The following is a 135,097-nucleotide window of genomic DNA, read 5'->3' as shown; positions in this document are numbered from 1 at the left end:
CTTCCGCAATCACTGAAACCTGAGGTCCATGTTAAATTGGATCTGAGTCACATATTTCCGCCAAGCGTGTGTGTTGTTCTTAATAAGAGGAAACACGTGTGCCAAACAGCCATGAATGGGACAGACGCAGTCATAGTGGATTAAGATTCATAAACCGCATCTGCACCAGCCTCATTACTCGGTCCATATCACAAAATCCCACGACCGAAGATTTAAGAGCTGAGTGACAACGTGACAACACGGAAAAAATAATGTCTCAGACTCAACATAGAGGGGGCCACCCTTTTTCGTTCTGTGACGAGGCAGCGGATGACCTGCGCGCGGAGATATGCTGTGTTATTTCTGTTCCGTCGTTTTTAGGCCAGGCCGCGCGTTTAAGATTCTTCTGTTACAATATGGGGAGAAAACAACGAGTCGGGAGAGAATAAACAAATCCAAACCTCAGTCCCGAAACAGGTTTATGATGACAGAGAGCATGTGATTCTGGTTGGTCATACTTCTCCATTTCCCGGCTGTTGTCGGAGATTTCCATCACCAACCAAACCAACCGTGCCGTAAACACAGCGCTCATTTGTTTTCTTCGTGCGGCAATTATATCATGTGATTAAAAGACATTTTAAATAGAGCCTTCTCTGAATTTTATTTGTGTAATGCGGATCTATTTCATGCCGCGCAGTAATGTAATAATCCCAAGCTGTCATTACGCTCCAGAGTTTCCCCGGTGCGCCAAACTCCATCTGATCTCCTTATTTATGAGAGCCAGACTGGCGCACACCCTCACCGGGCACAAGGAACACCCACTGGTGCCCCTGGGGAAGGGGGGGGGGCGAGGCACAGCTTTCAGTGACGCTTTTAAAATGAATATGGCAAACTTTAACAGAGTTCCCTGTAGATACGTTACCTTCGACATGGCAAACAAACCACGACTCCCAAATCTTGCCCGGTGTGTTAAAATGGCGGAGATTTAGGAGAATTAGGATCTTTTTGAGTTATCCTTTTTTTTAGTTTTAGCCTTTTTAAGCCTCTTCTCCAATGTCGGCACACAAAAAAGCGTTAACAATCGTTTACTGCAGATTTTCGGACAGATAATAATGAATGAAAATGCTGGCAAATGCGCAAAAGCGCCTGTTCTGCTTGATGACCAAAGGGCACGGACGTGCACACAAACAGACACACAGACGCGCGCAATTCCTTTACACATGTTAATAAAATTATCGGGTACTACAAAAAGATAGAAAAAAACAGGCTATTAAAATGGTGTGTTTTCATTTTCTTAGATTTTAGATTTTGAGGTGAGGATGTCTATTATTCACATTTCTACTCCAGGCCCGTGCGCTGGAATGTCCGCTGCGCTTTTCCCTCCCTCTTCATGACGCGCAAAGGGGAAGCAGAACTCCTATAGCCATCTGAGACACACAGAGAGGAAACACTGGAATGGACCAAAGAGGAGAGGGGAAATGTTGTAGAGGATAGACGTGCCATTAATCAAGTCTTTGGGTCTGGCAGAACAGGTGGGAACAGACGGTATCAATTACGCAGCGTCACAGAGCCGCCGTGAGCGAGAAGTGTCTCCCTGCGGTGCTGCTGCTGCTGCTCCTTCGGACTTTCTGGATGAGCTCTGACACTGAAAACTTCAGCGGGACACAGTTAGCTTGCAGACGAGGCGCGGGAGGAGGTGGTCTTCGGCTAAGATGCAGGGTCTGAGCTCCCGGGCTCACGCGTTTTCGGTGGAGGCGCTGGTCGGGAAACCCTGTAAGAGGATGAAAGTAACGGACGAGTCGAGTTTAGCTGCCGGCAGCAACACGAGTGTTTTTAATGGTGAGCCAGAATGATCTTTGGGCTTTTGAGAACATCTAACAGCACTAAATGCTTTGACGTGCTTTTTGACATGGTAAACAAGACAAAATGTAGCGCATTAAGAGAACCGCAGTTGTATTTGTTCCCTGACACCATTCATCACGATTGAATATTTATTTATCTTCAGAGTTCATCATATAGAACATTGGGGGTAGATGTGCACAGAGTTTGCGCGATGGAGTAATAATTTATTAGTGATAATTCCACCACTCTGTTTATGCAAATGTATAGGCCTTAGAGATTGTCCTGTTGGTCAAATGAAGAAAGCCGCTTCTTCAGCGAAGAGGACAAAGGAATCAAACTGTGACCCGCCGAAACAGACCGACACATCGGGGGCTGATCAGCTTGATCCCGACGAGGAGGAGAACAAGCCGAAAGCGAGCGACAACCGCCCGGACAGAGAAGTCCGAGTAGAGCTGCAGGGATCCGAACTGTGGAAGAGATTCTACGAGATCGGTACCGAAATGATCATCACCAAGGCTGGGAGGTGCAGATGAAGATTTACAGATTTTATCAGCAGATTTTTACAAGGCTTTTGTTTCTCTTGTTGGAAGAACTAACAGGCCGCTAGAATAAGGAATAGGCCCACATGCACTGAAACGAAGTTTGTCTTATTGAGTGAGATTTATCTGGACAATTAAATTTAAAACACTGACACTTTTCGCACTTTGTGAATCAGTTTAATAGAGCAGACCTCATCTCGCGTCCTGGGCCTCCCAGGATTTGAGATTTTCACTTTAAATAAGCCAGGAGGAAGAGGGGTCAGTGTAAAGAATATTACAACTACGTGTTCACGTGAAAAGGTCTTAGAAATTAGCAAAATTCAAATAAATTCTGACAGCCCAAATATGTGAATTGCTTTAATGAATTGAAGTTTGCGTGTAGAAACATGCTTACAAGTTGCTGTTTACTTCTAAATATTTTGGAATCAGAACAGAAACGATGCATCCTTTTTAGATTAAATTTTCTAAAATACATTTTAATTTCTGGGTATGTTAAATTTATTGTTTTAAAAGGCACGAAGATGTTCTTTATTTGTTTATTGTATCTACGTTTATTTTAATTATTTTAATTACAGTTTAATCTCTCGGTAGTTCGGCTTTACTGTGCCGCTATTAATATTTAGATTCCGACAATTTAGTCATGCAAAATACTTTCTGGTTCTTCACGAAAATGTTCTAATGGCCTCACTGGGTACCACAGCTGTTCTCTGAATTTGGACGTTGCATACGGCAGCAAATTGTAACTGGGTTAAATATTGAAAAATACGCATTTAATTCGTTTGACTGTATTTCCCAGTTCATAACGAGCTCTCTCTCATGTCTATAGGAGGATGTTTCCGTCGGTGCGGGTCAAAGTACGCAATCTAGACCCGTGTCAGCAGTACTACATCGCGATGGACGTCATGCCCGTGGACTCTAAACGCTACAGGTGCGTTCACGTGTCTCAATTTAACCAAACAGCTTTAACCTTCAGTTCATTGATCCGTGCTCGCTCCCAGGTATGTGTACCACAGCTCGCAGTGGATGGTGGCCGGGAACACGGATCACTCCTGCATCTCTCCGAGGCTATACGTGCACCCGGACTCGCCGTGCGCGGGAGAGACGTGGATGCGTCAGGTCATCAGCTTTGACCGCGTCAAACTCACCAACAACGAGATGGACGATAAGGGACATGTAGGTAACCGATGGTCTCCCTCTCTGTTTCTGTGACCAGCTGATCACAGACATTTAAAAACACACATTTCCATAGAGGTGCCACTCCTGTATAGTCAATTAATTGCCACCATATTGAACTGTATAGTCAATATTTAAATGCTGAAGGAAGTGGAAAGCTGCTGAACTTCCTGTGAAGGCTCAGTGATGCACAGATGTGGCAGATGTGGTGATTGTGGAGGCTTTTCGCTTGATCCATGCGTTTATAAATATACCCTAGAATTTGTCATTCCGGAACACAGTGATGGAATGGAAACACGGCTGAATCACTGCAGCTGAAACTCTGTAAAACAGCACCAACAGCGTGGTCACTCATGACCTAGTGGCTTCCACAGAAAACTGTTTTTCCCTAAAATAGTGTCAAAATAAGTCCATTAAACACATATAGTGTACTGTTTTTCCACATAATATTCAAATGATCTCGGATTTAACAAACAGTGATTTCATTTTTACTGCAAAATGAAATGATTTGCGATGTTTTAATTTCCAAATACCAATTTTTTTAGATGTTAAGGTGGTGACATCTTTGTTTTTATGGCTACGTATCACAGACTTGTTCAGAGGGCGTTCTCAAATTTTCATTTATGCGCAGAGATCAGGTTTTTAGATGTTACCTCCGCTTTGATCTACATACATAAGTCATTGCAACACGTAGACAACTTCATCCAGTTGAGTTTTGAAGACAAACATGAGTCATTCGTGATTGCTGCTTAATCACGATTGGTTGCATCTTTGTCCGTTTGGAAATCTTTCAGTTCTGGACAAAACAAGCAATTTGATGAGATCACTTTGAGCTTTAAGGAGTCGTGAGCAATTACGATGATAACTTTGCCCTTTTGACATTTTGTAGACCGAGTGATTCATTTGTTTGTTGTAAAACAATCTTTAGATTAATAGTTTGCAGACTCAGCGGTTTAACGGCGCTGATTTGACAGTAATATTCGAAACATCATCTCCTCATCCCTGCAGATAATCCTACAGTCCATGCATAAATACAAGCCACGTGTGCACATCATCCAGCATGACCCGCGGGTGGACTTGTCACAGATTCAGTCGCTGCCTGCCGAGGGAGTGCACAGCTTCTCCTTCCCAGAGACCGAATTCACCACAGTCACAGCCTACCAGAACCAACAGGTACAGCGACATCCTGATCCTTTCAAGCACAATTTGGAAAAAACAACATTCTTACAAATCCCAGCTGGAGGGTTTGAACACATTTAAATTTCTGTTGCAAAAGTTGAAAAGATAGATTTTGATACAAAGAAGCAGAAATAGCCATGACAAAGGCTGCAGGAATACTAGAATTCCACAGAAATAGATAGAAATGGAGATGGGAATCTGCTTTGCTGCATAAAAATACTCTGCCTTATTTCTATTTTTCTTATATAATTGAAACCAAAAGTCTGGTCCAGTCAACTGTTTGCATTTAAATCTCCTCAGTAGAACTCTGACATCTGCAGTTTTCAGATCTGCTGCTGAGTGTGTCTGAGGGTCATGACCCTGCTGTAAACCATCATTTCTCCAGCAACAAAGCCTTCGGTGGCACTTACCAGGTCTTTTCATGGGGCATCACTTTACAGCCAGCAAACGTATTATTACAGAAGCTTAATAACGATCTGTGACCAGACCAACTACCCAGTCCCCCGGCCCATTAAAGAACCAAATACCCTCGTCAGTAAATGTAGAAGTGTTTTCCCAAACTTTTGGCTCAGTCCAACCCGAGTTCCTTTTTAGCTCATCACATTGTCTCGTCCACTCTAATGCGGGCCTGTTTTTCTCTCCTGGGCAAGATCACAAAACTGAAGATTGACAGGAACCCGTTTGCCAAGGGCTTCAGAGATCCAGGCAGGAATAGGTACGACAAACCTCACCAACCACTGACAGAGATTTTTCTTGACCAAAGGGCTCAAAAGGGATTTAAGGTTCAACCGCTGACATGTGACACCACATAAAACCTTCAAATCAAATTCCACAATGTAGTAAAGAATCTCTCCCCTAAAAGAGTGAACATTTAAATACTTGGACTAACAGATTCCCTGGTTTTAATGTGTGTGTTTGTGTAGAGGGGTGTTAGATGGCTTGTTGGAGTCGTATCCCTGGAGAGGTCCTCTCAGCTTGGACCTAAAACCTTTCACTGTCCTTCAAGGTATTTTCATTGCTCCTCTCATCTGGTCTCGCCTTCAGACTTTTGGAAATAAAGTTTTCTGTTCACTTCTGACAGGAGGCGCCGGTTCGGCGTCCGGCAGCATGAAGAGCATCCTACCTCTCACCTCATCTTCATCACTTCATCCGTTCTCGGCACTCTCCTGCCAGGACACCCTGGCTCTTCCTCTCTACAAGGCCTCCACCCTCCCCTCACCTGGCTCCCCACTGCCAAGAAGAGCATTCTCTCCCCCTGCGGCAGAGAGGCTGAGAAGCCTGCCACCACTGTCTCCACTGACAGACCTCCCACTCCTCTCAGCACTGCAGACCAAGAAAGCTCCTCACTGCCGAGACCCATGTCTTCACAGCTCTGCGGGGAGCTCCCCCTGCCTGCTCCCGCTCCACGGCCCGCACGGGCCCTCTCTCCTCCCCCGCCTTTCTGACACAGTGGGCCCCTACTGTCTATACCGCTACAGCATCCCCCTGAATCCGCAACTCACAGCTATTTCCCGGCACGCTAAACTAGAGGACACCACAGACTGTCTGCTGCGCCAATCTCCATGGCACCCAACCACCAACCACTGCCTCTGACAGCTGGACTGCATTTCTAGGCACCCGCCCTTTGAGTGTAGCTCCCAGCAGCATAACAGCAAGGAGCAATAAAAACAGAACTGCGGGGACTTTAAAACAAAAAAATGTCCTGGACACTGTGTTGGATCAGCAGCACAAAGACTGAACCTGGTCACACGTCGGCCAGAAGCTCCAATGTTGCGAGCAGACATGTAGACAGCAGGATATTATTTTTAATGTATTCAGCATAAACTTTATGAGTCGTAACGGTGTTGCCAAAGATCATCAACAGTAGGACCTGAGGTATGTAATAAAAACAGGCACACAGATGGATGATAAAAGGACCAGAAGTGACCATTAAAGTATTTCTCTTTTCCTACACTCACCAGCATTCAAAATTATATTCTCCTAAGTATATATATATATATATATATATATATATAGAGAGAGAGAGAGAGAGAGAGAGAGAGAGAGAGAGAGCTTAATTGAATTCACTTGAACAGTTGTGCAATCTTTTTCGCTCTGTTGAAACATGTTGAACTGTTGAACAAATTGCTTTGTTGAAGGAATAACAGAATTTCATCGGTACGCTCTGACTTCAGGAACAGCTGCCAGGATTCAGATGGCCGGATCCCATTCCTGTACCTAATTTCTAATTACAGGACTAATCAGAAAGGAATGGAGGGATTGGGAGGGGGGGATGTCAATACAGGCCTTTATTGGACACAGCCTATAACAAATTAGAATCAGAAACATTTGCCGCCAAAGTATGCTGAAAAAAATAACAAAACCAAGAACAAAAGTTGTCATGTTAAAGTTGTTGAGTGGTCAGCACGAACTTAAACCCCAAAAAAATTCAATTTCAGAAACTTGACAAAAGTTTGCAGAAGAGTGGAAACCTCTCACCACTGCTGGCCAGCATAATTCCATGGTTTTTTTTTTTGTGTCCGTACCAAAAGGGGGCACGCCCGTTTAGGCGCTGCCTTCAGCTCCGACTCCGACTCCAATACCCCGTCCCCCCAGCTCCAGAGCATGGAACAGCGGTTTAGGCAAAGCGAGGGAAATGGCCTGTTTCCCGATAAATGGTCATAACCAAACAGCAATTTACTTGTCATGGCCGAGCAGGGCGGCGAGCTGGTGGCTAATTCACGTTGGACATGGAAATAGCAGGAAGGAGTTAATTGAGGAGCCCGGGCTGGCGATGGCCTGTGTTCCTCTGCAGAGTCAGGTGCCCTGCTATCAGACAGCCTGGCCTTTGTCTGCGCACAGACGTCACGTGTGCTGGTGACCTGACACTTTCTGTCATTTCCATGTTTAGATATCTGGGATATTCATTTGAAACTCCGACTAATTCCAGATCTTTCAATTAGATAAATTGCTTTCATAGCAAGAGAGCTGGACTCTGCACCTGCACCTCCACCCAAAGACTCGCTTCATTGCACGATGATGGGCTGGAGTTTCTTATTATTATTATTCAGTTTCAAGACAACGAATGTGTGTTTCAAACAGTGTTTGGAAAATTCCAGTGGAAACAGTTAAAAGACAAGAGGAGATTCACATGCAGCCTTCTCTAGGATTTAGAGAGAATATCATGGTATGTGGTACATAAATATTGTAACCCAGGATTCTTTGTGCTTCCAAAAGCATCTTCATTTAGGATTGAAACATTTTAAAAGGTGCCTGGGGACATTTTAGCTATTTTGTCGCATGACTGCTTCTTCAAAGGTTCCACCCAGGACGCGTGCACGTGAAAAATCAGTACTTGGCAGCACATGTTGCCTCAAAACGTTTGTCTCTGTGTACTTTTTATCAATGGGTCTTTTACACATGTGCACGTTGCCCGTGCTACGTGCACTGAGGCATTTCTTCAGGGTTTGCGAAACACAGCGGCCCTGATCCCTCAAAAGAATTTCACTTTTGATTTGACAGACCACAGAACCATTTTCTCCTTTTCCAAGCTCCCTCTCAAACAAGATCTCACATTCTTTGCAATGTAACCTTTAAAAAAACTGTTGTAGTCCTTATTGCCCTGATTTTAGAAAGGAAGACCTCTTAGGATGAACCTTTCCTCACTGCATTTTGATGTTGCTCATCGTGCAATTTGTGTAAAATTCTTTTTGAATTTTTGAACATTCAACATAATAGCTTTGTAGGTTATTCAGTGGTAAATATTCCTGAGAATGTCACCTTACCAAGCCAGTTTTTCCTTCAAAAATTGGCTTCTAAAAATCCCGCCCTTTTGGGGAATGAGGAGGTTTTTGACTATGTGATCTCCTCCAGATAACTGGGTATAAGACCAAGACTGGCACAGATTTTTCAACTACCTGAATTTGAATGAGGATAAGAGTGCGTGTAAAACTATGAGACTAAAATCTGTATTGACTTCACATTTTCTCAGGCTGTTGATGATTCGCTGTCCATCCATGTTGTTAATTTCCTTGATAATCTGTCATCATAGTCCCTTTGAAGGTGGCGACTGCAATAACATGGAAACTGTGCTGACTGGTGTTTGCAATAACACTCAGAGGGACATTTTGGGGCCATTTTGGAATGACTGACAGGCTGTGAAGGGAGAGAAATCTGAGCTCCAAGTCATTTGTTTCCAATCATGTGAAATGGCCTCCTGAAACAGGAGAGAAGTTCAGCAAAGTACCGGGATGTGTAAATATACTCTACCATCATTAGATTAACACACATCCACACACACACACACACACCCACACACACGTGTCAGTTATCTGTAAATAGCAAAAGCCATACACTCACTTGCAGACGTAAACACGCGTGGACGCAGTCGGCTTCGTGCCCTCCAGCGTTCACTCTGCGCGTTCCTTCTCTTGCAGAGGTTTGAACCTCGTGCTGTTTTCTCTGCAAACTCAATAAAAGATGGTTATTTATCAGGTCGGATTATGAGACGTGACTGAGCTCAGCTGTAAAGTTGAAAGTGAAACCAGCTGTGGCTGAAATTGAATTACACTGAGTGCCTGATGCGAGAAGCAAGGACAGTTTAACAGTTATGTTGCGCCCTTCCGCTCCCGTATCAGACAGGCCTCCAGTCTTGCCAGTCCATTTTCCCTCCTGGATAGTGGAATTCCCGTCCTCACCATACCAGCGTCTCTTAATCTCACAGGCATCCCGGGCTGCAAGCCCTGTTGTGACCGCAGGTCTCACAGCATTCGATCACCAGAGTGCTGACAGAACACGGATCCTTTGATGATTTCCACTGCGCGCGTGTGTGTATGTAGGAACGCTGCGTTGCTGCCACGAGTGTGCCGACTTGGGTCATCAGGGGCGTTGCACAGGCATGCAGTCCCTGAAAGGAGCAGAGGTTATGAGTGGACTAAGTAGTTTAACATGTGTCCTGGCACCTGGAATGCATGTCCATGTCCATGAAATGACCCAAACAGTTCAGGACTCATCAACTGTAAGTCCTCCACATTTCTGAATTTTGACTTCATCTTTGGATGGACACTTTGACCTGTTTCAGCCTTCATCTTAAAACAGGTCAGCGTCTGAGAGAAACCATCTCAAACAAATGAAATCATGATTCAGTGTTTGTTTTCCAGCCCTCCAATAACCTGTGTGAAAGCCACGTTATGGTGTGTGTGTGTGTGGGGGGGAGGGGGGGCTGGAACCTATCACAGCTGCCGTCGGTGTGTACAGCCTGGACCAGTTGACCAGGGCCAACATGTAGAGACAGACAACTGTTGACACCTGAGGCCAATTTAGAGTCACCAGTTCTCCTTTTCCCCAAAACGCCTCTCTGGACTGTGGAAGGTGGAGGGGGACGCCCAGGGTGAGGCAACAGGGACGTCCTAACATAGCCGTTAAAAATGAGGAAACTTTTAAGTGAGGGGACAATTTTCTTTAACTCAACTAACTGATGGTCTTTAAAAACAGAGACAAGAGAGAAATATTATTTTTATGAAAAAGGCTGAATCTAATAAAGATTTAGGATTGTTTTTCTTCAGTACTGCAGAAGATTGATTTTCACTAAAGGCTTTGCTTTTTATGAAATGCTATTATTTTATATTTCACCCTATAAAAGTCAGACATTTTTATTAAAACTACATCGCAGCAATATGGCAGGAAGAAAGTTTTAGGGGGAAGACACGTTTGGATGAATGTGGGGATGAGGAACAGAAGCCATTGTAGTTGTACTTGGGTTCTACAGGTGGGGGTGGGGGGTGGGGGCAGGAGGTGTATAAATCAGTCCTTTCAGAAGAAGAGATATTTATTAACCTCTGACAGCAGGACAGATTGCCTGTACTTCATTTGGGTTCCTGTATATGACAGGTTATCAGTCCTGACACAGATAAGGGGCGATAAGGTAAGAGATGGGGAGGGACTGGGGGAGAATGGTGGTGCTCCGTGGCTGATGTATGGGGTGGCAGATGAGAGAGGGTCCAGGGTGGGGAGAAAAGTGATTTAACGCTGGCCTGTAGTCTCTTCTCCTCTTATTCCAGCCTTGGTTCTTTCATGTCTCAACCCTGGGTCGACCCGCCTGCTGCCCCAGATGGTGCTGTCTGTCCAGGCTGCCCCCTACAGGATATGCCCCCACCCCACCCCACACTCACAAAACCGAAGCTCGCTTAATTGATTTCAGGGAGGAAAGTCCCCCCCCTTTTCCTGTTTCTCTCTCTCTCTCTCACGCACACACACACACACACACACACACACACACGCGCGCTTGATTTGAGAACAGCTCGTGTCCCCAATGCACATAGAGATCCACGCGGCGGCTGCTGTGTGCTGTCAATGCTAATTCAATTTGAGACGCACGAGTGTGACTAACAGCAGACCTGCAGAGTGTTTTACCATATGCACCCCACACACACACACACATCAAACACACACTGCCAGCAGTCACATCCATTGGGATAATTATCCTGTAATTTCAGGGGCACAAATCCTATAAACTGACTGCCACCTTTGCCGTTAGTGTCATTATCAGGAGGCATCATGTCAACAGTTACAACAACCAAGTTCCAAGTTTGCCCCCTTGAAGAAGTCAAGTTCTACACATCAGTTCTGTCAGAACTGATCAGAAGACTGCAGCAAGATGTGTGAACGATTCTGCATTTGAACTTTCTCTCATATTATTTTCCACACAAGTGAGATATAAGGTATTAATTATTGGATTTTTGTTACAATTAAAAGACCAAAACAGCATCATTTAGGGCCCTATAAGAAAAGTCTGCAGCCTAGCTAAATGCTACTATATGAGACAGCACTATTTTGCACTGCTTTTGCTCTCGAGGATGGCGTGGTGGTGCGTAGTCGCCTCAAAACAAGATGGTTCCTTGTTAGATTCGAGCTCCGGTTCTTTCTGTGTGGACTTTGCACATTCCCCTGACGTCTGTGTGGGTTTTCTCTTTATCCTCCAGTTTCCTCCCACAGACCAAAAACATGCACATTAGTTTGATTAGAGACTCTAAGTCGTGATGTGAGAGAATGGTGTGTGTGGCCTGTGATGGACCGCTGACCTGTGCAGAGTGTGTTGTTTTCAGTGCGTCAGGGGCCATCACAAGCTCTTGACCAGTCAGTAAATGATACACCGATGCTGGTGAGAACAAGCCGCAGCGTGAACTTTGTTGTCGACACAAACCATTGCCTCCTTTTCGCCTCACAGCAGCGCCGGGCTTTCAAAACTGAAACAATCCATTTGGCATTTCAGCACAAAGACGCACAACCGCACCGAGACAGAACCACAGGTCTGAGAAAACACGCTTTCACATGCACACACCCACGCGCGAAGCTAACGGACTGAAGCCAGTCTTGTGCACATTTAAAATTTCCAATTAAAGGAAGTTTTAGGCTTACAGTTATTATGCAGGCCTACTAGTCATAAAACTGAGGTTATGAGTTCACCTAATATTCGTAATTAATGGCCCATCTCGCTGTGTAATTAATTTCTGACCTTAAATGATCATTGATACATGAATCCGGCCATAACTAACTAGCCGCAATGCTAAACTGCCAAACAAGGATGACTGTGTTTGTGTGTGTGCGTGTGTGTGTGTGTGTGTGCGCTCATGACAATAAAACTGATTAAAAGCAGCATTAACACATCTGACAGGAAGCGGCGGTCAAACAGTAAGTGGAACCTGCGCAGCACTTTGGGCTGGAACAATTAGACACACATGTATCAACAGAAGATGGAAACTGGGGGAAGCCCTGGGCAGCAGCGATTGGTCACACGTGCACATTGACATCTGAGTAGAACCAATCAGCTCGGCTTCCTGCGGCTGACCTGACCCCTCGTGCGCAGTAACGGAATATTTCACTTTTTAAGGCCTGAAGGCAGAGAAAGGAGATGATAGGGTGTTTAAAAGAATACTCACCTACTATCTCCCATCCTTAGGTGGACAGTGGAGGATCTGGTTTTATCTGGTAAAATTTGTTAGGATTTGTTGTTGTTTTTTTTGTACAGACCTGATCAGATCTCAGCTCAGATCTGTTAATCTAATCTGACCGTCATATTTGAGCAGGTTGTAATCCACAGTTTATATGAGCTGTGTAGCCTATGGGAGCTGAGAACATACAAACAAATATGGTTGAAGTGCCTTTATAGCGGACACACGGGGGACATTTTGTAGAGCTCCATTGCTCATATTGATCAAACTCGTACTGTAACACACAGACGCAATGTGTGCCTGGGTAAAAAAAACACATGTTTTTCATCAGAAATGCGCTGTTTTTGTTACACACTCGTTCCAGTGCTTGATATCAGTTTACCAAATACCTGCTCTTTTCAATTTTAAACGGCGGGTGTAACCCCTGACCCACACACGGCTTTCTGCAATCTATAATGTTTAATGATGACGCGGTAAAGGTCAACAGAAATAGCTCCCAACTTTGTAATGTACATGAATGCACCAAATACTTCTTTGGTTCAAAATGAAATACAAAGTGACATTAAATCCAAGTTTTCCTCCTGAATTCACGAGTAACCTGCCAGGTTCACATCCTTCGTGTGAATTGTGTCTCCGTTTCTGTGGTTAAATCAGTTCTCTCATCACAGAACCAGACAGATGAGTAACAGAAGTGAATCAGCCTGACAGGAGGGGTTTTGATGGCAGCATCAACACCCCTGCAGAAACATACAAACATTGAACCAAGCATACAGAAACCTTCCTAAACTCTTCTGGAGGTCCGGCTTGAGAATAAATGAGAGTCACAAAACAGCCTTGAGTGACTATCTGCTCTGTGACCTTCTTTAGAAATGACCAGTGATGTTAAAAATAAAGGACAAGTGAAACCTAATAGATCTGTGCCCCCGAGACCATCGGGACATGAAATTTTAATGTCAGTTGATAGAAGAAATGACTGACAGCTGTTGAATCAGTGGGGTTAGAATGCTTTTTTGGAGACCTGAGGACTTGATGAAGTAGTGTGAGCAGCATTTGTGAGTTAACTGAGCGCTGATGATGATTGAGAGGGACACAAAAGGCTAAGAGGTCGCTGAGAACGGCTCTCATCAGGGCTGCAGGTGTGTGTGCACTTGAACGGCACCTGTAATGGCTGCCAGCTGAGCTTCTCCTCCCCCCTGAAATGTGGCGAATTCTGTGTATGGAAGCATGTAATGATGGCCTGGCATGCGAGCGGCAAAAGGCCGTTTCCTCTACAGGTGACACCTTTGACCTCTCATCTGTTCCCTGTTGTTGAGACAGAGGAGGAGTGTGATGGAAAAAGAAGGGTTGTGGAAGGTATGTGGCCACGAATGTACGTCCAACATTGTGGAGACAAACGGGACAAGTAGAGCCAGGCATGGGTGTGTTAAGAGTTAAACCAATAGACAACAGTTAATGTTCTGAATAAAGAAGATGATGTTCAGATTAATAGGAGAATTGGGGCTGTGACCTTTGACCTCAAGACCACCTCAGCTACTTTGAGGTTTACCCATATAGAAATGGTGTTTTTGAGAGGAAAATAAAAAAGCTAATGAACTTTAAAGATGCCCATCCCCACCTTATTCAAATTACTCTGAAGTCCCCAGTCTGAACTATTTGGGTGATCTAACAGGAAACTGCTTAGTTTTAAACTGTTTTAAACCTTTAACACAAAACTAAAGAGATGACAGAGCTGGAGCCTTTAAATTTGAAAGTCCACGACTGGGAAGGAATCCTGTCTGATTGTGTCATTTTAAAGAGGGAAGCAGATTTAATTCTGGATAAAGTTAGAACCTGGGACTGTGACATTCAGGAAGAGGTCAGTGTGATCAGTTCCTGTCACAGGAGAAGCCCAACCTGATTCTGTCTGCTTGCTCTCCTGATTTTCTTGCCTCTCCCATCATTTTCCACATCATGATGACACCTTTCCTTGCTGCTTACGGCCTCTGGGAAAACTCATTATAGCAACAACAAAGCACAGGATTCAATCAGAGGAAGTTCTGCTCCGAGCCTGGAGTTTGCTGTCAAACTGTTCACAAGCAACTGCTGAAAAAGTGAAAGGCGTCGCGTCTGCGTCACACTGTAATAATGTTCCAGAGCTCTTCCATTCTTTTTGGTACAACAGTTGATTACCTTGAGCGCAGGGATCAACAATGGAAAACTGAACCAGGCTGTTTTCTTTTAGGATGGCTCTGTTTAAACGTTTTATTGTGAAAATGTGTCAGTGGAAGAACCCACAGCGTTGCTAACCGCAGCCTCTTTTCCAAACAATCATCGCGGCGCGTTCTCGGGCGTGCAGGAGACGAGTATTTCAGTACGGTGTCAGTTTTCCCATTTCTGATTCATGTGTCCCAGTAAGGGAGCCAAAAACACACAGCGTGCCAGTTCTGTTTTAGAGAATTAAAAGCATCATGTAAAACCAGTCTGATGTGATATCTGTTTTCTTGATGTCATCTGGATGTGGAGCTTAATTTAAAATGTTGCAGACTGTGATTAGTTAACAGTTACTTGTGGTTCTGAAAAAGACTTATTGAGCTACCAAAATGTCTGTTTTTGCTCAAGAAGGTCCTTTAAATGTAATGCCCACTCAAGATATTCCTCATCATTTGCACCAAAGCTCAAAGCTCCTTGATCACCTAATTGCGTGAAGGACTCGCAGAGATCTATAAAAAGAGCTGTCATGGTTAACAGAGACGTGCTAATTGTGCATCATTAATAGAAAATCACTTGTGTCTAAAATTGAAATGGCCACAATGAATATAGAACTGGATTATTTTAAAACACAAATCACCTCCAATCAATGATCTTGAAAAAAGTTTTTTTATATACATTTCTGCCCCGTCATTTAATCATTTTAGTATTTCTACTTGAGTGCTGGACTCATTCTTATGCGATAAGTAAATTTATTAAAAATACAATCAATCAAATTAACACAATACATCCTCCAAAGGAAGATGGAAGCTCAAGTCAATAAGTCTGGTTTTGCTTTTTTTATGGTGGTGACGTCAGTTTTGGTGCTAAATAAATACATTTTAAAAAAACATAATTAAATCTCTTTTAAAGTGTAAAAATAAAAGAGTGAAGGATTTGAGGTGTCATAACCCCAGACTACCACTAGGTGTCACATTTAGCTTTCAGTCCAGACAACAGTTCCTCTCTTCATGTCACCTCTTGAACGTCTCTGCTGGTTCGTAGGGCCGGCCTGACTAAACCTGTCAGAAACATCATACCAATAGTAAGACACGCATTTAATATATGTGTGTGTGTGTGTGTGTGTGTGTGTGTGTGTGTGTGTGTGTTGTGTGTGTGTGTGGTGTGTGTGTGTGTGTGTGTGTGTGTGTAAAGGTCAATTGAGCAGTGCCATATCCCGGCTCTACTCTGTGAAATAATCAATGACGGTTAAACCAAAAACAACGCCCATGGTACACTGTGTGAGAGACGTATTAAAGGTGTAAAGATTGAGCAGCGTCTAATGATTTTATATAATGGCTGCTTTTTGTTTTCCATCTCTGCTCGCCCTTCCCAGACCTTAACTGACAGAAACTAGAAGGAACCTTCTTTGGACCTTTTACCCTTTACAAGCAAGTTGTTTTACAGGGATCAAGACAGACACTAAAAGTAGATTTACTTTGTCAGTGAATGCAGGAGGTAATTCTGGGATGTCAACCAACAAGGTAAGAAGTGAGTGGCTGAGTAAACTGGATGGCTGTTCGGTAATGCTGCTTCTCTGAAGTGACAATTGCTTGACCCGCGTGCTGGGGGTCAGGATGCTGACGCAAACTGCGATGTCCCCAGCTGGGACCTTTGTTGATGGTGCACCATTACAGCTGTTAATTTGTCAGAATTTACACGACTGAAGATTGACCTTGTGATGGACTATAGTTTTAAAGATAGGAAACAAAATCCAAAAGTGTTATGTTTTGTACTGGAGATTATTATACTAAATTCATAGTGGTACAATAACGTGTCTTTAAAAGTTATTTAGATGTTTTCCTGTGTCAATATTTGATGAATCATAGATCACATCACCAAATGCAAAAAGCATTCCTGAGAAAATCTCTTTTCAAACTTTTCTTTTAAAACCTTTTGCACTTAAATTCTTTAAAACTTGTCATTAATTGGTGTTCCAATCTGCCATGAAAAAGATCAAGGCTCACCAATGGTAAATAAATATCAAAAATTATCCTCAACGGGGTACCAGTCAAATGTACGAGTACTTCCTCTATGACAACTAGTATAGTAGTAGTATAAACTACACTCAATGCAACTGTAGTAAGACGTGTCTGGAAACTTCAGTTACCATTCGATCAGTATTTCGGTATAACTTACGTCATTAAGACAAGACAGAAAAGACAGAAAGGCACTTTATCAACAGACAAATCACTAAAAAAAAAGCCTGCAGCTTCACCTGGTTCATACCAACAGCAGCCTGTACTCTGGAAGCTGCAGCATCTACACATGGCCTCATCATCAAGAAATTAATGGATCGCTTTGGACAAATAGAATGTTCTGCAAGGATCCATAGGTGGCCTGCAAAACAAAAGACATATACATTAGTTTTCTACAACAAACATAGCTGAACATATCTATTTATGTATTCCAGCTGCACCTAAACTCACAATTTGTCAAGATAACCTGCATTTTTCCTACTTTATCCTTTTCTATTGTCATGTTGTACCTTGGCAACAAACCTGAGATTCAACGAGCGTTCTGTGTGGCTGTGGATAGATTTGTTTAGTTTGCTGGGTTGTATTTTTTGTTGTAAAGATTTGAGTGACAGTGGTTGATTATTACTGAAACTGTAACAAAATATAAGCAATGGCTCTTCGACTTAATTTGATCACATCTAGTACTGCTAGATAAACTGTGTGACTGACGACACGACGATTTTGACTCTCCAAATTTAGAATGTTAAAATTATCTTCTTTTGTAGAAGCAACTACGACGCAGACAACCCCCTGCTCAGCGACTACAGTCGACGGTGGTAGCGCTCACGTCACCGTCGCGGAGCGAGAGGATTCCCCTCTACCTACTTCCGCATTTGCTTGCACCTTTAACTTCGTATTTATTAGATAAAACAACTTTAAATTGTATTATAATATGGTCTCTTTTCATGTGAGTGTGTTTCCCGCCAAAGTTAAGGTAATGCCTCTTTAAAGACTCCCGAAAACGTTTAAATTAATAGGACGCATGCGCAGTGCTGTGACGATGACGCGGTAATGGAAGTGTTTGTTATTAATTACGCGCGCTGTGGCTGAATTGTACACTAATGACGGATAAATGTACAGATACGAAACGAGTCGTTGCATTTCCATAGTGCAGTTTAAAATTTCTACAACTGAAGACATATTTCGACAGGACAGAACCATGGACCGACTTTCACTGTCGTCACACGGTCACGACGCTGCCAGCAGTGCTCGCGCCTCATTCTACGTCACTAGTGACCGCAAAGAGATTGGGCGCGCGTGTACACAGCAGACAGGTTCTATCCGGGCTAAAAATAGTTTGTACCCGTATCGGTGGGTTGTGGTACATCTCTAGTGACGTCATTTGTGTTTTTCCCTGCAAAGGATGAAATTGACCTTTTCTCTCCACACGCTGCTTGTCATCATGTTTTAAGTGGAGCTGTTTATGCAGACTTCCCTGGGGGCTGGTAATCGATTATTTGCAAATGCATCGAATTTAGAAATAAGAATCAAGTCAGGAGGACTTGGGCCAGGCGGAAAGTAAATGCGGCACAAGGAGAAACGGGATCATTGGTTATCCACTGAGGGGAATAAAAGATCCCCGCGGCCAGCATGGGGAGGGGGGCTGGGGTTTTGGGGGGGATTAACGGCTGGGTCAGGGGGAAGGAGAAGCATGGATGACTCATACTGTATGTGCAGATACTAGTCTGGACATAGAACAAGATATTACACCTGTGTTCCATATTAGTTAATGGGCACATTTTCTTAAATGTTTCACAAAATTATCTTAACTTTAAGCTGGCTGACTTTACATCGGAGTCTTAGGATATTTACCCCTGGACTCCGGCACGCTCTTGTTCAAACTATTCTTAATCCCGTTTATGTTATTACAATGTTAATCCTCCAATTTGCTAATTTAGATGCTAAACTTTGCATTTCACGCTATTCTCACGGGGCGTGTAAGGTATCACGCACACAGTCATACTACATAGGTCGAGCATGACAACATACAACTCCGCGCGTGAGTTGTAAGGCGCGCGCGCGCGCACATACACACCAGTCATAACTGAATGACGGAAGGTCGCCATGGAAACTGCGTTACGCTCCGGGCAGTCGAGGTGGGGGGGAGAAAACAAGAGCGCGAGGACTCACTCCAGTCTTCATTTCAGCACCACGCGAGCTTCTGGACAGCGCCCGAATGAACTCGCGCGACTTGAGCCTCACATGCCTTATAAGGGATAGAGCAGCATCAGCACCGAGCCTGGCCGGAGTGGGAAGGGAGTCCCTAAGAAAAACAAACGCACGTCCGAGAGACACCGACCCGAAGCTCTGTGGCTCGAGAAGTGCATCAAACCCAGAGCCAGACGCTGCCTCAAATGTCACAGCAACAGGTAAGCATCTTCGGGAAAGTTGGATCGTTCACTCGTGACGTGGAGAATGTCGGCCAATATGATTGCATGGCAAACTAATCCCTACCAGGCGCTCCTTATCCATCACCCCCGAAGTCCCTGGTGTATCAGTGCGTTTGTAGAGGAGGTTAAAGTGAACACAAGATAAGAGTTATAGTGATATCCAGCGAGCTGTGGATCATAGTGAGTATCCACCGGATGCGCTCTTGCTTGAAGATATTTGCCGGAAAAACACAAACAAGAAAAAATCAACTATCGGATCAAGTTACGCTGTATATCATTTTCACCCCATCTTTGACATCTTTGGACATTAAAACAAAAATGTGGTTTATTTGTGTACTGATCTCTGTTTATGGAAGAGCTGTAGAACCCCTACTCTGTCTGAAGCTAGAGATTTCTGGCAATATAATAGTTTTAAAAAAAATTAATATAAACCTGAGCATATGTATTTTTGTCCATGACTTGCAAGGACCTCGGATTTGTTGTTTTCCGTGTACGTGATTGAGAATGTGTGAGCTGAACTGATACGCCTGGATGAGTCACTCAGGCTGCAAGTTTGCAGAAGAGTGCCAAAGGGGAGGGGGAGATAAAAGGTTTCACTGGAAAACAGTCCTGCAGTGCCGCTGTGCCTCCCCAATGCATTGTTCCATTAATACATGACCAATGTTAGCACCTCTAACTCTATTATTAGTCTGAATGATTACTTTGTCCAAAGTTTGCCTGCTTACGGACAGCAGTGCATTTCTACAGCAATTTTTCAGAGTGTTCTGTTCAGTGTTCCCAGTCCTTAGAATAGATTTCCAAATACAAACGGCTCTTCTGTAGTGTTCATTGAATTGTGATTTTTTTTTTTTTTAATTGAAAGTAACAAAGACCATGTAACAGATTGTTTGTGGATGTGATTTAACACTCTAATGTCTGACAGTTCAATGCACGACAATCGGGAAACATCCCATTTCTGTCTTTGTATCCCAGCGTTTAGCCTGCTGCTTTTGCCAATCACGGCAATCACCAGCATTCAGCTGTAGCAGCAAGTGACAAGTATTGACTGAAGCAAACAATAGATGATAATGGGCTGCTATGAGCACTGCTCCACACTCAAAACTTACGCACTTAGGCTCCAGCATTTTTTTCACAAACACCCACAATCATGCAGTCAATCACATTATATTGATAGTCATAGAGTGTTCTGATTACCCTGTTGTGGTAAATGTTTTGTTTATTGGCAATATTTTGCAAACACCGTCTGATCCAGAGAGCCTTAATGTAAAGGCTGCATGCATTAATGCTGGAAGAATCCCACTGTTGAAAATCAAACACAAATGACAGCAATAAATCTACATTTGTCGTACATTGTGTTAACAAAATGTGAGCAGGCAGATGATTTTTTCTGTGAGAAGCACAGTTTATTATGGCTGGTGCGCAGCCTAACACAGAAACAAAAAAGCAGATGTGTGTTTAATTCGTGTTGGTGTGATTAATGCAGCCTGGTGCTGATGACTCATTTAGATTAACTCTTGCTCTACCTTTACACCCATTCAAAACAATCAACAAGCAAGTGCGGCGCGTATACCCTTGAGAATTATTATTATCATTATTACTACCATTATTATTGTTGCTGTTCTTGTGTTATTGCTATTTTTACATTGTATTTACTTGTTTTAATATGAGCAGTGGGAGAATGCTTAAGCAGACCTCCATGTGGGTCTTTTGGCTCGTCAACACGGCAGTTACAGTAGCCCTGTGGAAAAGCTGTCAGCCAAGCTGTGACTAGCAGACAGCCGACTGGTGGGGGCGGCACACGCAAGTGTTAACGTGTGTGTGTGCTAGACAAAGAGAGAGTGTTATAAACATAGCATTTTTTTTCAGAGGTTGTAATACAATTGTTGTCCTCTGTCCCCGTTTTCAGGACAGCGGCATGTCTGACCCCAAACCCAAGCCCAGCCAGCGGTTCCACAGTCTAAACACGGAGCAAGTGGAAGTCCTCCATCAGGTTTTGTCAGAGGTGGTGCCAATCCACGGCCGTGGGAACTTTCCCACCCTGGAGCTTCGTCCTCGAGACATCATCATTGCCGTGCGGGCCAGGCTGCAGAAGCAGGGAATCACCGTGAGAGATGTTCGTCTGAACGGCTCCACTGCCAGCCACGTGCTGGTCCGGGACAACGGAACAACCTACAAAGATCTGGACATCATCTTTGGAGTGGAGCTGCCCAGTCAGGAGGAGTTCCAGGTTTGATTGTGGATTTAACTATCTCTGTCTCAGTAAAGTAGTTTTTAATGACATTATTCATAAAACAAAAATATTAAGTCATTTAGTTAAATGGTGAATTTATAGCTGATGTGATGAATTTGTCATGTTGTTGACCTTTTCTTCTCCCAGGTGATTAAAGAGTCAGTGCTGGGCTGCTTGCTAGACTGCCTACCTGCTGGGGTCAACAGGGAGCGGATCAGCAGCGCGACAATGAAGGAGGCCTATGTGCAGAAAATGGTCAAGGTCTTTAATGAGTATGACCGCTGGAGTCTCATTTCGCTCTCTAACAACAGTGGCAAAAACCTGGAGCTTAAGTTTGTGAGCGTGTTGAGGCGACAGTTTGAATTCAGTGTTGATTCCTTCCAAATCATTCTGGATCGTCTTCTAGAATCCTACAAGCTGCAGGATTCACAGAGCAGAATTAACTCTGCTCACCTAAAGGACCAGTCTGTAGAAAATCACAGTAAAAGCTCCCAATCTCTGCTCAAACAGTCCAGCACTCAAGAGAAAACCGCTGGAGATGTTCCCAGTGAAGAGGCTGCTTCAAGTGGCCAAACACAACAGAGAGATGAAGAGGGCGAAAAAACACAAGACTCACAATCGCACCGGTCGAACCAGACAAAATGGCCCAAAGATGAAGAACATGACAAAGAGGATACACCCTCAGAGGTGAAGGACGAAGCAGCGCAATGTGAAAAAGTCACTGACCAGACATGCCCTTTATCAGAAAAACAAGAAGCCCCAGAGAAAACAGAACCATCGGCTCCAACTGAACCCATACAAGAGGCAGACTTCATGGAAAACACTCCACGGCAAACACCGGTCGAACATTCAGAGCAAAACCAGCCCATTGATGGCTGTCAACCACCACCACCTCAAGATCGTCCATCTCAGTCAGAGAAGACCAAACCTCCTGCTGTACACCAAGACCTCACACAGCAAGTGGAAGCCTCCAAGGAGCCGCAAACCTCAAACAAAACACAGCTAGATTCTCCAGAGCTGGCAGAAGAACATGTCACAGATCTGTCCACGTCCTTCCACAAAGGTCAAAGAAGTCATGAAACAAACCAAACACAAAGTGTGTGTGCTCCGGAGGAAAGCACGTCTTCACAGGCAACGACAGACACACATTTAGCTGTTTTAACAAAAGTAGGAGACGCGGGGGAAGCAGAGAGAAAAAATACAATGGAAATAAATGAAGAGACAGGAGAGATTTTAGGATCAGGGGCAAAAAACATAGACAACATAGAGGGTATTGATTTTTCTCGCTCCACCTCTTCCACATCTCTTACAATTTACAACCCGCAACCTACAGGCACACCGGATACACTGCAGATTCCCAGCTTGTTGGACATCTCAGATAAAGCATCTAACACGGTTGATAGCGTCAGCCCTCCAGATACTCAGGATAATTCATCGGCACCTCCCTGCCTTCCTTCTGACAAAAAGACCTCCTCCTCTTCTTCTAAGGCCTCAGACAGACTATCTCACATGGTGGTGCTCAAACACTCCTCCCCCAAACCACCCCGGCGGATGTGCAAGAAAGTTGTCCAATCACATCAAAATCCAGTATCTGAAAACGAATTGGTCACAGCATCGTGTCTCAACACAGATCTCAGCTCTAATCTTGAACCTCAGTTATCTTCTGACCCAAAGCCAACTACTTCGAGTTCAGCCCTGACACCTGATCCAACAAGCAGCGTCTCTACCACTCCAGATCCTGGGACTGAATCCCACATTTCCTGCAACCTGGCTGCAAACCAAGATCCTGCCCCTGATATCACCTCTGCTATAGGTACTTCATCTCCATCTCAACAATGTTTAGATCCACCTGACACCGATATCTCCTCTGCTATAGGTACTTCATCTCCATCTCAACAATGTTTAGATCCACCTGACACCGATATCTCCTCTGCTATAGGTACTTCAACTCCATCTCAACAATGTTTAGATCCACCCGACACCGATGTCTCCTCTGACATAGGTACTTCAACTCCATCTCAACAATGTTTAGATCCACCCGACACCAATGTCTCCTCTGATATAGGTACTTCAACTCCATCTCAACAATGTTTAGATCCACCCGACACCAATGTCTCCTCTGATATAGGTACTTCATCTCCATCTCAACAATGTTTAGATCCACCCGACACCGATATCTCCTCTGAAATAAGTAGCTTAAACCCCGAGAAGACGCAGTCCACAGACGAGGACCAGGTGGAAAAATTTGAGTTGTCCTGTAGAAAAACTGTTCCTGAAGAGCTAGAATCTCCCGATTCAGTAGAGATGGAAGTTTTTTGCACAGATACGGCCATCTCAACCCCCCCGACACCTGAACATACCTCAGCGGAGGTCACTGGTGAGGATGGAAAAATAGAATCGTGGAGTGAAACATTGGACTCACCTCAGCCAACCAGTAGCACACAAGACAACACACTCTCTGCCGCTCACTGTGCCACCTCCCCGGTTTCATGTGTTACCCCTCCTATATTAAATCTTCCCCCTCCTTGCATCAGTCCTTCACCACCCAGCCTTAGCCCTCCTCCCTGTCTGATCTCCCCACCTCTCTGCCTGTCATCTCCATTGGTGAGTAATGCTAGCCCTGCTACCAGCTTAAATTCTCCACCTTTGAGTTTCAGCCCTACCTCTTCCTGTCTCGGCTCACCTTACTTGACCCCGCCTATGCTTAGCCTCAGCCCTCCTCCCCTCTCTCTCAGCCCCCCTTCTCCTTGCCTCAGCCCTCCTCTTCTCTGTCTCACTCCAAGTGTGGAGTCAGACAGCGATGTACCTCAGGTATCTTTAGACACAGAGCCTTTGATACTGAATGCAGACAATGAAGAGCACTTTGACTCCTCCCCTCAGCCAGAAATTCCAAGCCTGCAGTTGGAAGGTATAAATGGACATGATTATATGTCATCATTGCCTCAGGTTGCACAACCTGTTTCTTTCCCAATCACTATCCCAAGTTCCACCACACACTTGCTGCCTCCGTCTCCGAGCGGAAGCCCAGGGGAGTCTTCCCCTCCAAAAGCCGATGAAGCATCCAGTACTGTGACTGAGAATAAAGATGTCCCTAAGGTAACCACAGACACGCCTGAACAGAAAAACACTCCTCAGGCGTCTGACTCAGTCCCGGCTGTGGAGGTGCTGGCAGAGAGCATGTATGGTGATTTTGAAGCAGCCATGGACCACTTACGCTACCGCCTAATTGCAACCAGGAATCCCGAGGAGATTCGAGGCGGGGGCTTGTTGAAGTACAGCAACCTGTTGGTCAGAGACTACCGACCAGCCAGTGAGACCCAGATAAAGACATTGGAGCGGTACATGTGCTCGCGCTTCTTCATCGATTTCCCCGATGTGCAGGAACAACAGAGGAAGATCTTGTCCTATCTCAAAAACCACTTTATTGGCGAAGAGAGGAGCAAGTACCAGTACCTGATGACGCTGCGTCGCGTGGTCGATGACAGCACGGTCTGCCTGATGGGACACGAGAGGCGCCAGACCCTAAACATGATCACGGTGCTGGCGCTGAAGGTTCTAGGAGAGCAGAATATTATCCCCAACACAGACCATGTGACATGCTTCTACCAGCCTGCCCCATACCTCGCAGAGCACAGCGCCCCCTACATAGCAGAACCGAGCTACTGCAACTACTTCATACCCCAAGGAGCATCAACTGTGCTTTACCAACCATACCCCTTACACCTGCACCCACAGACTGGATTAGTGTAAAACAACGTAGAATTAGTGTAAAACGTAAAATTATACTGTACAAAAATCAGTGAGGAAAAGGTGCTTGCTACAAAGAAATAGGCAAAGAATTGAAATATAATCCAGGGATAAACTGTGTGGTCTGTAGTCGACCTATGGGTGCGGGTTTTCTTCTGTATTCTGCAAGGTTCTTACATGATCATGTTAATGTGAGCTGGGAAAATACTAATTCTTCCGATGTTAAACGCTAGAAAATGCTGTATGCACTACATGAGTCGTAGCCTTTTGGTCTCCGTAGGAAACTGAGAGTGCTGTCAATATCTCACACACACACACACACACACACACACACACACACACACACACATATATGCAGGTTCTTGAATTCTTGTATATTATTTTCCTGTTCTAAGTGTTGTTCTTAATAAGTTTGTTCAGTATGTAGACCTTGCCTGTGGTTGATATCGTGCATGGATAAATTAGGACTGTTCTTTCACTGCCAAATACTGTGTTGCGACTAAGCTACAGTTGTAATTGTACTTTTAATCCCTTACTAAATGGGGATTTAGTCTGAAAAAAAATATTTAGGGGCAAGTCTGGCAGTGCACACATTATTTTTCACACATACCTTAATGTATTTTTGGGCTCATTGTAGTCAAGCAGCACTCCCAGAAATAGATTCAATATGCATGAGTAGCTTAATATATAGTATATCACACCCTAGAGTCAAAGCAAAGGCTTTTGATTTAAAAAAAATAAAATAAAAAATAAATAGAAAATGATCTATTTTTGCAAGACTTTCCAAGATAATATTCAGTGGTAAACAGGCCGGTCAGTTCCTACAGAAGAATACCAAGAGAATTGCCTTTGCAATAGCCTGTACAGCATATTGATTACAATATATCGTGTGCAGAAACACTACATTGTTTTCAGGTAAACTGTGTTAAGATGTAGTGCTTGAATCCCTTCTCTTGTGAGTCTTTTCTGTAATCACGTGGCGTACTGTAGCATCTAGTGTTGGTTGATTTAATGCTAAAGTTTACTCTGTGGAGGTGGCCAAGTTATAACCATCTTTGGGTCATCTCTATACGTGACGGACAGATCTGGCTCAATTACAGGAGGTACGTTTAGACACATACGGCTCCTCGCAGCAAGAATCAGCATCCTCTTTATCTGCGCGGTTGGAATGGAGGCGAAAGTGATGCATCTCCACCTCCAAACAATTCCAAACTGTGCAACAGCAACTATGACCAAAGATGGTTCGGGAAAATCAAGTGCCTAAATGTGAGACATCATTGGCATGTCTTTATCTCACTGCACTGGGGCTAATAATGGGGTGGGCCTGAGGCATGGCTGGGTGTGTGTTCAGTTGTTGACCCCTGTTATTGCTGCCTGTTTTGATGTCTTCTTTAATGTAGTCCTCTGTTGTTTACTCATGTACATTTTGATAATAATAAAAGGGAATCTCAACCAAACTTTACTTGTAACAATAGTTGAATTCTTTCGGTGTAGCTGCAAGTGTTTGTTTGAAAGAGAAAAACAAAGCCCTTTTATATTATATTCCCTCTATTCTCATCTCTCTGCATATGTGCGCTCCCCATGATTGTGCTGGCCAATGATCCACTTAAGAGTGGCTGTGAAATCGCAGCGGTGCCAGAGAAGACCGACACCACCCTGTGAAACACTGCCTGTCTGCTCTTATTTAAAAATCAGCTGTCCTTTAGATGCGTTCGGACCCGAATGACGCACAAGTGACGCAACACAGCAGGCTCATCAATGTGGAAATGTGAGCGTGTGATTTTTCGAAGTATGCGACTGAGAGATTGTCAGAGCCTGGCGTTCAGAAGGGAAAACACAGTTTGCCCTGGAGCATCATCAGGTGGTCCCCTTCTTCATTTGGTAATTGAAAAGAGCAACAGCGTAGAAGAAAACAACAACTCTGCATCCCTCCCACCCTTTCGCGCCTCTCGTGACTCTCGTGATAATTGGTAGTGGCACATCACAGGCAGTATAGGCTTGCAAATGTGCACGCTGGGATGCAAGCATGTGGCTCTCCTGGAGACAAAGTAAATGTGTAAGCTATTAGGGTCTGTATCAGTGTCTCGCAGACCTCTTAGCCACTCCTGTCCACGCAGGGTTACCATAGAGACAGAGGCAGTGCACAGTGGGTGAAGAACGAAAGACAGGGAAGACCCACACGGCAAGTGAGGGGGCTGGAGACAAAAACAAGGAATAGGGGGGGGGGGGGGGGGGGGGTGAAAAGGACAAGATAGTGGACAGAAAAGAGATGGATGTGTGTTAAAGTGGGGGGGTTGATGAGAACAAACGTGAAGGAGGGTGAGTGAGTGGGGGGGGAGGGTAGAGGTAGCGTGAGGCGAGGGGGGTGAAGGGACTGATGGGTGGAGAGTGTGGGAGGTTGTCAGGCACCAGGGGAGTCACTGCGAGGTGGCTGCAGTGACGACAGCAGTAACGTTCGAGCCGGAGCAAGATCCCACACGCGGGAGCCCCATCAATTTTCCTAATGGCAAGCCCACCAACAAATTCACTAACGCCCCCTAAACACACACACATGTCCACAGGTCTGACACAAGGTGAGGTTTGACTGTCGAAGACATGATATACACCCTGAACAAACATCTAATGTGTTGCTCTTTTGAAATTTCTTCAGTGAATCAAAACAAACATGGCCAATCGTGCCCATCGTTGTCACTAGCTTTTCCAAATGAATTCCCCTGCAACATGCTAAATGTTTGGAGAGCAGCTTTGATTTTACCCCCATAATCAACACTGCACCTGCTATTTTAAAGTACTTAGTAGCTCTCCATTAATAGAAACCAGAATGATTTTTTTGAGGGCTTTTAATGCTCCAGTTGCTGTGACTCATGAACACTGGGTAATTAAATGGATCCAGAGTATTCACCATTCATAATTATGTTTCATTTACTACAACTTCAGCCCGTTCCACCCACGCCCTCCATATCCCCTCACTCTCTTCCCTCCCAGCACCCACCTGCCCTGCTGACGGCTATGACTCAGTCCTCTTCTTGCTGAGGGTACAAGAGGATAAAAAGCTTAATGAAAAACAGCCAAGAAAGTGATTTTTCTCAATGACACACAATGAGTCGCACACCCGCTGAAGTTGATGCATTTTATCTACTAATTCACCCTTGACGACACGATGTAGAGACAGCGTGGAGTGCCTCAAAAATAGTTTTTCTGTACTGAAGATGTCGGTGGCGTCACCACTGAGTGACACGGATGGATGATTTCTTAAGGGCGAGTTTGTCAGACACGCGCCATACGTGGAATCGAATCAGTAGACCCTGAGGAGACAATGCTGTCCATCAGACGGAGAACTGCTGTGTTATTCCGCGTGCAAAATCCTCCCATCTGTGCGAACTTCTGGCACAGAACGTACTGTCATTACTTTAATTTCTCTTGCATCAGCCCAAATGATGTAGTGATTCAGAACAAGTGGGAGACAATTTTGGTTCCCGCATGTCTGAGTCTTCCCTCTGCAGATCGCTTACGCATCAGCTCAGATTCTGGAAGCTGCGGGTTGTGGAGACCTCGCTTTATTAATTATGCACACTAAACGCAGCATAATGGATCATAAATGTCATGTGACGAAGATGCAAGCTTCCGTAACAGAATCAACCAGACAGAGAGAATGAGAGGTTCAGCTGAAAGCTTCACGTACTGGAGTTGGATTTTGGATGAGCATTTTCCCTCCTGAGCTGCAGCTGGTTCCAAGCCCCACATCATGGAGATCCGGACTAGATCCCGGCTTCTGGGACACTCATGCTGTAGGACTCAACATTGGACTTTGGCTCACATGGTGCTGACTTGACTCAGAGTTTTAACATTTGCATTGCTGTACATTCTGTGATTTGCTGTCAGCCTTACAGCTGAAATGCAAAATACAACAGATGATGGGGAACCTTAAAAAGGTGAAAATGCTTTCATTTTACAAGAAAAACTTTCCTCTGAAGCAAATCAACTACAAATAACGAGCTGCATTTAGCTGGTGTGTGGAAGCAGAAGACCTTTAATCCCAGAGATTTAATAAGAAATCCAGTGCAGCTTTGTGAACTGGTGAATTCCCCTATTACAGTTTAAAATGGGCAGCATTGTCATGCAGGGGTGAACACTGTAGCCTCACAGCAAGAAGGTCCTGGACCTTCTAGCTGTGAGGATGGATGGATGGATGGATGGATGGATGGATGGATGGATGGATGGATGGATGGATGGATGGATGGATGGATGGATGGATGGATGGATGGGATCTCCATGTTTCATCAACGATAGCACGGACAACGTTGTGTCGTATAAGCTGGATTTGGACTTGAACCTGATCTTTTGGGGTGATGATGACTCACGAGTGACTCAATTCAAAGGTTTTTGGGGTCACTTGTTCTTGGGGCCAAATGGTGGAAATCAGTGACTCAAGAAATGAGGAGTGAGAAGAATGGGAACAAGAGTTTCTGGTTGTTGACAGCAACTAAAGGTCAGAATTTACCATTTTATTATTCATTGTTAAATTATAACCTCTATATCACAACATTCACTTCTCATCATCATCTTTAATATTAAGAAGAGGAAGGTGTTGCTTTAGTTTAAGTCCCTGTCCCTTAGAGGCGCTTTAAGAACAAATGGCTAGAATATCCCTTTGGAGAGAACAGTGTCAGAGAGTTATTTATTTAAGTACAGTTTTGGGCCACTTCCAATTTCTTTGGAAAAGAAATAAAAAAAAGAAAACCAGGCACTTTTACCCTCCCTTTTAAGGTAAATCCAGAGAGATGTTGAGTTCTTGGACAGATGATCAACCTGTTAAACATCGTGATCTACAGCAGCATCGGAACACACGTCCATTTCTGAACCAATGATTAATCCGACTGTTGAGCTTCTAACCTCGTTAGACTGGCTGCCTGTCTGTCTGCTGGGACTGCTGCTTGTGGGTGTAAACTGTATGCTTGGAAACATCAGCAGGTCAAGGATTACTCTCAGATGTGTACATGCGTGATGGGGGTGGGGGTGGGTTGCGTGCGCTGATGTTTGTGCCTTTGGTTCATGGCACCGCTGCTGTTTGCGCTGAAGCATGTATTAGCATGGGACGGGAGGAGGGGGTGCGTGTGTGTGTGTGCGCGCGCGCGCGCGCGTTCTTGGTATACACTGACTGACGTCACAGACGCCCACTCATTTCCATCTCGTCTGCGTGCGCCGGAGAATAGATCCCCATCTGCATCCAGCGCCACATCCCCCTCTCCCCTTCGCCTTTTCTTCCTCACCTCCCGTTAAACGCAAACCGTCTACGGCAGCCCGGCAGGACCACATCAGCTGGACGTCAAACATCTGTTCATTACAGGAATCATCCTGGTCCTGTCCGCAGGAAGGACACTTGACTCGGGCTCCCTTCACACAAAATGTCAGTGCGTACCTGTTGGGAACTTGTGTGCGTTTCTCCTCACCGGGAATGCGTGTGTGCGCGCACACGTGCAAAAGTGTGACGTTGTTTCCACAATAAATGCTCATCCACATTTACACGCTGGTATCCCTGGTGACGACAGGACATCGTTTATAATCACTTCCTCGCAAAAGGTCATTCTCGTCTTTTACGCGCAGTCTTTCCTCCCCCTCTTTATAGGATACTTCACACACCAACGCACACGAGGATAGGGCGCGCACACACATACACACACCCATGCTGCGGGCGAGACGACGTGAGTGATGTGGACAGAGGCTGTGAATGGATGACAGTGGGGAGGGGACAGTGACTGGAAACGCGTGGGATGACGGAAGATGATGGGATATGCGCATGAAACGGATCTATTTTGGTCAACATTCATAATCCGTCAGAGAGTTTAAGAGGACGCGTGTACACACTTGGGGTTGTTGCTGGTTGTCAGCCAGACAACCAGGGGACCATTATGCCCAACCCAGTCGTCCAAGCGCGCATAGACGCAAATACAATAACACTAAAGTAAATTAGCCATTTGAAGACACAGGGCCTCTGAAAAGGAGTGCGCGTCTGCTAAGAGCATCTTAGTATCAAAGACGGTAACGACTCGGGGCTGATCACAGGAGACAGGATGAACGGGGGGGATCGATGAAAGTGTCGGAGACGATGTACATCACAAAGAACCCAGATGAAAGAAAATTAAAGAGAGAGAGGGAGAGAGAGACCACCGGGGTGAGATCAGAAAATGATTTTGTCCGATCAATAACGCAACACCCATCATCATTTGTACGCCGACAATGACGTGGGTGGGAGACGGGTTTGAGGCTGAAGCATTTGAGGCTGAAGCATTTGAGGCTGAAAGGGGGGAAATGGGACGGTAAATGCGAGGAGTTGTTTTAAAAGGCTGCAGGGATCAACTTTGGCCTGCTGTGTGTAGTTTTGGTAATGAACTGTGTGATCCAGCCCACCGCTGCGTGATTCCGTCAGATTTGCCCCTGGGAGAATAAAATAAAGTAACACTGTTGCAAACGTTAGAGAAGAGCAGCACAAGCTCGATGAGGCCTCGCTCAGCTGCCTTTGCCTGATTAAAAGTGGAGCAATGGCGCCCTCTAGCGGGCCGGGGCCGCAATGACGCCGTGCACAAACGAAGACTATCGACAAAATGGAGCCCGGTGCTCGGCCATGATATTGTAGGTCAGAGGGGCATGAAATATTAACGGGATAAACGCGAAGCGATGAGAGAATTTCATTTAAAGTGAAATTTGGTCAGCATTGGGGAGGGTTATGTGGATTTTCGGACCTGTTTGACTAAATAAAGACACACTTGATGTAATCACTTATATAAAAGTACATGTTTAACCTTGCATAACCTACAGGCCACTTGGCACCACCACCTCAGGTTGCAACTCGAATCAAAACAGAAGCGCTTGCATATATACACGTATATAGTCAGCACACGCACAAATTCTAGAATCTCCCTCGTAAGCCCTTTAGGGGCCCGGGTGCAGTTGTATAGCACAACGGTAGCCCCCTCTGATGTTGCTAAATAAAAGGCTGATATTTATGTCGAGGTGAATGTGGGTCAGGGGCAGCACTCATCCTGGAGTTCATGCAGCGCGGAGGCCTGGCGGCAAGAGAAGAAACTGGGTGGACTTTGTCTGGTGTGTCCGATTTAAGAGGCCTGCGGGCAGCAACGTACAGAAGACGGCACTCACAGCTTCTCCTTCCTCAGGAGAGGCCGTTAATAGCGTGAACACAGGGCAAAGCCTTCTATCAAGAATGAATGGCTCCATGTGGAGACAACCATGGATGACCTCATGCAGGCCCCACACCCTGCTGATGTGTAGCAATATATACGTTGAATGGCCTGGGTTCACTGCTAGTGACTGCTGTCAGATTTCAACTGTGTATACTCATCACACAGATCCCGTTGTGCTTGAAGGCCTGAGATCACCACCGCACATGGATCTGGGACCATTTGGCCTCCGTTCATAGTTTTCGTCTCATACCCAGATGGCACATGGCACCCTTTACCTGTGTTATCTGTGGATCTACACACTCCATATGTTCCTAGACTTTATGCCTGTATTAGTGTAATTAGTGTGCAATTTCCACAACGAGCTCCTTTCCCCTCAATTTTAAAATGTGCGGATGTTTCTGGAAAAAGCAGCAGGCTTGAGACAGTTTCGAGGAAAATTCCCAGGACTTGTTTTTATTAAGAGAATTTCAGAACACAAGAGAGGGACCAGACACCTGCATTTGTCAGAGAAGGTTTCCAAATTCAATCCATTTAAAAAAAACACCTGTGTTTAGAAAAGCTGACAGGACAGCGTGGATGGAGCAGCTGTTTTACACGCAGGGTCGTCGGAGAGAGACAAGTCGGAGGCAATCGCTGTTCCCGGAATGTTTCACATGTTCATCTTCCTCTTTCTTATGTGGACAACACACTTCAACACGCTGTTAAAACACAATTTAAAATGGAAAAAAAAAAAAAAAAAGACACAGAAGCAAAAGGGGACTCACTGCACATTTAGAGGTCTAAAAGAATAACCCACATTAACATGGCTGAACCGTTAATAAAACATGGATAAAGGCTGTACAGGGGAAGGAGATCTAATCTGTGGAAGAAGAGGAGGCGGGGGCGGTGGCGAGGGTGGGCTGGGGGGGACAGGGGACAGGTATACACAACTCACAACAGAGCCAATCCGGCAGGGACGCACTTTCTACACCACACAAGCCTTCAACAATCATGAAATGCCATTTAAAAAAGATTTTAGTGTGTTCATCTTGCTTGCAGACACTTGATATGACCACTGCAAATCTGCAAGGTGCTCCATAATCAGCTTTGCTTTTTGTGCTAAAAATCTGTACGGATACTTATAAAATCATTGATAAAAATATTCCTCTGTTAACAATACACCTTGGAGGGAAACCATGTGAGAGACTTGAGGGGGCTGGTTGGTTGGCCGGGGGGGGTTCACGGGTGGGCGGGGCGGGGGGGACCGTAGAGGGCGAGGAAGCTTGGGCAGTGGTGCTACTCGGACTTGGCCTCCTCCTTGGCCTCTTCTGGGGCTGCCTCCACCTGGGACAGAGAGGACAGAGCAGGGTCAGACCGTCAGATGCCCCACCCAGGCTTAGACCCCGCCGTGTGGAGGGAAGGGGGGGGTTTCCTCACCTCGTTGGTCTTGGCCTCGCCGTTCTCAGAGTGGTTCTCCTCGTTTGCCTCTGCCTCGGCGTTCTCCTTTGCCTTCTTGGTCTTCTTGTCCTCCTTCTTATCGTTCACAGCCTTTTCTTTCTGCGGGGGGACAGAACACCGTTGCCATCTGCTTCGTGGTGGAGAGCGGTCACACTCTGGATGGGGTGGGGGGGGGTCTCTTACCTTTGCTGCTTTCTTGGCCTTTGGTTCAGGCTTGGGCTGGGCCGGTTTCTATGACAACAACGGAAAAGAATCAAGCATCTACTGCACGTCCGCATCGCTGCGTAATAACAGGTCATTTTCCTGTTTGCCCCTAATTATAGGTATTATTGCAATGTTTAGCCCCGTTTAAAAGAGGGGCAATTTATTAGGACTGTTTTGTGTTCCTTTTATAAAATATTCCTTAATACAGACACTGGGAATGTATAATAGTTTAAAAATATTAGGTCAACTAATATTGCAACAGCAGTTGTGTTTTTTTAAATGTGTATTGGCTTTTATTGGCATTATTTGCAGATTTTAAACATTTCTCCCTAGTTTATTGCTCCCTGATAGAGCTCACAGTAGCAACACTTGGTCTGAGTGTTTTAAAAGTGCAATAATTGTGTGGATATATTATGTTACACTTAAGATTTGTGCCCCTGCTCATCCTTTCTTTTATCCCGGCAAGTTGAGTATTTATTTTTGTCTGAATGTGCCGGTGTAAATGAGAAGTTTATGGGTTGTTTTTGTGGCTTCTTACCGCTGATAACCGGGCTGATCTCCTCTGAGGCTGAAACACAACAGGAACGGTTATCTTTTATCATCCTCATTGTATTCAGTACAAATTTATCACTTCTTTATTTTCCTACTCATAATGACCCCCGGGACCGACTTTTTAATTCGTTAAAATGTAAATTTGACCATGTGGGCGATGCCTCCCGTCTTACCTCCTCCTTGTCTCCTTCTGTTGTGTGTGACTGGGAAAGACAAGGAGAAATAAGTTAAAATACAGACAAATAACATTGTTTTTCCTTTAAACGTTGTTTTGAGTGCCGGGAAACATTTGCAAAAGACTTTGGAACATTATTCTCGATGAACACAAATTTGTGCAAAAGTCTTTTTAGTTTCATGTAAAAAGTTTAATTCATTGAAAACTGGGCTCATTTTCACGGATTCCAGCCCATTAAAGGGGGGCCGGTTGATTATTTGCGGGCCGAGCAGCGAGAGTTCTGCAGTGCAGGCCACCGGAGCCATGTTTCCAGGGCCCGGGCCCACCTTTCCCCCTTCTCTCCCCCATCTCATTCTCCTGCTCAATACATGAAGCTCACATTTGAAAGTTGGCGCGGGAGTCTCTAAGAAGGGGGAGGGACCTGCTGCGAAGCGTGCGCGCCACCCGGCGGCAGGGCTACGCCATTACAGCCATTTGGGACTATGAACAAAGAGGAAAAATATGTAATTTTATCGAAACGCGACGGCGAATGTTTATTTTTGCAACCAAAATGCAAAGTAATGACATTCTGGCATTTTCTAGTGGCGTTTTTGGCCGGTTTGGTGGCGAAACGGCGATAAGTGAAGCGTTTGTTCTCGGTAGGTCGGCGACGAAGGTGGACAAGAGCTGCAAAGCATGGCTGCTGCTTGTGCTTTAACTGCATGGACACCGAGAGACTTCTGACTCTCCAAAGGACAGACGCTCTCGGAGGGAAACGCGATTTCTAAAACGAATCGGAGCAGGAAAATATTCGTTGTAACACGAAAAAATTGCACATTTTATCTAGAAAATAGGCAAAAATTACCAACGACGTATAACGGTCACAGACTGCGTTATAATTAAGTAATTTCTTAGAGGGATTCTTCACAATCGTTTGCATTGGACTAATAGCCGATAGCCCCTTCAAACTATTTTTGGTATTTAGAGAATACATACCTTTCTCTTGGGCATGTTGATTTCTTGGAGGTTTTCTTACAAATATAACTAAAAACTGTTTTTCTTAGTGGCTTTAGTGCATGTGAAGACGAGCGTCTCCCTTATGCTCGGCAGTGTAGTAAACACACTGGAACAGAGAGGCGAGTGGTTGAATGGGGGGAGGGGTGCGGCTAAAGGTATGATTGATAGGCTCTTGGCCAATCAGATGACGCCATTCGGGGCCGCAGAGCACTTGGAATTTTGGAGCCGGCGACGATCTGAGGTCTGTGCGAATGGCTTCTTGCAGGGGAGGAATCCTGCAAGAACGACGAGGGTTGCAATCGTGGACAGACCCCCTCGATCCGAGCGCGTTCGCTCGGAGGAGGGAAGGGGCCGCGCCGGCCCGTGTGCACCGACACGGGGCCCGGCAACAGGCAACATGCCTCGGTGTGAAGCCACGCATCCTCGTTGGCTCGACTAAAAAAAGCCTCGGCTCACATCTGCAGCGGCCACCGTGAGGGGGGAAATCGCCTTAAATTCACTTGGTGTCTCAGTCCAATATGGCGCCCACTCCTCTCCGACACATTTTTTTTTTGTTTGTCAGTCGGCTTACCTAAATTCATTTCAGGGGGGAAAGCCTTGCGTCGTATGCCCCAGACGCCTGCAGGGGGCCCACGAAGCACGGGTAATACTGTGGCTGCACAAGACGGAGCTCCGGCGGCTGCGCCGTCACACAAACGCCTTCAGTGGCGTGTTCAGAACCCACTGGAGGGGCCGTTTTATCTTTATTCATCCCTCAATCCCCTCAACCATTCCCTTCCGCCACGAAAACACCTGCGACGACGCACATATGCATCGATGCAGGGACAGCAGGCTGACTTGTGGACAATGGAGTCTGTGCCGTAATTATCCGTTATTATAATATCGCTGTGCCGCCGCTCCCATAGGCCAGCTCCATCTTTGTGCGTGCCGTGCGTGAACGTGTCTCCAAGTACGTCGCTCGGCAGAGAGAGAGAGAGAGAGAGAGAGAGAGAATGGGTGGAGAGGAGGCAGAAGAGAGGCGGAGGATGAAGAGCGCAAAGCTCCATCCAGACACAGGCGCTTTTACGCACATCGTCTGCGCTGCCCGCGACGCACAGACGAGTCCGCTGACCCGGGGACCTTTCTCGCTCCTGTTTTCTCCCCACTGAAGGAATCCGACCGAAACTGCACCGCGGTTGTAATCATGGTGATTAAAGTGTACATAGCATCGTCGTCTGGATCCACGTCGGTAAGGATTTTAAGGATTGCTTTGTCTTCCCGGCGCGAGGTCTGATTCCACAGCATCCGTGCAGCAGAAACGCAGCTGAACTTTGACTGAACTCGGTCGGTGATGTTTAGTGTGTCAGTCCGGACGGGTCTGACTCAGCAGGCACGCTGCTCCGCTACAGGACCCGCGCGGAATGTCTGTTGATGGCTCTCTCTGGGTCAGTTTGCAACTCTCCGTCACAGAGAAGGAGTCAGGGAGGAAGTTTGAGGTCGCGCTGCTTCCTAATGTAACCGTTGGGTTGTGGCTGCAGACAGAAGCAGCAGATTCAGAGAGCGAAGAGCACAGCAGCGTCCCAGAATGCTCTGCTCTCGCACCAGTTTAACTTGCTTCATGCTGCCTTCTGCACCGCTCCAGCTCCACCAGTTTGTTAGGGGGAGAGGAATGACGGTGATGCAACTCTCCAAGGCCCCAGCTGCAACCCTGGAACTCATACCCTCATTTTTTGGATCAGATGATAACGTTGGAATACTGCAGACCCTAAATGTTGACCTGCCCCCCACCCCACTGTAGATACCTTTGAGTTACTGCTGAAACGTTGGAAGAGCATTCACTTGATGCCTGCTCGGGCAACAGTGCTGATCTCTAGTCTGTGGCTGCCTGTGTTTTATGGATTGAGTGTGAGTTTGTTCCATCGCCCCTCAGTGAGCAGGCTGTTTTTCCAGGAGAGAGGCCAGGCTGGTTTCACGGAGATGATGCACGGTGTCCTTCCTTGCCCCCCGATGACATTTGCACAAGCTCAGCCTTCGTCTGCGACTCCCTCGCCGGGCTCCTGCAACCGTAAAGTGCACAAGGTCTCGGCCACAGGTGGACATTCATGCGGACGTTTTATGGCGGTCAGGAGAAAAGCAGCAGCCTTTTGTTAACTCCTGTAATACATCACAAGTGTCTGGTGACCCAGAGCTGGTTAGTTGTTTAGACCCAGAGGTTCCAATGCTCTCGGTTGGTGTCGTAGCAGAGTTTACGAAGGGGAAAAAAACAGTTCTGGGTTTGAGTTGCTCAAACCCATATTTCCAGCCTCTAATGAGGGCCAGAGTGGTCTGAGTCACCTGGAGGAATGGTGTTGTGTCCTCTGGTTTAAGCAGAAGAAGAGATGCACCGGTTTTCCATGTTAGGATGAAAGGAAGCTTTTTTTCTTAAAATGTCTATAGCAGTTTGGTTAAATGGAGGAGTCATTGGAATGCCAAATGAGGATTTTCTGTGGTCGTTGCACTCATGGAAACGCACGGGCACGCGAACACACCTGCCCCCGGTCTATGAACGGCCCCATTATGTGCTGGTGCCACACTATTGTATGTCATTTCCTGGCTGCAGCCTCAGTTATAATCATAATAACTTGGGGACAAAGTCTCATGTGCTGTTTTGGTTTTTTTGCTTGGCTTTTTGCCTTTTGTGTTAATCTTTAGGCAGCGAGAGGCGAGAGACGCCACAGTGGCGTGTTTTTGTGACAGGGTGGTAATGCCCACTGGGCTGAGGACTGGGCGGAGGCACCAACGAGACTCGATCTAACCACAACATAACCTCTATCCTTTATAAACACGCAGGGCTGGAGTTGATTTGTGTCGGTGTTAATCCACAATCTGGAGGTTCCTGCCCTCAGATCTCTGATGGAGGAGCTGAGGGATCGGCCCAGACCTCCTGAGATGAGACAGTTTCAGCCTCGCTCAGCTGATCCAATCATCTCGAACAACAGTCGGCGAGGCCTGTGCTGTGGATCAATGTGATCAATGTGTCTGACGCTGGCCTGTTTGGTGACTGGTCATGTTTGGGGTCAGTCTCAGTGCCCTTTACGCCCCCTTTCAAATGGTTTCTCTAAAATGAGCAGGGCCATGTTGCGGTGCAATCTTATCTTCAGGCTGTTGAATCATGTTTCTGAGCCTGTATCTGCTTGATAACTTCACATGATGTCTACAGCAGAGCTCATCTCTGTTGTCAGTCTGTCTCGACCAGGCATGTCAAAGTCAGTCCTCGAGGGCCACAATCCAGCCTGGTTTTCTATCCCACTGAATGCATCAGCATGGTAGGACAGAAAACTGGGCTGGATTGTGGCCCTCGAGGACTGAGTTTAACATATGTGGTCTAGACCATACGGAGAGCACATGGAATCATTGTGGGAAGTGTCAGGAGTCAGAATTGACCCCTATTGCTCTTCCCAAAAGGTTGTAGGCCCCAGCGAGATTTGAACTTGTGGCCCCTGAGCTATGAAGCCTCCATTGCACAATGATGCATGAATCCAGTGTGAACATTCATTTTTGACTAAAACAGCTTCCGAATTGGGGGAAGAAGTTCACTAATTTAGGCCGTCACAGGCTCCTGTAGGCAAACAAGTCATTGTTTGTTGTTTGTGAAGGAGTGGAGCTGTTAGCCTGCAGGGCATGAAGACATTTGCATAGCTTATGGAAATCTGCCTGTTGAACGTCTGCATGTCCGATACCGTGTGATCCTGATATATTTGTTCTGAGGGCAGGTTATCTTGTATTCCAAAGAGCCAACAAAGTCTTAATTTCTATTGTTTTCTTCTCCAGGATGTACACACCAAAGAGAAATGCAAGAGGCTGCAGCCGAGAAAGCTGGCCACTGTCACTGCAATTAGAGCTAGGGGCAGATGGCAGAGGAGCAGTTTGCCCCACAAATTAATTTCACTTGGCAACAGCACAATACAGGAATGACCTCCATGCATATACAGACAGGGAAAATAGGCAATCTGTGTTTAACAGGTCACTCCATTGCCCTAGATGCGGTCTATTGTATTTTAAGGCAGGAGAAGCAGATTCAGGGGTGTAGCATGCTAATTTAAGTCAGAGATGACAGACAGAGGATCAGTGTAATGAGATAGAGCTAGTTTAAGCTCCTGTGCTTCTACTCCAGTGCTTTACTGGTTTCCACAGCAGGTAGGCGATGAGCTGGTTTTAGGACTTTGGCCTTGAGAGTGGAACTTCCTTTAAGTGATTTAGCACGTTACACCGTTAATCTGCCAACATTATCGCCGCCCTCCTTTGCATATTCTACACCTAACAGATGGTTGTTCAACCCTCCACCTGTCTGCTGGGAGGAGCCTTCACGTAACTGGGTCTGGACGGACAATAAACTGATCAGTGCCCAGAACACATGCATTGTTTTTATCTAGAATTTGACCTATTTGATTTTAGGCGCATGCTTGTGTGTGTGTGTCTGTGTGTGTGCTGCTGAGGCAGCATGTGAGTGTGTCTCCTTGCAGCACGCCTTATTTGGCTTGTGCTTGACCAGTTACCTCCTCTTCGGTCCCAGAGAAGCTCTTGTTTCCGTCAGGCCTTGTAGGGCCATCCTCCCTCTTACGCACGCCTACTCAGATCTCATTGGACCGTGGTTTGTTGTCCTTAATCACACTTGTCTTTATAGATCGGGACAGAACAGGAACACCACACTCTAGCGTGCATTAGTGTCTGGACTTCCACTTCCTGTGCAGTTATCTGTATCTCCTGACATCAGGGGATGGTGGTTTTTGCTAGTGTGCAAGACAAAGTGTCACTAAATAAACAAGTGTTTATTAGTGATAGTTCTGACAGTGAGAACGAAGTGACTCCTGTGTGACAGATGGTCAACACGCTGATTCTGTTGTGTAAAAATCTCACCGGCGGCTCAGCGTAATGATACGCAAAGTATTTATTGTGTCTCAGAAAAAATGTTTTTACCCCTGATTGCTCATAAATGACGACGCATCTGACGGCTTCCCCTCATTTATCTCCACAACACGCAGATTAAAAAGCAGCAGCAGGATGTGATGGGCTTCCTGGCGGCCAATAAGATCGAATTTGAGGAGTGCGACATTGCCGCTAACGAGGCTAACAGGAAGTGGATGAGGGAGAACGTCCCGGAGGAGTCCAGGCCAGCCACGGGGAATCCTCTCCCACCGCAGATTTTCAATGAAAGCCAATATTGTGGGGTGAGAAACACGTGCACGCTTTGATTTATGATGGTGTTGTTGGTTCAATTACTGTGACAGACACGTGCATGCAGAGTCTGCATGAGGCTGGGCTGGGAGGGTTCCCGGTCTGGGTCCCAGTCACAGACAAAAAGAAGGAAAGTCAGCTGGTAGCAGGGTGTGGGCACTTCTGAGCCGCCCTTGTGCACCAAACCCCCAAAGGGCCGCTGTCTCCGACACCTCTCCCTCAGTGGGTGCATGTGCACGTGCACACATGATATTGTACGTGCAAAAACGGTCATTTATCCTCTCGGGATTCTTCTTCTAAATCCGGCAACAACATGTTGAAAGCTGCATCTCTAGTTGCACCACAAGTGTGATCAGCATTCTGCTGAGACCCGCCACTGTGTCATGCATGCCAGGTCTTTGGCCTAAATAGGCACTATTGTTCTGTTTCCCACAGCTTTATATGTGACCATATGTGACAGCAAGAATGTGGAACTGTCACACTCAGTCGTCACAAAGTTTAACATGAAAATGACATGTTTGCTAGGAAGACTGCACATTTGGGGTAAAATACAGAGTAGATTATACGTTTCCACCCAGATTACATTGTGCACGTCAGAGGACAATTTAGCTGTGGGTGGAGGCAACTGTGATAGTTTAATTTAAAATTTAGCTTAGCTTAAGCTAGCTTTAGCTTACCCCAGAGATTTCAGACAGGCGCTTGTTCTCTTTTAATCAGAAAGCCCTTAAGTGTCGCTGAGGTTTCCATATAGAGATAAAATGATATGTTTGCTGTGTCCTGTGTCTGCTCTTGATATGATTTGTGTTCAGATTTGTAACTCGTGTCATTGTATGGAACCCAGCAGATGGTGAGTCCCAGTTTTCATCCCAGATTATATTGTGCTCCTTAAATCCAGCTCAGTCTCATTCTCAAAACCCATCACCCCAGATACATATCCAAATATGTCTCAAGCATCAAACATCTTGGTTTTGAATGTCATTTATTGTAAATCCCACTCAAACAAAGGCAGTTTTGACACTGACCAGCACCGTGTGCTCACGGTTGCGAACTGACCAGATGGGGGAAGATTCTGACCTCATTTTCAGCTGTTAGCTAACCGATGAACCCTGGTGGAACACGCAGACAGCAGGTGACACATCTGGGCCCATTCCGATAAATTATCCTAAAAACAAGAACGCGGGTGACTGGATTCATACACACCGGTTCAACTTTGACTAAGAAATGTTCTGGTGGCACAATATTCATGATAATATTCAAACCAATAAATGTATTGATTAATGATTTGACTGATTCTGTGCCAGCGATATTAGACAGCAGCTCTTTACTCTCATGGAAAAGGTGTCCAGGAGTCATCACAGCGCTAACTGATAATTGGATATAAAGCATTAGGGTGGGAGAACGGGCCAGTCCGCCACCAGAAGCAGAACCACATTCCCCAGCATGCAGCTGTTTGCGTGAGCGCTGGTATGTGTGTGGGAGAGACGGTGCAGAAAACAGAGCAGGAGCAAAGAGAGAAGAAGGAGAGGGACTGTAGGAAACGTGTTACTCTCAAAGGCAACACCCTCCCCTCCAGGATTATTCCTCCGATATATCTGTCCGTTCCTCACAAAGGCTGCTCTGTGTGGGGCTGCCGCTGTGATTGTTCCCCTTGGGCGCCGATCCGACGTCTGTTTCACATTATCATTCCTCAGGTTGGCGCTCAAATTGGGACGAGAACATCAAAATTCAGTTTTGGACAAACGTTCTCTGTGTTTCTCAGAACTATGAGGCCTTCTTCGATGCCAGAGAGGACAATGCTGTTTATGCTTTTCTAGGGCTGACGGCTCCCCCGGGCTCCAAGGTACACACACACCCTGCATGCGCACACACACACACACACACACACACACTCAGAACCCATCAGAACTTACTGTAACACTGGCTTTTGTGTTTCAACACATATTTACCTTTGCTGTGAGATTTCCCTACAGACAACACACGTTACATAATGGATCTGGCCCTAAAGGCCCGTTTCTGCCTCTCCTGTCCGACCGGAACGCTGGCGCCTCCCCTCTGCCGCAATAAAAAGTGCAGGGAGTTTTGCCAGTTCCCATAGAAACAGGGGGTTTCCTGTGCTCGGTGGCAGCTGATGCATAAACTGATATCCTCTATTTTAACACACACGCACACTCCCTCTTCTCCTCCTCTCACCTTTTCTGCGTCTCACGTCCAGGAGGCCGAGGCGCTGTTGAAGAAATCCCAGCAGTAGCAGCTCCACGCCGTTCCTCCCTGAGACCTCGGGGCGATCCTGGACCCTGACTGACCTGAGACCGATCTAGGAAAAAAAAAAGCAACATTTCATTCGTCTTATGTCATCAGCTGGTTTCCCTGTTTGTTTGTTTTTTTTTTAAACGACGCGTTCAGCTGTGCCTTGTCCACTGCGGTGACGGGAGGTGCCGAAGTGGAGCATTGTGGGTATTTCCAAGCTGCTCTGCTTCCTCTCGCTCGCCTCAGCCCAGTTAGCCCTTTGGCTTGAAGACATCTCAGTCATCCCATATGCGTGAACGCGTAGCTTTGTGCTTAAGGGTGCATCCTCGGCCGAGCACGCCGACGGGAGCTCCAACGCGAGCTCTTCGTGCGACCGACGCAACACAAAACTTTGTTTCCTGAAAAAAGTTCCTCATTTACGTAACATATTCAAATTAGTCTTAACCTGCTCCATCCTGGAAATGTCCGTCGTCGTGTCATTGCCAAAACTGCAGCACCTTCTGTCAGCGTTGAATTTTAATCAGTCCTGCTCGTTGTGTCGTTTTTCTGTTGTCTCAATGCTGTTTTTTTAGGAATTGTTTTTCTACAAGAGGATGTAGGTTTGGTACAGATAAGAAATGCCAAAATGACATCTTTCTACACATGTTTTTGTTTAGAGGAGTGCGACTCTTTCAGTCCCCTGGAAAGATCCTGTTTCTTCTTCTGCTGGTAATCCCTGTCGTAGGTGATGTGTCCATATGCCCCCCCCCAAAAAAAAATAAAAAATAAAAGATTACCCTTGTGATTTGTGTGCCACAGATCCATTTGTAACCCTGATTCTTGCTATTAATACTATTGTTCCTGCTGTAACTAATAAAAAGAACAAAAATGGCAACAATGGGTCAGCCCTTCTTACCTTGCTTCTCCCATGGTGGGGTCACGGGGGGGCGGAGTCTATCTGCTGCCTTCCAGCAGGAGGCTGCTCACCGCCCAACATACACACGACCTTTTACCTTCACCTGAGCCATACTTCGAGTCACCTCGAAAAGCATACAGGAAACAGCAAACAGGAGATTCGAACCCAAAACCTTGCTGTTGCGAACCACTGCACCACTGCTGTCGACAATGATCAGTCCTGCCCATTAACTTAAGCTTCTGGGCAACAATAACTTCACTGGATGTGGGCAAACTCCAACTTTTACTGCAGCCGAGTACTTTTAATGACTCAGGATCTGTTTCATACACTGCAAAATGCATCCATGCTTATATGTTTGGCACCAAACCTGTGTAAATAATGCTGTTTTCTTTTCTGTGTGATTTAGCCTAATATAGGAAGTGTGCAGTGGGGGTGGAGGAGTTGCTGCCCAGTTGTGGAAGTGAAACTTCCACAACTTACAGTCACATTTGGTTGCTTTTGCTCTTAGAACGATCCAGAGTTAAGCTGGGTTGAACTGAGGGCGAAAACAGGACAGTAAATGTTGGCCGAAGGGTTTCTCAGGATTCTCCTGTACAGGGAGGAGAGAAAGTTGGCCTCTGCTTCCAGGAGATCACAGAGCCACGCTAAAGATGCATGTAACTGCGACTTCTCCACGGCAGATTCATCTGACGCAGGTAGGGACTCGTGTAAGACGTTGCAATAACCTCATAATAGCAGTGAAGTGTTTAATCCTCCATCTACAACGTGCCCCTCTGGTCTGTACAACTTCAATCATTTCCTGTTTAATAAAATGTGCTTCGTTTGTTAGATGTAATCTTGCTAGCAAGCTAAAGGCCTACGTGTCTAACAAGTGTATTTTGCGTGCAGGTCCCAGCCAAGAGTTTGGGGCCGCCCTGTTCCAGGGACCCAAGGTGGAGCCCCTGCCGCCCATAAGTTCTGCAATCCCCGTGTGTCCGCCTGACCTCAGCCCAGATGCTAACTTTGCAAATATTTTTGAAAACTGTAGCCTGCTGGAGAAGTATCCAGACCTTCAGATGATCGGCTCAGAGCAGATGTCCCAGAACCCACAGACTGGCAACTCCAACCATGGTTTTGAGTCTTATATTAGAAGTCAGTCTGACTCCCCTCAGCTGCAGCCACAAGGTTCTCCTGTGTCACTCATACCAGACCAGGGATACCTGGCGATGGGAGCCAGTGTGAACATCAGCCCGGATCTGCCTGGACCAGAACCAGGACTGGAGCCTATGTCTAACTCCCTACTGAATGGGCTGCTGGACAAACAACTGGACGAGGTGTACATGCTGCTTCTGAATGACAACTTGGCCCGATGTAACTCCACCTTGGGCAACAGCCTCCTGCACGGCCTGGTGCCTCCACCACAGCCCAGCTGCCAGCTACAGGGGACAGACTCTCTGGCTCCTAGTCTGGAAGAACCACCTGGACAGGACAGTGCCAATAAAGTTAGTTATTTGAGCACCCATAACGTAGTTCCTTGTTCTTCTAACTTCAGCACTCCTGTGCTGAGAATTTCAGAGGCTGAAAACACTAATTTGAAGTAATTTCATCTCTAATCTTCCACTTGCATATCATTTATTATATAAGTTACATTTTCACCACGTTTTGGTTTTAATGTATGTTTTTTTTTAACGCTATTGAAGTACAAATGTTATCATTCAACATTTTCCTCGTCTGTTCCGTCTCAGGGGTTGACTCAATCTTCTGCTCAAATGCACCATCTGCTGTCCGACTTTAGTATTACAGGGTCGTGAATTTGTCTGACAAAATAAACTGTTTCTGTTTCTGTCTCAAAGCCAAAGAGTTTGTAAAGCTTGTAATTAAACCGAATTCAAAAAGCAAAGTGTTGTCCATCTGGTAATTTAATTCACATTTCTTTAATTCATATTTATTTCATATTTTCTTTCTAGTGTTTCTGTATCTGAGGATACAGACTGAAGTGGAAAAGTTGATCTAAAATGCATCTTTTATGTCACATCTGAGACATGATTTATACCTCTGATAAACGCAACAGTTTTTGATACTTGCATATTCTCATTTTACTATCATGCACAGAAAAAAAGAAAGTAAGAAATTTACACACTCATCATTTAGTGAATTTGATGTCTGAACTTAATTCTTTCTTTACACAACAGTAGTGAACAAACGCAAGCCAGGAGTGGCACGTAACTGCACCTGGGGAGCAAAAGGGAATGAGTGCCTGCACCATCCCTGACATGGGATTCGAACTAACAACCCTCCAGGTACAAGACCAAGTCCTTCCCACTGGACCATGTGCTGCCCGGCATAAAGCCTGTTCTAGTGTAAAAAGCTCCAGTCCAAATTCCCAGACGATACATCTGGGAAGCAGAGGCAATTTGGACTGGATTTAAAATCTGATCTTTGCAAATTACCTCTTCTAAGCTGTGAATTTTGCAATCACACAGGATTGCAAACACAACATAATCTGGTGTGTGTGTGTGTGTGTGTGTGTGTGTGTGTGTGTGTGTGTGTGTGTGTGTGTGTGTGTGAGAGAGAGAGAGAGAGAGAGTGGGAGAGAGTTCTGATCGTTGGATGCTAGCTCAGGGATTCTTTTGCGCATTAGTGAATGCATCAGTAGTGTTCAGGTCCTCTATGTGCATGTTCACTGTGTGTGTGTGTGTGTGTGTGTGTGTGTGTGTGTGTGTGTGTGTGTGCTGGCCCCTGATCTCTCTAACCCCTGTCTCTTTCTCTGCCTGTCAGTCCCTCTCTTTGTCCTCCCACCATGGCTACAGGATGGTCGCCCTGTGGACTCCCTCTCTGCTCGCTGTCCTCCTCTCAGGGCCGGTGTGTGTGGCCCTCACCCAACCTGCTGGGCTTTCACAGCCCCACCAGTCACCACCCTTACCAGGCCTTAACAGCAGCGATGGGAGCCTTTCCGTGGATCTTCCCACAGCTTTGAGGATTTTCAGCATGGACTATCACCATGTGCAGGCTCCCTTTGAAATTGTGCTCTGGATCATGTTGGCCTCGCTGGCCAAATTGGGTAAGCACCACTACTGGTTAAACATGAAACATGCCAAAAGGGAAACAACGAACAATGTAGTTATAGAAGGAACTCTGGAGCTTGTTTCTATTTTCTCGATTGCACCGTCCTACCACAGTTCCTTCTATTCCCCGTGTCTGCACGGGATGATATCAAAACCTCCAGAACGGCCTTTTCCTCATTTCTGACTTCACCCTTCAGGTTTCCACTGGTCTGGCCGAGTTCCGGCCGTGGTCCCAGAGAGCTGTCTCCTCATCATGGTGGGCCTTCTTGTGGGAGGGGTGATCTACGGTGTCCGTCACTCCGCCCCGCCGACTCTCAGTGCTGATGCCTTCTTCCTGTTTCTGCTCCCACCCATTGTCCTGGACGCAGGTTACTTCCTGCCAGGGAGGCTGTTCTTTGAAAACCTGGGCACCATCCTCTGGTTGGAACATCATAATCTACCTCATTCTCTATGTCAGACACAAACTGATTGTACCCACAAATACGCTCCATATATATCATGAAGGTGTATGAAAAGAGTGCTGGACAGCCCATAACAATGGATATTTAGGCTATAAACGTGCCTCCTGGGGGAGAACCATCATTCGTTTCTTATAAATGGTGTATGTTTCCAGGTACGCAGTGCTGGGCACCTTATGGAACGTGCTGGGTATCGGCCTGTCCCTCTACGGCGTGTGCCTGCTGGCCGGGAGCTCACTGGGAGACGTCACTCTGCTCCACTGCCTGCTGTTCGGGTCGCTGATAGCTGCCGTGGACCCCGTGGCCGTGCTCTCCGTCTTCCAGGAGATGCACGTCAACGAGCAGCTTCACATCTTGGTGTTCGGGGAGTCGCTGCTGAACGACGCCGTGACCGTGGTAAGAGGAGCGGCAGCCGCCGGCGTTTTTGAGGCGTCCGCTGACACGTCTTCTCCTCCCAGGCCTTGTACAAACTCTTCGAGTCGTTCCTGCGTCTGCCGTCGGTGTCGGGCGCCGACGTGCTGCTGGGGGGCTGCAGGGTGGTCGTGGTGGGCCTCGGCGGCCTCTGCATAGGCCTCTTCTTCGGCCTACTGGCGGCCCTGACCTCACGGTTCGCCATCAGAGCCCAGGTCATCGCAGCGCTCTTTGTCTTCCTGTACTCCTACTTGTCCTACCTGACCTCAGAGATGCTTCATCTGTCTGGCATCATGGCGTGAGTCATTAATTGGAAACCACTTAATTTAGACATTTAATAATTGTTGCCTCCCTTATTGCAGCATCGTGACGTGCGCCGTGACCATGAAGCAGTATGTGGAGGCTAACGTGTCGGAACGCAGCAACACCAGCATCCAGTACTTCCTGAAGATGTGGAGCAGCGTGAGCGAGACCCTCATCTTCATCTTCCTGGGTGTTTCCACCATCCAGGACGTGCACATGTGGAGCTGGACCTTCGTCTGCTCGACGCTGCTCCTCTGCCTCGTGTGGAGGGCCACAGGTAGCCACAGAGCCCCTATACGGTCCGTTTCTGGCGCCTCCTCAGTGACCAGACTGTTGACGCTCTCCTGAAGGTGTTCTGCTGCTGACTGCTGTGGTGAACAAGCTCAGGAGGAACGCCGTGACCTTTCGGGACCAGTTCATCATTGCCTACGGTGGTCTGAGAGGGGCAATCTGTTTCTCCTTAGTGTTCCTGATCGATGATTTCCCAAAGAAGAGACTCTTCATCACAACTACCATAGTGCTTATTCTATTTACTGTCTTTGTCCAGGTGTGCAAAAGTACTGTTGTGCTCTCTTGTCTTTAGGTGGAATGTTTTCCTTTTCAGTGTGGCTCTCTCTGCAGGGGATGACCATTAAGCCTCTAGTAGAGCTCCTGGAGGTGAAGAGGAAGAAGAGGGCCCTGCCTACCGTCAGCGCGGAGATTCACGGCAGAGTGAGGAATGACACAGTTGTTACAGACACGCGCTGTGTTTGAACTATCACACGAGGATTTTACTGGTTACCAGTCCAGGATCCTCCTCTAACCAGCCACTGTTAAAATCACTCCACTAATTAGCTCACAAAAAAATGAGCAAAGTTGAAGAAGTCATTGGAAAAAAATGTTGACTAATCAATATTATAAAAAGGAAGGGTAAAGTTTCGTATTTGCGTCACGGCTCAGGTCATCGATCACCTGGTGGCGGGGATTGAAGACGTGGTGGGCTACTGGGGGCAGCATTACTGGAAGGACAAGTGAGTTTTCCCATCGTTTCTTTAGCCTCAATTTCTGCTGCTTTCGCTCATAGTTTTGAATTTCCCTCAAAGCAGCAGTAGGGGGCAGCAAAGGACCCCAGCTTTAACGGTAACGGTAACATTTTTGGCTTCTGTAAATTTATTGATGCTCGTGTGTGTGTGTGTGTGTGTGTGTGTGTGTGTGTGTGTGTGTGTGTGTGTGTGTGTGTGTGTGTGTGTGTGTGTGAGGTTTGAGCACTTTAACAGGACATACCTTCGGCCGTTTCTGATCCGGAAGGATCGGCAGGGTGGCTCCAGCATCCTCAGAGTTTACCAGGAGTTGGAGAGAAGGGAGCAGAGGGGGGATGAGGAGGCCCCCCCACCACCCCTACTGTGAGGAATCCCCTAAGTATAAGTCAAGCCCCCGCCAGGCTCAGAGGAACGACGCACTTTCATTGCAAATTCCAGTTTCAAATACACAATAATGACTAAAGTGGTATCAACACTTTGCACGTAGAGCAGAAGCCCGCATTCAAAGCCGTCCCCTCCTACCTGAGGAGATGGACAGCATCAGGCAGATTCTGTCCAGAAACCTCCAGAACTTCCACAACAAGGTAAACTGCACAGATGAAAGCTGTGGGCGGCCCTTGGGGGCTGCAGGCCGGATGAATCTGTGTGTTACCGATGCAGCAGACACCAGCCTACAGCAGACACTCTCTGCACCAGGAGGCTGCTGCGGGCAGGACGGGGAGGCCTCTTCACAGACACCACAGCCTCGGAGAAAGGAACACTCGTGACACAAGCACACACGGGCCTCAGGTACAAAAGCAGTAACATTAGTTATTAAACCTGTCCTATAAGGTGTTTTTATAGTAAATGTTTTAAGGGTTGCGAGGGTTTAAATACCTTTGAACTGTCACAGGGGGAGTTTGGGCAGTTAAGTTCCTCACGCAGACTGAGATCAGGACTCAGCAGATCTCACACAGGTACAGAGACACGCAGCAGGAACACGTTTTCCAGAGGCCTCACAGGTCTGTGTGTCGGTTTTGCTCACTTAATTTCAACTTTTAGTGTCGCCTTTTTGGAGTTTGTGATGATTCTTTGGTTCCGGCTCATCCTCTCTCTCTCTTGCTAGTGTGCTCCATGAGTCTGAGGCCCGTCCACCAGGACCCGGAAGTCCCGTCTCAGGGAGGGCCGACAGAGTCTTCAGGCCGAGAGGACGAGCATGAGAGTGTGGGCAGGGCGCCAAGGAAACAAATCAACTTTTTTTTGGAAAATGAGAAACAGTAAAAAAAAAAAAAATCTGTCTGTTCAGTCGTTTTCAACAACATCGACAAAAGAATTAAATAATCCCAAATTTGGATTTTATGCTTCTGAATGTTGTCAGCTGTTGTGTCTAACCCCTGTGAAGGCCTTTATTCTCAAAACAGAGCTTTATTGTAAGTGTCACACCCAATTTAGAAATACCTTAGTAATACACACACACACACACAGCAGTCACAGCCTGTTTACTGACATGCACAGGGCACTGATTGGTAATTTGACAGGGATGGGGGGGGCTGCATCCTAGAAATAACTCCTGCCCACCCCCCACGCCGCCTGACAGTTACTGAATCTACTTTCCCCCACCACTCCCAGCATGCCAGGGAGTGGTGGGGAGTGTTTCATTGAGGCCGGGGGCTCGACAGTTACAGAGTGGGCACCAGACCACAGGACTGAGACGTGAGGAGGAAGAGGGGAGACAGGTTTTTTTAGACGGAGTCATGAGGGTAGGAGCGGCGGCCCTGGCCGGGGGGCTATTTGGGACAGTGGGGACTCTGTGTTTCTTCCTGGCCTTTGCTTCAGACTACTGGCTGGTGGCCAGTGACAACTGTGGACCTTACACATGGCCAACAAAAACACCACCGGCAGGAGACAGAGATGCCAATGGGACGGAGGTAGGACACACAGGACCCACTCCCACAAATCTAGAGAGGGAACAGAGGCGCCAACATATGTAGAGCACGATGGGATTTGGCAGAGGTGTACAAATTAGTACTTAAAGTTACACACGGTGAAACATTAATCATGTGTTTAGTTTCCTGTTGTCAAATTTCTGGACCTAATCTAGATGATCAAAGTGACCCCTGGTGTATCCAAAGTTCCCCTCAGACCCTCTTCCGTGACTCATAATCTGTGGTACCAGAGAGGTCCAGAGAGGCTAAAATGTGGGACGTCCTCATTTGTCAAACGGTGTCATTCCCCCCCTTTTAGAGCCAGTCGTTTGAAGCTGTCCCCGGATCTCCTCCGTTCCTCACGCTGCACCATGAAGGCTTCTTCTGGAGATGTGTCTTTCATGTGGAGCCCACCGCCCATGCGGTCCTCGCCACGCTCTTTAGTACCCACAGGCCTTCAACTACAGACTTTATAAAAGAAGTTGTCTGGTGTTTCTCCTTCAATTTCTCCTTTCTTCTCCATTAGCAAACCAGCCAGAATCCAAGGTCTGTGTCCATGGTTACCTCTTTCCACTGCCCGTCACACTCGGACCTGTACCTCATCCCAGTTATGATGCCACAGCAGGTACTGAACCCCCCCAGACAGGTGGCAGACTTGGAAACAATGATGGGAGCAGGTCAAACGTCTTATTTCTCGCAGTGTTTCGGGGTTTCTGGACCTTGCTGATTATCTTGGGCCTCGCTGCAGCTCTGACTGGGGGCTTCGTGCTGGTCTGCGGGGTCCCCTTCATCAGCCGTAAGCTGTGCAGGCTGGGCGGCGCCCTCCTCATCGCCGCTGGTAAATTATTTGCGCAGTTCTCCTGCGTAGCGTCTGTGCATGTACACATGCCCGTGTTATAGAAACTGCATTCAGCTGTTCGCATCAGTCACAGCACAGCAGCAGATGTCGCTCTTCTGCACTGTTGCTATAGCAACAGCAGGTTTAAACACTGCTCGGCGGGCGGGAGCCGCATTCCTCTGGTGTTACTCACAGCCACTCTGCATCTGCGTCTGATTCCCCCCCAGCTTGCCTGTTCCTCCTGGTGCTGCTGCTGTTCGTGCTGTGGATGGAGGCGGTGGAAGTGAAGCGCTACATCCTGCAGGAGAGAGGAGAGGCCTGCCCCCACGCAGAGGTCACAGCGCTCTACGGCCTGTCCTTCATGGTGGCCGCCGCCGGGGTCCCTCTGCAGCTCATCTCAGGGCTGATTTTCCTGCTGGTGGGCCGTGCATTTGGTGCCAGCAAGTAAACTGGATGTGTGTGTGTGTGTGTGTGTGGGGGGGGGGGTGACCTCAGATGTGGGTGTCAATGAAGGCTGGAGGTCTGCTGGGAAAACAACACAGACTCTGTGATAGTTTATTTCTTTTCTTTTTTTTTAAAATCATGAATATTATTTTTAAGAGGTCACTTAAAGTACAAAGATTTTGAATTCCTGACCTTCCCAGCATGCAGTGTTTCTTTTGTAAATTGTGAAGTGCGTGTTACGCCCCCGACAATAGGGAGAAGTTATAATAAAAGGTCAAAAAATGACACAAACTAAAGAGTTTCTTTTTTGTGGATATTTTGTTCGGTGTTTTTTTTCTTTTATTGACAAAATGAAAAAGACATGAAGGGTCAAACTCGAACCAGCTCACACACCAGCTGACAGGCCAAAGAGTGCTTCAAAACATGGCAGAAACCACAAAATACACAAAATCATCATCATATTCCTTCCCAGCAGAAAAAAAACCAGCCATTCCTCGCCAAGCAATCCAAGATCGCTGCTCCGAACCGACAAATTATGAATTATAATGATAAATGATGAACATTCTTAATCGTGACAAATGTATGTTTAAGATAACTCACATTCAAAAATATCCATGGAAACTATGTTGACACTGTATGAACACAATTACCCAAATACAACACTCCACTTGGTGCATAATTTTTTAATATTATGTACTGTTTTTATTACATACTGCTGAAGAAAATTTGCTTTTGAAGTCCATGAATACGAGTCATTTGTCCTACCGATCACAACAAGGCTGCAGCTGCTGCGTGAGGGCCGTGAAGTAGCTCTGTTAGATGTGAGGAGGGAAATGAAACAATTAAGACAATATCTAATAGATTATCTATCACTGCAAAGGTTTTATTTTTCACTGTGCTGTCCAGACAGGAAGCTCATGCTTGTGATTGAACAGCATCCAAACGACCCAGCAGTAATTCAGTTATTCTTGAGTGGTGTCGGACTCCAGCCGCAGGCAGGGAAACCTGGACGTGCAGCAGTTGCCAGGGTTACAGTCAGTGTTGTTGCTGCCACATCAACAACACCAATTCTTTAATTATGTGTTGTGGCTCCGGTTTCTTGCCTCCTCCCCCACCTGCAGCATCGGCAGGTGGGGGAGATCACAACTGGAGATCCCCCACCTGCCGATGCTGCAGGTGGGGGATCTCCAGTTGTGATCTCCAGTTTTTCGCCTCCTGTTTTCCGTGGTTACTGCCAGCGTGTGAGTTTGTTCCAGTGCCTCGTCACTGCGTTTTTGTTTGTACTTTTTTGACGTTTCTTTTCCCTGTATGGTGATTTTTAGTTCGTAGATTTTCTGTTGTTACTTTTCTAGATTTGTTTCCGTTGCTACTTTGCTCGATTCTTTCGTATTGCACCCTTTTGTTATCAATAAAGAGCCGTGTCTTTTACTCTGCATCTGGGTCCAGGCCTCCTTGACTTTCCATAACAGAACAATCCGGCCACTATGGACCCAGCAGAGACCCAGCTTTCCGCGCAAGCAGCGCGGGTCCACCAGGTGGAGTCGGCTCTGCGCCAAATGTCAGAGCACATGCAGCGCATCACGGCCGGCGTCTCTCAACTCAGTGGTCAGCTGGTGGCCCTGGACGAGGGCAGCCCTCCAGGGCCGCGGAGCACACGAGGGCAGCCCTCCAGGGCCGCGGAGCGCACAGGGAACAGGAGCGTCCCTCCAGGAGACACGAAGCTGGAGCGGCCCTCCAGGAGACACGAAGCTGGAGCGGCCCTCCAGGAGACACGAAGCTGGAGCACACAACAAGGGAGACCACCAGACACACTGACAAGACTAACAGCACAACAACACAAACAGAACACCCTGGCACTGTCAGGCAGGTGCAACCTGCTTAAATAGGCAGCCCGGTGTAAATTGCCTACAGGTGGCGTGCAGGCAGTGCCAGCTGTCACCAGTTGTGCCCCACACCACCACCTGCAGCACAATGGCTGACACAACCCCGAAACCCTGACATTATGGCCTTTACATGGTATTTTATTGTTGAACTACTTTGTGTGCAACTCTCCAGCTGCAACTCTAATAAATCATGAAGGTCATCGTTTATCTCGGGTGGGAGCTGCTTCTGTCCTCTATCTCTAGTGGCCGCAATTGGTGTTTATTCCCAATTTCTGGCGTTCGAGGAGCAGCTACAGATCTGTGGTCTTTGGTCCTGGATGCAAGTGTGCTGGGACATCGGTACGAGGAGGCTGGTGAAGCAGCCGGTGTGTTTGCTGTCAGGTCTGTTATGTGTGTCTGTTAATAAAAAGAGCCAAATTTAAAAAGAATAAACAAAACGGTGTCCTGATGGACTGGAGGAGAGTGAGGACTCACACTTGGAGGAATCTTCTCCAAGATTGTCTTATCAAAGCGGGATTGAGGACAAGACAATAGATAAGCTGACCACTTTATTGCCAGTTTATGGTCGGATATTGCAACGATTTTTATTGAGTCAGTTTCGTTACTCAGCAGCTTTCAGATAATTCTAATTATGCTCATTTCACTTTCTGAAAATATGTATAAATACGCCAATACGTTAAAACTATCAAACTATGAGTCTTAATATGTTTTGGGCACGTGCTTTTCCAGCAGTTTAACACTTGTGCAAGATTAAAGTGGAATACTACCGCCCCCAACTGGTCATATGACGCTATTACCTGGTCTTGCTCCTGGATCGACAATTCTATTAATGATTTCTTGAATATACGTTGGTGACGCTTAAATATTCCATAATTTGCGAGCACGGAGCACTTGTAAAAAAAATTACATAATCAAATTACCAGCACAATAATTTACATTCTCTAAAGATCAATACTGTCACCCTCAAGCTAAGCGAATGAGAGACACGCCATGTTTGTTTTGTTTTTAAGCTCTGGAGTTCAGGAAACGCAACAGCAATAACAGATTTCATCAACGCCCACTGGGCCCAGCAGAAACAGCTTGATTATGTAACCAAATCATACTTATTGTCCCTCCTGATTACAATCAGGTCACTGGGGCTGCAGCTGCACATTCCAGTTGTTTGAATTCTCAAAATTTGGTTCAGAATGAAGAACACATGAACCTAGATCCACACGCTGACGCTTTCTAAAGAAATCATCCGACTGTTCCTCATCAACCAGAGTCTAACGTTACATATTCACAGCGTGTCAGTCTGCTGTGCCCTGTTCTCAGTGTTATCATGAAATTATGCCAATCAAACAGTAACACTGGGCTGTTCTCTGTTTGAATGCACAACAGATGGTGGACAAACATTAACAGTTGCATCCGTCCCTCCACTGATGTTTGATCCAAGGTCAAACCCATATAGAGGTTTTATTAAGTTCAAGAGTGTGGTTACACAACAGGACAGTTAAAGCTGAAAGCTGCAAAGGTGCGAGGAATGCTACTATCTGCTGGGTTTTTAGCCCGGTTGAGCTTTTGTGGGGACACATTAGAAACCTTAAGCATTAGAGGAACACAGCTCTACCCTGTGTTGACTCGGAGCGTTAAGAGCTGCAGACATGAACTGAACCCCAAAGGCAGACCTACACATGACTTAATCACATGTAACTATTTGCTTGTAAAGGGAAAAATCACAATTCACAAAACATAGATGTCCACAGTGAAGTTGAAACCAGCGGGGCGAGAATGGCAGCATCAGGTGACAGAGAACCTCAAACAAAGTATGTGAGAATAAGAATAATCACACACACCAGTCACAAGAGAGTCCTTGAGCTCTTACTGCTGAGGGATGAACAAGGAATTGGTGAAGATGGAAGTGTGGACCAGGCTTTTAAAGCAGGAGGCAGGTGAAGATGATCGACTGGAGATGAGTAGAAGTTGGGAGGGAAGCAGGAAGCAGCCCTGCCCAGCCTGGATATAGACATACGTGGGAAAGAATGACAGGAAACAAGGGAGGGGGAGAGGGGATACACTGGGGAGAGCTCCTAACACCGAGAGCCTCTGGGAAGAGGAACCAGAACATATCAGCTGACTGTCACCAGCAGAAATTAGATTAAAGGAGTCAGTTGTACCACACATGTGATGAGAACCCCCAAATACAAGTGCAGCCATCTGAGAGACCAGATGGCTGCTAAGATGGTTTGCCATTAAAACTTCGCGATAAAGAAAAATCCCCATCAGTGGATGACCTGCTTTTACAAGAAAAGTCTATTTTAAGTCAAAGGGATGGAAAATGATCAAGGCTTTGGTGCTTATCTGAGTCGTCTCCCCGGATTTCCATGTCTGCAGCGAAGAATTTCAAACATCTGCCACATTTTAAAGTTTCCCAGTGCTCCCAGCACAGCGCATTACGCCCAGTAGATGCAGCGGGTGTTAATCACAATCTGTTCTGCAAACCTGCTGCAACATCTTAATTAATTAACAAAAAAACCACCTTTCTGGCACCCCAGAGAGGTCTTAGTCTACTCGGATTAATTGGCTGATCTGCATATATCAACACACAGTTCAGGGGCTTTTGGCTTCGCTACTTTTACCTGCTATAATTAAAATCAACAGATGAATAAAAAATATGTAAGATTTCTCTGGAACTTATTACCTCTGCTTCTGCAGGCATCTAATCTCAGGCGTTTAATCACAGCGACTCGTGCCATCATGAAAAGCATGAGGATTTCTTCAGGTTTTTACTTATTTCCACATCTGCTTTATTCACCTTTTGCTAAATATCCTTTTTTTAAAGAAAAAAAAAGAAAAAAAAGGCGACATTGATTAAACACAGTTTGTCATTTTTTGTGAAAAAGAGCTGCCTGAAATCTGATCCTGTTTGAGCTCTGCCCTCAGAGCAGATAGTGAATGATACCACAAAAGGAGGAGAGGAGAGATAGACGGCGTGAGGGAGGACGATCGTGCTCTCCCAAGCAGACACCCACACGCAAGTTCTCTCCAGCGACACACAGACGCTCCAACGCACGCTGCGTGTACGTCGCAGCGCTGGTTTGTGTCTCTCCCGAGCAGCTCCTGTAGCGCCGACATGCCTCCGTGTGGCTGGCTCCTGCTTCTGTCCCTGGCAGCTCTCACAGGTAAAAGAGGTTTTTTTCCTCCTCTGTGATCATTTAGAATGCCAAGGCTGTGCAAAGACGGGCAGCAATTATCAAGAGACTTTTTTTATTACATTAAATATGTGATGATGTGTGTAGATTGTTAAAAGATGAGTGAGATGGATTAATAGTCTTCTAAGCTAGTTTGGATTTGTTGTGTTGTGTGGGTGCCTTTTTCTCTACACTAGCTGTTTAATTTAGGACCAGAGTGAACCGCATCACAGGAATATTCCCATTTCTCTGTATAATAGAAGTGATATTTCTGTATGTTGAGCTGTGATTTATCGCTGCCTTGCTCAGCAGCATCCTTCAGTGCCTTTGTCCCAAAAAGGCAGCAAGAAAAGTTCCACTTCACATCACTCTGAAATCTAGCTCAGTTCTGCATCCTGTGTGATTTCAGGAAACACTTTTTGTGCTATCACTACTTCGCAGACTGAGAGGAACTGCTCCATCTCCCCACCGGTGAGTGGAAAAGAGTTGAATGAGCGCACACACGTCCTGATCCCGCAACATGTAAATGGTTACTGCACGCTAAAGTTAATAATTACAGCGGCAGATACAGAAGGAGATGGGTCAGCACTCCTTCAGGTTTTAAATTTAACTCCGTGTGTGTGTGTGTGTGTGTGGTGTGTGTGTGTGTGTGTGTGTGTGTGTTTACAGTATCTCCCCAGCACAGTGATAAACACCACCCTCCGACTGCAGGAGCTAAGAAAGAGAATGCTTCCCCTGAATATCTCAGCCTACATTATCCCTGGCACTGACGCTCACCTGGTACATGTGCTGCCAAAATGAATCTATTAGGATTCACGTGCATGCGAGCGTGCATGCGTGTCTGTGTGTGACATTAACATACCGGGTTTTCTCTGTCAGAGCGAGTACATCGCCCCGCGTGATGCGAGGCTCACCTTCATGACTGGCTTTACAGGCTCGGCAGGTACCATCCAGTTTTGCCTCTTTCTTTCCCTCTCCTCCTCCTCATTTTCCTCCTTCTGCTTCTCCTCCTCCTTTTCCTCCTCCTCTTCCTTCTCCTCCATGACTCAACCCCAGCTCCTCTATTTTCTGCCCACATAGTCACCAGAGGGCCAGCTTCTCTTTCCATTCACTTCCATTCAGTCTTAGTGCAACACTGATAAATATAACTGATGCTCATGCATATATTTATATCTGTATTCAGCTGTTGCAGGTTTCAGATGGATCCCAGGGAAATTCTGTTCAAACCTTTACCAAAGCCCAGAAGAAAGACTTAATCTTCTGGGCCTGCATTAGAGATATCACTTAGATTTATTGTTTTAACTTGCTGTTGGCTGTTATTGCAGAAGAATTACAGCGCAAACCCTACTTTATCTGACCAAGTTGCTTTGTCCCTGTCCCTGTCCCTGTCCCTGTCCCTGTCCCTGTCCCTGTCCCTGTCCCTGTCCCTGCACACATCCACTCGTTTATCAAGATTAGCCGGACCTCCGCGCATTGTTTTCAGTCACCACTGACATTTAGGCCTGCTCCTAATTCACCGGCACCACAGGCATCTCCATAACACAGCTGCTATCCCGTCTTTCTCAGGCACTGCTGTCGTTACTCAGACCAAGGCCACCCTCTGGACAGACAGCCGCTACTGGGTTCAAGCTGAGAGACAAATGGACTGCAACTGGGAGCTGGAGAAAGACGGTATGCGTGGCCACATAGTGTTTATTTGTTTTGGCGACCCAGGGCGCATGGCCTCTGATGAGATGCTCTTGGTTTAAGCAATGTAATAATGTTGGAGGCAACTGCTGCACTTTATTGCAGGATTTGGATAATAAAAATAGACCTGAGCCATGTTGGACATTTCTCAGATGTAATGGCTGCACACACACACACACACACACACACACACACACACACACACACACAGCAAGCAAGCATCATTTAGATCCTGAACAGAAACAACTGCACAGACAGCGTCGCCACAACAACACTACTGCTGCACAAGAAAACACCCCGCAGCTTTAAATCTGAGGGAAATCACTCCTCCCAGAATAACTTCGATACACTGCATTGAAATGAGGGGGAGGTGTGATGAATGTTTTGACCTGATGACTCTGACCGGCTCATAATCAACAGATATTTACTTTAGCCTCCATGTTCTGGTGGCTGCCTGTATTTAGGATCTTATCACAGACCAGCCAGTGGTTGTTATCCCAGCGCTCTTGGGCTGCTGCAATGCGATGATGGGGGTTTTCCTGGGATGACGGGTTTTCTGCGTCCTGGTGATGAGTGAGAGTGCAGACGCGGGAACGCAGAGCGATGCCAGGCAGCTACGGCAGGCACAGATCAGGCTAAGAGACTCGTGATGAGGTAGAAAGCGCTCAGAGATTCCGAAACCGCTCATGGGTGGCGTGGAAATAGCAGAAGTTGTGGAACTGACACAATGGAGACTCAGATGACTTGTGTTGAAGGGAGTTTACTGTTATCAGGAGAAGTGACACCAACACAACAACAGTAGAAGCACCCAGAGCTGCACCAGTTCTGAGGAGACCGAGAGGGAAGGAGTGTGCAAGGTATAACATCGGTGGAAGGTGCACCTCACCAACCAGTCTGTCCTTCGCTACATCAGAATTAACCAGCTTGTTGGTTCCTCCAACCCTGCTTTGCCTACAATAAGAACAGAACACAAGATGCGGTCACTGAGACCTCTGGAGCTACTGCAGGACAGGAAATGAGAGAAATCTGTAGGACAATCCAGGGCGACACGCTCTTGACTTGTGAGACACTATTTGTTATAGAGGAGTCCTTTTTCCTTCACTATTGGGGTTCATTGCCCGTTAAACTGACCGCACGTGTGGGTAAAATGCAAATCTGTGTGTTAATAGCAAAGGACAACCAGAAGGCTCCACGGGGGAACTGTGTGAGCTCAAGAGCTTCAGCGCCTGGTTTTAGTTGTCAAGTTACATTTCAAACCAGTCATGAAACTCACATCTTATAGTTTATTATATATTTCATGATGCATCGGTCCTGAAGGTCAGGCCAATGTTATGTGAAGGTTTTATTGTGTTTTTAGTTCCGAATGTGCTTAAGATGCCATAATTTCCAGGAGATTGAGTTTTTTTATCTGCTGTGACCCACTCGATCGCTCCACCGTTTAGCCGCAGGAAACCACTCTTTGCTGAGTGATTTGAAAAGTAGCACCATCATTAAAAGCACTCATCCATATTTCATATCTGGCAACATAATGGAGCGGAGAGTCATTTACCTGCTAGTTTATGGGCTCAGGTGCCCGCTGAAAGACTCGTGTTTGACAAACATGTCGTGATTCTATGTTTTATGCAATCTCGTGTTTTTATTTGACCGTGTTCTATCCTAAAAAAAAAATGCTGTTGATGTTGACCGATTTGTGCTGATTTTCTTAAATATGCTAAATGAAGTCGGTTAAACGTGACTGTCACGTGCGATCTTTTGCAGTGTCCATCAGCAGCATAGCAGAGTGGCTCATCTCTGAGGTTCCTGCAGGAGCCGAGATCGGATTTGACCCCTTCCTTTTCTCCCTCGGTGAGTTCCTGTTCTCCTACCGAACCCAGCTTACCATCGCTAAAGTGCTCCACCGAGTCGAGGGGAAAGCATTGATGGGGAGTGTTTACTTGTCATTGAGTCACATCAGCGCGTGTAATCATCCGCCGTTTCCTCCATTAGAAACGTACGAGAACTACGACATCAATCTGGGCTCCAGTAATCACAGTCTCACATCCGTCCCTGTTAACCTGGTCGACCAAGTGTGGACGGACAGACCGCCCATCCTGGCTGACGGCATCATCTCCCTGCCTGACAGGGTCATACGTGGGTCTCCGTCAGCACAAACACACACTTTATTTACCTGATGGGCCTTATCCGTGCACTGATAAATATCTGCAAACAGCCTGATGTAATAAGCCCCATAAACACTGATAAGTAGGCCGTTAATGAATGATTTTATGACTGGAGGATCAAATCATGACATCAAATGGAAAAGTCTCCAGAAAACAAGGTTGTCTGGATGCTAACACGTCTTATTGGTCTTTATGGTCAAATTGACCAATGGAAAGAGAACAGACATTCATAAATCTAATGGCTCGTGTGTATATTATCCTTGTATCTGTGTTTGGACTAAAGCCGTTTGTTTGGCTTTGCTGTTCAGCCATGAGCAATTTGCTAATGGCAAAGCTTACTGGAACCTATGCTGGCGGTGTTTACTATCGGCCCCTGTGATCAATATTTTATAAGCATGATTGGTCAAATATTGAATGTTATTTCACTCAAAGAGGCACCATTTAAATTCATCGTTAACTCTCTGTTTGATTAACATCATTACTCTCTTTGGTATAATACTGATCAAATATTTAACTCAAACTTTGTACAGTACAGAGCTAAAAGAAAGCCACAAACACATCACTCTTCACTATTAATACGAATACAAGTAAAAATGCATTTTCCATACTTAATGATAAGCCATAATTTTGAGTATGCAGTACTTCCCCCTAATGGTCAAAATATTTATAGCACATTATGCATACACTAATGTGAAGAACACCTTCAGGATTAATGAGTGTTTGCTGCAGTGAGCATATTGATAAAAGGATGATGTGGAAAAAGATCGTGAATGTGTCTGCAGAGAGAACCTGGCAGATGAAAGTAGAGCAAATGCGCAAGATGATGGAGGACAGTCCTTACAGACCAACGGCACTCCTACTCTCAGCTCTGGATGAAACAGCATGTAAGTAACCCAAATACACCTTAGGAAACCTCTTTGTTTTACTTAATGCTTCAAATCTGAAGCTGCTATAAATCTTAAATTTTCATTGCGGCCTGTTAAAATGCACCTTGTTGGAGCTCTTCCAAACAGTAGGAAATTCCAATTTTCTGCCTCTAAGAAGTGCTACGCTTGAAAAAATAGCCATATATTTAAGGGGGATTAGGATGCCTTAAATATTTAATCATCAAAGTGGGGTGTCGTTTTTGAGAATTAGAGCTGCACGTCCGAATGGCTTCTGAATCTCCAGCCAACAAACCAGAAAGAGGCTGCAGGCTCGAGGGCAACAGTCCCATATGCAGAAGAGGGTGCAGTGACTCACTGACAGCTGACAGGGCAACAAAATAAGCTGTTTGAATACTCATTTTAAATTTACTTTGTCCTCCCAGTAGTCCCAGACTGGTTTGAACATTCAGCTCAGGATATTGCAAATGACCAAATCAATATTCAGTGCTTGGATGTGATAATTCACACGACAGGAAAGGATGCGGAAAAACTATAAATCTTGGATCTGTTTTTAATTTTAGGGTTGTTTAACATGCGAGGCAACGACATTCCGTTCAATCCCTTCTTTTATTCCTACACCCTGCTCACCTTGGATGAAATCTGGTGAGACCTTTTGTTGTTTCTTTTTTGTATCCGTTCAACTGTTGCTCCTGTTACTGAAAAAAATGCCCCCGCCCACCCCAACTCTGCAAGGCTTTTTATCCACACCGAGAGACTGACGGGGGAGCTGAAGGAGTACCTGAACGCCTCGTGTGCTGGACCCCTCTGTGTGCAGCTAAAAAGCTACGACAGCGTCAGAGCCCAGCTGCAGGAATATGTGGCCAGGCCTGGAATTAAAGTCTGGATCGGCACCGAATACACCAACTACGCACTTTATGAGCTCATAACTCCAGTGGTATGGTTATCTTTTATTCATGAATTTGTGTCATGGTTTTGGAATTCTAAATTAGTGTGGATTTGATGGAGGTGTACTGTTCATTTTCTTATCTGAAATAACCTGCAACTGAATTTTCTTGTTTAGGTCTAAAGTAAACACATGAAAGGATTTAGAATAATTCTTCCTCTCCTTTTGGATCATGCAGGACAAATTAATGACCAGCTCCTACTCTCCTGTGCTGACGACCAAAGCAGTGAAAGATGAGACGGAGCAGCGGATCTTGAGGGACGCACATGTACGTGACCTGTGCACGCTCACCACAGCACCAATATGAAAACAGAATCTATTTATTTCCCTCGGCTTAAGCCCTGCACTGAGCTGTCAGCCGTTAGCCTTTGTCTTTCTCTCTGTAGGTGAGAGACGCCGTCGCTGTCATCCAGCTGCTGATGTGGCTGGAGAAAGTAGTCCCACAGGGTACGGAGACCGAGCTGACGGCCGCAGAATACGTCAACATGTGTCGCAGGTGAGCGACTGTAAACTTTGGGGAACCGAACATCCGAGGGCCGAGCCAATAATCCACAATCTAGAGGAAGAAAGGCTGATGTTGATGAGTTCTACTTAGTTTGTTCACAGCTGATGTAAATATTCCCACAGCAAACAGAAGGACAGCAAAGGGCCCAGCTTTGAGACCATCTCTGCAAGTGGAGCCAACGCTGCGCTGGCCCACTACAGGTGAAAGTTGATCCATCATCCATCCATCCATCCACCCATCCACCCATCCATCCATCCATCCATCCGTCCATCCATCCATCCACCCATCCATCAATCCATCCATCCATCCACCCACCCACCCACCCACCCACCATCCATCCACCCACCACCCACCCATCCATCCATCCATCATCCATCCATCCATCCATCCATCCATCCATCCATCCATCCATCCACCCACCCACCCATCCGCCCATCCATCCACCCATCCATCAATCCATCCATCCATCCACCCATCCATCCACCCACCCATCCATCCATCCAGCCATCCATCCATCCACCCACCCACCCACCATCCACCCACCCATCCATCCATCCATCCATCCATCCATCCATCCACCCACCCATCCACCCATCCATCAATCCATCCATCCATCCACTTTCTTTTATAAGAAAAGTGGATGGGAAATTATTTCAAACTCACTTTTATCTTTATGAATAAGATAAGAGAATAAGATAAGAGAGGCAGGCAGGCAGGCAGACAGAGTGCATGTGTGTTCTGGCATGTACGTATTGGTCCTCCGAATGTCTCCAGTAATATAAAACTGTCACACATTTACAGAAATAATTTGGATTGATATTTGATAAGTTGCACTCAAAGACAGAGAAAAAAGCAAGGGTTAAAAAGACATTTTCAGTGTTTTTCTTGTATCTCTGCACCTGCATTTAGAAAACGGTTGCTGTATTTCCTGTTTTTCTGCATTTCAGCCCGACGAATGAGTCGAGCCGTAAGCTGACGGTTGATGAGATGTACCTGGTGGACTCTGGCGGTCAGTACCTGTGAGTAACAGCACGCTTCGGCGCTGTAGTTTCACCTCCTGCCAGTTGTGTTTGAAATGAGTCATGTTGTCTTTCACCACACTCAGAGATGGAACCACCGACATCACTCGAACTGTTCACTGGGGAACTCCCACTGAAATGCAAAGGGTGAAGATCTGTGTCTTATATTGGATCAATATGTAAAGCTGTTGTTCAGACAGGGTTTTGGTTTGGTTGTACAAGTCTCCGGCATCGGCAGAGCTTTAGGCCTCAACATTCGCTTGATTTTGCATGTCTGGTCCCACAGGAGGCCTTCACCAGAGTCCTCCAGGGAAACATTGAAATATCTCGAACCATATTTCCTTCGGGGACCAGAGGTGAGAAACTAACATCCAACAACTTGCTCGGAATCCAGAATCTCCCCCAAACGTCACCATTTGCAGCATCCTCTCGCCTCTTTGCGTCATTTGCACTCCTTTATGCTGCTGGCTGTTTGATGCATATTTTTCTGTGTAGGTGCAAACATGGAGATGTTGGGTCGCCGGGCTTTGTGGGAGGTAGGCCTGAACTACGGCCACGGCACAGGTCACGGTGTTGGGAACTACTTTGGAGTTCATGAGTGTATGTTCCCTCTTGATGTTGATGATCTTATGAGGCAAAAGAGGCTGTTCATGGAACTAGACTTCATTTTGCTAATATTTATTGATAATGGAAACTGAAATTTAAAACATCATTTGAATTAAACGCCAATGTCGTTTCCTCGCTTTATACCACTACACCACTAGATGTCGCTGTTTAAACACATTGGAGCATCAGCAATTATTAAATCTGTTGCCTAAATAATTTCAATTTCAATTAATTTGGTTCCTGAATCTCTTTTCTTAAATTATATAATGAAACTTTTCTAGGGCCTGTTGGCTTTCAGACCAATAATATTCCCTTCACATCAGGAATGTTCACATCTATAGGTAAGATTAACTATTTGTTTGAAAATTGTGTGTTTAGTTCCAGACCATTTTGAGGAAAATATACATGATTGGATATGATTTATTGATTTTATTTTTTTGTAGAACCAGGATATTACAAGGACAATGACTTTGGGATCCGCATCGAAGACATTGCTGTGATTGTTCCCACACCTACAAAGGTAGATGCAGCGTTGCTGCTCACAAGTTAATCATTGGCGATCATGTTTTGTCAACGTGACCGTGATGTTTTTATCTCTTTATCTTGCCTCAGTACGGCAACAACTACCTGACCTTTGACATCGTGTCCCTGGTTCCGTACGACAGGAAGCTGATTGACACGTCTCTACTCAGCATGCAGCAGGTGATGAATCATTTACAGACTTGCAAATGTAAAAAGTTGCGGATTTTTAATTTTTTTTTTCATTTGAATGTCAGAGTACTATATAAGTGCTTTCCAACACTCTTACTACAACAGCAGTAAATTTAAGTTTACTTCCTCAAAGATACGATCAGTTTCCTGTTTTGTCAGAGTTTTCAGAGAAGGTGATGTCATCTACATGACGGAAAAGCTCTATATTCGTTACTTTCTTATCTTTCATATCAGCACTGTGAATTTTACACAACAGGTTTGACGGTGAAGGTATTAATATTTTCAATTTTTTTTTTTTTTGGAACGAGGTTGTAAATTGCAACATTTGATAACTCTGCCCAGATAAAATCGCTGGTCATCTTTACGCTTTTCTTCTCTTCATTTAGATTCAGTGGTTGAACAAATACTACGAGACCATCAGGACGTTGGTGGGTCCAGAGCTGGACAGACAGAGGTTAAAGGAAGAGAAGGACTGGATGCTGAAGAACACAGAACCCTTCGTGCCTTCTGGAAGTTCTGCAGCCGTCACTTCTTCCACTCTGACCCTCTTCGCCCTGGTCCTCACCCTTTTCCACAACATCATCTGATCTTTTCCGATGGCGGAGCTCAAGCCGCTGACAGCAGCCTTGGACGCCGGCATCGTCCCTATGCAGTCGATATGGAGCAGCTAAACCCCAGGGATGCACTACAATTTAGCTTTTTGTCATTAAAGTGTGTGTGTTTCTTCCACGATCGAAGGATTGAATGTGGAGGTGTTTAAACTCTGAAATTAAATATTTTATTTGTAATCTGGACATTGGTATAATCAGCTGATATTACTTTTATTACATGACAGTAACTGCCTCTCCAAATGAAACTGTGGACTTTGGAGAATCGTCAGTGGAGAACGAGTTCACGAAAGTCAGAAATGTCAGTTCCGAGAAGCCTCTTTGGTCTGCCTGTGACTCACAGCCCATAGACGTCCCGGTTGACCTTCACGACCTTCATGAAGTCTAACGTGGCCCATAAAGTTGGAATAAAATTATTTTAGAACTCTTCTCGTGAGAATGCTGTGACAATGGGATGGATGGATATAAATCTAAAGTGTATCTTCTCAAAACAGATAAATGTATAAATTAGACTAAAAAAATCCTTTTTGTTGAAGGGCAGCAGTCAACATCTCACACACTTCTGAAATATAGGTGGCAGCATAACTGAACATTAAAGTAGTTTAGAAAAAATATATGTTGCTACTTAGATTCTAATGTTTATAGTAAAAAACACATTCTTATTATAATTCTGTTTCCCAGCTCCTTTTTTAAATCATATCAATCTCAAAGGTTTCGTTGGCAGCCGCTGACACAGCGATGCCTCGAAACTGACATTGCAGCTTGAAGGTGCAAACATGCCAGCTTCACACCACTCCCTGCATCTGTCAACCACACACACCCACACACACACACCCACACACACACACGCACACACACACACACACACATTTTAGTTAAACAGTAAAGCAGAACAGCAAAGATGATCATTGTTCGGGAAGCCTGTTCCTCTGTTCCTCCTGTTATGTCTGTGCTGTTTTTGTTTTGTTTTCTATGAGGTCTGTTCTGCTTCCAGTTGGTAGTAACGAGATGACCTGTAACGGGATACATTCTGGGTTTACTTTCGACAAAGAAAAAAAGTATAAAACATCATAACTGGTAGCAGAAGTGTGGTTGGCTAATCTGCCGCAGGTCTACAAAGACCAGCATGAGATGGTAGCAGCATCTTTTAGCTCCTCTGGGTCTGATAGAAAGGACGGGAGCGTCGTTGTTCAGCTCTATTTCACCTCAGAATTTGGAGCCTGCTGCTCCCCTTTAACATGTGCGTCTATAGGCAGTAGTGATACGGGGTTTCAGAACATAGTGGGTTCATTTGGGATGGACAAAGTACCTCCGCAATCTAGCACCCCAGAATTTATTCATCTGTTCTTTCACCTATCATCCACATTTCCTGAGGATTTCATCAAAGTCCTTTCATTTCTAATTAATTTGCTAAAAGTCAAACCAGCGCTGGCTGTCACAGAACCCCCTCCCCTCTACGGAGGGAACGACAGGACTCCTGCCTGGTTATTTAAGTAGGCATATTGAAAAAATTTGGCATGTTGTGCTTTTCACTTTAAATCTAACACCTTTTAGAAATCTTTGAGTTTATACTCGATGACATTTTGTGCAGATGGTGCTGCTCACATTAAAGTTCCATCAGTGTCCTACTTCTTTTTCTTTCTTTCTTCATCTGTGACTCATACAAGTGCTCATGTTTATTTTTGCTCTTCCCTTGGACTCCAGTATGTTACAGAGACTCCAGGAATGCTCACTTACAGGGTTTTTGGTAACTTTGGGTAATGGTTGATTAACACCTCATCTGAAAATCCACAGAATTTAAAACAAAAACAAAGATTCTTTGATTTCAAATAACCTTCTGTGGAATCATGTGACAGGAAGCTGAAATGGAGCATCGTATTATGTGGTTTTGATGCATAACCCATATAACAAGCTCAACACCACATTTGCTTTGCCGACGTTCAATATCCTGAAGGATGGTTTTACAGTCGCTAACACGTATTTTTTGGGTGATTTGTTTGATTCTCTCCGTTAGAAGGTCTGCTTAGTATCTACAGTCACCGTTAATTTGCCTAGTGAGTTAATTGTCATTATCTTGTCATGGATGAGCTCCAAAAAAGATGCCGCAGCTGCAAAACCTCCTTAAGAGTTTCTAAATCGGTCACTCTTTCACTTCCACACTGTGCAGAAGAGGTGCAAGGTTGAAAGTGGCATTTGAACTGAAGAAAATGGGAATAGAAATGTTTGACCCAAATCACGCAAACCAAAAAATCTTGTGTGCCAGCAAATTTACTATCATAATGACGTCAGTGACTATTTTAAAATGTTGTAATACAGTGATTGTGATACATTCCCACTCAGAGCTGTGAATGGCTTTAGATGGTGGCAGAAAACCAGAGAGAACAAGAAAACCCGACCCAGACGGGTCCCGAACCCACTACATTCCTGCTATTCCCTGAAAAACTCCTGAATTAGGGTCTTTTATGGTTGTTAAAGGCCATTAAACTAAATTAGTATTTGGTAAAAACAGTTTAATCATTCTTTAACATTACCTAAGTAATATTTTCGGTCACGGTTGGCTAAAGATGTTGGGTTTAAGGCAGCCGGAGTGGAGGTGACCCAGCCAGGTTGTGAGCTGGGAGCTTCAGTGGAACAGCAGATCTGGTCCACCCGCCAGGACAGGACCCCATTGCCCCCTGAAGGAGGAGGGCTTCTTGTTATGTTATATGTTCACAGCTGAAGCAGAAATGACCCCATTTATGTGAAACTGAAACAGCGCCAGGCGACCTGCAAACTTCCATTGGTACAGTTAACCTGGTCACACCTCTGCACCATAATGAAGCTCATCGTCAGCTCCCCTGGTCACTGCAAAGCCACTGTAGACATAAAAAAAAGGAATTAAAATCAATTTCTATGTGTTTTGGCAGATGGTAAGGTGGACCCAGTCCTCTTAGGAAGGGTGACGCCCAACAAAGAGGAGTGAGGTGACCACACAGGAGTGAATTAAGGCTTTCCTTTCTTGAGTGCTCACCTAATCAGAAGGATCCTAGCATACATGCACAAACCTCATTGGTTTGTGTTTGCACCATTTTAGTTTCCACACCACGTGACTTCCTTCTACAGGCTTCCTTCGGCTGCAGCCGTGTGCAGCTGTGTCTTCCTCTAAACATGTTTTTTTAAGCCGACAGTTCAGACTGTGACAACAACCGGCGCCGCGCTCTCGCTGTTTTCAGACCAGGGAAAATCTTAGGACCACTGGGGGAGAAGATGTTGAGGCGAAGGCCTTCTAATGCCTCGGAGAAGGAGCAGGCGCAGAAGAAGAAGGTAAGCCTAATTTCTGAGGTATCGGGGTGTTCGCGGAAACTTAAAACAACCGTTTTCTCAGCCCAGAGATCTGGGTCCTCCGTATATGATCCATGGTGATGGTTGAATACCTGAAGCCACTGATGTTTGTGTTGAATATTTCACTATCTTTACAAGGCAGGGTGCTTACTGCTGAGTTAATGCAAACATCAGCAAACCCATGTGCCCAGAAACACATATAAATCTCATTTAGACCTTCAGTGCTTCACATGCTGTATCTTTACCAACTATCTCAGCACCTTCCATAGAATCAGAGAAGATCTATGAGTGTGGTTCATTCCCAGAGTCTGAATCACCACAGGCTTTGTGGGTTTTTTCCCCCTGTCCACAGGCACAGGAAGGTTTGGTGCTCCTATAGCAAACGCTCGCTTGGTTTCTATCTGTGCTGACAAAGAGCAGAGAAAACCGCAGAGGTTTCTTTGCTCATCTCACCCTGTTAGTTCTCGGTAGGCGAGTTCTTTAACCAAGAACCGTCAGCAGCAGCAATCAGGATGTCAGACACGTAACTTCCTTGTGCTTTTCAAATGATTTTATTCTATCAGATTGCCAACAGGTGGCGCGGCTGCCGATGTTTCAGCTGTGTGTTTAACAGTTTTTGGAAATAAACAATGAAAGAGGCCTCGCTCTGAACAAGAAATGGTTGTCGATTGATGTGAAGACGTGCGTGTGACTCTAGGCTTCCATTGTTAGCGGGGGTTCAGCAACGTGACAGATGCAAAGACAGATAAGCAGCCGACCCTGTCTGGATGTCTGCAACAATCAGGCGTCAGCAGTTGCTCAAGTTGTACCCATTTCCTGTGCTTTCGAAACAGCACACAAGAAGCGTTATACACAGCCCAACGAGATTTAGATGAAGAATTTCCAGCTGAGAATTACCTCACTTAAACATTTGGAAATGATGAAAACTTGAAATTTAATGTTACAAACTTTTTTTTTCTCAAAAAGAAATAGGATTGTAGGTTTTGGCAAAAGCTAGACAGTGATATGCTTTTTGAGGTCTATCCTCCATCCGTCCATCCATCCATCCATCCATCCATCATCCATCCATCCATCCATCCTCCATCCATCCATCCATCCATCCATCCATCCATCCATCCATCCATCCATCCATCCATCCATCCATCCATCCATCCATCCATCCATCCTTGACAAGCTTTTCTCATCCTGGACAATCCAAAATCATCTATTCTCTGTGTGTTTCCAGCTCTCTCTGCAACGATCCAGCAGCTTTAAAGATTTCATGAAGAGCAAACCCACCTCTCCGGCGTCAGAAAAGGAAATAACGCTGGAGGAGAATGTAAGTGGCTCCCAAACAAGCACGTTAAAACACACAAACATCTGTAGCAGCAGAAGAGTGGAAGCAGAACTGTAATATAATCATTGGTCAAGAAGTTCCCATATATGACTTCCCACAGATATTCTTTTCAATTGTTCCATATTCGCCATACTGGGGGGAGACCAAAGTTCACAAAGGTCAAGTAGAGAGCAGAGCTGTACTGGTACAAGTGTTTCACGCCTGGACGATTGTCAAACACTAAATTACAGACTTTTTTACAGTTAAGAGGCAAATAGAAAATAGCGGAAGTAAGACTGAAAAGTGTTGCACAAAAGCTCAGATGACAGCAGCTCACAGACAGGATGTTCTTAAGAGCAGTCAGGCGAAGAGCTTTCTGAGTCAGACAGTGGAAACAGCAAATGTTTCCGCTCTTTTAAAACTATCTTTAAATTCAGAGGAGATAGAGCTGATGGTTTTGGAGGCATCAGTGCCTTCAGCCTCAAAACTGAGGGTTTCGTTGCTTCCATGGCAGGTGGCCGGTGCACCAGAGGACCCGATGAAAAGTGGGAACAAACTGGGAAAGAAATGGCGCAACGTTATCTCGCGCACAATGACGCGCAAAACTTCCAAGCTGGCACAGAAGGCTCTGGCTGAAGAAGGGGTAAGTCTTAAATTGTTTTACCGTGGTGGCAGTACATGAGTCAAATGGTGCGTTGAGATAGAAGCACTTGCTGGACAAAATCTTAAGTATTTATTCAATTAACAGAGTTGAGTTCTAACGGATCCTCCATGTTTGCAGAGTGACAGCGGCGACGAGCTGTCTCCAGTCTCAGATGTGCTTCCAGATCTAAACTCTGGGCAGAGGACATCTGTGTGTTCCACAGAGTCAGAGGACACCACAAACAGCCCCTTCACCCGGCAGCTCTCAAGCAGTAAGTCTGAAGACTTCTGGGAGTTTTAACAGATTTTGGCATGAAAAACCAAAATCTAACCCTATAAATCTCAAATAGGCGGGCTCATACTTCCTAAAGTACGCAAGCATACATGTAGGTAGACAGAAAAATGGAAATTCTACTACTGTGACACTGCAGGTGGTGACAGACAGAGTCTGGACAGTGGCTACAGCCAGAGGGACAGCATGAGGCTGGAGGAGAACTCTTACAGTGGACCTTTCTGTGGGCGCGCTCTGGTCCACACCGACTTCACTCCCAGCCCCTACGATGTGGAGTCACTCAAACTTCAAGTAGGTCCCGGCTGAGGAGTTATATCTTCTTCAGTGTGCCTGATTTGATGTTCTGGAGTCTTGTCAAGTCTTTCCTGCAGGGATCTTGTTAAGCCAGTGAAACATTGCATCGTTGATTATTATTGAAAAGGGTTTGAGACAGATAAACCTTTAGAAACTTCATGTTTGGCACAAACACGTCGATACTGAAGAGAAACTATCACATTATTTCATACCGAATGCTTTTTTATTCACTTTTAAGATTAGTTTCAACATTAACTTGTGAAATCCCAAAGAGCATGCATAAAATGTCCATTTTTTCATTTGCTGAGACCGAATTCAAAGCTAGTTTTTTTTTTTGTTACATTTGTTGTAATAGTCATGCGTGTTGAAGAGTTTGTGGCGATCCGTTGGGATTTAACTGGTTATTCGATCATTTAAAAACTTTAACAAACCATAATGGACAGATGGGCTGGTCGCTGCAATTGCTGACACCGCCACAAGAGGGCAGCAGTCATCAGGGGATTTCAGTTGCTTCATGTTCGTCATCCGCTTACTGGAAGAGACTGATGACGACAGTTCAGTTTTGGTTTTGTGTCAGTGAAGTCTTGCATCACCTGTCTTACAGAAAGGTGACATCATCTACATCATTGAGAAGCCCCCTGTGGGGACCTGGACTGGGAAGCTGAACAATAAAGTGGGCTCCTTTAAGTTCATCTACGTCAACCTGCTGCCAGATGAGAGCCCCCCAGCCAGGAGGAGACATCGCAATAGCAGGACCTGCCAAGACAAGTCCAAACCCAAAACCCTGGAGGAGGTGCTGGACAACATGGGACTAAGTGTGAGTTTATTAAGCTTCTGCAGGAGGGAGGTCGCTGGTGTTTACAGGATAGGTGATCATGTTCTTTGGTGTTGCAGGAGCTGACTTCTTTGCTCTTCATGCACGGTTTCCAAAACCTGGAGGACTTTGCAGGACTGAAGGAGCCTCACCTCAACGAGCTGAACATCACCGACCCCGAGCAACGCTCCAAGATCCTGAAAGCTTCCGAACTGCTGAGAGACTGTAAGTTACTAAATCATCATCTGACAGAACTTAAAATTTGGTAGTAATTGGTGCTTTTTAGATTCGCAATTTTTATAAACTTGATTTGCTTCATTTTATTTTTTTCTAGCTGAAGAAGACTCTGAGCCAGAAGAAGAGGACAAATCCAGAGACTCCAAACACCCGCGAGATTCAGGCTGCTTTGAGAGTTCAGAGAATCTTCGTGAGGAGGCGAACAAAGAGGGGCCGATGGAGGAGCAGGAACCAGGGGAGCGAGTGGAGGAAAGACTGGTCGCAGTGCAGGAGCAGCTGGAGGAGGTGACGCTGGACGAAGGGTCCTGAGGAGCGGCGGGGGACCGTCTGTGGACTCGTGTAGCTGGAGGTTTAAGGGTTTTAAACGCTCCGTAGCGTCCCAGTCAGCTGGATGGAGAGGTGACAAACTCAGTGCATTTGCTTGATAGGACAATGGACCAGAATTCTAGTGAGGCATTGACAGACGCTTGAATTTTTCTATGAATGTTGTGTAGACATGAATGTAAAATATTTTTTTATGTAACTTATATTCAATGGCCAGGTTGACTCATTTGTGGTGTTTTGAGGAACAATATGGTGATTTACGCTGTAAATAGAAACTGAATAAACGTTTCCGGGGAGATTTTGTTGAGAAAAAAAGCCTGATATTTAGCAATTAAGGGAAAATTTCTAATATTTCAAGAGTTTTAGAGGCACAGCTGATCAAAAACTGCAGTTTAAACTGACAGTAGGTGTTTTTCCTCATGGAAAAGAAAACCTCAAAAAGTCCAATAATAAGACGATACTGTTTATTTACCAGACACAATGATCATGTAAAAAGAAGTGAAGAAAACCGAATAAAATACATATTTTCACAGTGTTGATACTAAACAAAGTGAAGACAAATCAGGAGTCCCATCAATGTTACGGCATATTACTATCTCTATTCATAATGCGATTATGTAATCGATTTATCAGAGCATTCACGTCTGACCTCAGCGTGGCATTTTAACACGGGAATCACGCATACAAGAGTTCAGCTCGGCTGCAAATCACCAGGAAAAAGAATTGGAAAACTTCAAACAACAGCTTTTGCCACAAGCATCCCTTCTTTTACGGAACACCAACCGCGTACATTCTTGCTTCTCGGTGACAGAGATTTAAATACACTAGAATAATGTCCACCCACAAATTCCACAATGTTCAGCTTGAACTTCAAATGCCGGCCTTCAGTGATTCAGAATCAAATATACAAAAAAAAGAAAATATTTCTCAGTTATGCTTCACGGAAACAATACTGTACACCTTTACAGCCTCTTCCTGTGGTGACCTGTCTGTTTTTAGTAAAAGAGTGGAAACTCTTACCTGATTTGCTTAAGATATTATTAAGAGTACGCTGCTATGAGCTAAACAATGCTCAAAATGCCCATTTACAGTGTTTTAAAGCGAAACCTGTTTGGATTTTCTGAAACGGTCATCGAGAAAGCGGGAGCAACTCAGTTTTCTGAACAAACGTGAGCACAAATACCAAATAAAGAAATGGTTCAGGCATCTGTATGGCGTCATAATGGGGTCTTTCCACCCTCTGCAACTATTAATTCCAACAGAAGTAAAGAAGAAGTCCTTTTGGGCAGAGAAAAGCTGTTGAAATATGAATATTTCTACGCAAGTTTAATTCACAAACACCGACTCTTGTCTCGGTTACAACACAACCACTGTCACAAACTCTCCCTATCAGCTACCATTGTTTAACTACCAAGAACGCGCTTGTGCGGATGCTGGCCCCCTGCAGCGCCCCGCGGCTTAAAAACACACCAACTGTCCGACTCTGATGCACAGACGTCTGAACAAAAAGGATCAATCTCTGCGACAATGAGCCCGCAGGCAACGGTCGCCCAGAACGGCTTCGGGCGGCTGTGGGAAGAACTGTTGCGGTTCAGAAGAAAAAGCGAGAACACTCCGAGGAAGACGGGCTCCGCTGGAAGCTCCGGCTGCATCGTTAAACCGACCAACTGGCTGAGAGGTTTTCAGCACCTCTCCTCAAACGAAAGGAATCCTTGTTTCACCTGCCACTGAATAACACCTGTCTGTGCAAACGCAAATTTCCCGAGTCCGTCATGTTTTCAAAAACATTATTTCTATATAATTTAGCAGAGTTTCTGCCTTTGCCATCCTTTTAAAAGGAAAGTTTGGATATTTATTTACTGTCTTCCACATTTAAAGTCCCACACTACATTTATCATGATCACTGTTAGTGTATTCAAATGCAACCAAAGGATGATCTTTTTGTGCACAAGAATCAGGTGTTAATACAACCAATCACATAATCAGCATTCACAGGTACCTGAGGAAGAACCTTTGGAGTCAGACAAGCTGTTTCCTACATGTTGAGTCTTCATCCTAAAGCTAAACCTGTTTTTCTCTGACTGCAAATTCGCCACACGTGCACACGCGCCCACACGATAACGATCAATCTGCAAAAATGCACGGAAGCCACAAGCCCAAACGTGACCTTCCAGACTGGCTCCAGAGGGCGCATCCCCGTTTTCGATGGGATGGATGTCTTCATTGTTGGTCGACTTCAGCTGCATCCCATAGTGCAACTGCTATGATAAGGCACTGTGTCTCTAGTGTCTAATATCATCAGAAGTCAGACTTTTCCGCACACACAGACACACACTGGCACTCTGGAAAAGCATCTGTATGCAGGGTGGTGGCTAAAGAAAGGTCATTCACCTAAGAGCACCAACATCACACAACATCTTTGAGTATATATGTGTAAAAAAAATGGAAGGACAGGCAAGGATGCATCTTGGAGCGACAGTAGTGAATAGAGCGATACAAAGACAAGGTAGATTTTGACTTGCCTGGAAGGAGTTTTGGGATTTCTCAGCATCGGATGTGCGTGTCCTCACCCTGCCTGGGCAGCGCACGTACGCTCGTCACCCTTCTTACTTCACTCAAGAAGCTGCTTCTCCAGCCTTCTCACAGTTTGCATAGGGCATATAATGTGCACACAACACTCACTTTATACATATTCACAAGTCATATTGCCTTGGCCAGACATTTGCAGGGAGTATATTCAAACGGGCCCGCCACAGGAAATGTCAATCTTAAATAAAGAACAAACACAATACTGACAATAGGGAGTAGCCTACAAGTGCGGGGATGCGTACGCTTGCAGAGTGTTTCTATTCCCTTTTTTTATTCCCGTGTCTACAGGTTCTTTCCTGTCTGTATTTTTCCATGCAGTGTTCAGGAGATAGAGAACTGCTGACATTTCTGTTAAATTACTGCAGGGGTGAGAGTCAGTCAAACAGCTCTGCAGCTGCCGCCGAGGCCGCTCGCCTGCTGCAACGGGGGGAGGGGGGGGGGGGTGAAGGGTGGGGAGACTGAGGAGTCGCCCGGGCGAGAACCAGACGACGATAATTCATGTTTGGATTCCCTGATCGGGCAGGATGCTGTGGGCGGGGCTGAGACAGGAGCCGCCCCAGCATGCAGCTAATGGGCCTTGTCCTTGGCGAGGGATGTTTCTGCGTCTGTCTCCGGCGAAGCCAGAGGCGGGACCTTGGAGACAGGCGAGCGCTCCTCTCTGGGGGAGGGGCTCTCCTCCGCTGACGCGGCGATGCTCTTGTGGGTGTCATCAGGCGTGTGCTCGTTGGGTATGAGCGGAGCCGTGGTTTTCTGCAGGCAGAGGACAGCGCGTTGAAAAGAGGCACCGGGAGCCGTCGGCGCTGCAGCAAAGCATCGCCAGAGGCCTGAACGCCGTCAGCGGCTGATTAACGTGGTTGAAAATAGTCAGAAATGCTGCTCATGAAGTGGCTGTGGATTTTAGTTTGTCAGGTACGGGCAGAAATTTCATTCATGTTCTTTTCTGTGGCTGAAGGTTAAAACAAGTAGGTTTAATTATTAATATCACAAGGCCCAAGTTGAGCTCCCAGGGCTAAATATATTTGGCCCACATAAATCCAAAACACCCGCCTGATGACAGCGGATGAAAATGGCCAGTTTCATAAAAATGACACAGCAAACAAACCAGCTTATTCTTCTTCTGCTGTTAACTTTATAGATTTCAACAAGAGGAGAGTTCTATTTTCAACGTGACTCCTAGTTTGATCAAAATGGATCAAGCACAGGGGTGGGGATCAAGTTTATTTAATCTTGTAAACATATTTACCATGTTGTCACAGCAAATGGATGTTAAATTAGGATTAGACCTGCTTCTAGAGGAGGAACCACATGATTTGTAATTAACTGAATTATGAAAACCAACGTCTGGTCCCAGAGGCTTTCTATTCTATTCAGGTGATTCTATAAATGATTTATCAACTTGGACCCTAAAAGAGGAATAATAATTTAGACGAAGGCGACGTGCGTTTGCCTTGTTAAAAAACATAGAGAGAGCATTTAAGCATTAATAGATGATGACATAAATATATCCTGGTGTCGTGGAATATATTAGCAATATAAAAAAGCTCAAAAGGTAGAAACACTCTCTTTAATTGCTTTAGTCTGTCGTACAGAACAGAACGCATTTTCCACTTAGTTGAATTGGGTTCTGTGTGTGTGTGTGTGTGTGTGTGTGTGTGTGTGTGTGTGTAACTGTAAGTAGTGTCTCCACACTGAGTGGTCTGGCTTCGCTCACCGTGGTTTGTGGCGTTGGGTTGCTGCTGCTGGGGGCAGCAGGTGTTACAGAGGGAGATATGTCCTCCAGCATCAGTCCTCTTCTGTCCAGGACGCTGGAAAGGGAGAAAAGTCAAACAGTGACTAACTGCGTCCTGCTCGTGAATCAGCGCGAGACGACTCGGGAGGGCGACAGAAGCGTTATTCATCACTGTAGGACGTCACCTCGGGTATGTTGGCCCGCAGAGCACCTCACAGCAGTTTTTGATGATGTTCTTGTGGCTGTACGGGTTCTGGACCCTGTTCTTTCCAGACCAGGATCCTTTAATCTGGGTAAAAAAAATCCACAAAGTTAATGGGTCTAATGACTGGCTTAACAAACTCCACAAAACCAACATCCATCTTTACAAGGTTATGTCTATGTTCAGCTTATTCAAAAGCAGACTTCTATTTTTAGATGTTATTCCCACAGGACTGCTGTGACCTCCTTACAGATCCCGTTCAGCAATCCCTGGTTTAGCTCATGGAGCCTAATGAACAAAATGGACAAAGCGTTTTATTTCCATTTTGATAATCCAGTTGAAAATAAAACAAAAATGGATTTAAAGCATTTACGCAGCAATGAATTTAACTTTCCTGTTGTCCTGCATGACCTTTATTTAACAGATAACAGAAAGCATAAACCATAGGTTATACAGTGGTTTTCCCCTTTAGTGTATTTCTTTTTTTCCCACTTCAAAAATTGAAGGTTCTGCACATGTAAAATGCATTTCCATTCCAGTTTTGCTATTAAAACATAAACAGGTTTTGTTTTAATGTATTTATGTTTTTTTTTTTTACTGAGATTTAAACTAGTAAACTACCATACCATCGAAATGTCTGAAAAAGAAAACCATTTACACATCATAACCTTAACTCATTGATTTTTTTTTTTTTACATTTATCCAGTTTACAGTCAGGTTTGTCTAAAAAATATCTAAACTCTTAACTAAACCACAGTAAACAGGCAGTAGATTTAGGTCAGCAGTCTACCCATAAGGCATTTCACTTCTGCAGCCATGTATGTGTGTGTGGGTGTGTGTGTGTGTGTGTGTGTGTGTGGAGCAGCAATGCAACACTCAAGGTGCCTTCCCTTGTTTGCTCCTATTCCACCATTTATGTCTCCCTCGTCAAAGCCCCCCCGCCCCTCCCCAGACGTATTTGTGGCAGTGCGCCCGGCCCCTGCAGGTATCGATGCATCTATTATTAGTCCAATAACAGATCCTGAAACATCCGGGCCCACGGCCACGGCTTCAACTCCTGGAGCAGCGTTCCGGTGTAGGTGCGCAGCTTTAGCGCTGATTAAATGGGGAAAATGAGGCCAGTCGTCCCACAGGAGGGAAAAAGAGGAATTATAAATTAATCATTACAACAAAGCAGGAGTGCACACTCTTGCTTTCAGCGCTTTAGAACCTCCCATCGCTGCAGCTGCTGATGCTGCTCTCTGCTTCCCAGATTTGGACTAACAAAGTCTCCAATACAGCTAATGCTAACGCTAATGCCGTCGCTGCTGGAAAAAAACGCCGGCGTGGATTCACGCGCCGGCATTAGATCAGCCTGACAGTGTGTCACATTTGTTTCATCTGACCTGGATTCAAACACACACACACACACGAGTGTGAGGAGAACATCTGATGTAAAAAGCAGTGTGTATTATACTCAAGCTACAGATTCACATGGTCAGCAGGTAACGTTGGCGTTAACAGGCTACAGATTAGCAGCTCTCTGTCTTTGGTGCGGTGTGAGGGAGTGTTGTTGTCAAGGAAACCGCTCTGTAGTTTACAGTTCTGAGCTACACTTCATGCTGACAGCAGACTGGAACCCGTTAACACCCCAGCCAACCATCTAAACTCTCACATATGCAGGCACACGTGAGGATTTTCTGCATGCTAATCTTATCTGCATCTAATGAAGGGGGGAGGACTTTGACAGCAAGACATTGATGGTGGATTAACGGTTAACCTGCATTGTTTACCATCTTGGATTGTTCAGGTGCAAATAAAACTGACAGTAATAACAATCTGGCACTGAAGGTGCGCTTACATCCTCGTTGGTGGTCTGGTTGAGCGAGATCAGGTAGGTGTGGAAGCCCGTCAGACCCACCACCGACCAGAGGGTGAAGAAGCAAACCAGGAGCTCCAGCACCGTGAAGTGTGGTTAAGAAAACAGCGACAGATGTTCTGTGTCTGACAAGGATGTTAATCGAGGGAACGGCAAGCGAGGAAACAGTTCTCAAGATATTACGCAACCTTGGTTGTGGTGGTCCTCACCACCAAAAATCCAGAAGCCCTTTAAACCATTAAACATTTCTCACTGTACAAACTGTCAAAAGCAACAAAAGGGCTTAAAATAATTCTTGTTTTAGGTAAATATATAAAGGGTATTTTGGGTTCACTCAGTGGGGGCAAGGAGACGCCATTTAAACAGGTCCTGAAAGAAAACCATTGGCTTGGAAATGCTAAAAACGGAACTCACTTAACAAGAAATCAAAGCCTGATCGGCTGTCTGGGCTAGATGCTAAGCTATAATTAGAAAAATCACTGTTGGAAGGCTGAAAATGTAACATTAGAATCCATAAAACATCCTGTTCAGCTGTCTATTCTAGGAATTGTACTGAAAATAGATCGGATGGTGTTTTAAAGGATATGTTCCAGGCGTTTCCTTTAAAGTGTTCAGGAAGCCGTTATCAACTGAACCTGTGAACGAAGCACAAACACACATTAACATTTTCTCTAAAGAAACACAAAAAACTCTACTTTATTAGTTCTGGAGTAATTCTGCTTGGTTGGTGTTAGGAAACTCACGCATGACCACGTGGACGATGTCGAATGTGAAGATGTAAATGGTGAGCAGGGAGAGGGACATGGTGAACAGGTAGAAGTATCGGTAGTTCCTCTTGCCCACGCAGTTGCCCACCCACGGACAGTGGTGGTCAAATCGATCTGGGGGGGGGAGAAGAACGGTTCAGGTGTAAAAGCCTCAAACACCTTTAATGATTCGTTAGTGCTCTTCAGCCAGTTCTGCTGACGATCAAAGGGCAGTTTCCTGTAAACGCCTGGTTTTGTGAGGACATGCTTCCAGCAGAAAAGAAATGTTCTAAATCTGATCAATATCCTGTTTCATGTTCTTCAGAATAAATCAATAATTTACTAAATACAGAGATGAGCTGGGATTTGGAAACACGGTGCACATTCTGATTATAACTGATCCAATCATGGCCGGGGGGGGGGGGGGGGGATTGTAGTGAAAGAAGGCTGATCTGATCTGTGTGTGTCTGTGTGTGTGTGTGAGAATGTGTTCTTCATACATGCAACCTATTGAGTACCAAAACACCGAGTCTACTGACAAAGGTTAGGTCAGAGTTTGGGGGGGTTAGTTATACATTTGATACATTAGCCCTACGAAAGTCCTCACAAAGATAGAAGGACAAGGATATGAATGTGTGTGAATGTATGCATGCGTGTAGGTATGCAAGCATGCAACAGCTGAGCACAGATAAACTAGTGTTCACAATGACGGAGCATTTTTTTTCTCACTGAGCCTCCGCTGTCTACGATCTCAGCCTCTTTCCCCTCAGCATCACACACACACACACACACACACACACACACACACACACACACACACACACACACTTCACAGGTTGTTGGCCTATTTGTTTGCAGGTAAATAACGTCGCGGCAGATTTTGCCCTCACTAAATCCAGCTCGCATTTCTCTTTTCTCGTCAAACTTTGTGAATCGTCTTCTAAAGCTAAAAAGGCCGACGGCGGCTCAGAGGAGCCTCCTCACCGACACAGTTGTCACAGATGCTGCAGTGCGAAGCGCGAGGAGGCCGGAAGATTTTGCAGGTGTAGCAGTACTTCAACTTGACGATCTGGTTGTTGATCTGGACGTTGCGGATTCGGGGCGGCGGCCTCTGTCCAGCCGGGACGTTCACGTTGGCGGCCTCTGTAAACACGGTCCATGACACACTTCAATACGATGGTGCGTTTGTGTCTCCTCGCTGCTGACTTGAATGATTGACAGGATGCTGCTCTTCTGAGGCAGATCTTACAAAACCAGATAGAAATGCAGCGGTGTTTCTACCTTTGACCGTCTGCAGATGAATCTGTTAGGGGGATCTGGGGCATAATCATAATGCATGAACCAAAATCCCCACGATTCGTACAAAACTAACTGTTATGTTTTATATAAAAATGTGTGTAATCTGTGAGGGTTTTAATACAGGATGGAGGATTAGAGGCTTCAGGATAAACCTTTAGAGAACAAATTAATGAGTCATCACTGTGGAACTGATGCCCCTCCCTGGGGCAGAAAGGCCCTCCGTTAGTGGCATTATCTATTCCAAGAGGATGCCTCTCCTTGTATTAGTATTCCCTCCTGGGACCAGCTGCTAACAGGCACAGGCAGTGACAGCATCATCTTCATGCCTGTTGTCGCCTCAGAATCTGATGGAAAAAGCAAACCCAGATCTCCTCCTCGACTGCCTGATACCTGTTACAGCCACCATTTAGCACAACGCTACTATAGCATCACATTAGATCTACTGGAGAGGATCTGTCAGGTGTGGCTCATGTCAGCATTTAAACTCAATATTAAACTGGAATCAAAATCTAAGTCTAAATATAGAGACATGCTAAAAATGGGCATTGCTCTGGATTGTTGCTATGATACTAATGTTGCCCAAAAAAACCTAGCTAAACTGTTTTATTCCACTGTATTCTAGCGAGAAGACTTTAACATATGACATGCATAGAGTAGGAATGTTTAACAGAAAGCTCTGGGAATATGGAACATTAGAGAGAATGGCTGGGAACTTTAGGTGGGTGGGGGTGTTGACAGCAGGGCCCCCGCAGCAGACCCAAAGGACACACACACAGACCATTTATGATCCCAGAGATCTCTGGTTTCTAGCATTGAATGTACAAGAAAGATGGGTTAAAAGTGCTTAAGAAGATTACCCATCATAAAAAGATAAGTAGATAATGAAAAAAAATCCTCTCTACAGGCTCAAAGTCCTGATCAGCGTTGCTAAGGTTGTCAATTTGGGAAGTCTTTCTGTAATAATGCAGGGAAATTTAAATTTCCTTAAATTCCTGCTGTCAATCAAGAAGCGCAGCTGCCCTGTTGGTCAGAGCTGCTCAGCAGAATCAATTCAGCCAGGAATGAGACAGCGAACGTAAGAAAGCATCTCCAAGCTGTGTTTAAGCACCACAAGTTACACCAAAATCTAAAGACGAGGAGAAATAAAATCTTGTGTCAAAGCCACACTGAGGGGACAAAAGCTTCGAATTCTCCTCAAAATCCTTCTGGAACTCACCGATTTCCATCTCGATGAAGGAGGCCTCCTCTGGCAGCGCCCGTGGCAGCACCCCGGGGTCGCTGAAGCTCGTCCTCAGCAGCATGGCCATGACGAAGAGGAAGAGGAGGGCAGCAAAGACCGGAATGGCAGGGGACAGATGGACAGCCAGGTACGGGCATCTGAAACACAAGGGGGAAAAGAGTTAACGGCACAGGAAAGGCGGTAAGACACTTATTTAATGATTTGCTGTTTTGTCCTGCAGAAATGACAGAAGTACAGGAGAAAACAGCTTTGTGGTGGGAAAAAAGGTCACAATACTGCAAAGACCTGCTTGGAGTATGACTTCATCAGCATGGAGCGCAGCCTGTGGCCTGATGTGCAGAGATAGACAACAAGAGGGTAACTAGCGCCTCCCTTTCGTAGACACACAGTCTAATAATTCTCTTCTTTCTTGTCAGTGCGGAGAAAATGATACCAAGGGGCTTCCTCTGTTTGTTGGCAGGAAGGAAGTGGAGGAAATGACCCAGTCTGGGATTCACATTCTTCAATGTCTTGTGTTTTGGCACTGAAGGGTGTTGGGACACCCCAGTAGAAGGTGGCATCACTGCTGACATCCACCACACCGACAGTCGCTCCCCGATCACAGCGACGGCCTTTAGGAGACCCCAGATGAGAAGAAACTATCAATAAAACAAGAAGGGAAGAGTTGGCCAAAGCCAGGCTGCGTTTGTGGCGAGCTGACGCCACCAAATGAGAATTCCCAGTTAGGTTTGGACTGTGTTTCAGCTCACACTGATTGAATAACTAATCATTTTTCTCTCATTCAAGGTTTAATAAACAAAACAGGCAATCATAAAAAGTAATGACGGATATTAACAATAACATACATTTATATTTTCCAGAATATAACTAAAAACATCAACTGGAGATGTGAAATATAATCTCTATTTGAACCCAAAAGCCTGATCATAACCTCCTGTCCACGAGGCAGCCAGTTCAGTGAGTTCTATGATGTTTTTTGTGATATTTGTGATCAGGCCAGGGTCAAAATGAGCTACTTTATGATGAAAACTCTTTGACTTTAAGCTCTAACGCTCTTAAATCATTATTTATACTGGACTATTCACACCGTTTGCCTGATGAGGCCTATCCCTCTATTTGACCAGGGTGCTGATATTGGCGCCATCAGCAAACCCGGCCGGCTGCTCAGCAGCTGTAACGGCAGCAGGAGAGGCAGAAAAAGCTTCCATGCACGTGCGCTCATAGTTCAACAGCAGCTCCATTTCTGTCTCAGGTGACGAGATCATATATCCATAATCCATAATCTGAGGACAGCAGCTCCTGACCTGCTCTACAACACGATACAGAGTTTCACCCCGTCCAAACCTGACGGACAACCTGTTTTCACTGCAACCTCTGTAAATTATTGACCAGCCGTTTCTATATTTGCCCAGATAAGTAATTCGTGACTCACAATACATTAAAAACAGCAGCGTTTTCATGGAAGCTGATGTTTCACCGCTGCAAAAAGACACGAGTCTGCCCATTATTATCACTCCTAGAAGGATTTATTAAAGAACTTGGGTTTATTTGACGTTGTCCTCGAGAGGTCACTGCATTTCAGCAGTGTAAATAAAAATGTAAAAAATAATAATGCAGGACTTGCCAAATAATTACATACAATAGATACAAACAAGCCACATTTCTGGCTTAAAGTTTACAAAGGAAGCAGCTGAATATAATGGTGCCCGTCAGCACTGGGTGACTGAGGACAAGTGGCTGTTTCAGTATGTAAATGAATCAGGCACGTCGGCATACCACAACACTGACACGACGCACGAAACCTGCCGGACCGGTGTGAGCCGCTCCTCTGCAGGGCCTTTTCCCCACTAATGGAGAGCAGAGATGGAATCAATAGAAACCTCCACTGAACCTTCAGAAGTGGATTCAGACGCAGAGCAGGCAGTCAGTCGATCAGGTCTAATTCCTGCAATCATGCCTGGGAGGTATTTGAGGGGCACTCTATCACCGTTTCCCATCAAGTCCCCACATCCTTCCCGGATGTGGACGCTTCGTCCGCTGTCGAGGAGCGGGATGATGACGGATATTCACACAGGGCAAAACTGGGACGTAATCAGGTCCCGTTTCCGTGTGGGAAAGTCATTTTTATCAATGAGGTGATCAATCAGGCCACCAACACACGTCGCCCCCCCTTCCTTATTTACTTCATTTAGGCCCATGTGCCCGAAGCATCGGTGCTCGGCTACGACAACAAACAAACACAATTAAAAACAAATAAAATGTCCTGTGATTTAGTTCATCATATGGCTTCGTCAGCTGGAAAAGAAGGAATAATCAGCTTGATTTGATGATGCTTCTACAGAACTCAATAGAAGGTGTGTGGAAAAGTTTCCGTGTGTGTGTGTGTGTGTGTGTGTGTGTGTGTGTGTGTGTGTGTGCGTTCAGACTGCAGGATTTCCTTTCTTAGCTGTAGCTGACACACACTCAAGGATAAAACAGATTTTATTAAATTAATAATCCCATCATCTGTGTCAAAGGTGGATTTTCTACGCTGTGTCACACCTGTGAGAGAGTCACAACATTTTGCCTTTGTCGAGCACTTTACACCTGTCACAGAATACTGAAAGCTGCAGCATCGGCTGCAGACGAGCATTAGTCACACCATAACTAGATTATGGGGGCTTCAGTAACGTCCATCACGCAAACGTCCAGGCAGAGGCAGATTATTCTGCAGTACGTAACTGCAGCCCAATAAAAACATTCCCAGGACCCTTTCGATCGCCTGGATTAAAGTGTTTGAAATTCTGTAAATAACCAAAGATCTTCATCTCTTTCCTCTCTGGTTTTAGAGGTGGTGGGAATTATGGAGCCCATCTAATCTGATGGATTACCATTAAACCCATTTTAGAGCCATTTGTGAGCCATTTTCAAGAATTGCTGCACTTAAAAGTTGGACAAAAAGAGAGAAAAGGAGAGTCTGAATTCAAAAAAATCAAAGTGAGACTGACAGTAAAGAGTATAAACCTGCATCTTGGGAGCAGGACCTTGCAGCCTGTCAATTATATTTGTATTTGTTGTTTTCCAAATTTAATCCAGGTGGGTCATTTCACGGGCACCTACAACAGCATCTGCAACTCCTCTGGATTCATATATAATAATAAACATACAAGAGGACAATCAGGGAGTCAAATGAGCCTCCTTGGTTACGCAATACTGACCTACCAGAGGCCAGATGAGAGAGACGGACACACGGACCGTTTCGCTGGGATTAAAGTTAGGATTATATCTGTTACATCACAGATTGCATTTAAATGTAATGATAATTCAGCTGTTTGGAGCCAGACCTGGACATTCTTCCAAATATTTAAAATAACCAGATAGAGACCAGGTGAGAAAGGCAGAAGCCCAAGACAACCTCCCGCCTCAACGGTTCCTGTTCCTCATCTGAGGGAGCGTCCAGAGAACAAAGCCTGTGGAGTCCTCTTACAGTATCTGCAGCAGACGCTCCGATCAGGACATAAATCAAGCTGTTGCCCGTCCGGGCAGCCGTGCTCTGATTGGCCCGCAGGCACTCAGGGTGGGGACGCGCGGTGGACGTCAGACACGGGAGCGCAGCTGCTCTGTCTTCATAGGAACCTCAACATTCATGAAGAGATTCGGCACCACAACACTGGCCGAACACGCGGGGGTCCGACACGTCGCGCACACATATGCTACTCTGGCATCGTGTCAGCACCCTGGGTGGACACACAGATGACTCACTGTCCTCTTCCAATTTTCCTCCATTCAGCCAACCTCCATATATGGTTACTCACATTTACACATGCATGTACACACAAACCATACAATCAGCGCTGCTGCGCCGTCTTCTGTCTATTATTTACAATTTTGGAGAACTAAATGCAAAGACCGCTTTACCTGGACAGGTGCACAAAGCTGCTCCAACCAGGTAGCGACAGATTCTCTTTATTACTAATTTAACATGTGGGTTTATAATTCATTAAATCACCTTATCGGATATGAGTGCTGTATAAATTACTGTATTTGAACTTTGGTTGCCATGCATGTAACAGCTAACATAGCTAACAAAATCAGTTTATAGTATAGATGCAAAGGTTTGAAAAGTCTTCCGTCACCACCTGAAAGTGTCGCTGCACTGCCCCACGTGACTGTTTAGGGACTCCGTGCATGGGTGCGCCTGAGTAAACAGGTAAACAATGACTCTTTTTACTTATGATTACTTCCTGGTCTTTTTCTTCACCCTCCACTGTTGCTTTTGTTCAGCATCTTTGCTCTTATTGTTGCTGTTTCAACAAACAATACTTTTATTTGATTTCTCTGGAAACCACTTCCTTGATTTAAAAAAAGGTTGGATATTTGATTCTGAACATTCCAGAGGCGACAACTCCATTTAACACAGACGGCCTATCAGCGTCACCAACCTGAAAAATGTAGAATTCGACTGAGTGATTGTAGAAAAATGCAACATCACTGTTACTCAACAAATGAAAGAAGGGTTTGTACTGGCTCGTGCCCAATTAGAAAAATCATGTTTATATTTTAACCACTAGTGTTTTTCAGGACAGGCCAGAAACTGGGTCAGTGTTATTTCCAAATGTTTCCACAGCAAACATAACAAATTACTGCATTTTAAACCCGTAAACATCAGTACAAATGTGCTCATCTATCAATAATTTTCATCAAAATGCGGTTAATGGATGGTCATTCATTCTTTTGTTCGGCTCTGAGATGGTTCTATCCTCGCCAGAGTCCTTCTGTGTTAAAATAAATGGATTGGACCTGATTTTGAGGGGTCACATCTGTCCAAATGAAGCCTTACAGCTCGTACTGCAGATCAGAGCAACAATGAGATCCTCGGGGTCAAACGAGCAGCCTGAAGAGCTCAGAGACAGAGCTGTAGCAACAGCTAGAAAACATGTCTGAAGAGCTCAGAGGGCTCCAGCATCGGGTCAAGCGGGACTCTTGATTCAGCTGAATGGCTGGAATAACTGAACAGTGGGAGGAGAAGAGTCGTGGTCAGAGAGGTTACCAAAAAGGTCCCTCTGACTGAGCACCACAGATCCCGTGGAGATGAAGAAAGTTTCAAACTGACAACCAAACACTAAGACAGAGCTGACCAAATCTCTGCCTATGCCTGATGAAAACTCCTCTATGGGAGGTTTAACTCTGATATTCATCCTCATGTCAGGTAACAGTAAATGCAAAGGCGCTTGTCCCCCCCCCCCCCCCCCCGTCTGCATCTAATCTCCATGTTAATAACCACCACCGGGGCTCCAGGAGACACAATTACGCTCCACTCTAATATGAACATCGTGCACTAAATAGCCTCCAGTCGGTGAATACCTCCTCTGGACGCTCCATCAGAGCAGTATCACATCTCCTTTGCTCTGTGCAGCACAACAGCTCTCTGTCCAGGCTGAAAACCAGGAGGCCATTAAAGAGCACCATGTGAGAGCTGCTGCTTCTCCCCTCGGCTCTGTTCCACAGGGGGTTGCGCACAATCGCTGCAGTGCAGCGCAGCATTCGGGGGGGCTACATTACTGTCCTGAGGTTGTCGGGCAACATGGGAAGGAACTGGTACGACCAAGACAATGAGGACAGTCAGAAAGGGAGCAGCTTGGCTCCACTGTGCAGCACGGTTTGGGGTTAAACGCTGGCCGACAGTGTTTGCGGTGCTAATGAGTCCACTGGGCTGAGGCCGACCTGCTGGACAGCAGCGCTTATTAAATATTCAACAAGCTCGGTCGATCTTTCTTCTGACAGAGGCTGAATTTTGAACAACAAAAAATGAACTCAGCAGCATGGGGGAAACGGACGCATGTGAGGTATAAATGGTATAAAACCGAGAAGAAAAACAAGAGAAAATGAGAATAAATTCAAAATCAGTGAAGCTGGCAGCGTCAAACAAGAGCTTACATCTGCACTTTGTTATTTTTGATGCCAGCTATTAAATATTTGCTGGCCCAAGTTGCTAAATGCTAAATTGCATCAGTGACATTGAAGCAAATATGTCATATTGGCCCATTTTTATTGCCAATTTAAGTCACAGTCCTATAACATCTAAAGACCCACATTTTATTTGGTTCATGCGAAAACAAAAAGAGCATTTTTATACTTCTAATCATGATTATAAGGTATCCTAAATGTTGGATGAGGATGTTAATTTGTTATATTGGGTTATTACAATGTCTTATCAACACTTGAATTAAGTTCTGGATTTTGACCAGGGTGGGGTAGGGGGGCTTACTCGAAAGCGAAGAAGAGCGAGCAGGTCCCGATGATGAGGAACATGGTCAAGTAGAAGACTCCTTTCTGCCGGGCCATCATCACTCGTCCGTCGCAGCAGAACGTGTTTTTTCCCGGCAGCTTCTCCCATTTTCGCACCTTTCTCGTTATCATCACCGCCGACATGTCGTCCCGTGTTCGGCTTCTTTAGAAAATTACTTGTTATTTTATTGTGCTGTAAAACACACACGCGTGTATCCCGACAGGAGAGCGGGGGCCAACTAACATTTCTGAAGCATTGTTTTGAAAAGTGTCGCAGTCACATAATGGGCGTTTGTTAATCCATACTTTGGCTCCTCGCTGCAGCGTGCGCCTCCTGGTCTCAACCCTCCCACCTTCCGCTCAGTGTTGGGGGGAATCGGGAGAAATCCGGCCGCTGGAGGCAGATGTTTCCTGCAGTAATCCAGCTGCGGCGGTTGTTGCATCCAGAGATCGGACCTTGACCGACTCACATTCATATAATCTCGACCGACCCCAAATGGACGCACGGGCCAGCCGCTCCGTGTGCGCGCACCCAACACCGTGGCCACGCCGCTTGGTCGCGACGCGAGAATGTAAAAAAAATAAAATCGGAAAATAGAATAAAAGAGCCCGTATTGACTGGGAAGCTGGGAGCTTTCAGATGTGATCTCTTCTCCACCCAAAGGATCGCAGCTCTGTTTTAGTCAATGGCAGCAGGAACACGCCTAGATTGAAATATCCAATCTTAAAGGGGCAGGACAGGTAAAAGGAAAAAGGAACAAAAGAGAGGTTTACCGATTCCTTCTTCATTTCAGATACCATAATTATATGTCATAATGTTATTTGTTTGTGGAGGCTGCTAGGATGCATGTTCATTATTTTTATGCACCAGTCCCAGAAGTGTTGCTGGGTTTCCCGAGAGGTCTTGATTCACTTGCATATGTCATGTGCCTTATGCTGTGTATCACCAAATTAGATTTGCACTGTTTATTTTCTGATGCAATATCTTTAATGAAGCCATTATGAACATACATCTATGGATATAGTTTGATGAAAGGATGGATATACTGTTGCCACCGCTGTCCTATATTCAATGTCTCTTCTGTCTCCAGTATTTGTGTATGTAATGTCATATTTTTGGTCTGTAGAAAAGTTTGAAACAAATACCTAATGTATTCAGATCAGAAGTCAGAGCATTCTGTTCCCTATTATGTTCAGAGGACTGTTGAGCCCAGTCAGTTGAAACCTGAGAAACAGTAAACAAGGACACACAAAAAACGCAATTTCATTTGCTTAGAAGTATATTTCCATGATGTGATTCAGTAAATATTGGACAGAAGGCGGTTCTCTTTTCTAATGCTTGTTTGTGTCCTGAATGCTGTGCTGTTATGAGTTCAGGGCAGGTAAAATAGTTTTACTGTTGCCTCTGTGTAAAGAACAAGGTGATGGTTACAGCTCAATATCTGCTCAACCACGTCATATAGTAGTCTTTATAGCCTCCCTGTTGCTAGAGACATGTTGCTTCATCGGAGGCACAGGGGAAGAGTTAAACCATAAATGCTACAGAGAGTAAACATTCACAGCTCTGTCTGTCTTAGATTTATAGAGCAGAGGTAGACACATGGCTGTTGGTCACATGTGATGTTTTGACCAATCTAAAAATGCACTTCCAAATGTATCTGTAGCTGCAGATCTATAAACACAAAAGATCATTTTGATTCTTTTATTCTTCTAAAGCTATACTGCACCAAAAGCCCCTACACACACCGACTACAATTATAAAAGGCCAGGATTAAATTAAAAGAATAATTTGGATCATAATAAATAGTTTATAAAGAATTAAACATTTGTCATTTGTCATGTCAATACATTTTTTGTTTGCAGTTTTTCCAAAATAAATAAAACATAAATAAAACAAAATGAAGATCTGTCCTCTAAATTGTGAAGTCTGATCTTTGATCATAAGTTTGTAACTGTTATTGTTTTTATTGATAGAAGGCGATCAATACATGCCCAATGAAATAATTAGTTGTTGAAAGTGTCTTTATACCCAATCCCAAATGATAATGTAATGTATACCTAAATTAAGTAATATATAATATCCACTAAATACAATTATTTTCATCACACTGAAGTGGAAAGCTTGACGCTAAATCTGATGTAATATTGCCACTTGACAATAAAGTTTTACGAATTGAAAAATCCGTCTTTCATAACATGCCGGGTAGAAACAAGCGTGAGAGGTTCCTGAGTGGTTTCCGCTTATATGTAGCTGCATTAGCATTCGCGGACGGAACTTTTTAAATATAGTCTATTTTATTAGATTTTTCCCTTCAAATGGACACTGTGCCCTGTCTTCGTGTGTCTCAGCATCATGCACAACAATTCAGGTAATCGGGCATTTTGTGAAATAATTCTGAACCAAGAGTAAGTTGGTTCCTTGTTAGTCGGGATCCAGGAAATTTTTTTTGTTTTTTTACAGGCGACTCTTACAGTCAAACAAATGTCTTGATTTGAATCTACGTTTGTTGAAAGACTCAGCCAATACTGTCCTTCTACCCATTTTACCATCCTGTCTGTCCCAAGTTGATCTTCCATCTCTGAGGACTATGGTGTCTTCAGAAAGTGTCTGTGAAATTGTTTGGCGTCAGGTAATAAAACTAAAAATCGGGTTTACATTTAGTAAACAACAAAACTTTAATAAACTCCTTTTGTGTTTATTGATGGCCCATCTTCAGCCTCCCCTGCAGTCAAAAAAGAGGAGCGGACAAGCGCCTTTTCATAAGCTAGAGCAAATGCTTCGGGAACTTGTGGAAAACGGTGGTGAAGGATGGACGGAGGAACTGAGGAGAGACCTCCCTCACAGCTTCCAGAGGCATGGGGACCTTATCCTGCTTGGGGACAATTGTTTTACCCTTCCACAGTGGAACACGTTTGGTACAGCCATCAAACCTGTCAAATTCAGAATTATCACTAGTGATAAGTGCAAGCATTAATGAGCCTTTATTCTAGATGGTGATCTGCTCTGGGCTTCTGTGGCCAAAGCAACTGGTGCAAAGCGTCTGGCAAAGATGAGTCGAATATCAAAGGATGGATTTAGGTCTCCGATAGTGACGATGCTGTTGGGAGAACACAGCTGGGTCACGCATGTCGACAATGGGATTAGGTAATGTCTTTATTAACTGGACACAGCCACAGATAGACAAATATTAAGAATGTGTAGTCTGGATAATGGTAATGTATTATCTAAAGTTAATGGTGCACTATGTTGCCTTCAGGTACGAGTTTGATGTTACCAAATGCATGTTTTCGGCTGGGAATATAACAGAGAAACTCCGTGTCTCTCAGTTTGACTGCAGAGGTGAAACAGTGGTAGATTTGTATGCAGGTGAGATTATTGTTTGATCCTCCCTATTATTTTTATTTTTATACCAAAAGGTAATAAATAGCAGAAATCTTACTGTATGCAATATGGTGTTTGATCCTTTGGCATGATGTTACTCAGTAATAAGATATTATAAGAGTGATTTAAATATTGATATGTAGCCATCTTAACTGTATCTTTGTCAGGAATAGGCTACTTTACTCTTCCATATCTGGTACATGCGAAGGCCCGACACGTTCACGCTTGTGAGTGGAATCCTGATGCTCTCAGAGCGTTACAGAAGAACCTGGTGACCAACAGGGTATCTGAGCGCTGCACCATTCACCCAGGAGACAACAGAGAAGTAATTTGATTTTCATATGTTCCACTATTGTTAACATCGATGTGTATCGCCAATAATACTACAACGCTGAAATGAGTCGCTGCGCCCTCTAGTGGTTGCCATTATGTGTTTTAATTTGGAGAAATAAAAAAACAATTCTATTTCTATTACTTATTTATTTTAGACATTTATTAAACACATTAGGTCCATGGCTTATATCCTTTGTATTTGATTTACAACATCTTTTTTTGTGAAGAGCTTTTTATATACTTTTTAAAAACTTTTTTTCCCCTAGCTTCATCTAAATGACATCGCCGACCGTGTCAATCTGGGTCTCATACCGAGCTCCGAGGACGGCTGGCCAGTAGCCTGTCGCCTGCTGAAAAGGACAACCGGTGGCTTTTTACACATTCACCAAAATGTCACCTCCTCGGTCCCAAACACAGCGGCTGCCCCAGAAGACAATGATGTCACTCTGAGAGGGAAGACGGCTGATCGAGAGGCGTGGCAGGCCTGGGCCCATGACACAGCAAATCGCATTTCCTGTATTTTGGGGGGCATCACTGGTGCACAGTGGATGGTGCACATCAAGCACATCGAACAAGTGAAGTCGTACGCGCCCCACGTCCACCATATTGTGTTGGACCTGGAATGCAGGCCAAGAAACGATCATCCAGCCTGATGCCTTCAAACATTCCACTGCAAACACATACATGCAACAGTGTTTTTAGAAACCTTTATTTAACCAGGGCTGGTCCCAACATGACAGATTCGATTTCTCTTGTAAACACCATCTACAATGTAGTAAATTATAATTGCAAATAAAAGCTACGGAGCCAGACTAGCAGCATTATCTGTTGCTAAGTAACAGGGGTTTTGGTATGCTAACATGCTAAATAACAGCATGTTAAACTATGATTCAAACTCTTGTTTGCCAATGTTTATTCAAATTCTGGCACATGTTTTTCTCTTTATTTATAGCTTATAGATGTGGGGGCTAAAGACAAACACAACACTGATACCATCCATATAAGGCTCAGACTGAATGTTTTCACCGCTGGTGTGGAAATAATGTGAATCATATGAAATACTCTTTACAGTCAGTGGGTCAGAAACTAATTGAGCGGCTTTCTAGGGATTGAACCCCCAAATAAGGTGTTATCCTCTGGATAATCTGTCCTTCCAGCAGTCAAATCTGCTCCCATCACAACTGTTGCTGACCAAAAATGAATGCTGGGCAGAATCTCTCTGGACCATCTGCTGCGCATAAGGGAAGAAAGGTGGAAAGTCATATAAATTATGGATGTTGCTAATTACAAAACCAAAATCAGCCCTCTCGGTGGCCCTGCAGATGGACAACATGTGGCCAATTCCTCAGTTCTAGCAGGTCACCATGGGTGTAACGAATACAATTTAATATGGTTTTAATCCATTTGTGGAGCCAAGCAGTTTCCAATGAGTGCTCAGGCACAAAAGCAGCACTTTGAGCCTAATTGAGTTGCAACACAATTATCATTGATAGACACCCTTGTGTCCACACTACAGCTTGCTCTTCAAAATGGCTGCTTTTGTCAGGTTTCCTGTGCTAAAGTGGAGCTGGAACACAGATGGTGTTATCTTGTCTTAACCGGAATGACAGCTGGAGTCTTTGACATAGCTGATTGGAAGCTGAGCAAAACTGGGAATGTTTGGAATGAAAAAAGAAGCTTCTTTAGCTTTCGCTTCCATGTCTGGTTGGTGTTTCTGGTGTAAATAACTATTTACATACCACCTGTGGCCAAAACAGATTACTAATTAGTTTTTTTTTCTACATGGAAGCTTTTTAACACACTAAAACAAGAATCCTACAAAGAGAATAGGGAATCAACAGTTTATTTTACTGCAACATACCACCAGGGGGCGCACAGCAGGATTTCGCTTTACACGGATGCTTTTAGAGTCTCATGCATATTTAAATGAATAACGCTTTATTTTTAAATTAGCAGGTTTGCTTATTACCATACAACTCTATAAAAGCCATAATTACAAAGTCAACAATGGGGAACATTTAAGTTTTAGTTGGGGTTTTTTTTTGTGTGTTTTTTCTTTTTTAAACGTTTCCAGCGTTGAGCTCTGGGAGCAAGCCAGCTTTGGAAACGGTGGGAGGGGGCTGTGTGTTTGGGTTCGTTCCATTTTCCACATCCAGCCATTCAGGGATCAACACACTGAAGGAAATTCACCTGTCATGGAAAGTATGGAGAGCGGCGCTCCTGTCGGACGCTGCAAACTTTCCTCATCTTCCGGTACTTCTGCTCACAACTCCTCCGACGCTACCGCGGAGCAAGGCAGCACTTTGGAGGCGACAGGAGGGCAGCGGGGCAAAACAGAGATGTGCTCATAAAGCAGGGGGCGGTGAGCGGTCCATTTTAAAGGCGCACGGCTGCGGTGGGGCTTGTGCGTCGCCGTTTTAAAACCGTTTTGTTGTGTTTTCTGGCAGAAATATCAGCCTTTCTTCCGCAGTGACGCCGCCAAACGGGAACAAGTCGACGTTCAACAACAGGTGTGTGCAGTTTTCCTCCCTTTTCCTGCTTTATATCCTACTTCCAGACTTCACATTCAACCCTTTTCCCCTAATTCCCTTTAGAAAAAATGGTTTGTTGCGAATCCCAGCGGTGCGTTTCTGAAGCTCCGTTTGCGCACTTTTCCTTATCAGTCTTGATTGACTTTATATTCTCAAGCTTGGGATGCTCGTTTTAATAGTTATGTCGATAAAGGTCACTTAAAGTAATGTTCCAGCCTTTTCTTTGCACATGGCTGCGTGTGCCAGTGCCACGCTGCTGCGGTTTTTCCGCTCTTCCTCCGTACTAAGTTACCATTGTGGGTTGTTCCTTTTTTCTAGTTTCTGTTAAGCAAAACATTGCTCCACTTCGTGCTTTATCTCCTCGTCATCTGGCGCGGACGCATGCGCCATCCCCCCCCCCCCCTGCAGGCTACCGAGACCTGGTCCCGTAGACAGGCGGCCGCAGGTATTCAAACTATGAGGGAGGGGGGATGTCCTTTTAATGTTCTTTCAACCTTTTCCTGCGGTTTAGAATGTCATGTTTCATAACAACCCTCTTTAAATCAATTAACAAGTAACCTAATTCAAGACTATAAGCAGGTCAGATGGTGCTGATCTCCACCCAGTTGTCTTAGAGGGTGGGAACACTGTGAGAGCCAAGTTCATGTTTTCTTTTCTTTTTTCCTTTTTGAAACAACCTTTCACCCGGCCGCAGGCTCTCTGTGGGATCTCTAAATCCTGTAACATCCTGGTGGCTATTAGTCACTTTTCTTGTCATCACTGGCCGAGCCAAAAGGTTGCTGGGGTTTTTAGTTTAATCCCAGTCTTCTCATGAAGACTTCTCAAGATAGTTTCATGTTTGCATCTGGATTCCAATGGGATCATCAGACAAACACGGCAGGGCCGAGGACTCTTGAAGTGAGCCAGATGACGGGATTCTGAACATCACATCATTCATACAAGACCAGCATCTGGTGGCAGTTTGGACGTCAAACATGGGCGCTAATATAGAGATTTCCTCAAATATTTAATGGAAATATCCTGAGTTTCTTCAAAGCTTCGCGAGGCAGGGACTGAACGCAGGTAACCCACGCCGAAGGTTCTCGTTTCCAGGCGCCATGCCTCAGGCCGCAGAGGCCATCAACCTGAGCTTCCTGTCCGAGTACGAGCAGGAGCTGATCCTGGAGGTGCTGCGGCGGGACGAGGAGCTGAGGCAGGCCGAGGACCGGCGCGTGCGGTGAGTGGAGAGCAGGCGGGATCGGCCCCAAGTGGGCAGCTTGGGTCCATTTTCACCTGCATGAGTTGGAGAACGCCGCAAAATATAGTTCAACCAGTTCAACCCGCATAAAGACGATAACTGAACATTGAAAAACCACGAATATCCATTAAACATCCAGTAGGTGCAGATTTCTGCGTTTGTTTTTCACCTCTTTCCATCCTCTCATGCCGTCAGGAAGTTAAAGGGGGAGCTGCTGGACGTGAAGCGGAAAGGCGCCAAACGCGGCAGCGGCAAATACAGTCCGCGCAGCTGCGGCAGGTGCCTGGAGCCCCTGAGCATCCTGACTGTTTTCTCCAGCCAGTGTAAGGTGTGCAACCACGACGTGTGTCAGAGCTGCCGGACCGTCTACCCCAACGGCTCCTGGCTGTGCAGCGTCTGCGCCAAAGAGTCGTAAGAGGCTGCTCTTTTCTCTTCCTTTAAGCTAGATATTGGTGGTTTTTCAGCTCGGGGTGTTTGCGTTGAGCAATATTAGCTGGTTTTTTTGCATAGAACCTCTGTTGTCATGTTGGGAAAAGGATTATCATCCCGGGGGGGATGGGGCGGGCAAGTCTGTGGCCGTTGAATGATAACGTGGCAGCCGCAGCTATGAGCTCATTAACTTGTGGCTACATGTGTCATAGCGTGTGGCATGAAAGATTCGCCCGCCTGATTCCAGGTGATGTTATCACTCTGCTTGGGTGGAATTTTACTTTGGGTTGTGTAAGAAGCTCAAGCTGCCCATTAGGTGGGAGCTTCCAACGCTGCTTTTATACGGTGAATTTTTAACAAAATAAAGGCAGTTTCAAATGATTAACATTATTATAGGACCCTGAAGCTTGCAACAGTGCTGTAGTGCTGTTAGCTATTAACTAATGCACAAATGGAAGCTGCAGTTGATTTATTTTATTTATTTATTTTTATTTATTTATTTATTTAAAGAACAAACCCACTCCTGCTTGATTTCAGGGATCTGAAGAAGCAGACGGGGGACTGGTTCTACGATCAGAGGGTGAACCGTTTCTCGGCGCTGCCTGGACGCGACTTGGTTAAAGTCTCGCTGAAAAAGAAGGTTCAGTGTGAGTACAGGAAGAGGAAGTGTTGACCGGGAATTTACCCCGATCTTAGGGCGAGCTCAGAAAAATTTGGCGAGCGCGGTGTTGATGAGCAGCAGCACTGAGCCCAGTCCGGATCCGCAGTAACCTGACCCTGAGCTTTTGTTTGGCTGTTGCGGAAGTGTCGATTTACCCGTGTTGTAAAGGTCCTTAGATGTTGTCTGTGTGCCCCCAGCTAAGCGTGAGACCACTGGGGAAGCGATTCTGAGAAGCGCTGAAGTAAATCCAGGCCTTCCCGTCCCCCTGCCACGAAATAGATCCAGGGATCCCCCCGGCGGCATCAAAGGGTGCGCAGCTTATTTCCTGCTGGGGCGTTAATATGCAATACTCACGCCTGCGTTCTTTTCTGACTGACAGCAGTTTCAGTGAAAATTCAGGATTTCACGCTTCCCGGGAATCGGTCGAATCAAAAGAAGAGAGCTGGGCCAAGCCCTCGCAAAGTGACACCGAGTCGGCAGAGAACGGAAGCATAATCAGCAATAAGACGGGGACGGAGTCTGGCTGCGTGACCCCCGAGCAGCAACGGTAAGCGCACGGCATTTATATAAACGGGCAGCACCTAAAACGACGTTGCCGAGACGACCACAGGGCATATTTTCCAAACTGATTCATAAAGAAAACAGACTTGATCGTTCCCAGGAAATGAAGCAAACGGGAGTTGAGTTTGTGTTTGACTTGTGTGACCTCGCAGGAGAGACGGCCGGTTGGTTCCTGCCAGCCCACCAGGCTCCGGCATCGCCACCGCCGCCGTCCCGCCCAGAGAAGCGGACTCGGTACGCTGCTTTCAAGCCACACAGACGTGTTTATCTCCAGATTTCAGACCCTCCTCTGCTCACCTTTGCTTCCCCCCCTTTGTGGTGCCAGGAGGCGTCATCGGCGCGTCCGAGCCTGGATCTGGATGTTGAAAGGCTCTTTAAGAAAAGCATCAAACGGGACCCGCGGGCCAACGGTTAGTGCTTCACATGGCTGCGCTCTGTTTTCCATCAGCCAGTGAAAGAGTTTAGCTGATGTGGGTTGATCGGTGGGTCTCTCTTATTTTATTTTTTTTAAAGAGTATTTATCAACTCTAGACCTACGTGATGGATCTGCCAGGACAGGGGCCTCGATGGGGACGAGGAGCCGCTCTGTACCAGGATTGGATACACGGGTAGGGGAGAAACCAGCCGAGCCACTAAATGTAGCCTGCACCATCCTCAGTCGGGATGTTTTACTGCTGTAGGAAGATGGAGAGGAGGAGGAGGAGGAGGAAGATATTGACAAACTGGTCAGTTTCCATAAAAGATCAATGGCGTCCAGCTCGTCCAGCCTGTACTCGAAGGTAGATGATCCCTGACTCGTCTCGCGGCTCGTTTGAGTCTCGTATCTGAACAGAAGCAGTTTGTGTTTTGCAGAGCGGAATCTTTCATCTGATCTGTTGATCTGTAGCTTCAGCGCAGCCCCGTCACTAAAGGAAGCGCAAAAAACAGCGTTTCCATAGTTGCCAAAACGTTCAGGGAGGCGGATCCTTGCCTATTTGTTTAATCTGGCGTGCCTTCTGCTGAGCTCTATTAAATTCTCTCCCAATTTTAGGGCAGATCCTTCAGAATCACTGCAAATCTTGGTTGTTGCTGGTTGAACTTTGGGCCGTGTTGCCGTTTCCGCAGAGTACGCTGGGCAGCCTCATGAGCATTTACAGCGAGACGGGCGACTTTGACAGCGTGGAGGTGAGCGGAGACGTCGTCTTCTCCCTCAGCTACGACAACACCACAAGCAGCCTGCAGGTCTTCATCAAGGAGTGCCACGGGCTGGCGTACGGTGACGCCTCGCGGCGCCTTTCCAACCCGTAAGTGCAGAAAAACTAGTAGAGCTGCTGCGCTATGCTAGCATTGCTATGACAACACGGTGAACCCCCACCATGGCCATGCGCCTTTTAAAGTCCAGACGACAAAATTTGTTGCTGTTTGTGGGCGGAGCCCGACCCTGTCTGCACGCACGCGCACGTGCACACGCCCCCGTTGATGTGAGCGCTTTGATCGGAGATATCTGTGTTTACAGCGGTCTCAGTAATCACGCCCCCGGGGCCATAGCCGGAGCTTCACAGGAAACTGGCTGTTGACATGTTCTCACGGCGCTTAGGCTGAAAGCACCGACGACCCCCTCCGGCCTGACGCTTTTCTGTTTGTTTTAGCTACGTCAAATGTTATCTGCTCCCCGACAAAACGCGCCAGAGCAAGAGGAAGACCGGCGTCAAGAGGAACACGGTGGACCCCGTCTACAACGAGACCCTGCAGGTGATGCTGGATCAGCCGCCCCTTCTCTGCTGATATCCTTGTCCTGTTGACTCGCCGTGCCTGTTGCAAACAGTGACCACACCCACGGAGACCTCAAGATTGATATTTACACTGCAGATTAAAATAGCTTTGTCAAATATTGGTTTTAGTCTCGTAGCGCAGCGTTGAGCTCACCCACAGCGATAATCTGCTGCAGAGGAAATTAAATAGATGAAGGGGTCCGTTTAGAGAGAGAGAGCTTTTTAATGATCCAGTCAAAGACTGCGTATGAAATCACGGCGTTGACACGGAGCTGTGATCCATCCTCTCCCACAGTATTCCATCAACCGCTCCCAGCTGCTCACTCGCTCCGTCCTGATCTCCGTTTGGCACCACGGTCGGCTGAGCCGCAACACCTTCCTGGGCGAGGCGGAGATTCCTCTGGACAGCCGAGACCTTGAGTCAACACACCTGGACCGCGTGGCGCTCCTGGCGAAGGTGGAACATTTTACACGTTGCAGATCAACAAAACAAAGCAACGCTCTTTGATTGCTCAATTTTCTTTTATGGAAGCTGCTGTGTTTTTAAGAATTTTGGCTAAGTGAGGCAGCGTGGCACTGGCACACGCAGCCATGTGCAAAGAAAAGGCTGGAACATTACTTTAAATGACCTTGGGCTGGTCTGTTCCCACAGCAGGACGCTGCTCCTCCCCCTTCACTTTTCAGTCACTACAAAGGAGAGCTGGTGATTTCCTTGAAGTTTATCCCCCCTAAGAAGTCGCCGTTTCCCTTATCAAAAGGTAAAACTGCAGCTTTGTCCGGTTTAAAGTGCCGTGGCCCTAATTGCCCGACGTGTCCGCCAACTCCAACTCAGGAAAAAAGGAGGAGCTGGAGGACGGAGGAGAACTGCACGTCCTCATCAAGGAAGCCAAAAACCTCGTTGGGGTGAAACTGGGGGCAACGCTGGATACGTTTGTGAAAGGGTTGGTCACCATGTTTGCCCTCAGAGCTTTCTGACTCTCTAATCTAACCGTTGTTTGTGGCTCGGCAGTTACTTGTTCCCGATCAAGGCGAAGAGCACGAAGAGGAAGACCAGGCTGGTGAAGAAGAACCTCAACCCTCATTACGACTACATATTTGTCTACAAGGAGCTCAGTCTGGAGCAGCTGCAGGAGATGTGTCTGGAGCTGACCGTGTGGGATAAGGAGACTGTGGTGAGCAACGAGTTCCTGGGAGGAGTCCGTCTAAGCTCTGGCAAAGGTATTTTATTGGAATCTTCTTGATTGCATCCACTTGCATACAAGATGCTTTTTATTTACGTCCTATGCATCTTATGGAACGTACCAGATCAGGACACCAGGCTGGGATTTATTCTGACATCTGTCATCATGCACATCCAGCCTAAGAGCAAAATGTGAACTCGGACTATTTTTTTGTTTCAGCAGCAATATTGATGCAAATACAGACATGTTTAATTTCCAGGTGAAAGGATAAATACGTTTGTGCAGCATTTCAGGATTCATAGAGCATCCATGATCTTTACACTTTGGCAGCTCTAATCTTGAATCCTCTATTTAATATTCATTGCACAGGCAGAGTATTAATAGGAAAAGAGGAGGTGGAGATGGACTCAGTGGGAGAGGAAGTGAGTCTGTGGGAGAAGATGATGCAGTACCCGGACTCGTGGGCAGAGGGCACTCTTCCGCTGCGATCCACCATGAAAAAGGGCAACTGAGGACAGGACGGTGCCGGGGTCCTCTCTCTCTCCAGGGACTTGAATGAGGAGAAATCGAGAGGCGGGAATGTGGATTAGTTTTGCTTTGAGCCGCTCGGATGGGACGTTTGTCTTGAGAGACTGAGCAGACTGCAGCGACGCCGGTGACCGGTCTGCTGCGTTCCTTCAGATGTTTATGTTGGTAAGCAAGGGATGCAAGACGGCGGTATCCCACTCATATATTATATATATGATATTTCTGTGTCATGTCTAATTAAGTATCATTTTAGCCTCCGCGATCGAATGAACGGTTTAATAAAGGAACTTTTACATATTTAGGAAATCTTTCTGCTTCTCCGTCTTGATCATCTGGTGCTCGGTGTACAAAACTCTGAATGCAGAATCCGTGCATTCAGTTTCAGCCTGTCTACTTAAATCCTAACCCCCTCCCCCCCATACGGAAATCAGAATGACTGACAGTTACCTGTTTACAGTCGGGGCCATCTGCTTGACTGCAATTTAAAATCAGCAGCTTTGGATTCTTTCCTTTCTAATGATACACGTCCAAAACCGACGGATACAAAGTCTCCGGTGTTGCCACGGTCGCTTCATTCTACAATAATTTCACCCTGTAAATAACAAAGACTTGTCTAAAAATAGTTCATGTTTATATAATTGCATGATTTGAACTGGTCAGATTACCTGGAGTTATATTTTCAGGCAATAAAAAAGCAGTCGAACAATAGAAACACTGGTTTGTCTTCATTTCTGTATCAACTTAAATGCCAGAAAAATAAGGGGGCAAAAAAATGAACTTTACTCTTTAAAATGGGTTTGGTGTCACTACTCAAGTGTGAGAATATAATCAGGTGATAATTAGATTCCTAGACAACAGTGCCAGCACTTCAGTGTTACGGTAATCACATTTCAACGCGTCAACATCCCCGTCCCCTCGGGACCCGCTTCCTGCTTGATTGTCCTTCTTTGTCCCGTTTAAGTAATACTGATGTGTTTATCCCCATGGCAACCGCGGAGATCTATCCAATTAGTCGCAGAACTCTCTGTTGAGCTCGAGCCTCTCCCGCTCTTCTTCTTCCAGCAGGACGTCATCGGTGTAGGCGAAGAGCTCCTCTGACGACATCGGGGTGATGAAGCGCTCGCGGTCGACGCCGCGCTCGTCCAGCAGCACCATGCTGAAGTACAACCTGGAGATCCTGAAGGCTTGTCTGCAGAGAAAAGGCTCGATGACGCTCAGGAAGACGCTCAGACGCTCTCAGAGCGGAGCTAAAGAGAGCAGGGACCTGTGGCTGCTCACCCACCTTCTGCTGCTCTGAAACAAAGCGCTGCCAAATGAAATTCTGCTAACTAGATGCTAATTCTGGACATTTCCATGGCACTTGGGTCTGGTTGGACTTTGAAGCTCAACTGCTCATTTATTGAACAGCTTTTGGTTTTGTTGTTCAGAACAACTGATCTTATTATAATTACAATCAGACGATCCAGCAATGAAAAAGTAACTGATAATCAGAAAATTATGAATTTACCACATGTGGTGAAAAGTACTACAATGACGAACCCTTTTCCTGTTCACTCAAGGCCTTAATCTAAGTAGTTTTTCCAGTTTCAGTGATTTAACCACTCTGAAACCCACCGTGAGCAACACGACCAGTGATGCTGGAGTTACCTGAGACCCTCGATGACATCCGACTCCAGCGGGCTTTCTTTAATGCGACCCGTCTCCTTTGGCGGCGAGCCCAGGAGCTCGATCAGCGTTATGCGTCGCAGGTCCAAGCCGCAGTCCGACTTCTGAACGGGAGGAAGAAAAAAGGGTTGAGAGGGTTAAAGTCTTCTGGGGAAGGTGTGAACCAGCCTCACTTGTATCATAATGTTCTGCAGCTGGTAGTCTGGGTCAGACAGGTCGGGCGCCGACAGGATCAGCAGTCGCCTCTTTTCATAGAACTGATCCAGGAGAGCGCCGAGCGTCTTCACGTCCGCTTTGATCTCCAGCGCTGCAAACACACAAAGTCGTCATCCCGCCTTTCTTTGCGTTTCCCCGGGTTGGCGCGGACTCACGTTCACACCGGGGGGGCTCCCCGTCCCAGTCGCCGCTGAACTGGCAGACGCGGCGGGATACTCCCCTCAGCTCATACCCTCCGTCACAGCGGTATTCGCACGTCGCACCGTAGTTGTTTCCATCCGAGGTGCAGGTGACGTAACCGTGCAGAGGCGCAGACATGGTTGGGCAGCGTCTCACTGGGCGCAGCAGCAGAGACGGGAGACAAGAACACTACTGGGATTGTTTGGGACTTGTGGAAGGTGGTTTCAAACAAATTCAAACGGTTTTATTGGTCAGGATTCTGACCTGAATCTCAGAAATACAAAACAAAATTAGGATTTATCTTAAATTCAATCTTCTGACCTTGATCACAGCTTAAACATTTCTGACAAATCCACATTTTTATCAAAAATGATTTTGAAATAAGGGCCCAAACCATAAAAACCATCAAAAAATGTTGGATCTAATCATGAGCCACGATGGTAAATGAAGTACTAACTTCACCTGGAGGATTAAACTTACCCTCAATTCGCACAATAAACTTGCATCCAGCTCTGTTCCTGGCCTGATCGTACACTTTGTATCGGATTATGTTTGGTCCCTCTTTAAATTCCGTCCCCGGCTCCTGGCCGACTAGGGTCACTCTGTGGAGAGACGACCACGGTCAGCCACAAGAGTTCTACTCCATCTGATGGGGAAAGAAAAGGCGAGACGTACTCCAGCGATTTATCAGCAGTGTCTGATACCACCGGTGGGTCCCAGGTCACCACGGCGGTGAGTTTTCCAGGTTCTGCGGCCTTCAGTCTGGAGGGAGGGCACTTGATCCTGGGAGGATCCATATCTGAAATAAACAGGCGGATACTTAGGAGAAAGGAAGTTTGTTAAAAAGACAACCTGGACCCGGTCCAGAGCTCTGACGAGGAGGCAATAATGCTCGTTTCTCACGTGCATGTGAGTTTATGAAAGGACAGTAGGAACTGTGAGGCTGCTGCGCAGGTGGACCGATGTTGGAGTTGCATCCTGGCTGTGACTGACCAACAAAAACGGGAGGCGTTTCTCATTTCTGCCAACATTCTTTCAGGTTTTGCAGCAAAAAGGTTAAAGACTCGCTGCTAATCCCACCGGCGAACAGGGCTGCGGCCGCGCTGATGCTCGCCGATTCCTTCGGCTCACCTGTGCACACGGGCTGCGCTCCGCTCCACGACCCCCCGGACAGACAGGTGCGCGAGTGTTCCCCCTCAAAGCGATATCCAGGGCTGCAGGTGAAGTCGCACCTGGAGTCCACTTCAAAGCCACGCGTGCACGTGTACCTTCCGTGTGGAATGAGGTGCAGCACGCGGCAACGCATCTCTGAAACGGCACAAGCAGAACATCGTGATGCTCGGCAGCAGGGTCCCGTCAGACGTGTCGGAGGTTCCACGTACTGCGGCAGAAAGCCGTCCCGGACCAACGGCGGGTCGGGAGGCAGCGGATGGAGCTCCGGCCCAGCAGTCTGTATCCTCTGTCGCACTTCATCTCACATCGGGTGCCCAGCGTGCTCCTGTAGCGGCCCCCGCGAGGAGAGTAGCAGGTGGCCTCCCCATTGGTCAGTCTCACAGAGTGACACCAGAAAGGGTCTGTGCACCAAGCAGCAGCGTTATCGCCTGACAGTCGGCATCAGAGGCCTGATTTACGTTTAGATTCATCTCAATGATTCTGCTGCTGTGCAACGTTAGCGACAGCGCTATATGATTTATGATTACTTTTGTAGTCCAGCTGAGGAGTCTGGTCTTCTTCAGTGAAGTCACTGTAGGTTTCTTCCACCACGGTCCCCATGGCAACTAAAACAAACAGAAAAGTTTCTTTTGATCATGATCACGAGTGTTAAATAGATCACACACGAGCAGACCTCCAGGCACATGAAACATCCCCCATTCCATAGCTTCCCTCCAGGTTTCATTAGCTGAAAACATTCCAGTAAAAAGACCCCCGGACACACAAGAATCTGGCTGTTCCCTTGAAGGGTGGCACTTGGTTTCAGTTGCTTCAGGCAAGTTTAGAGACATGTTCATCTCACTGTGAACTGAGCTGACTTGTTTACAGCGTTCTTCTCTTCATTTGGTGCCATGAATCACTCTTATTACACAAGACTTCCCTTTATTCGCCATCTTCTGTGCTCGGCATTTGCATTCGAGACACTTTGAAATCCTGAGAAATGTCTCTGCGAGTGGAGCTGAGCACAAACTTTCCAGCGTGTCAGCCCTCCTCCTGCTTTACTTTCTGTGATCATAAGTGATGCACAATATCCATACTTCAGTAGAAACTGCTCCAGAATTGCTGCCTCAGCATTTTTCATCTCATGAGCCAGATGTTCCACTCAGCAGAACTTCACAGCAAGCCCCCAAAAGAAGAATTAAAGTCATCAGTCTGATGGTCTGCAGTGTTTAGGTTGCATAACTCAGATAATTTTGCTGACTAATTAGAGTTACATGCACTAACATCTCTTTAAGATGTCCTAAAGGAGTTTCCCTCGGTAACTAAATAGGAGTAAACACAGCCAGTTAGAATCAACTGGATCACCCGGAGGGTTGAGAAAACCATGAAGTGTTCAGTTTTGACATGTATCTTCTGTTATTGTCAAGATTCTGAATAGCTGCCTGCTGGAAAACGTTGCGAAAGAGCTTAAAAACCCAGCTAATATGCATTTAATACAGCTGTTACTGCAGACATTTAGTCGATTTAGGCTATTAGCTTGAGAAAAGAGTTCATGATGAGATTTACCACAGATTAAATAGAGTTTTTATATCAAATAAAGGCATCAAAAGGACGTGGGAACGTGGATATCCTTTTGTTCTACTCTTAATTTACTTCAAAGACTTACTTTACTGTATTTACACACATACCTGTGGAGAATAGAACGAGCACAGCTGCAAAACGTGTGATGGGCATGTCAGAACCGCAGGGATGAAACTTCTGGGGAAGGAAAATAAATGGTTTTTTGCGCCAGCTGATGCAGATCATCCAATAAAAGTTATGGTGGAATCCAGAGAAAAGAGGCAAAAGAATTTAGATTTCCTCTCCGAAGACAAAAAAGGTTCGGCTCACCAAACTTTCCTTTCTGTAAAGTCGTGATCCTTTCACGTCCTCCTCTTTAGAACCAGGCGGTGGCGCTGTTTCCACTTCCTCCCACATAGAAACGGAGTTTTTGCAACTTATGGGAGGAACGTATGAATATACGAAGAAACAGAAATAAATGGTGTCTTTTGGAACGTAAAAATATGGTTTTATTTGCCATTTATAAATCAAATTGTCGCGTCAACTCAGACTAAAACCTTATCAAGCTAGAAAGCGCGTGACAGGAAACCACACGACTGCTCTAAAATAAAGGCCTGACCTACATTTGTAGTAAAGGTTAAAAATAACCGGGATGAAAATAAAAAACAACCAAATACATGAGCAAATGCATACAAAACAATTCACTTCTGGTGCAGAAGGAGGTTAAAAAGGTCTTGAGTGATACAGAACCCGACTTCCAGAGCCAAAGAGTGAAATTATAACTTCATTTTGAAGAAGTAATGTTGTCCACCTTGTGGTATCGTGGATAATAAAGCTTTTCATAAACACACTATAATGGATCCCCAGCTGAAATCAAATAAAAATAAAGTTCGAAACTGCTGCGCCGAAGGTATTGTTTTATTTTGAAAGTTCCATATTATTTCGGGGTGGTTGGTGACTGCCACTTTAGATCATATGTAGTGCACTTTTCTGTTTATATGACCCCCCAACAAGCAACATTTAATAAAAACCCGCTTCTTAAACGGTCGAAACGGTTCGTTTTATCCTCTTTTCCCGTTTCTCCTCCCGTCGGGGGACACCGACGCCACTTCCGCCTCCTTTTTGGAATTTCACCCGAAGCTTTTTTTCCCCTCCTTTCGGCTGCAGGGCGAAGAGCAGAGTTTCACCCACTTCGTTTTCTTTTGGGATTAAAGTTTAGAGCCATCTGTCCAGCATGTCACCACCGTCTCGGCGGCTCCAGACGAAGCCGGTGATCACCTGTCTGAAGACTTTTCTCATCTCCTACAGCTTGATCTTCTGGGTGAGTTGGGCTGCCACCAAATGGGGGAAACAACAAGCTAAAGGAGCAACAATGGGCTAAAAAAGGCTAGCTAACCTCATCTTTCAGTCACCCGGGGCTGGATTAAAGTCTGGAAACACACTCGGGTGCAAAGTTGCAGGTTTGGTGTGAAACCAAGGAACCACTTGTTGAAGATTGTGGCCAGATGAATGTTTTTGTACAGAAGATTCCGCTGCGGGCTGTTTGCGGGGCTGAGGGATTAAACACGACACATCTCACAGGTTAATGTTTGATTTGACAAATCTCTGCTGCACCGCAGCCAGATGTTAATCCGATCCATCCGGATTTTCAGGGGAAAACTGTATGAAACAGTGTTTTGGAAGTGTTTTTTTCCTGGGAAAATCTCTGGCAGGCCGGGATGCGCGCTTTGGTTTTTCCTTTCCCTTTTAGCGAAGTGCCAAGTTTTTGGTTTTAGTTGAATAAAAGGTAAAAATGTGGCATATAAAGGCGTAAACTGGCGTTGTAGCACTCTTTCTTTTGTTCAATGTCTTTATAGAATTACTGGTTGAATACATTAATCTGGCTTGTTCTGTTCAACCTCTGCATTTAAAATAACGCACCAACATTAAATGTTGCAGAATTTAAGAGGTTTTTATTTTCATTTCAAATGATTTTATTATTGCCTGTAAATTAAGTAATGGCTTAAATGCTGTTGCTGTCACTTTCTGTTCTAATCCCAGTCTGTCTTCACCATAGTAGAAGGATCTAAAATGCAGGTAGCCTTTGACTTAATAGACTATTTTAGCAGAAATGCTGATTAATCCCCTGATTTTCACGTCACACAATGTTTTGACTACAATCACCCGAGTGACACTATTTTTGCCCATTGTCAGGCTGATTGCACCTCTTTTAATATCGACCTTTTTGCTTGACAGTTACATTTTTGGTATTTTCTGTCGGTTTAATTAAGTTGCGATCATTTCCTCCCTGAGTTTGAATAATTTCCCACCAATTTTGGTTAAAAACACGTGTAAAAATAGTTGCAGCCACGTTTGCATGGATGCAACGTGTCTAGAATCCATCCCTGGGATGCTGCGCGGATGTGAGCCCCCCCCCCCTCCGTAATAAGCGGAGCCTTCTGGCTGCAGCTGCAACGCGAAGCGCAGGTCAGTGCTTCCACCTGGACGATTATTACTCACGGCTGATTGAGCCGAAGCCGCACGTTGGCGTAACGACCCGTGTGGGCAGTGCTGCTGCAACAACACTGAGAGTGTTTTAGCGGGGGAGGGGCCCAGGTGAGACTTCTGTAACATGCCGATCGGGTAATTGTCTCAACCATCTGCAGCATCTAAATTATAATAGCTGTGGATCGACGCTGTGCAAACCAAAGCGATGATTCAGAGGCCCTCGGATCTCAAGTGTTACTCAAACCTTGTGATCACTGACCCGAGCGGTTCCGGGGCTTTCCGCTCGGGCCGCCGTGTCAGACCGGCGGCTCTGTTAAACCATCTCCCGTCTCCCTCTCTGTGATCTCTGATCTTCAGTTCACAGGCGTGATCCTGCTGGCTGTCGGCGTGTGGGGGAAGGTGAGTCTGGAGTCCTATTTCTCTCTGGCATCGGAGGAGAGCACCAACGCGCCATATGTTCTCATCGGGACGGGGGCCGCCATCATCATCTTTGGCCTGTTCGGCTGCTTCGCCACGTGCCGCGGCAGCCCGTGGATGCTCAAACTGGTCAGTGCCGCCGCAGCGCGGTGACGTCTTTTGACTTCCCCTCAGCTGAACTCTCAAATCCGGTGTGTGTGTGCGTGTGTGTGTGTTTCCTGCAGTATGCCATGTTTTTGACCTTGATGTTCCTGGCCGAGCTGGTCGCCGGCATCTCGGGTTTCATCTTCCGGCACGAGGTGAGCTAGCCGTCCAAAGCTTTGAGATATGTGGGGGAAAAAGGTCCAACTAAGTGCTAAAAAGGATCCTTGTCCCAAGGAAATTCCAGCATCACCCAGTAATTTCCAGAAGAAAACTCAAGGACAGACAGCAGCCCTTTGATGTGGTTGTTATTCTGTTTTCCTCCCTTAAGTTTGCTCCCTGCGTTCTTCCTGGATTATGGTGCCAGGAATGACAACTATGACATCATTTGCCTCATATCTTGTTGCAACCCTCGAGGCTAAAATGTAGCATCACGATACTCATCTTAATGATGCTTGTGGAGCCTTTTTGGAACCATATTTCACCTGTTCTGTTGCTGCGTCACGTGGATTGATGGTTGGGTTATTTGTTTTGATTCTCCAGATCAAGGCTAAGTTAAAGGTTGCCTTCAAGAACGATCTGAGGTCCTACAACAGCTCCGACAGCAGCCGCTCTGTGGTGGACACCATCCAGCAATCTGTGAGTGGGAGGTTTTCTGCCTCCCTAATGGTGTTACTCTTATCTGTGTCACCGTAGGCTAACAACCCATGCAGCACTTGTTTGCACAAGGACATTTTAAAAGGATAAACAGCGGCGCTGCGGCACTTATCGAGCTCCTCGCTCGCGTCACCGCACTTTGTGTTGCCATTAGCTGGTCCCAGGGATCTGCAGTTGTGTACCGTCCTCATTTATTCCCGAAAAACACTTTCGTTTTGTGACTGTTTCTGCGTAGCTGTATTGCTGCGGGGTGAAAAACTTCACGGACTGGAGCGAGACTCCTTACTTTCAAGACAAAGGCATCCCCACCAGCTGCTGCAGAGACCCCACCAAGTGTTCCCCAGAGACTCTGAAAGACCTCGACAAGGCTGCCACGGAGGTTTACACGACGGTCAGCTCACAGCCTCGGCCCGAACCAGGTTTATGAAGATGCCAGCTCACAAAACTGCAGTCTTAAACTGCTTTTATTTATTTAATTCCAGGGCTGCTTTACACTGGTGACTAATGTCATGGAAGCCAACCTGGGAATCATCGCTGGGATCTCATTTGGAATTGCGTTCTTCCAGGTACCTTCCCCCTAAAGGGGGCCCTGCTGTTTAACATCAGCTTTTTCAAATTTCTCTTGATTTTAGTGGAACTGGACTCTAACTGGTCAGAGCGCCACCCTCTCTCATAAAGGCATAAATGCACCTGTTCCAGAAACCCCCTCCCTGTGCCATCAGTCTGCAGCAGCTGCACACAACTGGATTTGATAGGTTTCACTCTCCGTTGAGCACCAGTCACATGTCGCGCCCGCTCAGCCTTTTCCCCTGGGATTCAGTGTTGCTGTGCAGCATCTTTTCTGCGCCTCTTCTGGCACAAATGTGAACGCGCAGCTGAAGACACATAGTTCACGTTCCACTGCTTTAAGTAGCTAAAGTTCACATACAGTGAGACAGTCTTTGTTGCCCCAGTGTTATCCAGTTGTGTGCCGCTCTGTAATTGCCTCTTATAGTGCACTTATGGTGATAACCAACAATATAAATCCCAGATAGAGGGAGTCAAGACAAACATGACCCCAAACACTTGTTGATTTGCTCGACCATCACATTGTAAAACTGTGCGACTTTAACAATCGGGGAATCTCACTTAATCTGTGCATTTATCATTGGAACGGGTTATTCATGATCACGATCATTAGCACGTGACGAACAGCTGGGAGCATCAGCGTCTGCAATGTTTATTACTGATTAAAAAGGAGCAAAGGTGCAGAAACGGGGTCACTGAAGCTCCAATGTTCAAGGATTCATTTGTATTTTGGAGCAGCCTGTTATATTGATTTTCCCTCTCTCGTTATTAGCTGATCGGCATTTTCCTGTCGTGCTGCTTGTCTCGGTACATAACCAACAACCAATATGAGATGGTCTAAAAGATCTGACCTTTGCCAGGTGAGGTTCATCCAAAATATTCAGCAAATTAACCTTGTAGTCGGGAGTAGAAGTGGCACTTTTTTAGCAACCCAAATGCTCTACAGCTAGACGTTAGCTTTAACGCTGCTGCCTGATCATGTCTAATGTGTGTCTGGTGTGTCTGCAGGTTCCTGAGGGGAAGCTTTTGATGTGGAAAGAATTGAAAGAGTCTCCTGTGATTACCTTTTTAATAAACTATTTTAGCAAAGGGAAACACACTCACTGCTGCTTTTATCCAGCACAACAGATGAGAACCAAGCAGAAGGGAAATGTATAGAAAGGGAGGCCATCTGCAGTGTAGTTTGACCAAAAGTAAAAAGGGACCTGGACGTTTCAGGGAATGGCTTCTCCTGGAGTTTAATCCGTCGTTAATCCTTTTCGTTGTCATTGTATTTCTTTGTAAAATGTAGACCGCTTATTTTGTTGTAGTTGAACTTTAGCCTGTAGCCAAGTAAATGGAGTGTATGTATTGTCATAAATGTTAACCTTTCTGCAACACTAATTGGATGGAATCTGAGACTGATGAGGTCTCCACCCTGAACTCAAACTTGTCATAGTGCAGGACTTTATCCTGTTGGTCAGTATTGGTAAAAGTGCGAGCTAATGTCACGCAGTGTAGCTTTTTTTTTCTACCTGTGAATGCATGTGAAATATTTCGGAGGTAAAAAATAAAGACGAAAGTATGTGATCAGTGTTGTCTGTATGTATATACGTGTGTGTCATTGTTTATCTGAAAGGACCTGATCGTTCTGGTGTTGATTTTTGGCCTTCTGAGATCCATGAAAAACAGTAACATCAGTATGAGCAGGTTTAAACGTAACATATTTCTTCCTTAGCATTTTGTTAATATGGTAGTGTTGCTATGTTTCTGGATTAAATCACTTTAATTTACTGTGGAGTAGCATTTTGTGGCCGAATATTCTTTCCTCAATAATCCTACTGTACTCGTGGTGCCTTCAGGGAGCTGCTTAAAAATAGTGTCTTTTCAATCAGTTTAAGCTGAGCCATGATGTCGTTTCTCAGTGGTTCTCAAGCAGTCCAATGAGTTATATAATCTCTTCAATTGTCATCAAGTTCAGATTGTATTTGTCACGTCCACATGTGTGAACAGGTGGGAGACTCCTGTGGCAGGTGAATCGCATTTTGAAGCTCGCCTGCGCTACATGGGCAGTCTCGTTATTTAAAATTATGTTAATTATGTTAAATAATGTTGGTGTGCGCTGCCAGAAGGCCGATGATTCATTGGGAATAAAACATTAAAAAAGGGAGCTCATCAGCGGACACAGCATGGACGCTATTGCTATGTTTAACCAGCAGGTGGCACTGTGGTGTAATTAATAACATTTTAGGCGTCGATTAAGAACTTCTAGGGGAAATGGCGACTGTTTGAAGTGTGCTAAAACTTTCAAACTACTGGAGAAACACAAACGCATCACTGTTACCATAAGGCAAAAGAAATGAGCAAAGAAAGGTTACAGATACGGATGTTTGCGCACAAGCCAGACAATAACATTTATATTCTAAGTACCAGCCGTGATCTGAGCTCCTATTGGTCTGTATTGGATCAGATCAGTCCAGGGACCGCCCACTTTACCATCGAGGACCAATCATCTCCCGACATTTGCGTTTTGGGTGGAGTCTTTCGCAGACGTCTCCGACCGCAACCGGCTCTGTGCTATAAAAGCCGAGTGTAACAGACAAACTGTCGGGGAAAATTCTGAGTTTTCTTCCCGGCTGGACGCGTTGGAAATCTGGTTAAAGAGGGCAGTACGCAAGGAACGCTTCCCGAAGGTCAGTGTTTTGTTTTATGGGATCAAAAAGTGGAGGTCGGATAATTTGATTCAGGCATTATAATACAGCAAGATCTAGGTTGTGGATTTATGGATTATGGCCCAATTTGGTGCCACGGCGTGTGTGGCCTGATTACCATTCGTGGTCCTCCTGTGTATCGTGCAGATCCTTCAGCCGTAACAGCACCCACCTGTCAGCCCTCCGCCATAACGAAACCAAACCGCAAAGCCTTCAAAATGATGCAGCTCAGCAGCGACTCAGCCAGCAACAAGCACTCCCTTATCAACGTCATGCACCGCTTCATGGCAGCTGCCAACAACATGGACGAGACCATCATGGTGCCCAGCCTCCTCAGGGATCTGCCCCTGGAGGAGCAGGCGGTGGGAGACGTGGAGGCCAACAACAATAATAACGAGCCACAGTGTCCCAACAAGCAGAGGGACATGTACGAGCACTACCTGCTCCTCAAGTCCATCAAGAACGACATGGAGTGGGGTCTGCTGAAGGAGATGAGCAGCGGCACCAGCTTCTTGGAGATGGCGGTGAAGCAGCAGGAGGAGGAGCGGGAGAAAGTCACCGACGTGCCTCAGGATGAAAACTCTGACCTGGAGCACCAGTTCCACTTCCACCTCAGAGGACTGTTTGGAGTTCTGTCCAAGCTCACGCTGCAGGCCGACCACCTGACCAACAGATACAAGAGGGAGATCGGAGGCGGGAACTTCCTCAGATAAAAGTCGGCCTTTATTGTCCCCAAGGTTCTTTTTTGTTTTTTGTTTTTGTCCCTCTTTAATGCTAAACTTGCACAATAGGGGTTTGTGGAAGGAGAAGGCGGCCTCGGCCTGCAGAATAGCCACATTGTGACTTCACTCGCCCCCGCAGAGACACTCCCAACATCCCCCAGCAGACGTAAGCCAGTGACACCTGCACGCGTCCCCTCTGCCTGTAGGGTCACGGACACCCCTGTGCTCGGTGGAGGTTTATTAAAGTCCAAATGAAGCACAGCTCTTGTTTAACCAGAGACCTGCACTTTGTCATTTTTTTCATTTTCAAGTTTGGTTCTGAATTTGGCACCAGAATAAAAGTCGCCGGTAGGAGAAATTGAATGCTGGTTATTCTGTCCCTCCCTCTTAAATAATTTTAATGCTGAGCTGAAGGGCTGTTATCTGCAGAGGTTTTAAACGGTTCCACTTTATGACTGCAGCATGGCGTGCCTTGACTCTTTTATAGCCTCGTGCCCTGTTCGGTTACGTCTGCTTTAACAGTTCAACCTGTGGAGGAAAAACTGTCATTGTATTGAAAGCCAATTTTATATTCAAGCAAAAATGTAAAACTGAAATAAATAATTGGGAACTTTTACATTTGCTTTGTTTGTCGCTGTGTGCAGGAAATGATGCCATCCTGGTGCCTTCCTCTTTACTCTTGTGCAAGAATGTGCTGCTGAAACTGTCGGAGCGTGCGCGGACACGTTGAGCGAAGCTGCTCATTGTTAGACTTGACGACGGTAAAAACAGGAAAAACCCCTGCTGCCTAGGCGATGTGTGTTTCATGCAAACAGGCGGCTGTGCAGGCAACTCGCCTGTTGTAGATTACAATATCAGCTAGCTCAGTTTGTCCCTCAGGGTGCAGCGTAGCGACGGTTGGGGGAGCCTGGACTCCGGGCCTGCACCTCCCCGCCTCCCCCTGTAGGACGCGGGCTCATTACCACGACCTTCACTCAGCTTCCCTGTGCGGTTCACGTCAAACGTGGTGGATGTGCAGACTAGAACCCTGGCTGGCAAAACCTCCATAGCAACAGTTCCGCCATATAATGTAATTGGCTGGACACTCCCCCCTCCCCCTCCCTGTAAGGCACTCCAGCGATTAAGCTCAGACCGCCATGAAGGGCGTTTATGAGGCGAGTGGTGGGTTGGAGGGAGGATGCCAGCGACGGGTTCGTGTGGAAAGTGCTGCGTGACGCACACACACACACACACACACACACACACACACACGCGCACAATGAGCTGTACAGATGGCTACAACTCAAAATGGCTGTGCTGGTCAGTGTGCCTCTGCCCACTCTAAACTGGAACAATCACCCTGGCGACAGCTGGGCAGACTGCAAAAGAGCTTTCATTAGCTTCCTTTAGCAACTTTGGATAGGAAACTTCCTGATTATTATGGTCTGTTGGGCATGACCTCTCAGAGATAACATTCTAATATTGACAACCATATTTGATGAGCTTCAACATGCTGTGTTGTAACAAAAGCATGTATCTTTAAGCATAACTGGCTTCTGAGTGTGTTGAAGTAACTTTGGTCTCTCCCTGAACATGAAAACTCAAATATTTCTCCACGATGGGGCCCAAGTTCACCTACTGAAATGGTAAAATTTTATGTGCAGTAGCAAAAGCTGCTTACGCAAGATGCTCATGTGACTTAATAAAGGAAAGCACGGTGCGACGGGTTGTGGGAGGTCTGAGAGCTTCGGTTGTCTTCAGGTCAGCTTGGACACGAGGGCCATGTAGCTCTTTGGCCCCCGGAGCTGCAGAGTCAGAGACGTTGGCAGTGCCAGCTTGATCTCTTGCTAGCTGTTCGCATATCTGCTCTCTATGGTCATAAATCCAGCCGACGGGGGGGTGACCCAGACTGTGATTACTGCTTTATGATCAGACACTCAGGCTGACCCAGGTGCTGGAGGAGGCTGTCTAAGGGTCATGTGATAGTAGATAAAGGTTCTATATCTCCTGCAGCTACATTTACATGAGCCGAGGACTTGACGGCTACGCCTGTTTAATCTGCATCTGGTTCGTCTGGACTTGTGTTCTCCATAAACAAACACCAGACTTTCTTGTTCCGATGAGTCTTTTTTCCTTTTTGACCACAATCACGTTTCAGGTTTCAACCTTGCGAATGTCTGCAACACATAAAATTGGTCCATTTTATGATTTTCGGTTGGATAATTGGTGGCGTTCTGGGCCTTTCATGTCTGTAAACGTGATTGGCCTGTTCCCACGGTAACCGATTCTTGCAGTTAATAGAGGCGTGGTGTTGCGTAACGTAATGTGAGTGGACCCTCGTGCGTTGCTGGCCATGGGGAGGGAAACAAACTCATCTCATGTACAAAACAGCGGCGCTAACGTCACGCTGGCAATAAGCTGCCTGTGCTGCAGAATTAATGACCAATGGTGCACAACAACAACAACAACAGGGTGCTTTTAGCGCCTCTGAGAAACAACAAACTACAGGCAGGTTGATGTTTGAAATCACTTTAGCAATCCTTGCTTCAATCCAAGTTGAGGTGTTTCTATAGAGACTTCTCTCAGTTTAGGGATTGGAGTTTTCTTGTTCGTCTCCATGGCAACCCCGTTGAGCTGCTGGTGAGCAGGTGTCTCGGGTTTATTGGAGTCTCTAAGAATGAATGCTGATGAATAATTAAGAGTAAAATGTGAGCTATATGAGCCATAAATGGCAGATTGTGGATTCTGTGCTGGGTAGGTTGGATTGTGCTGCTGCTCCTCCCCGCTGAGGCCTGCTCAGTCCTCCTCCAGTCAGCAGAGACTAAACTGAAGACATCAGGCCGGGGACCGAGACATGAGAACGGGAACAGCGTGTTCTCTTCTCGACAGACCCCCACCCCCACCCTCCCCACTCAGATCTGTGTCAGCGTGGCTCCAGAGGGCAGAGACAATGATGCAAACTCGCTTGTTCCATCATCATTCTCGCGGGGGATGGAGGATTCCATCCCTCGCTCCGCCCCACCAAAAAAGCGCCGTCGTATCCCCTTCGGCGTGTGCGCGCTCGCTGCAGAAGGCGGGGAGGAGTGCGCGAGGTTATGTAAGAGGGTGGGTGTGGAGTCCAGCTGGAGCAGTTTCCAGCCTGACACGGACTGTCCCAGGGGGAGAACAATCCCCCGACCTGCCCTTCTAACACAACTCTGCCCCTTTAAGTTATGCAGGTCAATAGGGGCTCCCAGCGCGCACGAACGCGCGCTAATCTGAGCGTCAATACTGAATTACTGGATTTGTAATGTGTAAAATAAGTTTGAAATAAAGCCTGCTTATTATTATTATTATTTTTATCTTCCGCCCAAATTTCACGGTGATTGGCAGGTGATTATCAGCAGCTTTAATCTCGGGGAGATAAGGGGGAGGGGTTCCCTCCGCAGGTCAGTGACTGCTTCCATATCCAACCTGAGTTCGATCCAACCCAGCGAGACAATGACCTGTCTGTGTGCATGTGACACGAGCATGGGAAGCACAGGGCACTAGCTGGCTTCCCCAAACCTTCTACCAGTAAGCAGTTCCTTCAGACAATAACATCTGTGTATTTCAGACTCTATCATAGCTTCGTAGCTCTCTCCTCCTGCAGGAGGGTTCAAATCCCCTCATACATTAGAGCGATGTCACAGATTTGCAGATCTGCAGCTTATTTTTATTTTATACCCTCTTTGCTTACATGCATCTTAAAGGTCAAGGCCTTTCTTGGAGGTGTGGAGGGTTTAAGTGTGTGCAGGTTGGCAGAAGCAGGGATGCTAGCCGTCTGAACAAGGTCAATGTCTTTGCCGTATAGCTTGAAGCAACGGATGCTGTTGCCATTAACTCCTTGGTTATATTTAGAGCTGTAACCCAACACCCCTGAAAGCTTTCAGCGTGCGGAGCCGACCTCACAAACAGATGCTTCAAAGCTGTGAAGTTGCGTCGTGCTGATGCTCAGCAGAGGTGCAGACAGGCTCCCGCAGACATCCCTGGCCCCAGCGAGAGAACACAGACATCTAAAGTAAATCCTGACCGGGGAGTTCTGTCTGGGGGCCCGCCGGTAAAACAAGCCAGACCTTCCCCGAGCGCAAACACCCAGCAGGCAATTCCAGCGGATTTCGTTTATTCTTGAACAATTAGAATTCTGGTCAGCATCTCGCCAACGCTTTGCAGGGAAGGGAGTGCCTGGGCTGATCTTTAGATGCAAGCTAAGCGAGCGGAGCGGGACTTCCTGCTTCCAGAGAGAGGTGTTATGTAACTTCTGAGGTTGGGGAGTTGCTGTTAGAACAAGAGGTATTCAGCAGGAACTCTTAACCACCATGGAGGCTTTCAGAAAACACCGAGGCAAACAATTCAGAACAGTCATTAACACTCTGGACACACACACACACACACACACACACACACACACACACACACACAGACACAGACACAGACACAGACACACACACACACACACACGTTTTACTTTGCGTTGTTGTGTGGAGGAAAACAAGCCAAACTCATAGGCTCCTCTTCCGCTTTCCATGTCAGTCTGTCAGTGGGTCTCCACCAGGTTTGGCCTTCTTTTCACCCAATCAGGTGACGCAGCCTGACAGCCCGGGAGCCAATCAGCTTCCGGATACCGCAGGGGCTCGTTGAAGGGGTGGGGGGGCGCGGCCCGAGAACTTTGATTTACAGGAGATTAAGTTGGTCTCCAAAGCGCCTTGGTAACGTCGTTTCAAGAAGAAAAACATTTTTTTCAATCCCAAATGGCAAAACAAAATCATCAAGCTGGATGCTTCTGGCGACAGCCTGTGTCACTGGGTTTAAATGACCCGTAGTAACCCCACGGTGGCTGCACAGGGTACAGGCCATCTGTACCATGAGGCCCTGCCCCTGGTATGTTCACGCCTGGGTAACAACAATAAAAAAAAAAACTCACATTGGGACATCAGAGACGTGCGTAACTCTGGAAATCCACAGATAATGTTTTAGGGATTACTGATATGAGGATGGTGGGTGTGATTTCACCGAGCTGTCAGGTTACTTTCACCATTCTGGGGTATTTAAGAGTTCTGCCGCCGTGGCATTCATCGATTATTATCTGTAAATCTATTTCTAAGGTTTATCCAAGTGTTTTAGATTATATAGCGCATTTGAAGTTAGCGGCACCAGTCCCTCTGTCTCCCCCTACTGGCCGAGGTTAGACAGCATCATACTCGAGAGCGCACGGAGGTAAATATTTTCCGTGTTTTTGTTCTTTACATTTTTTCCCCACAGCAAACTGATTTAAATCAAAGTACATTTACTTGTTAGCTGTGCAAAACGGAACACGAAGACAGACAGATGTGCAGTAAAGATACAAAAACTGCAACGAATCATCAGTGATGTGACGCTACAGTCGGTAAAAATGACACAGAACTCATGATTTCAGTCCAAATAAGGCTGTAAAACTATATAAATAGTATGAAATCGACAGCCATTCATTCTCTTTGAGTGTGGGCTGTTCTCTGCTGCCCCACGTCTTTGCTCCTCCAGTTAAAATAAGCAGACTTAAAACGATCGTTGCTCCAATAGTAGACTTGGTTACTGCGTGTTCTGGATCAAGCAATAGAGACCCAAGAACATCTGTCCAATGTGGTCAGAGCTTAGGAATTATTTTAGTAAAATATATATGCTTGAAAAAGAATTAATTTCCAAAAAATCCAAAGTGTGGTTGCAAGAAACCATATCTAAATGTGTGACAATATACTTAACAAGGTATTGTAGCTTCTCCTCTTTTAAATGCTGTAATAAAAGCATAATTAATAAGCAGAGGAACTTAATAGTCTAGTTTATACTCCTTTAGTGTAGTAAAAGTGTGTAGAAGTTGCAGCTTTTCCCATATAATAATAATAATGAACAGAGGTAAAACTCTGATTACAGTCATGCTTTATTCTTCTTGATCTCCTCTAAAAGAATCAAATTAAAGGCTCTCTCACATCTCACACGCGTCTTCCACTCCGTGTTGTTGTCTGCCAGTTTCTTCCACTATACTCTTCTTTACACTTTTTCATCTTAAATAGTTTTTATTAGTTTGTGACTTCAAACCAAGACATCATTGATTGTCAACACAAAATCTGTTGTAGCACCAGTACAATAAAACTGTACTTTAGCTTTTCTGAAACACTGATTCTGAATGAGGGAGGGGGGAAAAAAAAATCTCAATAATAAAGGGATAATCCGTACATTTTCTAAATGAAGCACCAACCATACAAAGGATTTTTTTTTCAATATATAAGCTTCAGATACACAAGAGATCAAATATATTAAATGACTATTAAATTAAGCACAACAAACAGTGTAAATGCAACACTGCAACACAAAGCACTCGGGGCTGGACGCGGGGGCCAGTCATGGCTGCAGTAAAGAGGGCGACTCAGAGGTGGTTCAGAGCTTCTATCCAGGATTCTGGATCATTTTGTTAGGAGTGGAGAACACTTCTTCAGTCCAGTCATGTAAACTCTTCGACCTGGAGGTCCAGAAACGTGATAAAGTGAAGGAAATGCTGCTATTAGGTCCATCCTGTGGTGAAAAAGACCGAAAAGCTGGAGAAAAAATATATAGAAACTAGATTCTTGTCAGTGGACGACTGTATGCGAGTGTTGTGTGCCGTGAGCTCCTCTCTGCGGGTCTCCGGGTCTCTCACATCGACAGAGAAACCATCTGGGCCAATGGCATCCCTGACTTAAGCCTCTTAGCTTTACGCAAGAGTTCACCAAGATAAAAGCCTTGGATTAGCTCCCATCCCAAAAAAATTATATCGCTTTCCCTCAGGAACAATCTCCAACAAAAACTCCTGAACGTCATCTGTCCTTTGCCACGAGAACACAATTATATAACCCTGATGGCAAGATATACATATACACTACCATGTACATACATAATCAATAAAAAAGTTTGTTCTGATTTATTCAAATATACCTATAGATAGGAACCTGAAAGCTGCTTTCCAGCACTGAACACGTCCGTGTGCATGTCTCTGTGGTCGCTATCGCCACCTTTTATCTGAGGTGAAGGTGACCGTGCGGGTGTCGGCGTGGCTGGAGCTGGAAATCAAGCCCACGGCCTCGTCACAATGGACGGAGCGGCTTCCTTCCAGCTCTGCGTTCAAAGCGCTGCGCTGCAGAGGGGAGGCTATCGGCTGCGGGCTCTCCCCGCCTTCCTCTGCGTTTCCTCCTCCTCCTCCTCCTCCTCCTCCTCCTGCAGGATGTGAATAGAGGAGCCCAGCAGTCTCTGGAGCTCCGGCACACATCGCACCAGTTCTACCAGCTCCTGCTCCCCCTCCTCTTCTTCCTCCTCCTCTTCTTCCTCCTCCTCCTCCTCCTTCTTGCCTTTGTGAGGGGAAGCCAAAGCGGTGCTGACCTGGCTGACCGACACCTGCGCCCAGAGCTCGGTGCGCAGCAAGCTCACCACTTCCAAGTGCGGGTAACGAGCCCGAAAGATGCGTGCAGACATCTTGAGCCGCTTCAGGACGTCCATCAGCAGGAACCAGTTGCAAAAGCTGCAGGAGAAAGATGGGCGATATTAGCGACGAGTTCCCAGCATCCTGGTGAGGAGCACATGTAGCAGTGATATGGTTGCCAGAGATATTAAAATAGACCAGGAATGGCTCAAATAAACACCTCGACCATACATCATCTCCGCCAAGGCTGTGAAACGATCTATAAATGACAACCAAAGCATGTGATTAGCCACAAATATAGATAAAAATAGCATGGATCCTGTGCTTTACAGGCTAAGAAAGGGCCTGAGACAGCGTCCTTAGATATCAGGGATTAGAGCTTGGTTGAAGGACTCTAATGGTGTGACATCTAAAGTGATCCTGATGTATAGATGTGGGTAGTGGGGAGGCGACACCGTGGTGAAAAGGGTCTGAAGAGTCAGGATATTGTCAGCAGCAGTATCAGAACAGAAACAGTGAATTCATATAAAGACTAATAATCCAGCAGCTACAGCATGGAGATCGCTCAAGAATTCACAGTTTAATCTTGCTTGAGCTCAGCAGAACCATGATTAACATGCACAGCAGGGCTATCCTTCACTGCGTCTTTCTTCCAGACTTAATATCATTAGTTCCTTTTTGGATAAAACTCACCCCTGGGCTAAAGACACCTGAACGTGATAGCAGGGTAAAAGAGGCTCTGATGACAACTCAAAGACGAGACAGTCTTTATCTGCGTCCTCAGTCTTTCCAGTATCGTTCTCCTGCATCTCCTGACCCTCATCAGACAGCAGGAAGTCCCAGCAGGCCTCCTGATCGGTCTCTGCGAGGACAAGGCGAGCAGACTGTTAATGACGAGGACATGGCGCCCTCTAGCGGACAAACTGCACACAGCCCCTATAACGCACCTCTGACGGAGAGGGCAATCTTTAATCACAGCCTAAAATTAACTAAGCATAATTAATTCACTCTTGGTGTTTTAACCAAGGAGAAGAAAAAAACCAAAAGCATCTTGAGAAGGGCAAAAAGTAAGATTACAGTATGGGTATATTATTAGAATATTAATCAATGTAGTAACACGTATGCTGGGGTAAAGTGTAATATCACACTTGAATAAGATTTAATGGAGTGATAAGATTTTACAGTGAAATTGTGAAATCTTTGGCATATATGCACATCCAAATTAATCAAGAAAAAATTGGAGGAAAAAACAAACTCATGGATCCAAACGTCAAACTTGTATTTTCTATATTACTGCCTAGAAAATACTTGCTGATTTTGATGATGACATAAGATTTGATGAATTAGGAGTAAAAAAAGAAGAAGAAAGGAATCATTATTGCAGTGAGACACAATTAAGTGTCTTCCATCACTTCGATGATTCTTTATAAGCCTTATTTCTTTTTTCCCCCTCCATCAAGTCTAATTCATTCTTCTCCCCGCTGGAAAATTAATTATTTTCCGCCACAAACTTTACAAACGTCAGTCCAAGATTTGGTGGAAGATCAGCCCAGAGGTGTCACGTGCACGAAGGATTCTTACCAAAAAGAGAGCTGCTGTAGAAATCCCAGTGTAAACTGGGATCCTGCTCCTTGCGGCCTTCCAGGTCTGTGAAATATTCTAGAATGGAACAGAGTGTTTCAGTTTCAGCAAAGTTACAGAGAAAACACCAGGTACATACGGCCGCTTTTGTGCTCGTATGATATAAATGATGCATGCGAGTAAATATCAATACTTCAGCTGCGGAAAGCCCGAAGCGAGATCATTAAAACCGGTTATCGACAGCGAGGAGAATGCGGAGAATAAAGCCGAAAACGCGCCGTCCCTACGACGCTCAGCTTCCCTCTGCTTCACGGTGATAAGCAGGAGTGAGCCGCTCATATCACAAGTTTCTCAGGAAGCTGCAGAAGACGAGCAATTTATAACGTCGCCTGACTCGGGTAGCAGGGCCGGAGCGCCACGGGGGGGCACATCCGAGGCCCTCGCCTTTAAACACCCCTGTCTTTAGTGATCAATAACTGACCAAATCCTATTATGACTGCGATCCACTGCTCCGACGTTTCCTAAAGTGAAACCCCTTATTTTTTTGAAAGGCTGCAGCGAAAGTAGACGAGACGTCGTGGAGACCTTTCCTGCTTTCTTCAGCTGAGCAACTCTGAACACGGAAGCAGGCTTTGGCTTCATCTTTCGCCGCGCCGCTGTCATTTAGGAGAGCACCTGCAGGAGTTCAGCCACGTAGAGCTGGAGCTCAGGTCCACATAAAACCTCCCGGTGCATTGAAAAGACAAATTAGGCAATCTGAGAAGGGCTCCTGAAGACGGGCCCCTTGATCCTGCGTGAATAGGAGTTTATTCTTTATTACTCTGAGATTCATCCTTCACGTCACTCCAAACAATCACTGCATCTGCAGAGCGCAGCGTTAATGTGACCCTTATTCCTCTGCTAGCGCTAATAAGCTCCGCAGATGGGGCACAATGTTCTATTGCTCATTTTACAGCCTCGTGCCACCGAGATTTCTTTTTTTTTTTACAGAACCTTTTTTTGCTGATGAAGAGGGAGGAACCTGTGGCTACCTGTGAGGAAGGTCTTCATGGTGGGACTCTGAGCCAGTTTGACCGGCGTCTGTCCGGAGTAGGTGGCCAGAGTGGGGTCCGCGCCGTGGTTCAGGAGCAGCCAGACTATTGGCAGGTTGTCGCTCGCCACTGCGTCGTGGAGAGGCCTGACCAAAGGAAAAAGACAATGTGGTCTAAAGGTCAGCTGATCTGGAAGCACATGAAGACGTGACCTGTGCCAGAGTGACGCCGCCGGTCTCTTCTTCGGTGGAGTTTTATGCTGTTGAACTTGAGATCGTTTCTATAACAGGAAACCTGAAAGGGTCACTTAAAATTCTAGAGCTTTCTATTTCTATGGCGCCATTTTGAACAACCTGGATAAGTTTAACCAGATCCCCTGGAGTGAGCGAGGGGCTGAAGAACGCTGATTGGTGCAGCACATATCCAGGCAACGTTTCATTGCTACGAGCTTCAACTCTGCGTTCTGATCGTTCAGAAAATGGAGCAGAAGGAGAGAAGCTGAGAGATGAGGAGGGAGAAAATCAGCGCGACGCTGAGTCGGCACATTGAAGCGAGTCCGTGGAAGAAAGGTCGGCGAGTCGGTGGAGCTAAATGTCGGACACGGGCTGAAACAGATTCGTGGAAGTGAAAAATCTCCGCTAAGATTAATTAGAAGCTGGAGGATGACCACCGGGGCGCCTTAACCCTCCCCCATACATCATCAGCCCCATTTCAGCACAGTTCAGGTGGCCCTGAAACAGAAACCACAGGGTTTGTTTTTACCTGAGTAAACAAAACCATGGTGATAAAAGCTCCTGGATGTGTGGGAAATGCTTCAAATACAGGTTAGAAGTGACCTTTGCAACCTTTCTAACATCAGGAGAGCTGCAATAAACAGACTTTAAGGAATCACCTGGACTCTTGGTGTAAAACATGAACCCAAAACCTCCATCAGCTGCTGAGCATCATGATTTTAACTGTCAATGATGACCCCCCCATCCCCATCCCCCATAGCCCACCAGGCTAACAGCATTGATTACATGCTCCTAAAACCTGTTCACTCCATGAACATTTTGTCGAAATGCTCATCAGCTCAATAAATCTGGAGCTCAATACGCATAGACAAGCGGCTCCCGACAGCCGCTCAGAAGACTTTGACGATTAGATTATCCTGTTGCACCAGCTGCTTTTCAAAGGTCGCTTTAAAAAGCGGCACGTTGAAATGCATCACCGAGGTTTCGGCGATCGCAAAAGACTGACCGCGTTCCATCCTGGGCGCTGCAGTTGACGTCTGCTCCGTGTTTCAGCAGCATCTGGACGATCTGGGTCCAGCCTCGAGAGGACGCCTCGTGGAGGGCTGTGTAACCGGCATTATCACGCCGATTGACCTCCCTGACATCCTTCTCCAGACAGTACAGAACCACATCCTGCAGGGGAGGAGGGAGGGAGGGAGGGAGGGAGGGAGGGAGCCGTCAAAGTCAAACAGACATGGCGTTCCGTGCTCAGCAGCTCCCACCAACGCTGACAAATGTAACCGTGGTTACCTGATAGCCCAGCCGCGCGGCTCGCTGCAGCAGGGTCTCCCCGGCGTTCTTGTTGACGATCAGCCGCCGGACCTCTGGGGGGATGGGCTTTTTGGGTGGAGACTCCGCATTGCTGCTTCTTCCCGAAGAGCCTCTCTTACCGGCGAGAGATGACGGCAAACTTTTGGGAGCGGGCGAAGGGCTGGCCGTTCTTTTCGCATCGCTGTCATCTTCCAGAGCAACAGAGGCACCTCGCTTCCCCAAACCGCTGCGTCTGCTCGTCTGAAATATAGATTTCCTAATTAGAGAGCTGCGTGGAGCTCATGTAAAACGCCTGAAGCAAACTTGCCCAGCATGAAAACATACCGACGGTTTTGTGACAAAATAAAGCCTTTTTTTTAACCACAGGGGGGCACAGTAGGTCAATAAATTGGTAGAGAAAAGCCCACACGCTTTGGGACGTCCATAAGTAAACATAAAGCGGTACCTTCTGGTCGCCGTTGTCACATAAGTGTTTGCTTTTGAATTTTCTCTTCCCTGAAGGTTTGTCGCCGCCCTCTGGAGACACCTCGCTGTCGTGATAGCGGACCGATCCCGAGCGGGTGAGCGAGGGTCGTCGGGGAGGGGGGTCTGAACCGGGAGCCTTGGGACTCGGACACTGAGCCGCCTGTCGCTCTGTAATGATGGGATGGGGGTTACGGTGCGTGGACGTCACTGAAAAGCCACAAACGTTATTGATCTTTCAGCACCACTTATTGCATTTATGATGTCCTGGAGCTGCCACTGGCAATTATGAGCCAATCTATTCTGCCTTTGCAGCCCTGGGTCTGCTCTAACACAGAAACATATAGGATGCATACATTATCACACCAACAGGTAACAGATGTGAATAAAACACGTTTCGCATATCAGGAATAATTAGCAGAAGAAGGGTGTTAAAAATGTTCCTGAAGCTGTGCAAAAATGTTCCTAAGCTCTAACATGGGCACATATTTCTTGAGTTACGGGAGATCTGCTATAGTTGTTTTTAACAGGGTGAAGAAGCCCAACAGCTTTCATCATAAAAGAGATGGACCAAAAGCCAAAGGGTCGCTCCTTCAGGACCGCCGGCAGCCAGGAAAGGGCAAGTTACAGTCAAACAGGCCCCATTCTTCAAACTTCTGTACTCCTTGGTGAATTATGCTGGATTATCTCATTATTGTCACGGTGCTCTGAATAATGGTTCCGTCTGTGAAACGACCGGCTGCAACGGCGCGGGTTAATACCCGCCGTGGGAAATTAGCACCGTTTCTTTACAGATGCTGACAAAGAAAATAGAGAAAAGCAATAAAATCATCCTAAGACTAATCACAGCTCAATGTTTGAACAATCAAATGTTTGTTGGGAAATTTCCCATAAAGTAAACAACTTGTTGTGTAATCCTTATCTTTTGTGCTTCATAGCCATTTGTAGATCTTCCATTTTTACTCACGTATGCTAAAGTTCAACGGAATAACTGAACTGAGGCAATCAGCATTGTGAAATCAATTTATAAATCCCAAATGTTGTTAAACATCGGAATATTGAGGACACAATAAGGAAGAAATAATAGTCTTCACACTGAGAGTTTTCCAAAAGCAGCGACAGGAAGTTTCAGATATATTTTAACAACAGCTTCAGCTGGGATGTTAACAAATTCCTCTATAATTAATTCATGCATGCTATCATAATCCCGGATAATAAATCAACAGGGGACGATGAGAAAACCAACCAGTGTCTGACTGACACACCCAGCAGCTTTAAACGACCTAAACGATGGCCAAAACCTTTACGAACGCAAACAGCCTCAGTCAGAATCTTCAATCAATCAAATATAGCTGCCAATTAAACGCAAAACATGAGTGACCGTCAACAGTTAATAACTCCTGGAGGCTTATTATGCTCCTCTTAATTGGGATACTATTGAGCACAAGTGCTGTATAATAAATGTATCTTATCTTTATCATCAAAGCATTGTTCATTTACTTCAGGTGGAAACTTCCTTCTTTTCCTTCTTTCATGTTTGTCCTCTGAAACTGCACAGACACGTTATATCGCTTGCATTTGCAACCTAGATGTTTTTTTAAACCTGCCAGTAAAGATAAGCTCGGGACTTCACTTTAGACAACGAAAAGCAGTTGGTCAGTTCAGGTCCAGAAGAAAGAACACGCCAGATGCCTCACTTCTGCTCCATTAGCAGCTGTTGCTAGCTGCTAGCCAATTTTTTTCCCCCTTTCACTTAGCTGCTGGTGCTAACTGGTGATGTCAGCACAATATGCATGCACAGAGCCAAGCCAACAAGAATTCTGATGTGAGCGTGTAAAAGGTGTAAATTTGATCCAAGATCATGTATGTAAGTGCTGCAGGAACGAACCAGAGCTGCAGGGGCCGTGACGGCCTACGAATACTGACGGACTCAAACAAGCAAAAACTCAGACAAAGATGATTTTACCTTGCTTTTCTTACAAAAATGAACACTAACACGCCCAAAAAGAGAGCTGAGTCACAGACAATGGCTAAAGGAAATCCAGCGGAGGAGGGAAAGTGGATGTGCAGTCTCTTGGGATCCCTCTTTTTATTCACAACTTTGCAAAACGATCTGAAATTTGCACAGATTCATATGAAGAATCCCAACATGAGGGCTGATGAGAGCAGATTGCAACGAGAGCTCCCTCACACACCAGTCCTGAATCGGCAGGTTGGAGAGAACAACCTTCTAATGGCGAATGTCAATTAAAGCCGGCAGGTGACTGGTGCAGGACACCCAAAGCTGACATGGCTTAGTGGCTCCAGAAGAGGCCAGATGGCTGCTGGGCTGGTGTGTGACGGCCTTTAAAAGGCTGCCACACACAGCTTGAACTGAGTTTCAAGTTCCTGAACATGACTTCGGGGATGCACGTGTGTTTATCGTCTCAAATATCTTTCATTTTGATTCAGCATTGCGGAGTGAGAACTATAAATACGCAATCAGAGCATGTGTGCAACAAACAACCGCAATCTGGCCTGAAATGTGGCCTCTAGAGCGAAACCCTGACTGGAGAAACCGGAGGAAAAGCCGCCTACCTGCTGGTGTTTCGCTGTGCTGTCGGAGGGGGTCCGAGTCCTCCAGGTGCGCCCCGTCTTCCAGTTTAACTTTCTCTGTGATATACTCCCCCGTCTGATACTTCCTGCTTCGACACCTCTGACGTTTCACGTGGGCGGGCGTCTCGGCCTCTGAGGCCGTCCTGTCCTTGCCCCGAGACGCTCGCTCTGGCAGCGGGGTCGACCGAGGCCTCCCTCTTGGACGGCGGGCAGGTTGGGCGGAATTCAGAACGGGTGGTGGGGAGGATGGCGGAGTAGGCACTGGCGGGGTTGGGGGGGAAGGCGTGGCAAAGCCCCAGAGGTCGAGTCGGGCCTCGTCCGCTCGCCGTCGTCCTCTTCTCAGCCTCGGGAAGGGGCTGTCGGACGCGTCCGTCTCTCCTGCGGCGGAGCAGCTGTGGAACGCCGGAGTCTCGGCAGTCTGCTGACGTCTGCCTTCATCTGGAACAAATTCCGAAGAGCGAATAAGAGCGTCATAAAAACAGACATCTTGGACCACTCCGGTCACTAAAAGTGTCCAGATTGGACGCCACAGGGTAATAAAGACCAGCCTTTACCTGCTCTGTTATGGTTCTGTTCCATCTTGATGGGAGCGGTCCTGTCCCCAGGAACGGACCCTTTACCCTGTGGAGCGACGGGTCCGGCGCACCGTCTCTGCTCCGCTGCTGATGCGTTTTGTTTCTTCTGCTGAAACACAGTAAACACCTGCTTTGATGGACAACGCTGTGCTGGCTGCTATCGATTAAAGATTACGGCGACGGACTTTCATAATTAGTCGCCGACTGTATGAGAGGAAGTTCTTTGCAGATAAAGTTTTTAAACCAAAGACAATATTAACGGTACCCTGCAGTAAAACCGACACGCACAGATAAGTCATTTACCTCCTTTTGGCAGGACCCTGTGATTGGAGTTTTTTCTGTGTCGCTCTTTCTCGCCGCAGCCTTCTTTAATGAGCCCATTGGTGATTTCTCCTTCGCTGGCTTGGAGGTGGTTTTCCTTTGTTTGACAGCGGCAGCTTTTGCTTTGGTCGGGGACTCTTCTTTGGTACCGTTTGTTTGCTTCTCAAACCTGTCACTTCCAGCGGCGCACTGGCCTGCAAGAATAGATGCGACCATGCCTTCCAATTTGTCGGCGGGAGGACTGTCTGGTGCCCCACTTTCTGCCTTTAGCACGTCCCCCTCCAACACCTGGGCTAGCTTGCTCTCCTTCCTGTTGCCGTTTGTTGATGCGTTGCCCGCAAATAGATGACAGTGGCCTGCGGGCTTCGCCTGTAATCCCGCGTGTTCCCTCTGAACCGTGCTTAAATCCGTGTTGTTCTTGACCAGCTCAGCGTGGTTGGCCTTCTCGTGTCTCTTCGCGGCTTGAGTCGAATCCGCTTGAGACGGCGCAGCGCCCCATTTCTCCACAGACCAGTACGGGGGGCATTTCAGCACTGACGGCTGCTTAGGCTGGGTGTCTTGGCTCCCCGTTAATGGATTCAGGACGTCGTCTTTTGGTGTCAAAGGTGAGGACTGAGCATTGACCTCACTCGTTTCAATGGCTTGCTGCTTTACGATGGACGCCAGGTTGGAAAGGGGGGACTTGACTCTGTCCCATTTGTCGTCCTCGGGTTTGGATGGACTGTGATGGGCAAATTTGGAGCCTTCCGTCGCGGCGGTGCACTTGTTGTTCGGAGAACCTTGTGTGTTTTTCCCTGCTTGGTGTGGAAGATTAGGTAGCTGTTGCCAGGCTGGATTGACATGAGCGGCTCTGCCAGGTCCAGATTTCTGAATCTGAGTATTAGCTCCCTTAGTGGGGCAGTTCTCACTCAGGCTGGTGTTTTTCACATGCTTATTGCTATGAGCATGCTGACTGCCCTTCATCAAACAAGATGGCTTCTTTCCCCCTGAGGCCAGATGTTCTCCTTGGTCAATTATGGATATAAACTCCTGCTTTGCAAAACTCTGGAACTCATCCGCGAATGTCCCTTTCCCATCTTTGCCCCGCAGTGTAGACGCCAGTATGGGGCTAGCTACGCCCACATATGTTCCCGGGATGCTTTTTATCGGATCTTGCGGCAGTCCTTTACCCCAGGTCGCTTTGGATTCCGAGACCTGGTGATTCTGAGGCCTAATTGCCGGCTTTTGAGCTCCATTTCTGTGTGTGTTGGGCAGGACAGGGTATTGCCCTGCTGCTGAGCTATATGCTACAGTCCTCTTGGAGGTAGTAAAATCCCTCTGATTCGACTCGTTGTGAACCGCTGGCTCGTTAATGCATTTTGGACGTTTCGATTTTGCAGATAAATCAAGAGGCACGTCTCTCGGCTCTGCAGAACTAACTTTGTGGTCCTCCGCAGCAGATGGGGGTGCTTTAAAAGAGCTCATGGGCGTCTTTTCTGTGCTGTTGCCCTTCTCCGCATGGTTAAGCAGTCTGCTCTGGGACGTGATGCTGGCCAGCGCCGAGCCGCAACAAATGGCAGCAGTTGGAGACAGTGTATAACAGGTGGGTGCCGCAGACGTTAATGTCGGGTGCTGCAATGGTAGCGCGATAGCTGGGGACGCTACCACCGAGGCTAGAGACTTGTGCTGTTCTGCAGATTTGCCGTTCTTGTTTGTAGAATGGTTCGATTTAAGTTTCGAGGCGGATATGCCAGTTTTTTTCTCCGCAGGCGGAGTCCGGCCCACAGAGAAGGAATAGGGATAGGTCCGCATGAGAGGTGCCCCCCGGACACCTGAGCTCTGAGGCTGAATTTCCTTCTGACACTGATTTGCCACGGCGTCCCTCAAGGCCGCGATGTCGCCCAATGCTGGTGGAAGGGTGATTTTACAAAGCGAGGAGGAAAAATTCGCAGAAGGCAGGAAGGCAACCGGCTGGACGGGTTTAAACACGGCGGAGCACTGGAACCCGGGTGGGACGTTTTGCGCGGGTTGTGTTTGCGGGTGCGCTTGTTTACCAGAAGCCGCGTTGCTGTGACAGGCTTTGAGCGGCTCGTCCCTGCTGACCTTTGTCCCGCTCGACCACTGAGGGGTCGGGAAAACGCCAGCGCCCTCGGACTTGAGTTTAGGGAGCTCCGCCTTCTTGTCCGCTCTCTTCTCCGAGCCGGCGACGGCCGGGCCGGAAGCGGCCGCGTTGCTGAGCTGCTGCGCTGGGGAACGATCGGGGCTGCTGTTGCAGTTGCTCGAGTCCACGCAAGCTTTCATGGTCTTACAGTCCTTCGCTTGAGCGGTCTTGTTTTGCTGACTGAGGGTAACATCTCCTCTAAACTCGGGGGGTAGCGTTTGGGGGGGATTTCCCACCATACTCGCGGATGTTTTACTGGGAGCACAGATCTCTCTCTTCACCGCGCCTCCATCCGCTACATTCATTAGTGTAGGATCCACCTGCGGAATCAGACAGGTTGCCGGTGTCAGTTCAAGTAAACAATTCCCTTCATCCTGGAATAAGCACAATAATGACGATAATGGGAAATCAGATTACCTGCATAGGTGTTTCTTCGCTACAACATGCCTTGGGAGCAGCCGAGACCTTCAGGTGATCGTTTCCTGTGAAATGCAGCGATGTGCTGAGGGACACACAAGAAAGATCACCTTTAATGCGGTTTCATTTACCCTCTAATGAAAAAAGTAAAAGCCTTTCTGCACAGCAGCAAGTGATTCAGAGCTAGCGATATTGGGAAACTGAAAACTTCCTGTGTTTGAGATGGACTTGAAGCATAGCTGTGTTACAATTTCCTCAGAGCTGGGAGGCAAATGGGGAGGGGGGAAAAACTGTAAACTGTCATGGCTGTCGTATCAGTGGTTTACGCACACGCGGCACGAGCACACAGATACGAGTATTTTCTTCTCCCTTAATGGGAAAATCTGCGGACATGGAAGGATTATGAGCCTCATGCAGAGGTCCCAGCGACATGCTGCTTTCAACTGTCCTGGTTTGGTCCGCGCAGTAGATCCTTTTCAAAGCCTCAGACAGAATAGCGCAGTCACAAAAACAGGAGCAAATAAAACTACAACATGCAACAGGACGTGTTCCGAGGAGACAATTAGACACTAGTGACGCAGATTTTGGTTCACCATTACGTTGAATCCGCCTGCTATTTCTGTTGTGGCATGCCCCCTGTGACTCTAGATATGAGGAGGAAAAGAGAGATGCCATACGGTCTGACACCCACCCAGCCACAGGTTCTGCTATTCCACTTCCACAAACTAGGAGAGAATTGGCTGTGACGGCTTAAATGATCTATTATTAGCGAGTGGCAGCCCCAATGTGCTGTATGTTGGTGGTGAAGCCACAGCAGAGTCAATGGAAGCTTCATTAATAATAATCACAACAACAAATAATAACGCTGATGACAATAAAGACCGAACATCTGCCAGCGCTTTGGAAGAACGTGAAAAGGTTTCACCTTGGGTTCGATGAAACCCAGCGTGAACGACGCACACAATGACTGACACGCACGATCTCTGCCGGGATCCGCGAAGCTGAAAGGAATCCAGCGACGCACGCTGCGCTCGGTGCAAGGAGGGTCTGGATTCACTGCCGTACAACAGTTGCTCACAGCTACAGTTTGTCTTTGTGCTGCGATCGTTACGCGCTCCATTCCGCAACAACGTTTGAATTCATCCGCTCCGATGTAGGCCAGCAAATACATGCGGCGGCGGCGTGCGCGCAGGCCGTGGGCAACACTCCGCAGACAAAACAAAGTCGGGCTTGACATTACCTTTGAGAGGAAAGAGAGAAGAATGAGGAGGAAAAAGATGCAATTATTCCCCAGCTGCCTACTTGGACCCGGTTTGTAGGGCGTCCAGCCGATGCCACAAGACGTCTCATTTGTCATATCCGAAAAGTGCACGAAAAGGATCACACGCACGACGTCCCATTGTGTCTCCCCGAACAACAACGTCGGGTCGCTGATGTAAATATCAGCATGGGGAAAAACTCCGGAGAGCTCCAGGTCGCTGTCGCCGAGGATGGCGAGCAGCGAGAAGACAACCGGATCCCAGGTGATCGCTCCATCCGAACGGAATCAACCATGATCTAGTCCCCGAGGAGGACTGAAATGAGTCCTGCCGAAGGGACAAGATTTGGATACACAAGGCCAAGTGACAGGGAAGATGCCCCCACCCTCTGGCTGCGTCGTATTCGGACACAATGTGACACATCTCCGCCCGATAAGGTAAGTAAACAAGGCGCGAGAGACCCCCAACAAACTCCTAAATAACACAAACAGCCAACAAAGTAACACTGCCTCTCAGTTCTATTTATTTTTCACAGACAAATCACCCATTGCCCCCGCTGATTGCGCGCAACTGAGCTGCGGTGACTTATTCGCAAATACAAAAAAAAAAAAAAAAAGTGGCCGGCTACCAGAGGGGTGGGTGACAACTTGATACACAGGACTGCGCTGCTGGAACAGCCCAGAAAAAAAAGAGGGCAAACAATATATTTAACTCCACTGACCAGCACCGCGGGTGGATTCCCCAGCGCCCTGCGCAGCAGACTCTCCCCGGAACCCTCCGCGCTG

General features: G+C 46.1%; 16 protein-coding genes and 4 long non-coding RNA genes across 35 annotated transcripts in view; 14 read left to right on the top strand and 6 right to left on the bottom strand.

Annotated features, from left to right (window-relative positions):
• The first annotated feature begins 1,436 nt into the window (after nt 1-1,436).
• tbx22 (T-box transcription factor 22) lies at nt 1,437-6,758 on the top strand. Its single transcript, XM_057043991.1, has 8 exons — nt 1,437-1,818; nt 2,089-2,344; nt 3,187-3,288; nt 3,359-3,533; nt 4,542-4,706; nt 5,363-5,427; nt 5,636-5,718; nt 5,794-6,758. Exons 1-8 carry the CDS (start codon nt 1,692-1,694, stop codon nt 6,303-6,305), a joined length of 1,485 nt encoding a protein of 494 aa, XP_056899971.1. The 5' UTR covers nt 1,437-1,691; the 3' UTR covers nt 6,306-6,758.
• A 10,266-nt stretch (nt 6,759-17,024) lies between these two features.
• LOC130531406 (uncharacterized) lies at nt 17,025-19,305 on the bottom strand. The gene is made up of 2 exons (XR_008952094.1): nt 19,015-19,305; nt 17,025-17,206 (listed from the first exon to the last, which is right to left on the bottom strand). It is a non-coding gene; the product is annotated as an uncharacterized LOC130531406 (long non-coding RNA).
• Nucleotides 19,114-26,708, top strand: LOC130531405 (mucin-2). Its single transcript, XM_057043412.1, has 3 exons — nt 19,114-19,253; nt 21,181-21,501; nt 21,652-26,708. The coding sequence occupies exons 1-3, from the start codon at nt 19,239-19,241 to the stop codon at nt 25,252-25,254; spliced, it is 3,939 nt and encodes a 1,312-aa protein (XP_056899392.1). The 5' UTR covers nt 19,114-19,238; the 3' UTR covers nt 25,255-26,708.
• A 6,167-nt stretch (nt 26,709-32,875) lies between these two features.
• Nucleotides 32,876-36,099, bottom strand: hmgn6 (high mobility group nucleosome binding domain 6). Its single transcript, XM_057042944.1, has 6 exons — nt 35,794-36,099; nt 34,817-34,846; nt 34,630-34,659; nt 34,071-34,118; nt 33,867-33,986; nt 32,876-33,773 (listed from the first exon to the last, which is right to left on the bottom strand). Exons 1-6 carry the CDS (start codon nt 35,806-35,808, stop codon nt 33,726-33,728), a joined length of 291 nt encoding a protein of 96 aa, XP_056898924.1. The 5' UTR covers nt 35,809-36,099; the 3' UTR covers nt 32,876-33,725.
• Nucleotides 36,100-36,792: 693 nt separating this feature from the next.
• sh3bgrl (SH3 domain binding glutamate-rich protein like) lies at nt 36,793-44,131 on the top strand. The gene is made up of 4 exons (XM_057042943.1): nt 36,793-37,042; nt 40,815-41,000; nt 42,767-42,847; nt 43,220-44,131. Exons 1-4 carry the CDS (start codon nt 36,998-37,000, stop codon nt 43,253-43,255), a joined length of 348 nt encoding a protein of 115 aa, XP_056898923.1. The 5' UTR covers nt 36,793-36,997; the 3' UTR covers nt 43,256-44,131.
• Nucleotides 41,970-43,336, bottom strand: LOC130531139 (uncharacterized). Its single transcript, XR_008952022.1, has 2 exons — nt 43,198-43,336; nt 41,970-42,169 (listed from the first exon to the last, which is right to left on the bottom strand). It is a non-coding gene; the product is annotated as an uncharacterized LOC130531139 (long non-coding RNA).
• si:dkey-237j10.2 (uncharacterized protein LOC568721 homolog) lies at nt 44,011-46,028 on the top strand. The gene is made up of 2 exons (XM_057042941.1): nt 44,011-44,844; nt 45,038-46,028. Exons 1-2 carry the CDS (start codon nt 44,709-44,711, stop codon nt 45,727-45,729), a joined length of 828 nt encoding a protein of 275 aa, XP_056898921.1. The 5' UTR covers nt 44,011-44,708; the 3' UTR covers nt 45,730-46,028.
• Nucleotides 46,029-46,708: 680 nt separating this feature from the next.
• LOC130531134 (sodium/hydrogen exchanger 2-like) lies at nt 46,709-50,732 on the top strand. Of its 3 annotated transcripts, none has more exons than XM_057042938.1 (13): nt 46,709-47,189; nt 47,391-47,613; nt 47,807-48,047; nt 48,110-48,360; nt 48,425-48,642; nt 48,716-48,912; nt 48,987-49,076; nt 49,305-49,375; nt 49,604-49,747; nt 49,872-49,968; nt 50,045-50,173; nt 50,277-50,340; nt 50,490-50,732. In XM_057042938.1, the coding sequence occupies exons 1-13, from the start codon at nt 46,739-46,741 to the stop codon at nt 50,642-50,644; spliced, it is 2,331 nt and encodes a 776-aa protein (XP_056898918.1). In that variant the 5' UTR covers nt 46,709-46,738; the 3' UTR covers nt 50,645-50,732. The 3 variants fall into 3 exon arrangements, with proteins under 3 accessions (XP_056898918.1, XP_056898917.1, XP_056898919.1); XM_057042937.1 differs by having other exon boundaries at nt 50,277-50,385; XM_057042939.1 differs by lacking the exon at nt 46,709-47,189 and having other exon boundaries at nt 47,492-48,047; nt 50,277-50,385.
• Nucleotides 50,733-50,840: 108 nt separating this feature from the next.
• LOC130531136 (transmembrane protein 182-like) lies at nt 50,841-52,866 on the top strand. Its single transcript, XM_057042942.1, has 5 exons — nt 50,841-51,291; nt 51,608-51,731; nt 51,815-51,913; nt 51,989-52,126; nt 52,354-52,866. Exons 1-5 carry the CDS (start codon nt 51,118-51,120, stop codon nt 52,572-52,574), a joined length of 756 nt encoding a protein of 251 aa, XP_056898922.1. The 5' UTR covers nt 50,841-51,117; the 3' UTR covers nt 52,575-52,866.
• A 4,543-nt stretch (nt 52,867-57,409) lies between these two features.
• xpnpep2 (X-prolyl aminopeptidase (aminopeptidase P) 2, membrane-bound) lies at nt 57,410-68,375 on the top strand. Its single transcript, XM_057042919.1, has 21 exons — nt 57,410-57,614; nt 58,033-58,094; nt 58,293-58,403; nt 58,503-58,566; nt 59,190-59,294; nt 61,068-61,154; nt 61,296-61,439; nt 62,251-62,352; nt 62,916-62,997; nt 63,088-63,289; nt 63,477-63,566; nt 63,685-63,794; nt 63,926-64,003; nt 64,751-64,822; nt 64,909-64,969; nt 65,109-65,178; nt 65,318-65,422; nt 65,710-65,769; nt 65,872-65,948; nt 66,041-66,130; nt 66,526-68,375. Exons 1-21 carry the CDS (start codon nt 57,566-57,568, stop codon nt 66,724-66,726), a joined length of 2,022 nt encoding a protein of 673 aa, XP_056898899.1. The 5' UTR covers nt 57,410-57,565; the 3' UTR covers nt 66,727-68,375.
• A 1,448-nt stretch (nt 68,376-69,823) lies between these two features.
• sash3 (SAM and SH3 domain containing 3) lies at nt 69,824-74,547 on the top strand. The gene is made up of 8 exons (XM_057042934.1): nt 69,824-70,050; nt 71,294-71,386; nt 71,898-72,026; nt 72,165-72,297; nt 72,457-72,608; nt 73,216-73,428; nt 73,506-73,650; nt 73,760-74,547. Exons 1-8 carry the CDS (start codon nt 69,994-69,996, stop codon nt 73,969-73,971), a joined length of 1,134 nt encoding a protein of 377 aa, XP_056898914.1. The 5' UTR covers nt 69,824-69,993; the 3' UTR covers nt 73,972-74,547.
• zdhhc9 (zinc finger DHHC-type palmitoyltransferase 9) lies at nt 74,429-90,615 on the bottom strand. Of its 3 annotated transcripts, none has more exons than XM_057042928.1 (10): nt 90,223-90,612; nt 89,897-90,079; nt 83,626-83,786; nt 82,095-82,253; nt 81,108-81,245; nt 80,953-80,999; nt 80,347-80,451; nt 78,490-78,593; nt 78,287-78,380; nt 74,429-77,325 (listed from the first exon to the last, which is right to left on the bottom strand). In XM_057042928.1, the coding sequence occupies exons 1-10, from the start codon at nt 90,390-90,392 to the stop codon at nt 77,143-77,145; spliced, it is 1,344 nt and encodes a 447-aa protein (XP_056898908.1). In that variant the 5' UTR covers nt 90,393-90,612; the 3' UTR covers nt 74,429-77,142. The 3 variants fall into 3 exon arrangements, with proteins under 3 accessions (XP_056898908.1, XP_056898910.1, XP_056898909.1); XM_057042929.1 differs by having other exon boundaries at nt 77,146-77,416; nt 90,223-90,615; XM_057042930.1 differs by having other exon boundaries at nt 89,897-90,612.
• Nucleotides 77,173-79,084, top strand: LOC130531133 (uncharacterized). The gene is made up of 2 exons (XR_008952021.1): nt 77,173-77,779; nt 78,254-79,084. It is a non-coding gene; the product is annotated as an uncharacterized LOC130531133 (long non-coding RNA).
• On the top strand, nt 79,495-86,153 carry LOC130531131 (uncharacterized). Its single transcript, XR_008952020.1, has 3 exons — nt 79,495-80,456; nt 80,958-84,006; nt 84,110-86,153. It is a non-coding gene; the product is annotated as an uncharacterized LOC130531131 (long non-coding RNA).
• A 1,509-nt stretch (nt 90,616-92,124) lies between the features above and the next one.
• trmt12 (tRNA methyltransferase 12 homolog) lies at nt 92,125-94,443 on the top strand. 3 transcript variants are annotated; one of them, XM_057042933.1, is made up of 7 exons: nt 92,125-92,285; nt 92,482-92,546; nt 92,634-92,832; nt 92,908-93,061; nt 93,174-93,283; nt 93,466-93,623; nt 93,898-94,443. In XM_057042933.1, the coding sequence occupies exons 1-7, from the start codon at nt 92,270-92,272 to the stop codon at nt 94,282-94,284; spliced, it is 1,089 nt and encodes a 362-aa protein (XP_056898913.1). In that variant the 5' UTR covers nt 92,125-92,269; the 3' UTR covers nt 94,285-94,443. The 3 variants fall into 3 exon arrangements, with proteins under 3 accessions (XP_056898913.1, XP_056898912.1, XP_056898911.1); XM_057042932.1 differs by having other exon boundaries at nt 92,378-92,546; nt 93,472-93,623; XM_057042931.1 differs by having other exon boundaries at nt 92,126-92,285; nt 92,378-92,546.
• A 1,312-nt stretch (nt 94,444-95,755) lies between these two features.
• On the top strand, nt 95,756-103,222 carry sytl4 (synaptotagmin-like 4). 6 transcript variants are annotated; one of them, XM_057042914.1, is made up of 18 exons: nt 95,756-95,993; nt 96,079-96,141; nt 97,255-97,378; nt 97,595-97,810; nt 98,366-98,475; nt 98,687-98,798; nt 98,869-99,036; nt 99,203-99,284; nt 99,376-99,460; nt 99,564-99,658; nt 99,731-99,829; nt 100,155-100,333; nt 100,679-100,781; nt 101,097-101,258; nt 101,457-101,559; nt 101,634-101,742; nt 101,811-102,019; nt 102,352-103,222. In XM_057042914.1, exons 3-18 carry the CDS (start codon nt 97,260-97,262, stop codon nt 102,492-102,494), a joined length of 2,094 nt encoding a protein of 697 aa, XP_056898894.1. In that variant the 5' UTR covers nt 95,756-95,993; nt 96,079-96,141; nt 97,255-97,259; the 3' UTR covers nt 102,495-103,222. The 6 variants fall into 6 exon arrangements, with proteins under 6 accessions (XP_056898894.1, XP_056898895.1, XP_056898893.1 ...); XM_057042915.1 differs by having other exon boundaries at nt 95,758-95,993; nt 98,872-99,036; nt 101,454-101,559; XM_057042913.1 differs by having other exon boundaries at nt 95,760-95,993; nt 101,454-101,559.
• srpx2 (sushi-repeat containing protein X-linked 2) lies at nt 103,212-107,761 on the bottom strand. Its single transcript, XM_057042926.1, has 11 exons — nt 107,614-107,761; nt 107,412-107,481; nt 106,272-106,349; nt 105,954-106,145; nt 105,703-105,879; nt 105,247-105,370; nt 105,052-105,173; nt 104,547-104,726; nt 104,349-104,482; nt 104,158-104,279; nt 103,212-103,699 (listed from the first exon to the last, which is right to left on the bottom strand). The coding sequence occupies exons 1-11, from the start codon at nt 107,698-107,700 to the stop codon at nt 103,519-103,521; spliced, it is 1,467 nt and encodes a 488-aa protein (XP_056898906.1). The 5' UTR covers nt 107,701-107,761; the 3' UTR covers nt 103,212-103,518.
• A 563-nt stretch (nt 107,762-108,324) lies between these two features.
• On the top strand, nt 108,325-113,121 carry tspan7 (tetraspanin 7). Its single transcript, XM_057042935.1, has 8 exons — nt 108,325-108,604; nt 110,128-110,316; nt 110,412-110,486; nt 110,872-110,967; nt 111,221-111,376; nt 111,468-111,551; nt 112,325-112,412; nt 112,561-113,121. The coding sequence occupies exons 1-7, from the start codon at nt 108,518-108,520 to the stop codon at nt 112,391-112,393; spliced, it is 756 nt and encodes a 251-aa protein (XP_056898915.1). The 5' UTR covers nt 108,325-108,517; the 3' UTR covers nt 112,394-112,412; nt 112,561-113,121.
• A 942-nt stretch (nt 113,122-114,063) lies between these two features.
• mid1ip1l (MID1 interacting protein 1, like) lies at nt 114,064-115,580 on the top strand. Its single transcript, XM_057042936.1, has 2 exons — nt 114,064-114,224; nt 114,390-115,580. The coding sequence occupies exon 2, from the start codon at nt 114,461-114,463 to the stop codon at nt 114,953-114,955; it is 495 nt and encodes a 164-aa protein (XP_056898916.1). The 5' UTR covers nt 114,064-114,224; nt 114,390-114,460; the 3' UTR covers nt 114,956-115,580.
• A 5,277-nt stretch (nt 115,581-120,857) lies between these two features.
• Nucleotides 120,858-135,097, bottom strand: part of bcorl1 (BCL6 corepressor-like 1) — a 23,610-nt gene continuing 9,370 nt past the window's right edge. For 3 of the 5 annotated variants that reach the window (XM_057042909.1, XM_057042907.1, XM_057042906.1), the window contains exons 2-12: nt 133,054-133,138; nt 130,479-132,956; nt 130,155-130,284; nt 129,583-130,038; nt 126,989-127,176; nt 126,523-126,783; nt 126,239-126,405; nt 125,000-125,145; nt 123,969-124,046; nt 123,081-123,249; nt 120,858-122,486 (exon numbers count right to left, since the gene is read on the bottom strand). In XM_057042909.1, coding sequence (XP_056898889.1) covers nt 122,120-122,486; nt 123,081-123,249; nt 123,969-124,046; nt 125,000-125,145; nt 126,239-126,405; nt 126,523-126,783; nt 126,989-127,176; nt 129,583-130,038; nt 130,155-130,284; nt 130,479-132,956; nt 133,054-133,059 — 4,446 coding nt within the window. In that variant the 5' untranslated portion in view covers nt 133,060-133,138 and the 3' untranslated portion in view covers nt 120,858-122,119. Of the gene's footprint in view, nt 122,487-123,080; nt 123,250-123,968; nt 124,047-124,999; nt 125,146-126,238; nt 126,406-126,522; nt 126,784-126,988; nt 127,177-129,582; nt 130,039-130,154; nt 130,285-130,478; nt 132,957-133,053; nt 133,139-135,033 lie in introns of all 5 variants that reach the window. The other 2 variants (XM_057042908.1, XM_057042910.1) reach the window with 2 other exon arrangements.

This window comes from Takifugu flavidus, chromosome 9, assembly GCF_003711565.1.
Source record: "Takifugu flavidus isolate HTHZ2018 chromosome 9, ASM371156v2, whole genome shotgun sequence".
Classification (NCBI taxonomy): Eukaryota; Metazoa; Chordata; class Actinopteri; order Tetraodontiformes; family Tetraodontidae; genus Takifugu; species Takifugu flavidus.
This window is presented reverse-complemented; position numbering and strand designations above follow the sequence as displayed.

What these genes read in the sequence shown, in the direction of transcription:
- tspan7 (XM_057042935.1), top strand. Translation starts at nt 108,518, where the DNA reads ATGTCACCACCGTCTCGGCGGCTCCAGACGAAGCCGGTGATCACCTGT. An exon ending in CCTACAGCTTGATCTTCTGG is followed by an intron (nt 108,605 to 110,127) that starts GTGAGTTGGGCT and finishes TCTGATCTTCAG; the next exon opens with TTCACAGGCGTGATCCTGCT. An exon ending in TTGGAATTGCGTTCTTCCAG is followed by an intron (nt 111,552 to 112,324) that starts GTACCTTCCCCC and finishes TCTCGTTATTAG; the next exon opens with CTGATCGGCATTTTCCTGTC.
- zdhhc9 (XM_057042928.1), bottom strand. Translation starts at nt 90,392, where the DNA reads ATGAATGTGAGTCGGTCAAGGTCCGATCTCTGGATGCAACAACCGCCG. An exon ending in ACCAGACCACCAACGAGGAT is followed by an intron (nt 78,594 to 80,346) that starts GTAAGCGCACCT and finishes TTTTTTACCCAG; the next exon opens with ATTAAAGGATCCTGGTCTGG. An exon ending in TGCGGGCCAACATACCCGAG is followed by an intron (nt 78,381 to 78,489) that starts GTGACGTCCTAC and finishes CTCCCTTTCCAG; the next exon opens with CGTCCTGGACAGAAGAGGAC.
- si:dkey-237j10.2 (XM_057042941.1), top strand. Translation starts at nt 44,709, where the DNA reads ATGTTGGCCGAAGGGTTTCTCAGGATTCTCCTGTACAGGGAGGAGAGA. An exon ending in GGCAGATTCATCTGACGCAG is followed by an intron (nt 44,845 to 45,037) that starts GTAGGGACTCGT and finishes TTTTGCGTGCAG; the next exon opens with GTCCCAGCCAAGAGTTTGGG.
- trmt12 (XM_057042931.1), top strand. Translation starts at nt 92,233, where the DNA reads ATGGACACTGTGCCCTGTCTTCGTGTGTCTCAGCATCATGCACAACAA. An exon ending in CATGTCGACAATGGGATTAG is followed by an intron (nt 93,062 to 93,173) that starts GTAATGTCTTTA and finishes TGTTGCCTTCAG; the next exon opens with GTACGAGTTTGATGTTACCA. An exon ending in ACCCAGGAGACAACAGAGAA is followed by an intron (nt 93,624 to 93,897) that starts GTAATTTGATTT and finishes TTTTTCCCCTAG; the next exon opens with CTTCATCTAAATGACATCGC.
- tbx22 (XM_057043991.1), top strand. Translation starts at nt 1,692, where the DNA reads ATGCAGGGTCTGAGCTCCCGGGCTCACGCGTTTTCGGTGGAGGCGCTG. An exon ending in GTGGACTCTAAACGCTACAG is followed by an intron (nt 3,289 to 3,358) that starts GTGCGTTCACGT and finishes GCTCGCTCCCAG; the next exon opens with GTATGTGTACCACAGCTCGC. An exon ending in ACCTTTCACTGTCCTTCAAG is followed by an intron (nt 5,719 to 5,793) that starts GTATTTTCATTG and finishes CACTTCTGACAG; the next exon opens with GAGGCGCCGGTTCGGCGTCC.
- sh3bgrl (XM_057042943.1), top strand. Translation starts at nt 36,998, where the DNA reads ATGGTGATTAAAGTGTACATAGCATCGTCGTCTGGATCCACGTCG. An exon ending in CGTCGTCTGGATCCACGTCG is followed by an intron (nt 37,043 to 40,814) that starts GTAAGGATTTTA and finishes CACAACACGCAG; the next exon opens with ATTAAAAAGCAGCAGCAGGA. An exon ending in CGGCTCCCCCGGGCTCCAAG is followed by an intron (nt 42,848 to 43,219) that starts GTACACACACAC and finishes TCTCACGTCCAG; the next exon opens with GAGGCCGAGGCGCTGTTGAA.
- LOC130531136 (XM_057042942.1), top strand. Translation starts at nt 51,118, where the DNA reads ATGAGGGTAGGAGCGGCGGCCCTGGCCGGGGGGCTATTTGGGACAGTG. An exon ending in GGTCCTCGCCACGCTCTTTA is followed by an intron (nt 51,732 to 51,814) that starts GTACCCACAGGC and finishes CTTCTCCATTAG; the next exon opens with CAAACCAGCCAGAATCCAAG. An exon ending in CAGTTATGATGCCACAGCAG is followed by an intron (nt 51,914 to 51,988) that starts GTACTGAACCCC and finishes TATTTCTCGCAG; the next exon opens with TGTTTCGGGGTTTCTGGACC.
- LOC130531134 (XM_057042937.1), top strand. Translation starts at nt 46,739, where the DNA reads ATGCTAGCTCAGGGATTCTTTTGCGCATTAGTGAATGCATCAGTAGTG. An exon ending in GGCCTCGCTGGCCAAATTGG is followed by an intron (nt 47,190 to 47,390) that starts GTAAGCACCACT and finishes TTCACCCTTCAG; the next exon opens with GTTTCCACTGGTCTGGCCGA. An exon ending in GTTTTCCAGAGGCCTCACAG is followed by an intron (nt 50,386 to 50,489) that starts GTCTGTGTGTCG and finishes CTCTCTTGCTAG; the next exon opens with TGTGCTCCATGAGTCTGAGG.
- mid1ip1l (XM_057042936.1), top strand. Translation starts at nt 114,461, where the DNA reads ATGATGCAGCTCAGCAGCGACTCAGCCAGCAACAAGCACTCCCTTATC.
- hmgn6 (XM_057042944.1), bottom strand. An exon ending in CAGAAGGAGACAAGGAGGAG is followed by an intron (nt 34,660 to 34,816) that starts GTAAGACGGGAG and finishes GTTGTGTTTCAG; the next exon opens with CCTCAGAGGAGATCAGCCCG. An exon ending in GCGAGGCCAAGACCAACGAG is followed by an intron (nt 33,774 to 33,866) that starts GTGAGGAAACCC and finishes TCTCTGTCCCAG; the next exon opens with GTGGAGGCAGCCCCAGAAGA.
- sash3 (XM_057042934.1), top strand. Translation starts at nt 69,994, where the DNA reads ATGTTGAGGCGAAGGCCTTCTAATGCCTCGGAGAAGGAGCAGGCGCAG. An exon ending in AAATAACGCTGGAGGAGAAT is followed by an intron (nt 71,387 to 71,897) that starts GTAAGTGGCTCC and finishes CTTCCATGGCAG; the next exon opens with GTGGCCGGTGCACCAGAGGA. An exon ending in CACCCGGCAGCTCTCAAGCA is followed by an intron (nt 72,298 to 72,456) that starts GTAAGTCTGAAG and finishes GTGACACTGCAG; the next exon opens with GTGGTGACAGACAGAGTCTG.
- xpnpep2 (XM_057042919.1), top strand. Translation starts at nt 57,566, where the DNA reads ATGCCTCCGTGTGGCTGGCTCCTGCTTCTGTCCCTGGCAGCTCTCACA. An exon ending in CTGGCACTGACGCTCACCTG is followed by an intron (nt 58,404 to 58,502) that starts GTACATGTGCTG and finishes TTTCTCTGTCAG; the next exon opens with AGCGAGTACATCGCCCCGCG. An exon ending in CTGGGAGCTGGAGAAAGACG is followed by an intron (nt 59,295 to 61,067) that starts GTATGCGTGGCC and finishes GATCTTTTGCAG; the next exon opens with TGTCCATCAGCAGCATAGCA.
- LOC130531405 (XM_057043412.1), top strand. An exon ending in CCAGTCAGGAGGAGTTCCAG is followed by an intron (nt 21,502 to 21,651) that starts GTTTGATTGTGG and finishes TTCTTCTCCCAG; the next exon opens with GTGATTAAAGAGTCAGTGCT.
- sytl4 (XM_057042913.1), top strand. Translation starts at nt 97,260, where the DNA reads ATGCCTCAGGCCGCAGAGGCCATCAACCTGAGCTTCCTGTCCGAGTAC. An exon ending in CGCCCAGAGAAGCGGACTCG is followed by an intron (nt 99,285 to 99,375) that starts GTACGCTGCTTT and finishes TTGTGGTGCCAG; the next exon opens with GAGGCGTCATCGGCGCGTCC. An exon ending in TCGCGGCGCCTTTCCAACCC is followed by an intron (nt 100,334 to 100,678) that starts GTAAGTGCAGAA and finishes TGTTTGTTTTAG; the next exon opens with CTACGTCAAATGTTATCTGC.
- srpx2 (XM_057042926.1), bottom strand. Translation starts at nt 107,700, where the DNA reads ATGTGGGAGGAAGTGGAAACAGCGCCACCGCCTGGTTCTAAAGAGGAG. An exon ending in TTTACAGAAAGGAAAGTTTG is followed by an intron (nt 107,482 to 107,613) that starts GTGAGCCGAACC and finishes TTCCTTCCCCAG; the next exon opens with AAGTTTCATCCCTGCGGTTC. An exon ending in AGCGCAGCCCGTGTGCACAG is followed by an intron (nt 105,371 to 105,702) that starts GTGAGCCGAAGG and finishes TGTTTATTTCAG; the next exon opens with ATATGGATCCTCCCAGGATC.